Source organism: Sprattus sprattus, assembly GCF_963457725.1.
Source record: "Sprattus sprattus genome assembly, chromosome: 7".
Lineage (NCBI taxonomy): Eukaryota > Metazoa > Chordata > Actinopteri > Clupeiformes > Clupeidae > Sprattus > Sprattus sprattus.
The window spans coordinates 12,160,796-12,289,179 of record NC_137926.1 but is presented as its reverse complement, the minus strand read 5'-3'; the positions used below and the strand labels follow the sequence as shown (position 1 = coordinate 12,289,179).

The following is a 128,384-nucleotide window of genomic DNA, read 5'->3' as shown; positions in this document are numbered from 1 at the left end:
CTGAGCCCCAGGTATCAGCCCTCAGCCCTCAGCCCTCAGCCCTCAGCCCTCAGCCCTCAGCCCTCAGCCCCACAGCAGCAGAGGCCTCACCGGCTCAGACACACCGGGCACTCAGCCCCGGCCCTGAATGCAGACCGCAGTGGTGGCACAGGAGCACTGAGCCCCGGCCCTGAATGCAGACCGCAGTGGTGGCACAGGGGCTGAGGCTAGAGCCGTGGTGCAGCCCTGATTCTGCAGCGCCCATCTCCTGACGCAGCTCTCTCTCTCTCTGATAATCACTATGGTGATAGACGATGAGGAGACGCAGCTTTGCACATGACAGCAATCTCGGCGAAGATAGCACAGATGTGCAAAAATGAATACCAGGGGCAAGCAGGCTCTGGTATGATATTATCAAGTTCTGCATGTCTGCAGTCTCTACTTCAATTTCAGCATCATGACAGTGTATAATGTACAGATGATACTTACACTTTGGAAGGTGAACTACTGAACTAAAAATGTTTTAATTAAATTCTTTAAATGCTTTACCTTCACAAATTTATATCACGGATATGTTCACAGAGATGGACATCTCCAGTAGTCAACTGCATTATGGGTTAATAGTGATCACTTTCACATGCACACATACTCACACACACAAACACACATACTCACACACAGACACACACACACATGCACACACATACAAACATGTATGCGCACACAGACACACAAACGTGCACACATACTAACACACATACAGTACGTGCACACATACTTACACCCACAAACACACATACTCACACACAGACACACACACATGCACACACAGACACACACGAATGCACACACAGACAGACACACATGCACACACAGACACACATACTCACACACAGACACACACACACACACATGCACACACACACAGACACACACATGCACACCTACTCACACACAGACACACACAAAGACACACACTGTACAGAGCATGGCCAACCATACTCATTGTAAATTAATGCACAATATTACCGGTTGCTTTCTGATGGACCTTGTGCTTTTATTTTAATAATGGGACTTTTTTTAAATGTTCTTTATGCTAGTTCTAGGTACTTATTTAAAACCTTCTTTGGGAATTTCTGTGCTGTGCTGTGCTGTGCTGTGCTGTGCTGTGCTGTGCTGTGTTGTGTTGTGCTGCACTGTGTTATGCTATGCTGTGTAAATGTTTTGAGATTTGTTTTAGCTCATTGCGCCCCTTTCCTCCGAATGTTGAAATGTGACACTAAGACTACATTGCATCAATTCACAGGACAGAATCAATTTCCACACAATGCATCTGAGCTCTGTCCCCACAGCCGTGTACCTGTCACTGATCTCAAGGCATCTCATGCTGATCTCACCAAAATACCCAGCAGGTCAAGTATTCACATAAAGATGAAACATCTCCTGTTAGGGTTCAAACACTAAAAAAATCCTTATTCCTGTTATTTAAATCACTTCATGGGCCATTTGATAGCAGGGACACTCTGAACACACTGATGCTCCCCCTCTCTGACTCCAGTGTGTCTCACCCTGTGTGATGTACTGTACCTCCTGACACCAAAGACCCCTCTGGGTCAGACGGCTTGTTGACTGACCTCTGACCTCTGTGGAGAAGTGGGCAGAGTGCCGCGTCACAAAGAGCTGCAGCTGCTGATCCAGGTCACATGCCCCAAGGCTGATGTCCCACGAGCGGATGCCTGTCAACGGAGCACAAAGAACAAAAAGTGTCTCAGTCGCAGCTTTCAACACTCACTGGTGAAAATAGAGCCTTGCACAGTGTTTTAAAGCCCTCACACACAAAACTTTATAATAATAAATAATAATAATTCATTTTATTTTTAACACACTTTTCATTCAAAAGAATATCAGAGTGCCTGAGATATATATATATATATATATATAGAGAGAGAGAGAGAGAGAGAGAGAGAGAGAGAGAGATTATATATACAGTATATACGAAAGTGAACACAGGTCACAAATACAACCATATGTAAAGATGAAATGCAAAAAGATGAATCAATGTCATTCATCCACCAAAGTTATAAGACAATCAGACTCCACTAAATGGATTATCATCGCTCTCTTCTCAGACTCTCAGTGATCCTGATCTGCTCAGGCCATTAGAAGTTGGTTATTAGATTTCTTGGTGAATTTTCAAAAGCTGATTTGAGTGAGAACTACGTGCCCACTCATAGAACCAGAATGTGCGTTTCTTCGCAGAACTTTATCAAGCTTTACGTAACACAGTACTCAGCAAAAAAAAAAATGAAAGAAAAAAGAAAAGACTGTGATCTTTTGCAGTGAATCTTTGGAAAAGCCAGAGTTCTGAGGGAATAAGCACACTTATTTTTTCCTCTGCTCCTCCCTATCCTCTTTGCCTCTCTCGGCACGATTATGTTCCCTTTTCTAGGCCGGCCGATTGCTTGCCTTCTTAAGCACAAACAGAGTTTTTCTACTCAAAAGAACTGCTGTGACACTGATGCTCCGAGAAGAAGGCAGAAGCACTGACACCATTCCTAATACTTTCCACCAGGGCTTTCCATGAGAATAGAGAAATAATTTTAAGTACCACTCATTTTGTCAGATGTAAATGCTGGTGAGCAGTCGACTTCCTCTTAAGACATTTTAAGTATTGAAGCAGTTCAAACAATAAAGTGGTAAGACTCAGTCATGCACATAAGATGTGTCTTCATGTAACACAATCAAGGATAAGCTAAGTCTCCCAGAGCCTAGTTCACCAAGGAGAAATAGACAGAGAAAAAGAAGAAAACAGTGGAGACTTAAATGGCTTTGGTTAGTATGAAGGAAGGAAGCAGGCACTAGAGCAGCCTCAGCATAATCAGGGCGACAGGGAGCCCATCGTCTCGGTTACAGCAGCGCTGGCGGCAGCACAGGGGCCATTTTCCATGTCACTGACTCTGAGCCAGTTTACCCTGCAGCCTTTCGGCAGACTTCACACTTCAAAAAGCCTTGGCTGCCAAATGCCAGTGTCCTTTCCCTGCCTGCTTAAAGGGCCCTGTAAACCCCAGGCAGGGTACATTGGTGAAAGAAGCCTTATGTGATAACACAAAACTATTTATATAAAAACATTAAGAGCAAAAATGAGAGCAACACAGGCGAAGGAAAGGAGAACATATGTGGACAAATATGTGACTTGGAGTGAACCTGGTGTTATAAGAATAAATTAACCTGGTTTTGAAAGAAAAAGAATGTAAATGCCTAACAAGTGAAGAACATGAACTGATTCGCTCAGCTCATACCCTTGAGACCAATAAAAACTTCATTAATGTTCAAATGGTTAAACTTAGTGTCCCTCATGTGAACTCATGACGTAAGAGGGATTTATTATCTTGAGGAAAAGCTTAATTATGTATAGAAGCCTTGTTCAACTTACTGTATCTCTATTTTTGGTCTCCCAAACCGTTATATATATATATTTAAATAAATATATATATTATCAGACAGCTTCACACAGAGCATGTGGGTTTTTCTCAAAGAGGTTCACAAGAAGTATCAAGAACAAATATGTAATATCATGTATGTAGACACCCAAATGTAACAATATTAGCTTCAGAAAATCTGATAGAAATTGTCTGGGTGATCTTATTTGTGTTTAGTAAGGATAACCAATACATTTTAAGTCTCATGATATTGATGTTTAACTGACATTAATTCTTTCCTTTGAATAAGAGATTGATTGGTTGGTATAACATAGTGCAGACTACAATAAGGTGAAGGGTTTACTTTTCAGTAAAACAAGTACAATGTGTCTGTTAAGTTTTGGGAGTAGTATGGTGTTTGAATCATATACAGTATCATTATGTACTAGTGTCCTATCATTACATTCTACCAACTGATAGGTCGACATTTCTATGTGTAATCTATGCCTATAGGTTACCTACATGCTCTTCAGAATTAAAGCTTCTACTTCAGAGTGAGAAGTGTTCCTAAGCCACAGCATTTAAAAGGGAGAACACAACTTTGCTAGCCAGTACCTCACAGCATGCTGGACAGCGGCCCTTACTTCTTGTTCAAAAGACCACGACTAATAAAAGTAAAAACACTTGTTCTGTTGGGTCTGTGAATAAAAAGTCAATCACAAAAAGAGAATCCTACTGTTACTGTTGCTGTTGATAGCATTACTATATCTCTATTCAACATCAGCAGCACAGTCGCATCGTCATGAATGGATGGTTACTTCCCTTCACTTCACTTATTAGCAGGTCTGCTGTTAAAGCCCCATTATGCGAGAATTGAGCTCCCCCTAAAGTTGCGGAGTGTAGTTCACTTATACACCACTGTCGTAAATGCAGATCACACTTTGAGACCCCCTAATGGACTGTAGTACACGTGTATTTGTTGACCAGCTGAAGGACACGGAACCGGCAAAGACAACGCCTGATGCCAAAGAAGCGTGTCGACTGATAGAATAGAGTTGGCTAATATTACCAGATTTTACACAAATATGACTCTGCCTAGTTGTATTTATTGTGACATCCAAGATGAACACTAACATAACCAAAAGAATAAACAAAAAAAATGACAACGAATGTGGAGTGTCTTATGAAATGTTGTTGTTGGCTTGATGGATGCACATATTGTGCATAATATACACTGGGCAGTGTAATTTATTACAAGCTAGTTGAGCTAGGTTTTCAAGGTGGCAAACTTCCAAGGCTTATTTAGTGTGAGATTGATAGCTTTCCAAAAAAAACAACACATCAAGCAAGCACAACTCAAGACATGGCTAGGCAGCTAAGTTGTTACTGACTAGTCCAACAGAAAGAAGGCCAGCTGGGCATCTGACTTGCATCCTTTTGTCTCTTTTAGCTCTCGCCAACAAGGAAAAGTAAGGCATAGACTGACTCTCGTTCGGTTTCTTGCTCGGTTACTCTCTCTTTTTCTCTTCCTTGCTTTCTCTGACAATGTATTCCTTGGTTTCTTTGTCGCCGGTACCATGATGTTCATATGGAGAATACTGTGCTTGCTTCTTCTTATAGCTAGAAAAAGGGTCCAGCTGTTGTTGTGTGAGGCGTTGTCATAAAGCATTAGTTCTCACGAGAGCTGTTGCGCCTTGTCCACCAAAGTTACATAGTGCAATCCAAGGTGTGCCAGCCGTGCTGTGGCAGTAGCACAGACATAATTTACAAGTTAGTGTACCACCAAAATGATTTTGAAACTGATATGTTATGGTACAATTGTTACATAGTGTTGCTTTAACAATAGGCCTATGTTGTAGGTGAATGTGCTAATAGGCTATCCTGGCTAGCTTGGCTGTGTTCCTCAGTAGTCTCTCTTCTGGGTAATGGGAACACTTCAAAAGGTATTATTACTACCACTGCACCAGTGCTGCAGTAGTATAGTGCTTGTCTAGGTTTTTTTTGTTTTTCATATTTTCTCACCAATTTTTGATCAGGGATATCATATACTTTTACAACACCAGTCCACAAACTTGGTATGGCTGTAGCCCCACGTGTCTTAAATAGAATATAAGGTTTGTGTCCCTAGATGTGCATTTCTCTTCATGCTGGTGCCCCCTGAATGGGATTGGGTCTAAACACTTTTTGGGCAAAAGCTTGAAAACTTTTTTGCCAGAATATATTAAATGTTTATGGCAAGCTAGCCTCATTTGTGGGGTGCTGCTGGCGGCTAGTGAATAAAGTTCAACACTAAAATCTAGCATTTCACCAGCCAATATCTTGTGATGATTTTTCAAAATGTCTAAATTAATTAATAGCCAATACAAGCGTTTGTCAATGGTCTATCATAATGACTAAAGGAATGGCATATAGAAGCTATTTTCCCCTAATTGCAAACCATTCAGTCATTAGATGCCGCTGCAATAAACTGCAACATGTTTTCCTCTATTCCTTTCACATGGTCTGGTCTATCTTCAGATTTTGTCTTTAAATCCTTATGTAACATTTACAAAATTCAAATGGTCCTCTTTCATCTATTGATGCTATCAAATCATTCAATCTTTCGCTACTTGAGGCAGTTTTCAAATCTGCTTGGACCCCGATATTTGCAGCTTGCGGTTATATGTTTAAATCATTATTTATTATGGTGTTGGCTATACCCCTGTCCTGTTATAACAGTCGATAAGTGTACGCCTATGTGTAGTAGTTCTTTTCACATTTGTAGCTGTCAGTGACATCGTGTAAGTCTATGGGATATGACTGTCATAGTTTTTGTAGGCTAGTAAGCTGTAACACTCATTCTCGAAAGAGCTTAGCTGTTATTGGAGAAATAAAGATTGATTACATTCAGTTTAAACTGCGACAGAAATCTCTGTTGGATGGCGGAACAGCACTGTACATTGTGGGATCCTAGCCGATTGCAGCAATTCTTTGAGAAACCCGGGGTAGCCTTAGTGACGCAGTTTTCTAGCAAGTTACAGCACTGGAAGTCGCCGCAGTGTGAATTATTAACAAGCCAAAGTGTTAATGGCTGCGTCGAATCGTATTCCGATACCGTTCAGACAGACGTGCATCATTTTAAAGGACGTCAGCCCCTTCGACTGTGAGAAATGCTTTGGGTACTGCAGCAATATTGGGTGAGCACGGCCTCGTTCCTGATTGAACTTTTGCCAATATGGTGATTCTATGACAGTCGAAGCTTTTTAAAGTTACTTAAAAAATGCAATTGCTTTTTGTAATAATTCTTCAAAACCTGTTCAAAAGTAAATCAACTAAGCAGTCCGGGCTTATAGGCTCAGTTACCGTGCAAAAAATATTTGTAACTGTAGAAAAAAGATTCACCTGCGTTATAAAACAACACATGTTATTCACAACTGTTGTTTACAACGTAAATCACATTAGTTATACATATTTAGGGTAGAATAAGTGGAAAACTCAAGCACGTGCACATAGGGGTTTTACGTAGCCTACTCACCCCGTTCAATGTGCTGCCTGGCAGCCTTCAGCTGGTGCTCTGTCGCTATCTCCCCTATCACGATGAGCATGTAGTAGCTCCCCTGGCAGAAAGGTGGGCCACGCCGGCGCCGCTGTCCAAGGTCCTGGAACCGCTCCTCGGAGCCAAACTGCGCGCCATCTTCATCCTCCTCCACCGCTTCTAGCGCACCCCTGGACGGAATCTCCATGGCAACCCCACGGCGGGACGACGCCCGTCCCAAATCAATCTCCATGACAACTTCTTTCACTTGCACAGTGTGCAGAAGGAAGACAGGCAGGGCTCATGCCAGAGCGACACTGCTCACATTTGGAGATATTTACTTCTCCGTGATTGGTCAAAAGGCACATGCAGCTGGATGATGTCACAGGGTTTTACCAAACCGAAAATCTGGAAAACTAAAGGTGCACTGCAATGTGATATCAATTTCAAATTAATTATAAAAACAATTACCTTGCTTTACCTGTACACATTGATAAACAGTCATCAGAAGCACATTTTCTCTTACTGCAAAACTTCTCTTACTGCCTGGTATATTAAACTGGGAAACTGGGCAGACAGAGAGGTATGGGAGAGGTAGGGAGATCAAAGGAGAGAGATAAAGTAAATGTAATCCAAAAGTTAGTATTAAATCTAAATACAAATGCTAATTATTAGCCCAGATTCTCAACACAAACACACAACGCATAGCATCACCATATGCTACTGTTACAGCTGTAATACATCTCTGTCAAATTGCTGACCACCCTGCTGATATCAGCAACATTTTGAGACAAACTAGCCGTTAAGAAAATCTCATATTACTGCTCAGAGAAAACAAGCGCTTTGCCAGCATCTTGAGAAATTCCCCTTTCGATTGTTGTACCAAAAAATGGTTGATGTATCATTTCACTCAAGATGCATATCAGGATGCATTTTATTTATCAGGATGTATATCAGGATGCATTTTATTTCAGGAAAGATGTATTCATATCAGATTGCATTTTATTTCCGTAAAGATGCATTCATATCAGGTTGTATTTTTTTTTTCAGTAAAGTTGCATTCATACCAGGTTGCATTTTATTTCAGTGAAGATGCATTCATACCAGGTTGCATTTTATTTCAGTAAAGATGCATTACTATCATAATTCATAATAGTATGTGTTATTCATTTCTGAGATGGAAGAGGACTATAAAGCATATGTGACCCAGGTAAAGGTATGTTGACAAAACCTTCAGGTATATAGGTACAGTATATAGACAAAATCTTCATTACAATGATATACTGCAATCCAAAACAATATATATGTTTTTGTGAAATCCGCACTAGTAAAATCCAAAGGACAGATGACAGCAGAGATGATTAATTGTTTTATACTACCATTTTCATTATTGATATGGGAACGTCTTGTCTTGATAATCAAGAGCAAGGGCCGTTGATTTTTTTCAGCTATTCAGAGCACGTGTTATGTCTGATCTTATGAGCATCCCTGAAGTACATATTGCATCCTCTGAGAATCTGCTTCAATCAGCGTTTCTCCTTATTGACCTTGCGCCTGCAGTTCACACAGCTAAAAATATCTCTCATGGTATACCCATGGCAGCACAGGCACTGATCTGAAGCATGCGTAACATTCACACACTCCTGACTTGCTGACGTCTGACTCAGTCAATATATAAAAGCAAGAGAAATATAGCTGAAAAAAAAACTGATAACAGTATTGGTTTCACTACTGCAGCAAGCACTAGTTTTGTCCTTGTTCTGCACAGGAGAAAGAAAGGAGAAGCAAAGAGGGAAAGAATAAAATGCATGTGATACGTGTTAGAGCACATTGGTAACAGAGCAAGAGATAAAAGTTATCTCTTAGGTAGTTTGGGAGAGTGTTGAAGGAGTTAAAAGATGTAGGAACATTTTAGCAAAGGTTTGGTCAAGAAGATGGGGGTGGGGTGTGTGTGGGTGTGTGTGTTTGTGTTTGTGTGTGTGGGGGGGGGGGGTCTGTGGGTATGTGTGTGTGTGTGTATGTGTGTGTGTGTGTGTGTGTGTGTGTGTGTGTGTGTGTGTGTGTGTGTGTGTGTGTGTGTGTGTGTGTGTGTGTGTGTGTGTGTGTGTGTGTGTGTGTGTGTGTGTGTATGTGTGCATGCATGCGTGTGTGAGAAAGTAAGAATAGAGAAAGTGTAGTAAGTGTAGAATTTCATGAGTGAAAACATGAGGATGTCACATGATGATGTCTGCATTTCTGTGTGAGAGAGGGAGAAATGAGGAGACTGGGAAAGAGAGAAAAGAGAGAGAGAGACATGGGGAGAGCAAGCACTGCAACAATCTCTCTTCAGCAGGAAGCTTTGCAGTGAGTCAGCATTCACATGCTCCAGCAGAAAGAAATACAACCTTACAGTGCCCCCTACTGACACAAGCTGGAACCTTCACCTTTTAAATCCCAAGTACAAATATCCAGCACAAGAACAGAGGGTCTGTCAGCATATGGGTATAGCTGGGGTCTCTTAACAGGTTACATATTGTCATTTCTTCTCATTTTGAAGATCCCATTATGGTGTGGCCGATAATATAAAAACTACATACTCCACTGCTGCGAAGTTTGAAGTGAAATTGTGTGACATAGCAAATGTACCATGCAGGCCAATCATATGACTCGCAGTGACAAAACGTTTGTGCTGCTTTTAGTTTTTGATTTGGTCGATGACTTTTCAGCTCTATTTAACATCTTGGACTTGTGACTTAGACAACAGCACAGAGTGGGTTTGAACTGAATTGGACTGTGTAGCAGCACTAAGGCCGAATCTCGATTCTTCCCCTTGCCCCTTTTGCTTTGTCTTTGTCTTTGTCTTAACCCTAGCACTTGCAAGTGTAAGGGCCAAGGGCTGAAAACTTCCCCCTATGAAATGAGACGCCACTCGGTTTCGGGTACGTCATGCGTGACTGTATTAGCTATGAAACTAGCGATTTAAAAAAAGTTTCAATGAAGAACATGGTTGCAAATATATATGTATACAACTGTGTAGAGCACGAAACAAGACTGTCGTCATTTTTTAATTAATTATAAGCCAAAAATACTTACATGTAGTGGATGTAGCATCTAGCTGGCAAGCTACCATATAAGCCAATGGAGTGGTGGTATAAACGCTAATTGTAACCTAAAACTACTGTTTGAAAGCTTCAGTTAAGACCTACAATACTATGCATCGTTCGTGTAGCACATTTCAGATCAAACCAAGTCATTATAAACATATAAAAAGTTGTGTAGATAGCTTTATTCATGTAAAATATTCCTCACTTCAAGCAGCCATGTTTTTTTGAAAATTCCCGAGCTGGTTTCGCTGTGTGCTCTGGGATAGCCCTTGGAGGAGCAAGTAAGGTCTTCGATAATCTTAACTCCAAGGGGTACCTGGCCCTCAATCTTATCCCTTAATCTTGATCAAATTGGGTATTGAGACACCACTAGCTCTCACATGAACGCGCAACTTCAAGGGTAAGGGGGAAGCTAAGGGGCAAGGGGAAGAATTGAGATTGGGCCTAAGTCTGTTGCAAATAGGAAAAGCAAACAGTTGGGAATGGAAACAGAATCAGACTTTATGTTTATGTTGCTTTCTTCTTTTAAAGTGGTGCATATAATTCAAGCTCAAGCTCACTTAATATAACAAGCCTGATTTTGTCGATACAGCATAAATGTACAGTCTTTACAACAATTACTACGCCACCCTACAATTATAGTCATGTAAGTTTCTGTGTGGCATCTTTTCATTCTCTTAGAGAGGAAGAATGCTATATTAATGATTTCCTTTCATCCTACGTGAAATCTTCTCAGTTGTGTATGATGTGTTAAATTTGTACACAGAAGCACTGCTCTTACGAATGCAAGCACATATGAAGTAGCTCTGATGAAAGGGTTTTATCACCATTCTATATCAATTCTATATGTGGAAACTTTAAATAGTAACTATAACAATCATATAAGTAATGGTTGATTAAAAATGTGTCCATTGATAGAGGCTACTACAGTGAGTGTGTTGTCAGGCAAGCTAGTGAGTGAATAAAATGCATTTCTACATGACTCTGGCCTAGATTTTCTAGAACTGTCTACCATTTGACAGGGAATATCAAACTCCTCTGCAAATTTTGTTCAAAACAAAATCACAATGTTACAATGTGGACCACATGTTCTGATATACATGAATGTAAAAATATACATCCTGCTTACTGTATACAAAACATTAAGCTATTAGGCTTTTTTAACTTGAAAAGTAATGTCTTTTAAGTTTTCCCTTATATTTAAGTTACCTGATTTTCTCCTTTCTAGGTCTAATTCTTATTGAATCATGATAAACATTTCTTGACTTCAGACACCCCTCACACTGTATCTCACCTTTCATCACACTAAATCCTACAAAATATAATTACAGTCGTGTTACAGTAGCATTATAGTGCCAAGATCATAATTATAAAAATATGTTGAATAGACCTACTGAAAATGGACAGTGAGCAAATGAAAATGTAACCCTAAAACATTGTTTTCTTTTAGAAGAGGTATGGTAGGCCTGTTGTATGTATTTTTCTTTACTCATAACGTGGCTCAGGGACCACATCTTAAACAGACCTGTTTACATGTGAAACATATTAGCAGATGATGCTTTGATGTGTGCACAGACTTCGGCTGTGTAGGCAATATCGCCAATATAACCGTGTAACAGGTGTTCCATCTTTCATATTTAGCTCTTTCCAAAGCATTGATTGGACTTTACAGCTATAATGTTGTATGTCATAATAGTAGTTGGAGACACTGGGGCTGAATTAATAACACAGCTTTGTTTGTTCTCACAAATTAGATTAGTCTCAACATGTTATTAGACTGTCATGTCTGATGACGGTGGATATGAATGGCCTACAAGTTCTAGGACATGTTGTATATTTTCACACGCGCTCAGGCAGTGCTGTGGGAAGTGAGTTAAGAGTGTGTGGGCCTGTGGTTCAGCACGTAAATGTGGCATCCATTTCGAGTTTTCTGAGCAGCTAAATCATAGGTTGACATGTTATACTACTAAGAGCCCTTTGTTGTGTGCGTGATTTATTCATGTGCTGGACAGTGTGAACGAATGATGAAGGTTGGGTAGCACGCACGCTGTCATACCAATGCTATGGAGTTACCTAAGGTAAGGCAGGTAAAGTATGGTACGTGCCTTTAGCACAACCTGAGGGGGGCGCCACTGAGCAGTTTCTTTCTTTATTAAAATCAGACAAGCCATCCTTGAACATTGAAAAAACCCCACTTGGACTAAAGGTTCCGTGTTTTGAAATTTCAGGTACAACTTGACTCAACTTGGGCGCCGTTAGGCCTAGGCGTCTGGGGCCCCTGAATATGTTATACATAGAATAATAACAAAAATATTAATGAAATTAAATTCGGTATTTGTGATAATGCATTAAATCCCTCGAAAAAAAAATATATCACCGTGTGTGTCATTCAAGCAGCAGATCTACTTCACACGCAGGCGCGCATTTTGTATGAGCACGAGAGAGAGAGAGAGAGAGAGAGAGAGAGACCACACCGGTTACAGGGCTTGTCTTTGTTTGTTGGCATCTGTTGGTAGCTAGCAAGCAAACTCACTAAGGCAAGGCTAAAGATGTAAAACGATTTTCCAAACAGAAAAAGTTTGAAGGCAAGGAGCCGCAGACGATACTAGAGAAGGTGGAGAGGAAGTTATCTCCCTATGGGCAAGCGGAAGGTAAAAATGGATGAAATGATAAGGACCGTTAAGAATCAAAAAGATCTCCAGACTCCAGACAGAGATGCTGTGTTAACACCCTGCTTATGACACATTGTTTTACATATTAGAGTGGCTGTAGTGTGATGCTGATAACTACGCGAACAGAAGATCAACTTCTATAGCCGTCAGCGGTTAAATATAAGCAATTTGACATTTATGACTTTAAGCATTTGATCTGGCATAGAGTACCATATGAATGCACTAACAGTTAGGCTAATACGTTTTTTCAGCCATTCAGAAGTCGAAACATGAAGATAGACTACTTTACGAAAACAAGTCATTACGCACTTTATTTCACGAAGCAGAACAGATAGTATGCAGAAGTAAACTAAACCTAGTCGTACATTTAATTCATGGATATAGTCCTTTGTGAAAGAAATATGAATTTAACAATGTGTTCACAGTAGATTTCTGCATTGAAAGTGTATATAAATAATGATTTACTGATAATACATGTAATTCGTTTCACGCAGCTCGAACTACGGCACACCTGTAGAGTCCATTCACAAACACTTGAGCAGGAAAAAGTTGCACAACGCCCCGCTTGGGCAGTCACACATCTTGCCGATGCGAGCTCCTTTCCGTACAGCGCACTGTTCACCTACATCACACTGGGGAGGTAAAAATATTCTCGTCAAACTTTTTGGATAAGCAAATATTAAAACGAATATATGTTACAAAGTGTTTTCATGTGGATAAGTTAAAATAGCTACGAGATTACTTTTAAAAATACAAAAAGGAGAGAGAACAAATGGAACCAAAGGAAACTCCTGCATAGGTCCGTTGACAAGTCCTAGTATAGTATCATTTAAGAGACTTGAAACAATGAATATACGAAAGTAAATTACCATAGGGAGCTTTCCAAATTTCTTTTCCCACGGATTAATTTTTTTTCTTTGCAGTTTCACTAGGACCTCTTGAAGAGCGCCGAGCTGTAAAGGTAAAATAATGCAATTCCCATGCATACATATTACATCTTCTAAAAGTAGGTTGCTCATTCAAGTTATATTATGAACATTGTAATAGATGATATAGCATTCACAATTGCACCATACTACCGTGATAGTCTGTGCAGAAACTCACAAGTTGTTTTTCGGATGTCAGGTTCGGGTCTTGCGCATAAAAGTCTCGAATCGCTCTTGTGTCCAAATCCACATCCACGTCGGAGTCGTTTGTTTCAGCACCACACAGGACAAACAACATCGCGGCACAAACAACAACCCGTGTCCAGCAGTTGGAGCTCTCCATGGTTCTGGTAGCAGGATGCTTTACAGCGCTGATACGCGCAATAATTCCTGCCTGTCCTCCACGATGGTCGCTTCGAATAATTCTTATCTGCAGTCTGTGTGGCTTTTTATCTGTTCCCACTCCGTTTACATCCACACGAAGGTGCTTTGCTCCGCCTCAGGCATTGAATTATCTTGTGCGTAAGCGAAATCCCTCATTGCGCGAACGCGCCCAACAGTTATTTTCACCAAGTGCGTGTACGACGCCTGGAGCAAGTTCTTGTTGACCTCTATAAACGTTTTTTTCTGTTAGAGGATAACTGAGATGAATGGCCATGTGAGAAACACATCAACTTTGCTGTTTTTGGCGATGCAAATTCAGTCTGACTGCATTTGAGTTTATGCAGGTGTAGAATGATAACGTTTAATAGATTTAGCTCGCAACATCATATTCCTACATTGTTGCCAAACCACCACTGACCATAAGACCCACGCGCTTTTAGAGTAATATGCTTATATGCAGCCGTCTTAAAACTTTAATTGCTTGATTTTAACGAAGCTTTTGTGCCTAAATGTAGCAAGTTTAAAAGATTAAATATTATCCAGTGGTTCAGTAACTTTCTCCCAATTGGCAATATCCAGGCATTCATCAATATCCAGGCAAGATTTACAAACAACTGTAACACCGTATCGAAAATATATAGATGTTACAGTTTTCATTGCCATGTACGTTAAGTACGTTGCTCAAGGTACGTTTGGGGAAATCACAGTGCAACAGCAAACATCACTACAATTGCCGTTGTTATGATGCTCCACCCAGTTACAGAAGTCTAGACGTGTCCATGTCACATTTCTGTGTCAACAGAGATTTCATGGAGGAAATGTGCTTTTTGGGGGGGAGATAATTATTAGAAAACGAAACATTGCAAACAGACCAGGTTTCTGGGCATGTTAATAGGTCTCAGGTCCTTTCTCTAAAATGTTACAGCTTTCCCAGCTCAGTGCTATATTTGGATAAAATAGTTGTGCATTTGTTATCATTTCACTTTCGTCTCCAACGTGCAATTTCAGACTTTACCGTGTGACTAAACAGTTTACGGCGAGCGGAGTAAATTTTGTCCGAGAGGAAAAGGTTGAAATTCTCAATTTGTCACCAGTACGCCAGGAGGAAAGCTATTAAAATTAGTGTGATGAGGGTTAGGGTACGGGGGTGTATTCATATTCGCACAGCAGGACCCATTGACATCCAATCAGAAAAAAACCGCTGCGACATATTCATCAAGTTTGTTAGAATAAAACTCATTCTGTCAACATAGCTCATCAGCCAAACTAGAATTACAATTCTAATCACATTTAAGAAGCTGATTACTCAGTGATCTTAGATGTATGACTGTATGTGATCTCTTTCTATATTCCTGTACGTTTCATTCTAAGTGATACAGTGGAGGCATGGGAAAACACATTACTCTGTGTAAACAGAGAACTGATGGAAGAGGGGTGAAAGGTGACTGACAGCTATTATGGAAGCCACTACCCTTTCACCTCCATTCAAACTGGACAAACATGCGTGTAAGGTAGACACACAGATAAGGTAGGCCATACTGTGAAAAATGAAAACTTTAGATCAGTATAAGAGATGGCAGCAATATCAAAAAGTTATTTAATGACAGCCTGCCATTTAGTATTTGCCATCATATTGTATCAGATCGATATGTTTGAATACTATCCCCCTGCGTGTTTAAAATGAATGCTGTTTTAAAATGTATCAATATTCTAACCAGCGAGCTATGAAATAGCCTTCAATAATTTAGGCAACCAACTGGGAATTTAAGTTTTGGGATTAATTCAATTTTTAGGCCTTTTGGGACCTTCACTGTCACATCAAAGAAACAAAGAGGTGTCCTAGTTAACCAAGTTGGAGGGGAAAAGGTACCACAATTTCCTAATACGCATCAAATCAGACTTTTTCATCTGGTGTTGTTGTGTAACTACTTGACGGAGGGGAAAAAAGCATAGCACACAGTGCTGCCACCATTTTTTGTTATCAGAGCAGCAGCAGCAGCTCCGCAGTTCTTAAAACTCTGAACAGAGGTGACACATGAGTGAAGGGCTGTCAGTCGTCAGAAGGCACTCACTCACTGTCCTGTTGTTGAGGAGTCCGGATATCCAGCTGATAGGTGAGAGCTTCTAGTGAAATGGCAGCACTTACAGCACAGCATACAGTACACGTGCTTTACCTGTCTTACTCCTTCTACATCCATCTGCCGACAGGTACTGAGAGGAGAAGACCTCGGTGTGAGGGCTAACTGTGGCAGCCTTATCTCAGTGGGTATCTCAGTGGGTAGCTGGGATTAAAGCGCTTTCTAATGTCGTGCCCTCATGACTCACAAGCATATGGCTGCGTCAATGGCATGGGCTGCCAAGGTGACCCTCTCCATAGGCAATCACTTGTTGCTCGAGTACATCATGTTACCATGGCAATGCCTCACCTGTAGAGGGAGAAAGTCAACGTACAACTATGTGTAACACAGGCAAATCCAGGGTTAAAGACTGCCTGCCACAGGCCTGGCACTTCTAGAGGGCGGATTTGGAGAGTTTTTACAGTGGGAAGAGAGCTCCTGCTATATATATCCATGCTGAGAGCAGTGAATAAAGGGGTTTAAAATGCTCCCCTTGTTCCCATGCCATCTCTGGTCTTCGCTATGGGGCAAGATTTAGCTGCTATTTGTCTGCCTGGGAACGGCTTAAGCACTCTGCCCACATTCTAACCATTTGCCTGTGAAATGAGAAGCATCAGAGCTCTCGCTCCCTCTGTCCTGACGTCCTCATCTATGACAGCTGATGTAAAAGTTATTGGGAGAACTAAACTTCATGCTCAACATGGCTGCCTCCTCACACAACAGATGTATTTACCACTTGTTGTGGCTGTTTACATCCACGCCACTCAGGAAGCTTTTGACCTACCAACAAGTTACCAGATGTGAAGTGATGCCAATACTCGGAGGATAAACAAAAATGTTTCATGGACATAAATGTCTTCCACAAGCTCCTACTGTCATTATGGTATTTGTAATAGCCTTACTGTTGCATCGGCATCAAGCAGTAACATCTGAGTCTTTTTTGTTTGTGAGTGGGATTTGTTGGGTCACTGGTAAGGGTTATATTACTACGATGACCATTTTCACCCAGATTTAGTTCCATGTTCTTCTGACCAGTGTCAAGTCCATGAAATGGGGTGAAAGGGACCCAATATTGATAGATGTCTTACACGAGCAATTTAGGGCTGCCTGTGCAATGCCGATTACTCTTACTTTGTCAAAGTCAACAATTGCCATTCAGCTCTCGAATAAACAATCCATCACGCTGACATTTTCAATTGAGCATTGTGCAGCATCTAGCCTCAAGATGAATTAATCAAACGCTTCTCAGGTAAATGACTCATTTATTTTGCACAATCTTTAATTACTTTTAGGTTGCTAAACTTTAATTGCATTGAGTTTGCCTTAAATTACCCTTTTTTGTGACTCTTGTGCATATTTTGAGCATCCTATGTACCATAAGCAAGGACAGTGTCAAAGGTCAGCAGATGAGCAACTATTGCAACAGTACAATTTTGGACTGTACATATAGAATCTTCCAGAAGCGTCCTCTTTTCAATATCTTTAAACAGTAACCTAGTGTTTTTGCAGGAGACACAGAAGTTGCCTAACATGTTGACTCCCACTGGCAGGCCATAAAAAGAATGCTACCCCTATAATTACAGAGGAGGCAGCACCGCCATTAGTAATGCATTCAGGATTAGACAACCACAAAAATTAGGTTTTGTCTGGTACACAGTAGTCAGGAATCCATTCTAACATCAGAGCCCCAGCACAGTGATATAGGTCAAAGAGCATAGTTTTCTGTGGCCCCATTGGAGTCCTTCATATTTCCCCAGTCAGGTTCTTTTCACATTATGTGTTGTATGTCTCCGTGAGAGTAGCTGTTTTATTTGCTTTATTAAATGTCGTCCCCATCCCAAGCCTGAGGTGGATCCTCAGCATTATGGCTCTGAATGGCTGAGGGGCTGATATTTAACGGCCTTGTCACATACAGCTCTGTGTAGCATCTGTGCCATCTCTCATTCTGACAAGCAGCTCAGCCTCAAAGGCGAGAGGAATGACAGAGAATGAGTTCACAGCGCATTGCCATGGGGATTACCTGCCTCTGTTCTCCGCATTTGTCTTTTGAACACTTGCACTTGGCATAAAATCTGGTCACATGCAGTTAACAAAAACAGGCATTAAATGGGGGATAATTATAGCCATTTATGAAATATAGTTACCGATATGCCAATTGTCAGACAAATAATTACCATGTAAAATGTGTAAGACTTCACAGGGAAATTCTTCAGAGCCAGTGTTTTTTATGATTTGGCTATTGACATATGACAATTTAAAGCTTCAACAAGCTCCTCAAATTCACAGCATAAGGTTTGCTGATTCATGTATGCACTGATAGTTTCTCTCTGTACGTGTATGACTGTGTGTATGTGTGCGTCTGTTGTCTTTTGATGCCAATTCCCAGATGAAAAACATTAACTTTTTGAGGGAGAGAAAACCTCATTAGCTACTCTCGAACATATTTCCTGCTTCCCTCTTTCTGGGCAGTCTGTTTGAAGCTTTTAATTTAAGATGTTCAGGGTTTTTTCACCACGTTGAGGGAGCCTGGTTCACGTGCTAAGATGGCCTGAAGTAGCCACCGAGTGAGCGTGGGTGATAAGCCTTGACCGTACTTATTTAAATTCTGCCTTATTCTGTGCACAGTGGTTTGGTATCTACTAGAAGCCAGGTAGGAAGTTGGGAACATTTTACAAATATGCATACAAATATGCATATTACAAATATGCATATGCAAATTTGACAATTGTAGCCCTTGATGACAGAATGAACTATAATAAACCAATTTGTCTTATTATAATTAGCATAGGTAAAAAAAAATTCCGATTATTTATGAAGTGACACTGGTGTGAGCCTTGGGACTGTTCCTCTACCTGTCCACCAACCACCAAGATCTACCACCAATATGGCAGAGGCCTGGAGTCTGTAGTCAGATTGTACGGCTAGAATTAAATGCTGGGTAGTACCAGTACTTTCACTGGGGTGATCAAGATATAATGAGGCATTTGCTTGTATGTGTAGGGAGTACTGATGAAAATCTATGCAGTTATAAGTCATAACTTGGTGTGATATAACACTGGGCTTGGTCCTAAATATATAAACATGCTACCAAGAACTGAGTTTCCCCTTTATTCTACATGTTTATGAAAAAAGGGGAGTCTTACAAACTCTTAAATTATAACAAGACTATATGGTTGTTAATGAATGCTGTTGAGATGAGATTTCCTTGAGGTAGTTATTTAAAAACACTTCCTTCACAAAGCTGTTTTGAAAGGGAACACGAGTGTCAGCATGGACAAAAAATACAATTCAGTGGGGAACTGTGGAGAGTCTCAAACTCTAAAACTCTCAAAGTCTCAAACTCTCAAAGCATTTGCCCCAAAAAATCTAAAATCTTTACCAAAAATAATTATGGTTACAGAGGGCTTCCTTGCACAACAAGAACAAGACAGTATCAGCAGTGGCACGGACGGTATTTCTTGTATGGACCGTTCTGAAAATGTATTATTTGAAAAATCAAATGATCAACTTATTTTCATACATCATTACGTATTCATGTAAGATAGCAACCAGCTTGCTCAGGTAGCTCACAGAAATAATGGGGAAAAAAATTAAACCAACACCTACACCCTGGGTTTCATGTAAACTACTTCAATATGCCTTGCTTTTGTTTAGGATTCAATGCAATTTAACCTTTCCCAGTCAACACATACTGTATCTCTTTTGTGCTTATTGACTAACAATTAAAAACTTTTCATAGGCAGTTACAGTCCAATCTCTGCATTCCTAGAGGAGGGCTGTTTGTGAAAGCAAACAGGGAAATGTAATGCCACTACTAGTGTCAATCTCAGTGAGGTTTTATGTGATCAATGGTATGAAAATACAAGGTAAGCACATCTTCTTCTTCCATAAATGGTTTCAGTGTTTGAAACACTACCTTGAGACATAGAATTTACTTAAAATGTACAATTACCATTTACTTAAAACCTTAGCCCTTGACTGGGACCACACCTCCGGGAATATCTTAATACCATCACTTCTTCAAATTCCTCAAAAGCTGTCCTGAGGTCTAGGCACCGTGACACCTACAAAGAAGGGTTTCTGCTGGGGTACCCCTTAAATGTCGTCTCCCACGCCTACAAAGAAGAGTTCTGCTGGGGTACCCTTTAAATAACCATCTCCCACACCTACAAAGAAGGGTTTCTGCTGGGGTACCCCTTAAATACCATCAGGTCACCAGATCACAGATGAATTAACAAATGGCATATTGAGGAATCCTTTTATAAATAACCATTCATCCCATGGCATTAAGATCTTATCTGCCAATATATTAAAGGTTATCTGTAATGTTTTCTGATAATGATACTGACTAACTGAAGAAGTCCTGGTATACTATGTCTCCCTTCTGGATAAGAAAGAACTCTGTATAAATGATACACCAAAGTGAAGCCGGTTTATCTGAAACTACGTAAAAAAGAATGAGGGCACCGTCCACTCTATAAGACAGAGTTTCGTGGCTTCTGGCATGATGTCATCAGGATCACCAGCAAAACCTCACCTCGCAACAATCTCCCACATTTGAACTCTGCAGTTGGCAGCACCAAAGTCCCATCTCTGAAAGAGAAGCCAGCTGCCCAACCGTGACTATCCTTGTGTTTCTGACGCTCGCAAACGTCCCCTATGACCTGCGGGGGCTGAGTGTGAGTCATAAGCTTCCGAGAGGGCTGTAGAAGGTAGCCAGACCCTCCTGGCATGCTGTGATCCGGAAACACATAAAGCATAAACTGGCTTTGTCAATCATTTCACTGTCTTTTACCCTCAGATACAGAAGACACAATGTCAATATGCATGAGCTTGCACAAACAAATGAATTGCTCAACCAACTGTGAGGCTTGATATTCATGCCCTCAATTTCACATGAAAATGGAATACAGATGATAACTAATGTTTTGAGCATCACTCAAATAATTATTAGTTTTTTTCCCCAATTAGTGGAATATGCTTGGGATTCGTTTTGTTGGACACGGTTCGTGATTGGTTTAATTAATGGTTGGTTAAAACATGCTTTTGTAGGGTGGGTGTAAAAAGTATTGTAGCGTCACAGGTGTGAGCGCTCCTATGTTTGTGCTGAGTGAGTTCCTTGTTAGGTTATGGCGTATGGTTGGACCGATGATCCTGTGCGCATCGAGTGTTTGTGTGTATGTGTGTGTGCCTGCGTGTGTGTGTGTGTAATTTGGTGATTAATGTTCCATTCTTGTGCTTCCCCTCTTGCCAAAGGATAGCTCATCATCACAGCATGTTACTGTTTGTTAGAATGTAGTAATGATGATGTATTTTCATAAAATAATTCCCATGGTATTTCCATTGACGTCACTATTACACCTGCATTATTATACAAATTATTTATCATCCATTTCACTGTACATCAAATCCTGACATCATTTCAACTACTCCTTTAATTTTAACCATTTACAGACCACATCATTTGTCATCACTACCCATGACCTGTCAAAGAAGGCGATTCAACTCACAAAGTCTACATGTCAATCATTTTGATGAAACAGCTGGATTCTAAAAGCAATAAAGACAACAATAAATTATAAACATCAATCAACTATTTTATTTTCACAAACAAGCATTTATATACAAATAAACAGTAAGATACTCTACCACTGATCAGAAAGACCCTTTAAGATGCAGAATTGTTGAGAAATTGTCCACAGTAGTATCATTTGATGCCACCATCAGTCACATTTCGTAATCACAAAAAAGAAAAACAAACTACTCAGACTAAACAACAAACTATTTAAATCAATTAAATGAAACAAATAAAAATGCCAGCCAACAGACCTCTCCATTTGTCAAGCAAAATAAATATCCCTTAAGACTGCTGTCTCTTTGATTAATTGTAAATTCCTAATTAAACATCTTAATTAGATTCCTTTTCTCAGTGATAAATGTGTCTCTGTGGCTGTTACAATAGGATCTGAAACACCTCTCTGGGCATTTTGAGCGGACTGTGGTCTTCTGGACTGTGTCAGTATTTCTTGCCACACTATAATATGTGGAGATATAGACACAGATTCAATTTTACTAGGATTTTTTTTCTCTGTGCTTTAACCTGCTCACTTGCTTTACCGCTAATCAACAATATTGGAGTGTATGAAGAACATAATGTTAATCTATATTTCTGCAGGCATTGTGTTTTGTTTCCACTGGCCATGGTGGCTATGAACTATGGTTCAGAAATGTAGAATAGGGTAATCTTAGGGAAACATGTCGAAGGTTATTATGAAAAATTACGTGGCATCACAAGGTCTTCTGTCAGTGCGTTTTCCGCAGATATTGTCTGTGTTTCTGACATGCCTGAATCAAGTATGACACCATCAGAGAAATCACTGAGAGGACTCTGCCTTCAGTCTCTCCAGGACTTCTTCAGGGCTTAATGATCCAGACACATTAATGACCTTCTCTCTTGATCTAGAGCCCTGTAGAGGTATAGTACATGAAAAGCTAAGCATATATGAGATGACATACATGAGACGTGCGGGATGCATCCAATAATGCTTGTAACTGCTTTCAGGCATACCTTATCGAGAACTATCTCGCTTTTCTTCACGTTCAGCACCTTGGATAGATAACGGACAAGCTCAGTATTGGCCTCACCATCAGTTGGGGGTGCAGCGATAGCGACACCTACTGCCTCTGATGACACATCTACAACACAAGTCAAAGATGTCACAACCAATTTTATAATGCGCGACTACCATCAAATGTGTCGTCTTGTGCGCAAAAAGGCGTTTCATTTACAACACCTTAATAATCAACATTATCTCCTTAATACCACATTATTTGTTTTAGGCAAAGTCCTGGTTAAGGTTCACCTACCAGTAGTGATGGGCAGATGAAGCTTTGGCGAAGCATCGAACCATTAGGCACATTGCTTCAAAAATCGGTTCATTACTTGAAGCTTCAGTAACAGCGACCTCTCCTGGTGAAGTGCCAAGGTTGCAACTAAATTAACCCAGCTAGACAGTGGCAGGAGGTATTAAGACAATGACAATCTAGTGTACAGTGCACGCACCAAATCTCCCCCCCCCCCCCCCCCCCCCACACACACACTATGTATGTGTGTGTGTTTGTACACACATGCACCCGTAAACAAAGATTGTGATATATAAATATATTTTTTCAAATAAAGATTCATTATTTTTTGTATTGTGTTATTGGGGAGAGAGTGCTTGGGGAAAGGATGTGCTTGTACTTGGGGATTCGGATGTGCTGGGAAAATATGGCACAGGTTGGGTGTGCTTGTGTAACAACAAGTTATGGTTTATAGGGAACAGTCAAAGATTTTGATTTAAAAACAGTATTTTTTCAACACTTTTTGGACTGAGCCTGTTTCTTTTTTTGCTCACAACTTCACCACATTTGGAGAACACTCGTTCAGAAGGAACAGATGAGGCCGGTGTACACAGAAATTGTTGGGCCAGCATAAAAAGATGAGGGTACACATTTTTATGGTTCCTCCAGTACACCAGTGGATCCTCTGTTCTTTCCAATGGTGGATCATTCATGTAACGCTGAACCTCGACTGTAGCATCCACTGTTGCATTTCTGGCCAATCTTGCTTCAGAAGCATCCCTGTCCAGGGTTTCCCAAAGGTTGATTTCTGAAAAACAAACATGACAGTGATTAGTACTAGAAGGTTTCTTTTTTTGTATCCCTTTTTACTTTTCACAATATTACCTGTAGTTGATGGTATTTCAAAAGTTGCTGGAGCTGGTTGAGATGATGAGGTGGAGGGTGCTTCTTCATGATTGACAGGGGGTGTGATAAATAGTGATGTACACTGACCAGTGAGTCGTTTTATTGCTGCTTGTGCATTTGTCTGATTATAAAAACCTATGGCTTTGAATCTGGGATCAAGCAGAGTGGAATGGGTCAGTGCGGTTTGGTTTTTTTCAATGCTATCAAATTTGTTTTGCATCATAAGTATCATGTTCTCCCCCAGTTGTTTGGCTATGGTGTGTGTAGTTTTTCCCATTGAATCAAAAAGGTAGAGCATCAGCATTTTTGTCATCGGGATGATCTTCGATCCAGAGACCCTCTTCTCCTCTGACAGCTCCACCGTTGCCTGGTAGAAGGGAGCAAGCAGTTTGAGGCATGCTGTGATGCAGTCATAGTCCTCAGAAGACAGAGGTCTCACATCTGTTCTGAGAGTTGCCAGAGCTGCACCCACTGCCTGTCTCTCATCAAAAAGGCGCTGAAGCATATGGAATGTGCTGTTCCATCTTGTGTCCACTTCCTGAATCAGCTTGTGTACAGGACGCTGCATCTGCTCCTGCACTTCTTTGAGCTTCTCCTTGGCTGTGGTGCTGGTCTTAAAATACGTGACCACCTTCCTTGACCTGGACCTTATGTCTGCAAGAACAGGAGTTGCATCAAGGCTCTTCTTCACCACAAGGTTTAAAGCATGAGCAAAGCAGATTACATGCCGGAGATTCAAGTTCCGCACAGAGGCCACCATATTGGCTCCAGCATCTGTAACTATTGCAGTCACTTTCCCTTCTATGCCCCATTCCTCCATGAGAGACCTCTTCGCAGCAGCGATGTTATCTGCCGTGTGGGTCTTGGGAAAAGGTAGGACTCCCAAAAGAACTGTGGCCAGCTCTGCAGAGTCATCCACATAATGGCAGGTGACTGCCAGATAGGCTTCCATGTTAATGGAGGTCCACATGTCAGAGGTCAGGCTAACAGCTTCCACACTCCTCATGAGAGCCCTGGCCTTGGTTTTCTCCTCTTCATATTTCTGGACGACCATGGTCTTAAGAGCCCGCCTGGATGGCAGAGTGTAGTTTGGATCCAACAAAGCCACAAGGTTCTTAAAACCACTGTCGTCCACAATGGAAAAAGGCTGCAGGTCTTTCACCACCATATTAACCAGAGCCTCATCCAACTCTTGCTTTCGCCCGACTAAAGCATATAAATAAAGACATACAAAATAAAGATTTAGGTACAATGACATGCCTAGTCATGGAATTATATAATATAGCAATAGAGTGTGTCTAATAATAAAACATATACCTTACCATGACTTGTGTTTCCCTGATTAACAGAAGCTTTATGCTTTGCTGTAAAGTGCCTATTCATAGATGAAGTATTTCCATGATACTTCAACTCAGCAGAACATACCAAACACCGCACCTGCAGAGATATCTTTTATCATTATTATTTGTAAAGATAAAAAGCATTTAGTCTTCAAAGCTTGCTGAATGACTGCACTTATTATAGGCCTATAATTAGTAAGTTACATAGACAGATACAGATAGATAGATAGATAGATAGATAGATAGATAGATAGATAGATAGATAGATAGATAGATAGATAGATACTTTTTAGGACTAGCCTGCTGATACAGTCTACTTTCCCTATAGCCTAAATATTTAACAGCAGGCGCACCTTATCATGATCGATCAGAATAAAGTGTTCCCACATGTCAGAACGGCCTCTCTTCCTTGGTGCTTCCATTATTATGCTTTATCAACAAGAACGCAATGACTGACACACTATGAGATGGTCACTAAGAGCCAAACGCAATGTTTTGCGCTGAAGTTTTTATGCTTTGAAGGCGCCTCTATTCAGACTCGAAACGAGGCGGTGCCAGTTTCGGTGGCGGCACCTGACTGGTCCGTGTGATGCGCTATGAACCACTCAGCTGGTTCATTCAGAGAATGAAGCAGTTGCTGGTTCGTACGTCATATGTCACGTGATTTTTCCGTACCAAAGCAACCTTCGAAGCAGTGGTTTGATGGTTGGTGTAGTTTATGGTTTGAATCACGTTCCGGCGCTTCAGTGTCAGACTGCCATCACTACCTACCAGTAATGGCATTTTGCTTGGAACCAGGCTTCGCGTGTACAGCAATTGAAACTCCTCCAGTTTTATTTCGAGAAACTGGGCCTGCTGTGGTTTCTTCTGGCTGTGCTTTCACGCCTTTACCCTACACATTCACAAAGAGTTACATACATTTTACACGGGGCATGTAGGCTATTTACACCGGACTCATACTGGTGAGGGACAGAGATTAGCCACTGCTATAAAAACCAAAAAATGCATTATACAGTGGTCTCTGTAAGCATCTTGATCGGTGATGGCTCGTTGTCAGTGTACGATGTAAGCCGAAGCTTACCGATTTATTTTTCTTTGGCATGTCTTTGTTCCGAAGGAAACGTTTTTGAAGTAACTGAAACAAGAACACCGAACTCTTCTGACAATCTGTAAACAAAGTGTGAAAACGTGCAGTATTCCTTGGGGATGTGTAACGATTTCTAAAGTACAGAGGCTCAAATAATAACCTAAATCCCAAACGTAAACAAGGACTGGGTGAATTCATATGGCCTATGCCTCTACGAAGGGAGTTCTTGAATTATTTTCTATTATAAGAGTATTCAAGGCATTTCAATTGCATGCTGTATAACGGAGGGCTACTTCCTATGTGATTGCGCATGACAGGAAATGTTGAGTTCACACTGCAGACCACGCGTCAATGCTGCAAAGAGAATGTGCAGATCGAACTTCCTAAGTGCGCGCACCGCAAACGCTAAAACGTCGTTGTTTGGCATTTCAGTGAGTGTTGTGACGTCTAGATCATGGGTGTTTTTCAGCTGTGTAATAGCATGTAATTGCATTTCCCCCTTATGCCTGTCCGTCCCTATTTTTGTCTTCAGGTACTCTAAGGTTGCCTCTGTTGTTGTCAATAGAGCATAACCTACTGCATGCAATACTGCAGTCTTTCTGTTGTTCTTCCCTAGTAATATCACAGTCTCAATTAAATTAAATGTAGGCTCACGTAGGGTATAATTTCATGCAGGCCATGTACATTAGCCTATTTATGTCAAATAGCACAAATAATAATTATTGAACACTGAAAGTTGAACTTCCCAAGCTGTTTATAACTTGCAGGTTATTCCCCCCCCCCCCCCCCTTTTTTTTTTGTTGAAATGTTTTTACTTTCCAGATGTTGAGTCAAAGTCCCTCCCTGTCATCAACATCTCCTCTTTCACTCCATCCCATTCATTCAGAAAGTCAGCTTCAAGTGCACACGCTCATGCACGCACAACGACCACGGGCTTGGGACACAAACAAGGAGCTTCTAAATGAAGAACTTTCCCTTTGTTGAAGGTCTAATTATGTCTTAAGCAGACACAGCACTTATTTTCTGCTCAAGTCTGCGCAGGAGTTCTTCAGCTGCCTGGATCACCGGACAGAGAGTCTCATATTCCTCAAGGCAACATGGAAAACACAAGTCAAGAAACAGAGGAAAATCCATATCTTTGGTAAGTTTGTTTTTATTTCAACATGTCTCAGCAACTTGGCAATAGACCTAAACAAGCTTCATACTTTAAAAAAGTAAATCTTCTCTGGGAAAAGAATATAGTCTTGTTTTGCATCCAACTGTGTTTTCATTCAGGACCTGAGACGTGGCATTGCATGTTGTCAAAGGCTAAGGCAACAGAAAGTGTGCACTATGCTTACCTCTGTGTTGTCAGTTATGAATGATAACCAGATTGTCAACGCATCCTCAACGTGAGCAGGCATGTTTCAGTCTAATCCTGCCTTAAACTACACTCTACAAAACATCTCAAATAGACACTGATGTTCCTTTGTCGTTCAGTATGAAAAACAAGTATAAATAAACATGAAGTGCAGATAGTGTTGTATTATGTCAATTGTCATTGATACAAAAATCACACACTCAACATATGTTCCACATTCCACATATGTGTCTCTTTTTTTCAGGATATCCAACCTGCATTATTCTTGAATGATTTTAGGGTTTGAACTAAGTAGAAACATTAAAACAAAAGGGGGTACATTAAATACTGATAGTTCCACAATCTTGTCTTGTGTCATTTCCCCATACCAGTTTTCAGAGAACCCCATCTCTCCGTCGCAAATGGCGTAAACGCTACGGAGGGCTGGATGGCAACAAACTACTAGAGCCCAACAAGGAGGAGGACGTGAGAGGTATGCGTAGTCATGGAGCTGTAGTGTGTAATTTGGGCGAGCACAGTGTAGCCTTTGGGTGACAGTGGCACTGGCCTGTGGGTGTAGCTCCACTGAGCTATAATAGTCCGGTGCTAGGAGGGATCTGCAGCCCAGACAGGCTCATTTTATGGGGACTGTGGTGAGAGCCGGGCCCTAGAAATGTGAGGGGGAAGTAGGTGTGGTGAACTTAAAAAGAAAAACTCTTTAAAATGATGTGATGTGGCACTCAATGTTTCCTGTGTGAAAAAGTGTCAGGATAATTTTGAGATGTTGACTTTTCATGCTGCCATTCTTCGGAGGACCATATGCAAACAGTTAGTCCTTCAGTTCATCCGTTTAGAGAGCATGACTGCAATAACATATCTCATTGTCAGTAGTTTTGTAAGCTGCATTAAATGTACCGTATACACATATTGAGGTTTTTTTTTTAGATGTTATTCTTGAGGTTGACTGTTTTTCCTCTCAGACCATGTGGCAGGTGATTGTAAATTTGTATGTCTCTGTCTGCACACACTTAGCCCTGGGCACACGGCCCACATACTTTGGTCTGGAATGTCCCAATATAATGTAAAAAAAGAGCAGAACAAAACCACAAAACAAAAAAACAATTGAGTTGAGACAAGGTTCAGTTGGTAGAACACTTACCACCTATTGCAATTTAGGAATTTCAATTACAAATTAGCCCTTTTAGAGAGTTAAGAAGTTCCTTTAGCTTTAGTTAAAGTCCAGCATGAAGCAGTGAAAATGTCTGTCTGACGTGCCAGAGGCTGTTTTGCCACCCCTTTCATCTCACTAGCTTTTACTCTAACAGCTCTGAAGCTTTGAACAAAAGCAGGCATGGGGCTTCAGAGGGGACAAAAAGCATGTTCATGTGGTGATTTAATAAGCAGGATCATGAAGAAAATGTTAAAATAAAACAATTAAAGTCATCTGTCACCATAGAAACCAGTTTGCGACGTGATTTCTCTATAAGTTTGGGAACCTTGTTATGTGACCGCTGAGGTTTAGGGTATGCCAACGAACAAAAACATCTTGGACCAGAAGAACAAGAGAGGATGACATAGCAAACATGTATATTTGTTTTCTTTTGTTTCCCTAGAAAATAGTGAAATAACAGAGGCCCCCTTGGACAGGAACCTCAGCCCAGTGAAAGGAGATGAAAACCAGGTAGAAACAAGACTCTCCCCTGCTACAGCCATACCATTCACCCACCCACCTACACACACACAGACAGACACACACAGACAGACACACACACACACACACACACACACACACACACACACAGACAGACAGACACACACACACACACACACACACACACACAGACAGACAGACAGACAGACAGACAGACAGACAGACAGACAGACAGACAGACAGACAGACACACACACACACACACACACACACACACACACACACACACACACACACACACACACACACACACACACACACACACACACACACACACACACACACACAGACAGACAGACAGACAGACAGACAGACAGACAGAGACACACACACAGACAGACACACACACACAGACACACACACACACACACACACAGACACACAGACACACAGACACACAGACACACGCACATATATACACATGCTAACAGTCCGGTCAATGTATATCAGGCTTGATCAAATATCACCTACTGAGGTGACATATAGTATGACGTGACTTTTTTCTGTAGTTAAACCTAATGAAATACTTATTGAGGCAGCGTATCGAATACAACTCCAATAACTAAAACTGAGAATGAATGAAGTGGTGATTTTGAGCTCTTATCCTGAAGAATAGATAAAGGGGCTTGGCTAGCTATGTGCTCCTAAAGGATTAGCATCATAACTATAAAGGTGCATTGTTCTGCTCTGTGTAAATTTAATTGAACGTGCCTGAGCAGAGACTGTGCCTTGGGGTGAAGTTAAGATATTTCTCACCTGTTGTAAAACATGCCCCCTGAGGTTTGGCAGCAATTGCTGGCTGACATATGTCTGCCTATGCGGGGGCTTGTAAAGGTAATGATTAAGTTTTCCACACAATGTAGCATCTGTGTTTATTTAGACATCAAAGACATGGTTGGGACTCTGTGAAAGGGAAATGTGCTTTGAATCCTAAGCTATGTCATGTACTTTGAAATGACAAATTGGTTTGTCTAGATGTTGCTGCTTTTCTTGAAATGCTTTGCAGTAGAGACATTCACAGAAAAATGGAATAGCCCCCAAAGACTACTGAATGTCTGTCTTACTTATCAAAAAGCTTTGACCTGCTGCTGTTTTCATATTAGGAAACACCTTTGCCTGGAAATATCCCACATCCTTTGCCAAGGAATTCCTTTCAGCCTCAGAGGCCTGTCAGCTTTGTCAGCCCAGGGTCAACAGGTAAGCAAAAGAGGTGCTGTTGAGCTGAAGATATGTTCCCTATAATTACTGTTTCCCCTCCTTCTACCTTTTGTTTCCTTGCACCCACCTATGCTGGGTCGAAACCATTGCCAGACATATCTGAAATCTAGTTCCTAAAATTTTGTCAGTGAGGCTTTTCTAATCTAATTTCCATTACTTTATGAAAAAATGGGTCTTACACAGAATACCCTAGTGTGCTGTTTACTACATCTTTTCTATTTCAGGTTTGCCATCTTTCATTGGTAATGGCAGCCAGAAACCTTCTTTGCCCCAAGGCGACCACGAGAGACAGACCCCCCAACCCTGGCTCACTGCTGGCAGGCCTGACGCCCAGCAGGGGCAACAAAAGCGAAAAGGGTAAGTGAGCCCAGTGCACTTGAATGTCATACTGTATGACAGAGGTGTACAAGCTGAAAGGTATGTGTGCTATAAGTAGGGAGTCCCTATCTAAGTGTTCAGTGAACCCTGTCTAAGTGTTCAGTAAGTCCTACCTAAGTGTTCAGTGAGTCCTACCTAAGTGTTCAGTGAGTCCTGTCTAAGTGTTCACTGATTCCTGTCTAAGTGTTCAGTGTGTCCTGTCTAAGTGTTCAGTGTGTCCTGTCTAAGTGTATTTCATTTACTGAATGTTTTCAATCTATGGGGCAGGGCCGCTGATGTCCTCTTTGACAGCTTTGCCTCAAATGGAAAAGTGAATACAAATCACTTTTTTGAGGTATGGGCCATTGGATGTGATCACTGTTGTTATGTAGCTTATTTCGCTATCAAATAGATATAAAGAAAAAAAACGGTAATTAAAAAACATTTGTTTGTCTCTACAGCCGATGTGGACTTCTGGAATACAGAGAACTGACCCCAGGATAAAAGACTGTTACATACTAATGAGAAAGCTACAGGACTCAGATGGAACAGTTGACAGGAACACATTTCAAAGGTCAGACTCACAACTCTCACAGCTCCCAGTTCAGTATTAACTTCCCTATACATATATAGGGGATGGGTGTCTGTGTATCACAGGATAAGACTGGTCATGCTTAACATGTAATTGTTTCTGCAAGGCAAGGCTGTTGACTAGTTAACTTGCTTAAGATGAAAACTCTGTTATACGTCTTTAAGTATAAAAAGAACATATTACATGGCCCACGAGGCAGTTGTATATTTAGTCTCTGTCTCCTGGTAGCATTGCTTGTTTTCATGCCTAACAAGAGAGGTTGTCTATTCCCTGATTATGTTCAGGACACCTATTTTTCAAAGCAGTGGTCAAACCCTTGTTGAACAACCGAAAAGTGTTGAGCCTAAATCAGGACACTTTTTCAGTTCAAAATATAATTTGCCACATTTAAAATCTGCCAGCTTTGTGTCATAATATTTGCTATCATTTACATCCCTCCAAAGGTGTGTGACAGGCTTTGTCTCATTCATCCTGAAAGCACTGCAAGGGAGATTTGTCATCCCCGACTTTTTAACATTCACAGAGGAAACACAAAAGCTCTTTGTGAAATGCAAACAGCTGTCATCTGTGAAGGTATGGACCAGTCTTCCATTTTAATGAAAGAAACATACTGAAACCATTCAGTATAAAATATGGCAGTCATGCACAATAACATCGATACATAATGTATGAGATTTCAAAGGAGTTGAATATGTGGTTTAGCAGGAGAAAGACACTGGAAGTGAGGACCTTGGGAAGTGGGGCGTCTCAGTGTGTACAGTGGACGGACAGAGGTACCCAAACAAAAATGCATCTGTTGTTTGCCCTTTTTTAACTGACTTGTTTTTGCCAAGTTGTGGCCATGCCCATTGTAGGTGCTGTCGGTAAACAATGGGTGGTAACCAGACAATCGGTGGTAAGTAAGGAAGTAAAGAAGTAATTCTGGTCTCTGATTGGTTAAGACCTGTCACCTGACCGAAGCGGAAAACACAATACATTTGAATTACTTTTTTACTTCCTTACTTACCACTAATTGTTTGGTTACCACCCATGGTTGACAGTTGACATAATTATATTTTCGCAATGTCTGATAATTTGTCTCATTCCATCCTCAAATGATGAGGCCCATGTTGGAGGACAGCACAGTACAAGTATAATGATCAGTTGATGTGTGATTGTACAAATACTGGAACTTTATTTAATACTGTCTTTTTAAAAATATAATAATAACGTTCCTCTTGTCTAAGCACTCAGTAAAGGTTGTCATTGTGGCTGTGTGCTCCCAGGTTGTCCCTTGGAGACTGGTCTGAACCCTGTGTTCTGGGTGAGATATCACGGCCCGTGGTTTACAGCCTTGCCGTGGACCAGCTTGGCTCTGACTGTGTACACAGATATGTGGGTGTCGAGGAGTTCTCGAAGTTTGACTCACCTTTTACTCTGACCAAACAAGGTAAGCCCAAAAGGATTGTATACATCCTGCAATGGTTTGCTGATGTATAATATGTGGGAAAGCATAGTGTTCATTTCTGGGTATGTGGAACATAGAAATAAGTCACATACACTGCACAGACACAGGGTTGAATGTTGGGTTTGAGTTTCCTATGCTTTTCTGGGTTTTCACACAAACACACCCAGCTGGACTGGAGATCATATTGATGCAGTATAGTGACTTCTACTGGTTGGCTGAGGTGCCAGAAGTAGTTGTGGATGAAGACACAGGGCATAGCATGTATTATAGTTCCTCATGGAAGATCGGTCTGGCAGTAGAGATTCTAGGTATTCTACACTTCTACAACTAAGTACCAAGCACCAAGTACTTTGTGTCCCCCCCCCCCTCTCATTGGCACAAATGGCCTACATCATGAACCACCACAAGACACTGTCTGATGAATAGAATTAGTTGATGGCTTCACAGTTGTTTGAGGGGTGGTATGGAACCTTAGGCTCTGTGCAACTGACAGGTTATTAACTGCTGTTAATGTCTCTTATCATCAAGTAAGGACTCTTATCTGCTGGTTTGTTGACATAGTAGACATGTGATATGTTAACTACTCTCCATGTTATCTCTCTCTGTATCTTAGGAGTGCCACACAGTCCTCTCATAGAGACTGGTGCTATAGTGTGCACGTCCTTGCTACAGGTGTGAAAAAGAACTTTCCTCCATTTTACATTGAAAATATCACACTAAAGCTCCCAGATATGTGTGTTGAATGCTTTTATCTTATTTACTTTCTTTTGTTGTATTACTGATGTTTCTACCTTTGCAGCTGACAGTGAGGCCTGGTCCTGAAGAGGAAGAAAAGTATGAGTCTGTAAGTCAGTCTTGCAAATGTACTGACCACAGTAATGTGCAACATGGCGTAACATTACCCATACTTATATTGAGCAGTTTAACTAGTGTGCAATGTACCTTTGCAGGTCTTGAATGTCATCAGGAGATTATGCAATAAAGAACATGCTAACTTAAATTGCATAAGGTACAGTAATATCTCATCCCACCCCTCCTTGTTTCATGTTTTATGGCCCATGACAGGAGTTGACATGTTTGGTTTGCCTGTTTGCTTTATAGTCACCAAAACCTGAGAAAGGACAGTATTCGACTTCATGCGTTATCTTTCTACCTTCAAGAAATGAAAGTATGTCGCTCCACATTATCATTATCATCAAATATTCCTCTCCAGTTTCTTACCACACATAACACCCTTTCGCTATTTTTTTTCACAGTGTTTTCCAGAGTCAGTGGACATGAATGCCACTTTGGATCTAATGTTACAAGTAGGCAACACATTTTGCATGTCATTTTGACTTCTCCGTATTTATATGAAATGTGGAAAAATATCTGACGAGGTATTTGTCAATAGTGTTCCTCAACAGAGGTCTCATGTGAGTCAGGGGCTGCCATGGCCGCCACGTTTGCCAATGGGGGCCTATGCCCACTGTCAGGTGACCAGGTCCTGTCGCCTTCAGCAGTACGCAATACCTTGTCCATGATGCAGGTGGCTGGGATGAATGACTACTCCAGGATATTTCATTTCAAGGTAGGTTGAATGGGGCTTTAATAGTAATGAACCTTTCAACAACACGTCTGATTATTGCTTATTGATTATGATGATTATAAAGTCTGTGTAGTTATATTTTGTCAAAACATTTTTTTTTTTCAGACTTCTGTACCAGCCAAATCCAGCACATCTGGTGCGGTGCTGATAGTGGTTCCTGGTGTTCTTGGGGTCATGGCCTGGTCTCCTGGTCTAGACGCCTTTGAAAACTCCTGGAAGGCTGTGCATTTCTGTGAGGTAGTTCAACCGAGGCAGTCTTGGCATATCTTGGCCGCATTGTGACTTGAAATGCTTTGCTACACATTCAGTTCTTTTTTCATCTCCCTAGGAACTGGTCTCTTCCTTCAATCTGCATAGTTTTGACATCAGGACTCCTTTCAGACAAGTGTTGTCATACCGTCAGTGGAAAGTGGAATCTGAGGTTATCTTGCTTTAACTTGTTACATTAGTTATTACACTTTTTGTTGCTTGTTCAGAATCAATAAACACGTCAACTGTTTGACAATATATTGCCATTGTAGATAATGCAAATCTGTTAGCATCTGAAACACTGCATTACGCAATCATTTTAATGTTACGTTGGTTATAGGAGCTATTAAGCTATAAGTCTTCTACCTTTGCCATTTGTTAACACTTTCTGCCACAAGGTGCACACAGAGCCAATTATAAAATGCTTAAATGTATTCTGAAATGCTGTTATTTGTATATTTCAAAACAAGTAATAAACACATTGTTCACATTCCTCTTTGAAATGTGTTTCCGTTTCTGCAGGGTTATCAGATAATGAACATCATGCTTGCTACCTTCCGAGGAGACCTGCCATCCTTGCGCAGGTATGACCACCTTTACTGTCTGGGTGATACAGTCTGGAAACAACTCATTGTAACGGCGGTACTGAATACATCCTACGTATGTTGTTGTCTTCAGACATATATTGTACTCTCCTGATATATAAGTCTGGCTTGGCAAGACTACAAAGCCCTCAGCTGAAAGCATCCAATGTAATATACCAGCTGTTCTTTCCAAACCGCTGCAGGTACTTCCTGGCTGGGGCAGACATGAATGCAGTGGATTATGATGGGAGATCAGCTCTGCATGTGGCAGCCTCTGAAGGGCACTTGGAGGTCATCAAATTCCTGATGGAGAACACAGGGGCGAGTTGTTTGGTCAAAGACAGGTAACAGGAATAGAAGATACTAAAAGGCCATTTAATTAGCTTAATTACTTAAGCTTCTTGTAAAAAATACCCACTGGTATTCTGTAAAACAAACTCTACAGTTTTTTTTTTTTTTCATAAGCAAGTCAATGGCAACACATCTGTACACTTAACTCATGAGAACATCAATAAGTTGAGTAACATAATAAGAGTGTTCCAGTGAGTCATGATACATCTGTCAGCTTAATTGTTCATTGTGTTGATCTGTGTTGTTCACAGGTGGGGCAATACAGCACTGCAGGAAGCCGTGCGATGTAACCATAGACAGACGGCTCAACTTCTCAAGAAATACTTAGAGCAAAGAGAGGTGACCTCCTGACCACAGAGACTGGGTCTGAAACTCATGAAAACAGAGAGATGTTCTTGAAAACTCACTGGATGCATCAGAACAACACACAAAGCACCTCACAGAAGGCCTTGGTAGGGCATGGATACAGGTTTCAGAACAGATGCGTCATCTCAAACAAGAAAAAGAAGAACCTGCATGCTTAAGATGCCAGTTAGCATCAAATAATACTTATAAATCTGAGATCAGTTAGAACAGCTACTTAATTTAGGGTGGTGATGTGGTAACAAAAATGCCAAAAATGATCTGCGGTGGGACTTGTGTACATGAAGTGGCCTAAACTGATATCAAAATTTGGCAGAATTGTTGGAGGTTGCCTTTTCTGTGTGTAGGTCACTCTCTGATGTAGTGCTTGTGAATTTTATATAGAAGAGAAAAGCCAGACAATCAGCCACCAAGGAATTAAAGCAAGTTGCTTTGTTAAACTCAGCCTCTAATGATACAATGACAATATTTTGATAACGTTTACATAAGTGTACTCTATCTTGCATAGTTTAATGAGAATTTTCAGTATGCCTTTTAATACAGATATGTGTTCTTATAACATTTCAACAGAGTCAGTTTGTGTTTGTGTTTGATATCGATGGTGTTATTTAATCCCACCATATACAAAGTATATTTCATTTTCAAAATGTCAAGATATGGTTTACATGTTACATATACACAATACACAATATAGTTTATTTCAGTTTTTATATAAACGTCAACATGTTTAAGGTGAAGTACAACATTATTTCTCTCTATAGGCCTACTGTTTGTATATGTGTGTGTGTGTGTGAGAGAGAGGACATGGTTGATATGGTTGGTTGAGTTAGAATAGTTCAAATAAATGTAATGTTATGATTCACAGTTAAATGTCACGGGATTCACAGATGTATTTCCGAATTCCCATATGTCACGCCATTCACAGATGTAAACGCTGTTACCTTTATTTACAGACTAACGAACATGCGTTTACTAACAACTTGCCATTGGTAAACATCCTCATCTCTGCGGTGATTTTGGTGACACCACCCTGTATAAGAGTGAAGTTATTGAATATTTTTCCCAATAAAAAGAAAAAATCCCCCAAATTATGCGACACCCTTTATTTCCAAACTAAGTGTTGAACTCAACAGGATACCACTAATGTATGAAGGGATTTTAGTGACACTATACTGCGTATGAGTGAAGTTATTGGACATCTTTGTAGTAGGCCTGATTACTGAGTTGCACTTTGCACTCGCTTCACAGGCGGCTGCACTTGGAGACCAATGCTTTGTGTCCAGCTTGGAGGGCATGACGTATACGTTTTCACGAAAATTAGGTTGTAGCACATGTTGTACCTTGATACGGTTGGAAAGATATATCGTTTGTGTTTTAGTAACGTTTCGCTTATGACTTAATGACCCGGGAACTTTGAATCTGTGAATCGCGTGCGTGTATAGCAATGTTGCCAGATGCGGTTGTTTCACCTTTAATATTTATTTTGTAACAATATTTTTCTTTTATTTCTAAGAACAGATATTTGCATTCAGGGTAGGATTTATTTAATGGATAATGATTTCTGACACATAATCTATATGCTGCAAAGCTGTAAAGAAAATGTTGCTTTGAAGTCTAAGCTACATTCTAGCCTATTAAGTTGGTCAGGTGGTGGGCTGGTTGATTATTTTTCTTCTAATACTGGCAACCCATGCAGCACAGAGGTCTGGGAGCAGCATGTCAGCGCATTGATACATTGCGACGGAGGCGGTGGAGTGCGATGTGTACATATGAACTACCGCGTCACCTGGCGAAGGCACGCCAACTGCACCTTACATTGCCAGCATGTGCGCGTAACCCTTACATCTGATTATTGATTGTCAAAAGTGTTGGATCATGTCAGTAGCGGGACTAAAGAAACAATTTCATAAAGCAAGTCAGGTAAGCGGATCGAGAACATACCAGCTATATGCATGGCTGGGCTTTGGAGTCGTGTGGTTGTACAGTACAATATAGTGCCGAGCTGTTTTGATATAGGCTACTACACAATGTGGCATTATGTTTTGTGTTTTGTTTGGGGTTTTGTTTTTTGAGAGGGGGAGGGGGGTTCTGAATCACAACGCTACACGTGTTGTAAAGATATTTGTGATGGCTAACCTAGATTGCTGTGTGGGCCTGTATTGCTGCACTTTGTGCGCACTGTCAGTATTCTGCCCCGGTTGTCACTGAGATGTGAGGAACAATTTCCTTAGCCTATATATGTAGCAACAATAAAGTGGTTGGCTGGTTTCCAAAACTACGATTATACAGAATCATCGACGGGACAGTGATTTGTCTTTAGCTGTGTTGGCCTAAAGAAAGCGTGAGGAAGTTTGTCAATTAGAGATATCGATAACTGGAGTAGTAAGTTACTCGTCGTAGTAAAGTGTGACCTTGTAATGGTACGTTTATTTCGCCCCAATTCAGAATTGCACCCTCTTAGTAGGTCTTTATTACCGGGCTTAGCCTACATCACGGATTGTAGTTCATAAGTCTCAGAACAAACATTAACTGGAACTGAAGTTGCGTTACATGACGTGCCTTATTCAGACTGCCTTCGGGTGATTACAAAGTAGAAAAAAATAAATAATGTTAACATAGTTTAATAGTAGTTTTGCATCAGATTGTCATTCTGTTTCCACACAGCCAGTACAGTGTAGCTAGGCTAATGAGTGTAAGAAATGTGCTGGGTATGAGGATCTCCTCTGAGCATCTCCTGCCTCTCATGATCATGTCTATGTATAGTGAGTGATGCTGACACTTCACTCACCTTGTCTGTTGATGGCAGCATTGAATTACTGCAGAGGTCTAGAAAAGCTATTAGAAGGACAGTACAAGGTGTAGACACATCCCTCTCGAGTGGAATTGTTGTTGCCAGGAAATGGATAGATTGGTTCATGGGTGCTGAATTCAGAAATTCACATACACTTGGACAGTACAAGGTGTAGACACGTCCCTCTTGAGTGGAGGTGTTGTTGCCAGTAAATGGATAGACACTAGATTGGTTCATGCGTGCTGAAATCAGAAATTCACATACACTTGGGGAAGGAGGTGGATGTGCTATACTTGCCTCTTGACAAGAACAGAGGGTTCCGGAACATAACAGTGTAGACCCACAGCATACATCAGAAAAAAGACAACCATTGGTACATGTTTTCATTCGGTAAATGCATGTGCTCAATACTCACAGATTGGGTTGATGTAGTGAAGTTTTGTTCAGTAGTTTGTAGATCTCTCTAATAAATATTTGCACACTTTTGTAAAATAGTGCTGTATTACAGACATTTCCCTCCACCAGCCAATAATGGCAGCCGTAATCCTCTTATTATGAGGCCCTTTGCACACCAAACTAAATTCTTGATCTTAACGAATTCTGCAATTCTTAAACACAGCAGGTGAATATAGTAAGGCAGCATTCACCAAGTTTGCCTTACAGCATAAGATAGTGTCCTTGAATACAGTATGTTTAAACCATTTTTTCACAGACCTGATATTATATGCAAATATGCATTATATAATATTCTATGTGTACTGTACCTGTACTATTGATAAAGTCACTCTGGATAAAAGCACCTATACATATATATAACATTTGTGTCATTGTGGACCACCCTGGTGACTAAATGTGCATTATGCGCACCCATAGGACCTAAACATAGCTGTGTGTGCGGTAGTATACTTAAGTGTGATTGCCTGAAAGATGTATTCTCGAAATCCCCATTTCTTTCCCCTCAACCCTTACCTCCACTCTTCTCTCATGCAGCTATTGAATGAAAAGATTAATGGGGCTGAGGGAACAAAACTGGATGAAGAGTTCCTCAAAATGGAAAAGGTTGGAAACACTGTGGAGTTCTAATGTAAAATTTAAATTTTAAAACATATGAAGAATTAATATTTGGGCTCAGCAGGATGATTTATCCATCTAAGGTACATATTTGACAGAGATGACATTTTTCACAATCTGTGCTGTTAACCAAAGACATCTCACCAGTAGTTGTAATATTAATGTGAAGATGGTTCATGGGACACACTAAATCACTACAGGTCAGCCAAGTGCACATTCAAGTATGTACTGTATCAATTGGACTGGCCTTAGACTGTAGTTTGTAGCACATTCATAAAAGTGCTCTTTTGCTAATGCTCATTGTAAGAATGTGATGCATGGTAAACGTATCCCCTTGTTGTTACACTATGATACATTGTCAGTAATATATAGCCTCATTTGTGTATTTGTGTCAATTTCAGAAAATTGACGTAACCCATAAACTGGTTCTTGAACTGGTGCCCAAAACCACAGAATACCTCCAGCCAAACCCAGGTAGGGTTTCTTTCAGTGTCTCATATTCAAATGTCAACATGCAATATCACCCACAATCGGAAATGACTCAGTTTGTCTGCCCCTCTCACACAACTCCCATATTCTTGATTTTTAGCCTGTAGAGCCAAGCTTGGTATGCTCAATACTGTCTCAAGAATCCGTGGGCAGGTGAAGACCGTGGACTACCCCCAGACAGAGGGGGTTCTTGGAGACTGCATGCTCCGCTATGGGAGAGAGCTTGGGGTTGAGTCTAGTTTTGGTATGTTTGTCAACAAGGAAAGAAGTCACCCTACGTGTAATTCGATTTTTATCTCGGAGGGGTACTAACATTTCTAGGGCCTTGAACCTGGCCCACCAGACGCACATTCACTGCATTTTCCTATGTTCACTGTGGTCCATTGGTTTAAGTGTTAGTAATGAGTGTTGACCTAGAGGGGAGCACCACTGGCCTGTGACACTTCCCAGTGGTCACTGATTGGTTAACCATGAATGGTGACATGGAATGGTCCTGCCCTTTTCATCTCCCTATGTAATCTATAATCTTATAGAAAACTGAGTTGGGTGAATATAGGCTGACTGAACCTGGCTATAGGGACTCTGTTACTTAATGTAAATTCTGCTGTAGAAGTGACTGTAATGTTCTGTTGTAAGTGATTGCTGGTATTCGCGCTCTGTTCACACTTCTTGACACTCCTGGCAGGCTGTGCTTTGGCAGACATTGGTGAGGCCCTCAAACAGATGGCCCAGGCCAGAAACGTCCTGGATGTCCAGGTGAAGGACGGCTTCATAGATCCTCTGCAGACGCTACAGGAAAAAGACCTGAAGGAGATCATGGTGAGGCGTATATTTTCAGAGGAGATAAGATAAGGAGAAAAGTTTTATAGCTAGAGACACTGGAGGATTGTGTATTGATGACGTGCACAGCTCGTAAACCGTCACACCTCTGCTAATAAACAGCATAATATCTTGTACGTGGCTTTGGACAAAAGCGCCTGCTAAATGACTAAATGTAAATGTAAATGAAGAAAAACAACATGGAAAGCCTTTGGACAGCCAAAAGATTTTCACTGTCAGTCACTTTGTGCCAGATTGTTACCCTGTTTTGGGGGCTGTTTTATTTCACAACAGGAGTCTTGTATTATAATATAGAAAGACAGTGAGTATAAGTATGAATGGTTCAGACTTGTATGTCTTTGATCAAATTCTGCAGTACCACTTAAGGAAGATGGAGGGGCGGCGGTTAGACTTTGACTACAAGAAGAGACGGAAGGGGAGAATCAGCAATCAGGAGCTCAAACTGGCCTTGGAAAAGTTTGAGGAATCCAGAGAGCTGGCAGAAAGAAGCATGTTCAACCATCTAGAGAATGATGTGAGACAAACATTACAATCCAGTTTTATTTGAAGTTTAAAGTTTCTCTATGAAGCAAAGATGCGTTGGATTTTGCAATTGGAATCATGTTAACTTTGTGGTCTGTAATTGATCACAGATTTTAAAATTGGGTGGATATCTACTTTTGGGGGGGATCAAGAAAAATAATGTAGTGCTTGTTAAGGACCCTTAAATGATGTTGATGCAATTTGATGATTTAAATGATCTTCCTGCAATTATGTTGTAATAGTAGTGCCATTGTGATCCTGCAGATGGAGCAAGTGAGTCACCTGTCTGCTCTAGTAGAGGCTGTGTTAGACTACCACAAGCAGTCATGCTCAATCCTGGAAAACCTGAACAGTGATCTCAAAAACCGGTGAGGACTTTATGTTCCAGTGTTTGTAACACTGTGCACTAGTCTGAATAACTAACATTCTAGCCTACTCTTTCTGCTTTTGATGTTTATTATTCTTACATTGGTGACAGATTAATAAGTGCAAGCAACCAACCAACGAGACAATTCACCCCAAAGGCTATCACGAGTAGTGGAAGCCACACCGTGTGCAATGGATTCTCCAATACACCTACATTGCGCATATCTGACAGCTCATCACCACAGTTTCCAGGTTTGGCACCCGATTTAATCCACACAAACTGCCATCATCAACAGTACAGAGAGATACTCTCACTGGCAGTAACACATAGTTGTAGAAATTGTGTTGTAAACACACTTTGGAACAAGTACTGTACCATACACTTATGCAACATTCATAGTCAATGGTCATCAACTGGCATAATAGTGGATACAAGTAAACTATTTAGCCTCCCTCGGTGATACCAATTACCAATCATATTATATTTTTCTAATACAGATGTTACAATGAATGGAGGTGTAAATGGAAAAAGTAAGACCTAAACCTAACCTCTTCAACTACAGTGTCTAAAAATGCAACAGGGACTTCATCTTCATTAAGCTTGTTAATAAAAATGTTTGTATATTTGGATGCTTCATATGAGGGCATCATCATCACCTCTTATAGAGACATGAAGATAAATGGAAAAGTCATTCACACTCAGTATATCAGGTTGAAAAATGATGATGCTTGATATTTCTCAGTGTTTATTTCACCAGAATACTCTACGGCTGACACATTCACAACTATACACCCAAGGCCAGAGAGTCCCCCCAACACCAGTGAGTCACTCCCTTTGATATCTAGACAAACCAACAAGACATGGTGATTTCTGACCACAATAACGTACTATATATCAAACCAGGCCATGTCTAATAACAATACAGGGATGTAATTGCATTTGGCTATTTGACAAACCCAGGGGTCAAAAAATGTACTCTGCACTTTATGGAAAAAGGTACTTGTTGAAGAAAAAAAGTAATAGAAATGTTATATTGGTAATGTTGTATCTAATAAAACATCCTGTTATCACTATTTACAGTATACTCAACAGTGGACCAGTTCACAGTTTTACCCCAAAGGCCAGACAATCCTCCAAATAGCAGTGAGTTAAATCATTTGAGGTGTTTATAAAGCCTTAGGGTACAGTTGTCTAGTGAAACAAGATTCCAAATTATGGAAAAAGAAGGAAACAAGATGAGATATGTCTAGAGTTATTGCCCTATTGCCTGTATCCTCTTGGAAGGCAACTGTTAATACAGTTTAGAAGTCTTAATTGGCTCCAAAGTATTAAAAACATATTATCCTAGAATATATTTAGTTGTTAGTGTTGTTCATTGTAAAGGTATTACATGCATTTTCATTGTATTATATTAATCTCCTATCATGTTTATATCTACAGTTTACTCTACAGTTGACCAGTGCACAAACCTATCCCATAGGCCTGGGAGTTCTCCAAGCCTTAGTGAGTAAACAAAACATTGGCCTTTTATTCCTTGTAGACTTGGGCTTTTTGTAAATTTGCATTTTGCATTTTTTTTTTTTAAACACCTGTAGATCCAATGTGATACTGAAAAAGGGTTTCTTACATTTAGTGTGATACATAACATAGTACAAAAAAAAACATGTGTGTCAGGTGAAGGTTTAACTACTAATGGCCCTAATTTTATTGACCGGAAACTGGCAACGAGCAAAGCAATAAGCAACGTGCAAAGTGTGTCGTGCATGGCTGAAACTAATTAAAAAGCTAGCTTAAGCTAATGATATGAAATCCCTTTGCTAATGTAATATCATGAGAAATATCCTAAGCACAAACATGAGTGGGTCAGCGCAATGCTCCCACACACCACACAATAGCTTTTGTTTATGCGCAGCACACTTTGCCTTTTGTTTTGCTTGGTGCTCATCAACGAAATTAGGGCCTGAATGTACAGGCATGGTGAATAAACTGTGAATATTACATGGTTTGCACTGGATAGGGAATACTAAACAAGTACACAGCTTATAACCATTGCCCCCCTTCTCCATCCTTTGGTAATCTGTACCTACTATCTGTATGTTAGGTGAAGGAGGGTGTCCCCTGGACCAGCCCTGCTGTCGTGCTCTCTTCAACTTCCAGCCACAGAATGAGGGCGAACTGGGTTTCAAGGAAGGTGACCTCATCATCCTCACCAACCAAATCGATGAGAACTGGTATGAGGGCATGATCAGCGGCGAGTCCGGCTTCTTCCCCATCAGCTACGTAAATGTCCTTGTGCCTTTGCCCCAGTGAGGGCAGAGCAGGCCGCAGACCACAGCCACAGGACACTGAGATCACGGACTCACCACCTCACGGCTCACCACTAACTGAGAACATCACATTCAGACACGGAGTGCACCAATGAGGTGTAATCAGGGCTGCTGTACAGCAACTGATCACTCTCACACATTCTGTTCAACTATATCAGGAGAGGGCAATGGAATCTCTCTCTGTCATTGTGTGCAGAAGCCCATGCATTTCACATGTGCTTATATATTCAGATTTACTTTAGAAAAACACACAATGTTTTCCTCTCCTCTCACTTTTGTTGTACAATTATGAAGTATGATTGTAGACTGACCTGATTTGTATTTTAAAATGTGACTTGATGTTAGCACTTTGAACACTCAGCGGATCTTTTGACCCAAGTTTTATTATGCAATATGAATTAATGAAAGTAAGCCATTGTGTGTAAAACTCCTCAATTTCTAAGGTATAGAGATATGTCAGTATACAAGATATATTGTTCAGGTTTATTGTTAAGAATTACTGTGTAAACTAAATCAATTTAGAAGCATCACAGTGGAGGGATCCTTTAAGTCTCAGCATTTCAAGACATATGAGCTCTAATTGTTTTAAGGTATCTGGTGGATCAATGTGGTGCCAAATGTATTAATTGTGAATGACACTTAGATTAAAGGTGGTTTATTTATTAGTATACACCTAAGTAGCCTAGTTTAAAGGGACATCAAGGGAGATGTACTAGTCTCTATAATGCACTTCTGAAGCACTGCAATGGTTGAATTGTAATTAAGAGCTATTTCTTAATAGGTACGTATATTGTCACAGTGTGTCTTAAGTACTTATTGTTCTACTAGTTCATTATCTGCAAGGTAACGGCGCCATATAGCTACATACTGACTGATGTCACTTTTAACAGTAAGCACATGCTCAGCCACCCTTTATGAACTGACTTTGACTGTCTTCACTTGATTTTCTTTTCTTTTAGGATAAATAAACACCAAAAATGTTGCTGAATAAAGTATGTTTAAAGGATGTGTGTGTTTGAAATGTTGATCTTATCACAACAATGCATACATGTTGTAGCAGTAGCACTAGGTAGATCATCGTTGCACATTCGCTCATCACAAGATGGAAAAAGCATGTGGCCTTGTTTGGGCTAAAAAGGACACCGTAGTATATCGGTTGCTGTCTACAGGCGCCCAAAACTCCAAAACCAACTCAGCCCAAACCGAAATAAGGACAGCCATGTACCGATTTCTGTCCCTGGAGTGACTAACGTGCATGGAATATACCAACGTATGCCTTTTAAAATACAGCTATCGTTAAGAATACTGAAATTCAAGAACATTTAACTATTTCAAGTCAGGTAAGTAGTTCTGAGGACTACAAATCACAACTTATGTTTGTGTTTGTGGAGAGTTAAGTTATCCATAGCTAGCTGACAAGCTAGTAGGCGTCTGCTGGCTAGCTAGATTTAAGTGATATAAAGTTTAAGAAGAGTGCTTGTTAGCTTGTGAAATGATGCTTGTTGCTGTCAACAGTGTTTATTTCCTTTGTTTATTCTGCCTGTAGTTAGATGTCAACAAGCTTCCATGTAAACGTTGATTAATTTAATAGCTAATTAACTTGAGGTGAAAACTCGATTGTAGTATAATATCACGTTAAATTGAGCGTCAGCTTCAGCTAGCAATTGACTTCGGCCAGACGTTAAGGCAGACACAATTATTGGTTCACGTTTAAGCTATTATTTGGCTAAATGGTATTCTGTATTCTGTATACGTATACGTTGATTGTGATCAAAGCAAAGCGAAGTGAATGTTCGCCTTGCGTTGACTTTGTTGACTTCAGTTAACGTTGACTGTTGTGTTTGTTACCGATTGCTCTCAGTAACGTTATGCTAAGTTAAGGTTGACGCTAAAACTGTGTAACGTTGAGTTTGTTTACCACTGCTGTTGTAATCATCTTGAGCTTAGCTTTCCTTGATGGGAATATGGAATACAGCCATTTAACTTTGCTTATTTGTTTATACAAAGTGATGAAGTCAACAGGCCGATGTTGCAAACTCTTTATTGCTTAGGGATATTATTTATCAGTTGTTCGTCTTATCGATAACACTTCAAGTGCAGAACTTGACTGTTTCTTGCGAAATTAAATATAAAGGTTTTTGTTTTTATTACTTTCCACGTGTTTTAAATACGAGTTTGCAAGCTTACTGCATAATACACTTTAGCTTTTGGCAGACCAGTAGTGCGAATGAAAGCAACCCATTCTACCGCAGCACTGCAGGGCCCTGTTTGTTAGTGTGTGGGTGTGTGTGAGGGGGGATGCATCCTTGACAGCTGCTCTTCTGTCTCAAAAAAACAGTTGCCATGGAGGAGGTCCTGCGGCTCGTGTCGTCGGGCGACTGTATTAAGATATGGGACTCGAACTCCATGAAAGTGTTGGACCAGTTCAGTCCACACAGCCTCACACATCCGGTGTCCCAGGTTTGCTGGAACAGCAACAGTATCCTTAAAGAGGAAAAGAAAGTTCCTCCAATTGTTAACCCATTTTGTCTGTGAAATTGAAATCTGATGCCCTCCAACCAAGCAAGTAAAATGTATTTGTCATGAGATTGTCTAAGTGCTCTGCTAGTCAGTACAGTCCATGCACCAAATAAGAACATACATTCTCTGCACACTTAAAACAAAGTCATTTTTACCAAGCCCCTGTCAGTTGCATGATGTGGGTGATCATCAGTGGCAAAATGGGATAAAGTGGTCTGGTATTGGTCTCTGAAACGGGCACATTTGCGAGGGTGTGATTGTTAAGGCCTTTCTAGAAGATGTGGCCTAATTTGCTGTGTATATAAAGGTGCTGTCCTTGAGGCTGGCGAAAGGTTGATATTTGAGCTTGTTGGCTGGGATAGTGTATGGTTCTGTCCAAGCCACTTTGTTTGTTTCCCATTTACAGAGCCAGGACTGTGCAGGAACACTAGAGGTTTTTTTTAGCGCACACATTGGACGGACCACTAGGGAAACACGAGGGAGGTTCACTGAATTCAACTAAAAGTGTAATGGATTATAATCGAGGACCCTTAAGCCCTTGAGGATGATGAGCTCTCGTCTGTCCCAGGGGAGTTTTATCACAAATATGTAATTAGAATGTTCCAGAACAGAGAACTCAGTTTTAGCAGCGATATTTGTGAACATTTTGTCACATTTTCCTACAGCCAACAACAAAATTCTAGGACGTTAGTATGGAATTTTAGATGGACATGGTTCCCCCTCTCTCCCAATCTCACTTTCCAGAGCGCACAATTATTTATACTTTGTACCTTCTCAAATATGGGTTGATGGATCTTTAAAGTGTATATGAATCTCAACTCTGTTGTAGGATGCTTAGATTTTTCTTCTATGTTTTTATTTAGAACATGCAAATGTTTTGGAGGAGTGCATTCCCCTGCCCCCTCTGCATCTTTATGACTTAAGCAATTTTTTTGTTGTTATTTACAGTGACACCACCAACCTCATTTCGTAGTTTGAAAGCATTACAAATATTTATTTTTGGATGCAGATAATGATGACTTAAGAGTAGGCAATAGGGCTGATCATGCTTAATAATTTCCCTTAACTGGGCTCAGATCAGTACGTTGTCAGTGCCAGCAGTGTCGGAGACAAGATAGTCGTGTCAAGCCTCAAGTCCTCCCCCATTACAGTGATGGAGCTTGCTGAAGGGGTAAGTTCAGCACTGACAGGACCCATGCATTGCATTTATCATTTACCCAGAATCTCACCACTTGACCTTGGTGTCCACAGAAAAAGCAGACTCGCGTCTGCATCAACTCCACAACTCAGTACTTGGTGAGCGGTGGTCTGGACGGCATTGTCAACATTTGGGACTTGAAGTCAAAGAAACTTTACCGCAACCTTAAGGTAGAGTTTCAGAACGTCACCTGCCTTAATCCCTTCTATAGCTCTACCCCAAAACATAAGACTGCTGAAGCTGTTTGGGTTTTCCTAAATCTTTAAATCTTCTCTGAGTGGTCTGGCATCAGCTGTCTCTTGTATAATGCACTTCACATTGATTAAAACACCCCTGAGGTAGTTTTAATCTGAACTGATAAATATATATATATGTTTTCTAAGCACATGTTGTGTACATGTATATCCTTTATGGAATTGCATTTGATTTCTGTCCAGGATCACAAACAAGAAGTGACGTGTGTGTCTTACAACGTCAATGACAGCTACATTGTCTCTGGCTCTATCAGTGGTGAGCTCATTCTGCACAATGTCTCCAAAAGCCTCTCCAGCAAGCCTTTCGGTCATGGGGCCAGTCAGGTGAGTTTTTAGGGAAAGAAGATGGCTTGTTTATCTAAGCTTTGCACTTTGATTTATCTGTTACATTCCCATACCGGATTCAATGGATGGTTTGCCCTCCTCATTGCTCCACCTTAGAATGTCAGTTTAATGTCACTGTAAACATAATTTAAAGGTTTGGAGAAATCTCTGTCATGGCTCTTTCTTGACCAACCTGCTGCTGTTTTGGACCCAGACTCATCTCACACTAGGCTTGGTGGAAACCTGTCCTTACTATAAAGGTGTATTAGAAGGTACTATGTGGGTGAGAGACACCTGTGTTATATTGCATTGCCCTCTTTCAGCCTATCCGCGACGTGAGGTACTCGGTAGTGAAGCGCTCCATGCTTGGCAGCATATCAGACGTTGGCACGGTGGCGCTGTGGGATGCCCCCACGCAGAAAGAGGTGCACACATTCGACCCGGCCCACAAAGGTCCCACCTCTGCCCTGGCTTTCTCCCCAGCCAATGACCTTCTGTTTGTATCAGTGGGACTGGACAAGAAGATCATCTGTTATGACACTAGCAGTAAGATGTAAGTTTCTGGCATGTTGTTGTGCCCTCAAATGGACTTTCTATACACCAGATCACACACTTGACTATATTTGTATGTTACAATGTAGCGTTGTTCATTTGGGTGCCGGTTTAATGTTGTTATTTTCATTTACACCCCACAGCCTAGTGCTAATGATTGTGTGTCCTAAATGTCTGTCTGTGTGTTTTTGTTCCCAACAGTATCGTGCGCAATGTTAAGGCGGACTCTCCCCTCACTGCCATTGAGTTCTTTCCAGATGGAGCCACTTTGGTGATCGGCTCTACTCAGGGCCAAATATACCAGTACGACCTCCGCAACCTTAGTGCTCCGGTGAAGACCGTTGCTGCACACAAGACCTCTGTCACCTGCCTACGCTTCCAAAACACCCAGAGCAGAGTCAAGGTACTTCACACGACCAGCTGTCATATCTGGACATTTAGCAGAATCGCACACAGAAATGGCCAATTAGTGAGAAACGGTTGCTAATACCTACACAGTGTTCCATGTGAGCTAATCATCGGGCAACCACACGCATTGCTGTCATTTAGAAAGAGGAACACTTCTAGTAATAAAAAAATATTTGTTTTAATCCTAATTTATTTAATGTATCTTGTGCTGTGTTTTTAATCAAAACACCTTTTGTTTTTTTCTTTGATTAGTCTAGTAAAGTGGTATCGGGCAAGTCCTCAGTTTCCCAGAAGAGAACCTCAGGGAAACCAAGCACTACACAGTCATGGACCTTGACCCCAACCTCCGCAGCCCAGCCAAGCCCCCAGCCTACCCCAGAGCCCTACCCCGACAGAGGAGATGGCCAGGCCCACAGCATAGGTCAGCCCAGCTTTCCCTCAAGTGTACCAGCTGTCTGTTAAATAAACTCCACATTCTAAGCCCCCCCACACACACTCACATACACACCCTCAGACGCTCTCCTCATCTGTGTCTGTAGGGATAGGCCTGGATGGGTTCTCACGAGAAGCTGATGGCCAGAACAGCACAGACACACTGCTCAGCATGGACAAGGTGGCTCGTGTGGGTCGGGCCAGTTTGGACATTTTCTCTCCGATCAGAGAGGGTGAGGAGTTTCCCTCTTTTTTTTTTTTTTTTTTTTTTGCATAAAATAACCACTTTTCTGTGAAAATGTGCAAATTAAGTAAGTCACATTAAGTGATGTATACAGTCATTAGCCTGATTCAGTGGTTTAGTTTAGGAGGTTTGGTTTTGGTTCTGAGCTTTAGATGGCTAATCTGCTAATCATAAGACTGCAAAATTAATTCAGTTTTGGTCAAGCAGTTAAGATTAACAACATATAGTATAGTCAGCACAAATTGGTGTGGACATCTACCTTGTCATAGAGTATCACTTGCTCAGATAATTTTAATAAGTAAAAATTGTTTCAAATTTACATGAAGATAGTTTCCAAACTCTCATAGATAAATATAAATGGAGGTGAATTTAAGGTCATACGACAGGGGCAGTCAGGCGAGACAAACCAAACGTGATGAGCCTGGAGCTCTTAAAGTGATAGGATTGCATATATTGCCGAAGGCTGTAAACTAAACATGACTTCTAAGGCCATTTTTGAGAAAAGCTTTCCTTTAACACTAAACAAAATGCTCCTCTTGTAGGCACCAACACAGAGATGCGGGGAGGACGCAACAGCTTGGACATTTTTTCTCCTGTCTTTGATGGTAAGACTATTATCTTTTTCCTGATCCTGTAGAACAGCCACAAAAATAACTTTTAAGTGTCAGATCCATGAAGGTTTCGTTTGACTCCCCAGAACATAAATTCAACCGATCAGCCCCAGATTCAAGTGGAAAGAGAGGAGGAGGTAAGTGTGACATTGCTTTTAAAGGTGCTGTATGCAATAGATTTAGTTCAAAACAGTAGAACCTAACTCAAATATACACAGAATGTAAAGAAAAAAGAGTGTCAAAGACGCCTGTGTTTGCTGTTGCTGAGATGTGTACTAAAGTAGCTAGCGTTGGTCTGGCCTCTTTCGTAACATAGGGTATGCATTGACGTCACAGTCCTGCCAGAATATGTCCCCTCAGTCAGACTGACTGGAAAAACAGATGCTGCAACATTAAATTAAAGGCAGTTGAACTGGACAGTGATGCTTAAAACAATGTTTTTTTCTACCTGATGTTTTCGATGGGAATTGAGATCGGATGGGAAGGGAATGACGAGGTATACGTAAACCGACAGATAGCAGATCATCTCATTGTCTCCAGAATTCCTGAATAAGTCACAATAAATTGTGTGGATTATATTGCCTTAATGGATTTATTTTTCTCTTTATACGCCCATGTGAAAGTAAGAGAATAAGAAATAAGGTGTACTCGCAATGACAGGATCTCTACTGTCACGTCATGTGCATACCCTCTATACCACTCACCTAGAGGTCATACCAAGAGGTCCCTGTAGAGTGCACTATCCCTCAGTTTTCTTAAAGGCACCCAGTGCAACTTTCGAGGCTTAAAAATAAACATTCAATTTCTAGTCTTTTTTACACTTAGTAAGTTTCAATAACTCCATACCATTACATATCGACATTCAAGGAGCAAAGATGAGACGTCGTTGTGTGGTGAGAACTGATAGAAAATCGTAAACAACAACAATCGCCGCCATTTTCCCCCCAAATCTTTATTTATTGATGCCACCAATAAATAAAGCAGGATTCCAGTCAATGGAAAAGTGGCCTCCCCCCACCGGCGATTGTTGTTGTGTACGATTTTCTATCAGTTCTCACCACACAACGACCTCTCATCTTTGCTCCTTGAATGTCGATATGTAATGGTATGGAGTTATTGAAACTTACTACGTGTAAAAAAGACTAGAAATTGAATGTTTATTTTTCGAGTCTCAAGCCTATAAAGTTGCACTGGGTGCCTTTTAAGGCACATAGTGTTTATGTGTGTGTGGTCCAGTCTCTTGGATTAGAGATTCTGCCATGTAATTAACCTGGTACTGACCTTTTGTGTGCATTTTTCCCTATGTCCAGATCTTGATTTGGCGCCTCCATTCTCTGGCATATCAGCGCAGCTCAAGACCCCTCTGGGCACATCTGGGGGACGCTGCTACAGTCCCCTTTCTGTGTTCCAGACACCACCTCCCATCAAAGAGGAGGAGGCCCAGACAGAGACACAAGAAGGCAAAACGGTCAGTCTTTCTAAGAGAACACTAATCACCAGTGATACCCAGCTAAGGTTGCCCTTTCCTTCACTGTTGTTGGTGGTGATGGTTGGAGTGTCATCACAGACTTGCATTAAATCTAGTAATAGAAGTCACCTGAAGTGCGAAGCGGCTACTTGAACAGATGAATGTCGTTGAACAACAGACCTTAGAGGTATAAGAGTTTATGTGCCTTATCTGTCTTTTCTGCGAATGGATAGCAGTCTGAGAAGGATGGAAGTTCAAGCCAGGAGTCTGACGCCCTGACCACACCCCCGGCACTGCAGAACCTGCGGATGCAATCATCTATCCCAGCTTACCTCACTCCAGAGATCTCTCAGAGAAGAGCCAATGACGTCTCAGCCCATCTGACCTACAACTCGCCCTTTAATGGAGCACGTCCAACACTTGCTACAGGTGATGAGTGAACTCATACTCAACAGATATTTGCATAGTAGAGCTGAGGTTGGCTGTCAGTCATGGGTTAAATTCCTAGAAGACTCACAAAATAAAAAGTCGAATCCACATAGTTTAGCATGGCCTACTCTGTGGTGCACGTGAACTGAGGCAGGGCATTTTTTTCCCGTAATCCCACTTGTGTTTTTTATTCCAGTGGATTAGATGTAATGAGAATGGTGACTCCATTTTCGTGTTGTTATTCATTGACAACCATCTACTAAGAGCCATGTAAACAAGATGAGTAATGTACACAAATGTACCCAGCAGGACCAGGTGTGTCTGAATCAGTGGCGGCTTCACTGTCAGACCGGATAGCGGAGACCGTTGGAGCAGAAGGAACAGGAGCTCCCCTCACCAACCAACAGATCGTCTTCATCCGCAACATGATTCAGGAGACGCTGGAGGACCTCAGGTGGGTCTCTGCATGTGAGACTCCAGCTTTAACTGGATGCAGGGTTACCACACACACACACACACACACACATATACTGTACCTGAGGACTGATCATTACTTGAATTTGAGACAGATACAAGGATTTAAATGTCAAGTCAATTTGCTCTTAACAAGCAACTTCAAGGTCTCAACCAGTGCTAGATATCTTGTAGTTTAAAGTAAAAATGTGAGATGAGCCTACAGTTACCTATAATATGCAACAAATATTTGTCCGTTTCCAGAGAGTAGAATTCTAAATTTGTCATTACACACAACAGCTGTATTTGTATTTATTTTCGCTTCTGGATTCATTCTAGAAAAATGTTGGACATGCTTTTTAAACCTACCAAATGGTTCCCCTACTTTTTTTCCTTAGTCCATACGATTGTCCTGTCCAAATGGTTCCCCCAGGTATTTTTCTTACTCCATACGGTTGCCCTGTCCTTTTCAGAGATTCCTGCCACAGAGACATTGTGAACCTGCAGGTGGAAATGGTACGGCAGTTCTGCATCCAGTTGGTATGTTGTCAAGGCCAATCGTCCACTTTTGTATACATTTACTCATGAAGCCAATAACACTTGTTGAGTTGATTTCTTATAACTGGTACTGCTTCCCACCGCCTTGTGTTTCAGAATGAGTTCCATGAGGTGGTTGAGAAGTATTCCGTGAACAGCTCCCTCGTTGCAGAGATTGAGAAGTTAAAGGAGGAGAACAAACGCCTCAGAACCAACTATTGACTGACTTCCTGCAGGTCTTGGATACCCTCACTGAAATCTCAATGCAATGTCATCTTGAGGATGTCTTCCATGAAGCAGACACAGACAAGGGCAGAGAATGGAAAGTCTACTACATTTCCTACAGTCTCTAGCACTTAGTACTAAAAAAGAACATATTTTAAAGCAGATATGGGGACAGTTACTGGGTGTATTTTGAAGGTGATGACCAGATTGATACAATTTGTAGTTTTTGGTGGTTATGGAGGATATTCTTTAATACAACCAGCTGATGCTACCATTTTCTACCAAACATTACAAACCCACTCATTTTTGTAGTTGGGCACACAAATGAACTGCTTATCTTCAAAGTGCCTTTATAGAATGAAGAGTGATTGCATCACTTGCTCCATTACAGTGAATCATATTAACACCACAAGAAACCACACAAACTTGGCCACAAGAAAGCCAACAATCATATAATCATGGTAAAGGGCTGTTTTCAGTGGTGAACGTTTTTTAAAGCCTTAAAATAAGCCTTGAAGTACTGAGATATCAACCCCATAGCCTGTCAACCTGCTAAATGCAGAGCAGTAGTGTGTCATAAATAAATTATTGTTAGTGTATTTTTCCAAAGTAATACAAATGTATGACAATTGATGTTTGATATCCATGAAAACAGAACCTCAGTGTCGGTGACAACATAAAATGCTTCTATGAAGTCCACATTAGATTATTGCCTTCATGGAAAATCTCCCAACCTACCACTTTTTGTTTTCGTTGAACTTGAAAAAAAAAAAAAATCATCCAAAATAAAAGCTGTTGTACTGTTAAAATGAATGTATCCTGGTACTGCATATCGTCTATGCTGTTTTGGGAAGACATGACATAGTAGGGTCTTGATCTGAAGTGTTTCATTTCATCCGTCTCCTGGCCCAGACAATTGTTGCCATTTGTCAAATACTATCAAAAGGGTTTGTTTACTTGGATATGGTCTATGTTGTGCTATCTACAGATCTGAAAGCGCAGTGAAGGTTCACATTCACAAGATATTCTGTGCATTTGGACACAACAGAACACTCCAGCTTCATTACATGAAGGAGTGCATGGAAACTGGCACGATGGCAGTGGTCTTGAAACTTGTGGGGGGCAACTGCCTGGGCCAGGAACAGATTAATAATGTATGCGGCCATGTATGCCATCATGGCCAGCTGCCTCCCATGCATTCACCTTGCTCAGGGTGCAGCAAACATCTGAGGATGAGAGTGTGAGAGGCTGCTCATCGGGTGGTAGATCTACTGTGATGATGACTTTATTTTCCCGAACAAAGCGTGTGAAGGAGTAGTTGAGCTTGTAGAAGAGAGGCAGAGATGGTTGTGGAAACAGTGCTGGGTGGTTTTGTTGTTATGCCACTTGCTATAGGAAAATCTTCATTGTAGCATATACTGTCACTTAATGTACTGCAACCGGTTAACCAAAAGAGGGCAGTATTGAAGTGGCTCAAAGTTGACACCCATCCCTGAAAATATTGCCATGGTGATTCTACACAGAGAGAACAGAGTCAACATTGCCAGGCATAGTTTTGAAGAATGCACCACCATAAGACCTTAAGATGGAATTCAAGATAGATTTGATACCCCTTTGAACAGTGGGACAACAAACTGGCCATCCATAAACTGCAAATGTTTGATTGCTATCTACTACAGTGCTGTTGGGTCCGTGGTGACAACTGCACTCTCTTTCTTTTTCCTATATTCATAAGAAACCAGGGAGACCTGTTGACCTTACCTAAGACCGATTTACTTTACAAACGTAGCTACTTTAGAAATATTAACAAAATCACATGGAACAGCTTAGACACCTCCTGCTTATCAAATAAACTCAGAAGCATAATCTAAACCAATCTTCATTTCTAGGTTGTTTTAAATCTTTTGGATTTTTAAAAAAAAAATTTCAGAAAATACACGTGGACTGTTTATATATATTTTAAAAAAAGGGATACAAGGGATGCATTTCTTGTATGATATTCTTTCTGGCTCCTAAATTACTGCTTTCATATGTTTACAGAGTTCAGTAAACCAACTTAATGGCTTTAGATAATACATGTATTGTCTGGCCCTTGGCACTGTAGAGACTATCCTCTTCATTGTCAAGATGATCCTGCTCTGCGACTGTCAGTATTATTTGCTTTAAGACCAGTTGACAATGCCCAGCTACTTTCTTCTAAGCTTTACAACCACTTTATGTCTTTCTTAAAAAAGCCTCAGTGCAGAAAAATGTATCAAAATTCTTCAACTTTAATTTGACAATTTGTTTTAGTTTCTGAATCTAAAATGTCCTTTCTCTTCGATTTTTTTATTTTGAGACAAAAACTGAACATGGACTAAATAAAGACAGGAAAACCATACATCTAGATTTCACTGACAAGCCAGCCAAGTAGGCTCAACCCATTGTACATTTGTCTCATATAGACCGAGACATTTGAAGTGAAGTTCTGTTTTAATGAATGAACTCGAACCAGATTCACTACTTTCTTATTAAAAGAAATGTAGTCATTTGCACAAGTGAGCAAAAACACAGGTTCATTCTTCTTACTCCATTCTTGGTAGTAGAAAAACATTATGTATTATATATTATTATACATTATATAACTTTATATACAGTCGTTATTCTTGGGCTTTTACTTATAACCGGAAGCGACCTTCTGTAGTAGCATAACATTGCTCATTTGTTGTCATTCGTGTAACGCTGTCCAAAGGGCATTCATATCTTGTGACGGACAGTTAACTGATTGTGCTGTGAGTAAGTAAAATAAGTTAAGGAATTAAGGTAACTAACGTTGGATAACTTGATATGACTCATAAATATTCCATCTGAATATCGTTGGCAAGGTTTGTAAGCACAGGGAGTCTGGCAAATAAGCTAGAAATGCTTTAACCTGCTAAGATTGACGTTCAAGTTTGCTATAATGTTAGCTGAAGTCTATGCTATGCTACCTAAAGGTCTTAACTAAAGTCACCGACTGTACCTAAATAACTAACACTATCAAGTTGTCTATGTTTAGATGAGAGAAGCAAGGTATTACCATTAGCGTAACAAAAATGTACGCTAACATTGATAGCTACCACTCACAGCTGTGACATAAGGTAAGTTAACTCCATAGACAGCTATCTTTATTCCTATGAGTGAACTCCATCCTAAAATGAGCTGTGAATTAAGTGTAATGACTGAACGGTAAAGAAAGACCTCAATAAGGGGTGTTAATATTGACCAAAATCCCATTTGTTCAATATCGGCATTTTATGGGTTGAAAATATCTGAACATGTACTATTTAAAACTCTCCTGAACCTTGCAAGGCTGACTGACGTATCTACAACCATTTGGTACATATCCATGTCATGAAATGGGCGGTCTATGTGGGATCAATTTAGTGAGAAGAAGTTACAAATACCCTGCGCTTTAGAATGGAATATAGAAATAGAATGTGATCTATACGATTTGCAATTATGCAAACCATGTTTTTCAAATACAAAACACCTCTCAAGCAAACACAATGTGCGTTGCAAAAAAAATGCTACTTGCATAAAAATAGACAAATTCCTCAAGTTGAATGGAAGAATGGAAATAAATACACCTTGGTTTGTATGTCTGTAAAATCGGAGCAAAACATTTTTTTCTGGAACTACATTTGTACCGCTTCTAGTTGCAAATGCAAAGGCATCTAAACAGCAAGGGTTTATGCTTTCCAATCATCACTTTATATATATGTATTTATATATTATACGTATACAGTGCCTTGCATAAGTATTCTTCACTCCCTTGGATGTTTTACCCTTTTATTGCTTTTATAAATCAATCATGGTCAATAAAAGTTGGCTTTTTTGACAAAAAAAGCCCTCTTAAATGTCAAAGTGAAAACAGATTTCTACACAGTTATGTCAAGTAAATAAAAATATGTAATGAAAAATAAGTGATTGCATAAGTATATGCACCCCCTTTAAAGTGACTGACCTAATTTAACAGAGGTCCAGCCAATTGGTGCTAAGAAGTCTCACATTTAGTGAAATAGGGATCAGTGTGCAGTGAATGTGTCTCAAGTGATTGTAGTATAATGACACCTGTATCTGAAAGGTCCATTCACTGGTCAGTATTCAACAATCAGTATTCCTGGCTACCGTTACACCATGAAGACAAAAGAACACTCCGAGCAACTCATAAAAAAAGTTGTTGAAAAGTATAACTCGGGGAAAGGACACAAAAAATGACCAAGGCACTAAACATCCCCTGGAATTCTGTTAAATCCATCATCAAGAAATGTAAGGAACATGGCACGTGTATATCTGCCTAGAGCAGGTCGTCCTCACAAACTGAGTGACCGTGCAAGAAGGAGACTAGTGAGAGAAGCCATCAAGACACCTAATACTATTCTGAAGGAGTTACAAGCTTCAGCAGCTGAGATGGGATAGACTCTGGATTTAACAATTGTTGCCTGGGTTCTTCAACAATCAAAGCTTTATGGAAGAGAGCTACTGTTTAAAAAAAGCTCCACTTTGGTCTCATCAGACCACAGAATCTTCCACTTCACCATGGAGTCTCCCAAATGCCTTTTGGTGAACTGTAGTCGATATTTGATATGAGTTTTTTTCAACAGTGGAAACTATTTTGATTTGGTTGTTTTATTTTCTTTACACCTTTGTTATCAGGTATGATTATATATAGCTCTATCTTCCACATTACGTTCAGGTATATCGCACAGATAGCTGCACATTGCGGACATGCAACCAGCTAAATTGCCAGGTGCAGTTTGTGAAACCTCAAAACAAATTCTGCTCTGAGTGGTTTGTGATTTAGCGATCTGCTGAGTGGTTTGTGGTGTGTGTTCTGTTCCGATGTCTACATCCTATTGACATCTCTCTACTTTACATTATATCATTAGCAATACAGCTGTTTGAGAGGTGTGTTTTGTATTTGTAATGCATGGTGTGCATACTTGCAAATCGTGGAGTATTTATAAATCATATTCAGTTTGATTGCAAATGATGGGGTATTTTTAAGTCCCCCCCCCCCCCCCCACCCCAGAAGTCTCACCTTCATTTTCTCATCGAGACTTTTGATCATATTAGTTATTATTGTAGTATTATTATAACAAGCAATCCTTAATATTTCTGCACAATGTCCATCAATTATGTTAATGTTCTTAAAATGTAAAGTATGTGTTGCTTTTGGGTAAAAAAAAAAACCTCTAATAAAATACTAAAAATAAAACTGTTACTAATACATAACATTTACCTTAATCCATAAAATGCTTATTTTCCATTAGGGATGACCTCCAAGGTGTTGCCTCGTCCAGCCTGAAGATGGCCAATCCTTTGCGGAGTGAAGTTGTCCAGTTATATAAAAATGTATGTAAGACAAATTGAATGCAATAGGTAGAAATGTGGTGTGTCTTGTCAACACAAGCTGTTTTCCAAATGTAATTTATGGATTGTTCATCGGCTGGTGAAATCCACAGTTTATTGGCACAAAGTGATGAACCATGCATTCCTTTGACAACAGTTGTGGTATCTCGGAAGGGAGTACCCAAAAGGTGCAGACTACTTCAGAGAACGCCTTCGAGCAGCATTTGCGAAGAACAAGGATGTCCAAGACCCAGACAAAATCAAAGAACTCATCGCTCGTGGGGAGTTTGTGGTCAAAGAAATCGAAGCCTTGTACTACCTGAGGAAGTACAGGGCCATGAAAAAACGCTATTATGAGAATGAAGAATCATAGGCCACACATTGGACCCTCCTGCTGGGTCACAGATAGTCACAATAACTGCCATTGTTCTCTTAAATACACCTACAGAGCACAGTCGTTTGAGACTAAAGTTACAGCAATTGGGTATGCAGATGTATTCTGTATTGACCTAAATGTGTTTCTCAGTAACGGCAGTGCTCACTGATATCTTCTTGGCATGACAAGAACTGTGTCTTGTGTTTTTAAAACTGATATACAACAGATGATTGCAATAATACAAATAAATAAAAACGGAAACTTTTAAAACTCTTCTGTAATGAACTCATGGAATGATTTTATTAGCAGAACAAAATTAAATACAGTGGTTAAAATGATGTGTTGCAGGGCAGGGATTTTTTTGGAGCACTAAGGTAACCAAACCAGGGTTGTAGTTTCTTTATTTTTTTTCTTCATTTTTTTTGTATCGTTCTGTATTGCTCTGACAAATGTAAATGGGCAGATGCACAATCACATTTGTCAAGCTGTGAGGTAGACACTGCTTCCTGAGTCACGAGGGCTAACTTGATGTCTGTGACACGTCTGCTCTGCAAATAGGACAGGTGACATTTTCCTAGAAAGACAGAAAAGATTCATGTTACCGTACTTGAATAGGATCAAAACCATAGAACGGCAGAGTGCAGTTTTCTCAGAGAACACTCTCTTACCTTTAGCCAGCGGTCAATGCATTTCACATGGTAGTCATGTAGACAAGGCAGCATTCTCAGCTGTTCCCCCTCTGTGTATTCGCAAAAACAGATCTGGCACCTACAAATACCATCAAACACAAAGAATCAGTGAGATAGAAATATGCCTTGTGTGGCATGTAATGTTTTTTTTATTATTGTTATTTATATTTTACATCCATGTGTTGAAATGCAAGCTGCATCAATTACTGCATTTATCATTGAAGGTCAAAATTGTAACAAGGAAAAGCTTTTTCTCTAATAAAAAAATAGGTAATTTATCTGTTGATTTTCTTTAATTATCAAACACAAAGTAGGAAGTGTTTAGCAACCTAGTAGCAAACTCAGATTTGAGACTCGAGTAGCAAACTCAAATCAAGATACATCGATAATCGTTTTATCCGTTTAGAATTGATGATCAGTTTATAATCGATGATCGGTTTAGAATCGAATCATTGATCGCTGAATCAGAATCGAATCGTGAGGTGCCAAGAGATTCCCACCCCTAGTGCCTAATGTAGACCGTTTTAATATGAATATGGAACACTTTGTGTTTGACTCACTCTGTTTTCCCAGCACTGTGTGCAGGGTTGTATGCTTTTGTGGGAAGCCTCTCAATCTCCCTTTTGGTCAAGATGTTTTTAGGCATGACTGAACCTTGACCCTCTTCAAAGGCCAACAGAGCCTAATGGAACCACACACATCCAAACATTAGTTCAATAGATAAAACACCCCATGCAGGGACACTAATTTAATTAAAATTGAAGTCATACCTCATAGTTGTTTCCCTGGCTATCATTAAATAAATCCAATGGTACCCGTTGACCTTGTCTGCGAGAGTGGGTTTGAGAACGTGAATTGTAGCGGTGTCCTGGATGCCTTCCTAAACAACAGAAATACATGACATTTTACAGAAAGACGCCATTGGAATCACTCTAAACATTTAAGATTGTCAATAAGTTGAATGACCATTATCAGACTACTGATAACCTCCTTATTTTGTTATATGTTAAGTTTTCATATTTCATTCATATGGATAGGATTTTTTAACAGGGACTTTGACAGAACCATTAAAAGACAAACCTGATGGTCCAGCAAACATGGCCTGCTGTAACTCTGCTAGTGTGGGAGGAACATAACCAAAGCCAGGGTCGGCGGCCATGTGGGACCATGCAGACATCCAGCCCATACCCCCATATGGATTATACTGACAGAGGAGTACAGCATTAGATAACAATCTAAGTCCTTCAGCTAGAATTAATATCCAAAACAAAAAACATACATTACATACATACATACATATGTATAAAGAATTACGAAGGTGCATATGTAAGCGACTAACCCCGTGGGGAGGATGGGGAGGATGGGGAGGGTGATGTCTATTTGAGTGCATTGCTTGTTGCCTTCTTTGTTCCAACTGCTGTTGTTGTTCTTCTCGATCAAACTGATCCTAAAATAAACAGTCATCACAAAACAGATCATCTTTAGTTCAGATGTCTAAGTCAAACACTGCTTTTGCAAAAAGCATTAAGGATGTTTGGAACTGTTATTATTGAATTTTTTATCATGATTCATAAATGGCATGCTGTGATATTTGACTGTGGCACATAACACCACTACATATGGTCAGTTCAGGACGACTGTTTTTACCTGAAGACTTCTGGCAATCGCTTCATCCTCGGCCACCTGAACCGAGCGAACCATGGCCTCGACTATAACATCATCTTCGTCATCGTCGATAATGACTATCTCCTCATGTTTCTGGTGAGGCGATGGTGGAACAGGCCTATAATGTGCCTCAGCGGCTGATGAATAAAGAAAGCAACCAATGTCAGGAGTGTCAGATTATGCTCCTCACTCAGGTAATAGCCAGATTGTACTGATGTCAACACTGCCTGGATGGCCTGTTTAAAAGACAACAAAGTACATCTTACGTTTAAAAATATATTTTTTTTTTTTGGTATTCCAGGTGTAACAGTAGTGCCACACACACAGCAACATGCTAAAGTAAGCATTTGAGAAGTTGATTGAATTAACCGGTTGTGATCTGAAAGTGACTAATTAAAAACAGACACTGCTTACAGATAACTTGATGTTACACCAAACTGATGGTTAAAACAAAGACAACCTACATGTCTAAACCTTTTTACATGAATCTTAAAATCAGCTGATTTTGAAGAGAAACATGCGGTAAATACTACTTTCAGCCTTACCTGTACCTCTACAGTGAAACAGGCCAGTCTGAGGTGGGGACCTCTCAACATCTGTGTTCTTTGCGTATTTAGACAATGAGCTACTTATGGTTGAGGAAGCATTCTTAGTTGGCCTTTCCCTCTTTCTGTTGGCTCTGTGTGTTCTGTGGTGCTCCGTGGAATCTGCTGCAAGTCCTAGTCTGGATTGGCATGCAGCCTCATCTACAAGTCTAATGTGTGACCTTGATGGCCCACTTTGAGAGAGTATGGATGAAGATGATGATGATGACGAGAAAGAGTGGGAAGGGCGAGGGACCTCCAGCCAGGGGGGATATTGTTGCATTAATTTTGAGGCAGGCACAAATCCATTACTGCCACAGAGGTTGTGTTTCTCCACCTCTGAGCTTGAGGTTTCCTCGACTATTCTGCGGCGCTTCTGTTTCTGGTGAGAGGTTGGAGTAGTGCACAGGGTGTCAACCAAAGGCTTGTCTTCAGCTTTACACCTCGGGTCGAAGGTCAGGGATGGTGGCTGGGGACACAAATAAGGAAATGTTTAGAACTCACAGTTAAATGTAATGTGTTTAAGTGTATTACGATAATATTTATGCGACAGCAATCCATATTGTATTTATACGTTTTGTTTATTATTGTATATATTATATATATGCTTACCCCGTTTTCAGTTCTTGCGTCATGGAGACGCACTCGCCTTCTGAGGCACAGAGGACTAGAAGAAGATTACTTAATACGTGAATTCATAATTTAATGGATTCATTTATATTTTAAATGATTATTAATCTAGGAATAAATCAATTGAATTGCATCTATTAGCAGAGTATATACCTTGGCGTTTCGGGTACTGTAACAGAACTAAGGTCTTCGCAATCACCATAAATGTCCTCCGCAAGCAAACTGCTGTCGTTTAGTAAACAGGCACGATTCAGCGGACCTGGGGTATCAGGCTCTCCCATGCAAGACTGCGGACTGCTCGGCTCAGACATATCCAGGGCAGTACTCATGGCTTTCTATTCAGTGTCTGCATAAACCTAAAACAGTGTAAAATGAACTGCCAAGTGACAACATTCTCATTCTCTAAACATTGCCCTAAAAGTGTACAAACTATACCTCCTAATGGAAGATATTTGCTTTTTAAATAAGCAATTCAATCCCGACAAATTATCAAAATAGCTTGTGAACGACTGAACGTAACTACCCTATCTACTGTAGTAACTGCAACATACAGTGGAATCAAAATTCTGTTTTCAAAGAAACAACATTACAATCTCATTCTTTTGTACAACATAGTTGCAAAAACGTTTACAACGGCTTAGTTTTATGAGTCAGACATTGGATTTACAATCAGCTCACCTGGTTAGCAGCTATGTCCAGCAGGAGAGCTAACGCTATCTGAGGACCAGAGAGATTAGAAATCAACCCCTTCATTAACACATTGAGAACTATTTTCTGATTCACAACGATTTAGATTACAGTCAATGGAAATCTCTCCACATACCCTTAAAACTGCGTTGACTGGCGTAAGCGTTTATCAACAATAACCGGATAACAGACACGCCGATGCATTCTGGTATTTACCCAGGGCTACCATTTCCGCTTGTATGTCTTCGTCATTAGTTCTTCTTCTGAGACACACTGCTATGAACTAGAGTGCTGTTGGACGCCACCGCACGGTTTGGAGTGTAAAAGAAAATCAACCATTCAGTCAAGCAAGAGCAACAGAATAACCCATGTCTACAGAACACCCCAAGCAACTAAGCGATGTTCATACAAGTGTCTTTCAGTCAATAATGTACCGTTCAAGGGTGTTGTTAGGCCCGACGCACAGCAGTACTGCCTGGAGTACCTTATTGCTTTTTTATAATAAGGTTGCCAGCAAAATTATAAATAGTAACTTAATAGTAAGCTGCCTTTCAGCACAAAATAGTTGTAGCCACACGTTGTGTATCGCATTTCAGTAGCCTAGTCTGTAGAGAAAATAGTCCCGAATGTGTGGCTGTTGCTTTGCACTACCGCATTGGGGACATCACGTTTGTTAGCCAAGCACCAAAAGTTTGTGGATGATTAGCTAGGAGATCGACATTAATTTGTGGTTCGTCTCATCCCAGGTCTCCTTGCTAGATCTGGCACCATCTCATTCTTTCACATTGCTCATTTTATAAAAGTTGCCATTGAAATCCCAAACATATATATTTGATATCAACAGATTTATTTCCTTAAATCATTTCACTTTATTATATGGCAACAACAGTACGAGCATTCTGATTGGCTAATGGGTAGCCAGCCGCATATTGACCTCCTCGCCAGTCTGATACGATCGATAGCTAGCTAGTAAACTCATTGCAGAATGGACTAGCCACTCATGACATTAATATAAAAAAAAATTGTGCATCTGTGGAAAACGTTTTTCGTTTCTAATGATATCGCTTCCAACCACTCTGCCGGTGGATCGGTGTAGGAAGTGCCTTATCCAGCAAGCTTGAAATGACAACGATCCTGTAAAATCTACCTTCATTTTGAGTGTACACTGATATGGAAGGCTCAGGTAAATGTAAACAGCTGTACAGTACATTATGGCTTCGTGACCTCCTTTCAACCAATCAGATGCTTGATTTCATCTTCCCGTATTATAAAAGGACTTAAAGTCATACCAATTTTGTCCAAAAAAAAATATGTAATACTCAAAATATGAATATCCACACTGTGCCTTGATGATATTATTTACTGCAGTGTAGTAAAACAGTGTTAAAGTGAGGGACAATAAAGTCAGGCTTGTTTAAAAAATAAGAAAGATGTACCCTTTTTTATACTGAGAAAAACATTTATTTGTTCCAATACATTTTTTTTACATGAAATATGTATTTAATGACACGGCCAAAACAGCCATATCATCCTATGACAGAAAAGTAAACTCCCTTTGTTTTGTGTCTGAACACTACACTACTACAGGACTTGATGGCATGAACACAATATACAATAAATAAATACAATAACAATAAATAAAACATCTGAACATGCAAATGCAATTAGATACCAAGGCTGCTATTGTTAATAACACATCAGTGATATGGAACATTGTACAACGGTGGCACTCTGAAACAAACAGCTAAGCAACCACAATGGTTTTGGAAGATAAAGTCTAAAACAGCATAGACTGGAGAGATTTTCGCACTGTAGCCATTTCCTGTTGTTGCTGTGAAGACATAAAACACAGGAATAGTCAAGACATTCCAGCCAAGTCATATTTTCAGCACATTTATTAAAACTCTTCTTACAGTAATGTGAGTCTGTGTACATTTCCATTAGCCGTGTTGTGGTAATGAAAATGGACACTCCTTATAAAGGGAGGTGCTGTGAGTTCAAAACGTATCAGGGCAACTTTCACAGAATCATGTAATAACTTTATTTTTCCATTAACCTTATTCTTATTTACCCAATGTGAATCAGTAGCCAATTCACCCCTCTCTACTGAATTTCTTATTCAACTTAAAAGATTTTATGCAAATTTAAATTATTTTCACTTGGGATCTGTTAGAACGTTGGATGACTAAGGTGTCTAAGTCCCACTCCTGAGGCCCTTCCATGCCTGTTTTCTATCTTTCTCTGACCAGACTGAACTTGTCAGTGGAACGAAGACAGCTGATGTAGTTAATCAAGTGCCTGATAATTACACGTACACTCTAATCAGGTGTGCTTGGGACTCATATAGGCAGACGATATGCAGGTCACTGAACTGTGCTCAAATGTTCAAACCTGTGTATACTGGGATTATCAGGAAAAAACCTCTAATGTGATTAACTCCTCCCATTTTTGATTGGCATTTCCCAATACTGCTGATGATATTTAACATTCAGTGCTTTACACGTCGACACAGTGTAGTGTTACAAGCTTTTTTTAACTCACAGTATCCATCATAATTTTCTTCTGCAGCATGGCCATCTCCTTCTTTAGCTCCACTTGTGCCCCTAGTAGGAAACTCTCATGGTTCTTCTCCATGTCTTCCATGTTCTGGATAAGTATGCATACATCAGCACAAATGATCAATTCAATGCATTTCAAGTGTAATATTAAAGGCGCCAAAACAATATCATTGTCACAAGGCACTTTACTGAACCCCCTTAGAGCAAGCATAATGGCGAAAGCAGCAAGGAAAACTCCCTGTTAATCAGAAAGAAACCTTAGGCAGAACCACGGCACATAAAGGGGGGGCCCCTCTGCTTGGAGCCGGCCGGGGGAGAGATAGAAAAAGGGGCAGGGGAAGCTTGGGAGGGAGGGGCCATGTTGACAAGATTAACAAGGTTGACAACACAGGCAATACAAAAATGAACCTTGAAAACTGATGTCATTGTGTACACAGACTATTCTGAACACGTTGCAATTTGAAGTTAATTGTTACTGACCTTCAGAAACTGCTCATACAGATCTTTGATGGTTTTTAGCTTCTGACTCTGGACGACCCTTGCCTGCTGGAAAAGCTTTTGCTGCTGACGGAATAGGTTCTGAATGGCAAAAAAAAGTTTTACTATTTTTCTAGGGGGTAGAGCTCCTAATGTAGCAGAATATGTGACTTTGGTTAGTGTCAAGGAAGTTTAAGGTAAGTTGTATGTCAAAATGATTTGAGCTTTGTACTAACATTGAGCTTCTCCTCCTGCTCTTCTGACTTCTGTGTGTCTGTCTCCCACTGTTGCAGCACGGTGAACACCTGCTGGGAGTAGTCTTGTGTCACCTTCTGCCTGTAAAGATGCAATTTAGCAGGTTTTAACTAGCGTGTCTGAGAGAAACCACATCACTTGAAATTCTGTCTAATGTGGCGTATAACACTTGCATACCTCTGGGCATGTTGTGTTTTCCAAAGTTGCTCCAACTTCTGATTGCTGCCTTTTAAAGAGCTTTTGGTGAAAGTCTCCAATCTCTTCCTCTTAGCCTGCATAGCTTTGCTGATGTCAGCTGTAAACATATTTACCGGACTTTACTCTCAGAGAAGTCAACGTAATAGTAAATAAAATTCAAAGAATCTGATTTGTCTCACCCCCAAACCTCTCCAACATGGATTGAACCTCATTACTGCAAATCACACATTTAAAGTATAACATTACTAAAAGTCATGGCCTATACACAAGAAGTAGACCTACTGTAACTAGGCTACTATTAGTTATGAGAGCAAACACTATAAGCCTTTGAGTCTAATAACAAAATAATTACATTACTTATCAAATTGGTTTATACGTATCATACTTAAGTTAATTAACGTTAATGTTACCCAACACCCGAAGTAGCTTCATCTTCTTCAAAGGAAGGTCCAGGTCGTCTTTTCAATATCTTGTCAACAATCGGGGTTTCATCTGCCATCGATGTCAAAATGGGATACAACTAAGTGAGCTCGCGAGATGCCACACAGCTTTAACTTTACCTCAGACCTAACGTTATGAGTCATGGTAACTCATCATATCTCTGTAGCCAAGATTAGATTTAATATTCCCATATCCCAAACGTTAAACATATAATTACCGTCACGGATGTCTTCCTCTGAACCGCTCATTCCTTTTTTTGCCTCCTCTATGCCAAAATCAAATGCTTTAAGATCAATTTGATCTTCAATTAGTTTTGCCTTCTTGGATTGTTTTCCTCGACTAGATGACATTGTTTAATCTGTAAAATAAACGTCATTGTTTATATTAATATTTTCTGATTTAATTTACATCAGTTATAGATTACTGATATCTTTCTAATTTCCTTCTCACAAACAAATGTGTATTTTCCCTGTTTTGCCAATGTGGCTATGCTAGCTGGCTAACGTTAGCTAACTTTAACTGGACAACTTACCTCAGGTTTATGCTCAAATGCTAGTGGAAGACCTGATGTTAGACGGCAAAAAGTAACTAGGTAAAGGTACATAAACAGGGCTGCGAATAATAACTACACTTAAAAGTCTTAGATACCTGTAGTTTCGAAATTGAACATTTAAGTAGGTTTGTGCTCTAAACCTGAAAAAGTTGGCTTACGGTTAGTTCATTGCAGTTGGAGACCCACTGAATAGAAACTATTGGTAAGTAGTGTTCCACACGTACCGCGCCAAACTCGCGCAAAACGCGAGACAAGTAGCTAGGTGGTCACCCATAGAAATGTGAGAAACCTGTCTTTCCAACTCACACACATCGAAGCAACATTTAAATAAAACCTGGACAAAAAAGGCCTGTAATTGTCAGTTCATGTTCAAAATGTGCCTTCATGGGAGCGTCAATTCTAAATCATGGACGATTATGGTGATTTTTTTCTCTTCTTATTTCTATGTCTATTTCCTTACCATCAATTGTTGAATAATACTAAAAACGTTAGAGCTTCCCCCATTAATCCCGTTCAGCACATATGATTAAACTTTAAGACAGTGTAGCTTTCTCTCATTCTTGCTGATTTCTAGCTGACGTATTACTCCTTCGAAATTATCAAATATTTCCAAGTTAGATCATGTGATCTCATAATGAGGGATACAGTGATAGGAAATAACTAATTTCTCTGGAAAAAGGGGCTTTATTTACGTTGCACATTACATGAAATGGAAGTCTTTAATATAAAAAAAGAGATATTTACAATATTTACAATGTAAAGGAAATGCATCTTTTTCACACCTCATCCTAGTCAATTGCTCAACTTGCTGTACATAAAAAAAAAATCCAGACAAACTAAATATCAAACTTTTCTTCACATATAAAATGTCCATTCTCCTCATAGTCCTCCCGAGTGACCACCATCTCCTCAAAGTCAGCATTTTCAGCCAGTAGCTTTCCTCCCTCCCATGGGTAGCAAATTGGACTATAAAGAAACAAGAAATGAGGTGTTAATACCTCAATAACACAAACCACCAATCACTCTTGGCTCAGTGACCACATGGGCTGTTCTCTATGCGTACTTACTTCTGTGGTTGCACAACTGAAACCTGAAATTCTGTTGGGGCCAGCATGCGGACGTCTTTGTACACACGATCCCTAAACCCGGGAAACAGTGTGTTTCCGCCTGTTAGGATTATGTTCTTGTAGAAATGAGGCTGCATCTCTAAGTAAAGAACAAAAACAACACAAACAATCATTACATATAGGGGGAAAAAAGGCCTTGGATTTTGATCTCCCAAGAGTAGAATAGCCATACAAACTTGTTTATGTTCTACCCCTTTGTTTAGCTGGACATGTGCTCCTACCTTCAGGCATGTTATTGATGGAGTTGACTAGTGCCTCCGGGATGCCCATCTCCTGAATGCCAATGTCAGACGGATGAAAGAGCATCTCTGGGACAGCAAACCTCTCATTAGTCAGACGCAAGATCTGCTCGCTGGTCTTGTACTTTCCAGTGAAATTCATCTCCTCACGTGGCTGTAGTGCACCCAGAAAAGTTGTGAAAAATGTTATTTAAACACAGTCAAAATAATGCACGATGGTAGAATAATTCATGCTGATTTAAACCAAATAAACCTACCTTACAGAAACCTTTCTTTATTCCACTAAAATCTGGCAGTACATAGTCCCTCATCACCATGTTGTCTTCTGCTTTCAGCCTGCATCAGTGGGAGAAAGATACCAATGTTCAGGCTTTCAAGGCAAATTAAATGTGCAAGTTGAAAAATAGATTTGTCACAAAAGATTTAGCTAAACTGAGTTTAGTCAACTTTAGACTACAGCAAACACTGTAGCAAAACTTAAGCTATTACCTAGTGGGATGTTATTTAACTTGCTTGTGTAATTAAGCCATTCTTCTGGAACAATTCTCAGGGAATTCAGTCTTACTGTGTTATCTCCATATCCTTGTAGAAGTCTTGGGAAACATAGCAGACATCTTCTTTGACCTGGTTGATCACATATGTCTCATCCATGACATGTAGCTGCCTGTAGGAGAAATATAACAGAAATTTAGAAAATTGTCTTAACAATAAAAACAACATTAGTCGTTCTCATTTTAAGATGACTAGGATACTTACCGGTATGAAATGATCTCTTTCAAATGATTTGTCATTAGTTTACCGCCAATATTCATCCTGTGAAACAGTGAAGTAAATTAATACAAATTCAAATAAAAGGGGCTAACATACTGTATTTTGAGACAAATTGATTAAGGATGATGGAAAAAAGGCACACACCTGCAGATCCCATCCTTCATTTTCTTGCCTCTACAATACGGTATAATGTGTGTGAATGAAAAGCCACTGTCCACGACGATGCAACATAGCTCTGAATTGTTCTCATGGAAGTATCTGTGCGCACTCAATGATCCAGCTGAAATATATTGACAATTTGTATGGTCAAGCTTTACACAACATAACATATATATATATATATAAAATTATATATATAATATTGTATGTATGTACACTACGTTATTAAAATTTTACATGTGTACACCATTTTAAATCATGTAATTTTAAATTTGAGAAAAAGGAGGCATAGAAAATGTGTGTATTAAACGGCCCTCACCATTACTCACTCACTCACTCAGTATGTATGTATGTATGTATGTATGTATGTGTGTATATGTGTAAAATATATAATATGTGTGTGTGTGTATATATATATATATGATGCATCTTCTGTTGGTGATGCCAACCCACCATTTACTCTGAGAGCAGCTTGAAACTGGTACTCCTCAAACAAGATCTCATTCATAGACTCTTGGATAGAGGTGAAATTGAAGTAGGGTTCTGTAATGACTACACTCGTATCTGCAAAGTCCACCTGCAAGAATTAGAGTGAGATATAATTTGAATTGAAAACATTAACTTCTTTCATGCAGACCTTTCTTAAAGTACAATGATTAGTCCCCCACTTTCCTCGGCATTACATATTTCCCACATAACTTTTAAGAGGTTGATTATAAAAGAGATGCATGTATCAAGCTCTAATGCGGTCTTTCTTGAAAAATAATGCAAAGATTCATCCGAGCTACTTTGGCATCATTACATGTAGGTCTGCTTTAGTTCACATCTGTGTTCATTCATATACAAGTCGTCCTAACAGACGCTTGACTTTATTCAGTGGTTAATGACACAAAAGTATGAAATAATATATATAACTTACCTTAAACATTTCTTTCCCAAATAGGTGATCCCACACTTTTCGCTGCACATCCCAATTCACCAGGTATCCCTACAGCATACAAACAATAAGGAATTAACAGACTTCAGGTTTTGTTTCAGTTTCAAAAGTAGGCTTATTCTTAAATACAATCTACAGCCTTCTACATAAAAGCACACTGAATTCCATCTTTAACGGTACCTAAACCGTTCCATAATGCATCTCATCTGGTAAGAATGCATGATCTCATGGTTTAATAGTCCAACTAACAAGACAAGCAGTAATGTTCGGTCCCATTACATTTATTCCGTAACTAGGTTTTGTTATGATGCTTTGAGTTGTTAAGACGTTAGTGAATGAATAATAAGGTTGGAATTAACTAACCTTTTGAAAGGGAAGGATGTAAAAGAGTCCTGATGGGTCCTTTATTTCATCTAACTGGTTGGCAGTAAAGGTCTTCAACCGCGAGGTCTTGGAACGGAATTGGCAATTCGGAATAACGCTATAGGTAAGGAAAACATTTAAGTTATGTGTTATGTTATTGCCGATTTACTATTCAGCATGCATGTATATAAACACAGGCTATCGGGTACACAGGATCTGTGCCTTTCTTGGTTGAAAAGGCAGGCAACAGTTAGCTGGCCACCGTTCACTTCATCAATTTGGCTTAGCTAACGATAACTTAGTTATGAAAATAGTCTTACCCTACCTTACTTTTTCATGACTGTATCCTATTTTCGCAGTGTATGCCCCGTTGTCTAGTACAAGAGTTGTCATTTTCCAATATTCATCAATGAACTTAGCACACAATGGAAAAACGACAAGTGAAAGCCTTTAGCGCAGTACTACACAAATAGCTAGGCTAACATGGAACTCAAGAGTAGGTCCGTCGGTTTATAAAAGCCGACTGAAACTGAGACCGCATCAATAGGTCCTACAAGAAAAGTAGGGTCCTAATAACTATTTTTAGTCATTGTTTAGTCGATTCCCTATCCTAAAATCACGCTACTGGTCTGGACTTCACTCACATGTCCAACACTCTTCCCAGCTGTCACACTCGACTTCCCCGGTCCCCTCCATTAAAAAATACGTAAATAAATAAATGCCACTTTACGTTTGATGAGAACTGTGCCAGTCCAAAGGCTATTTGTAGAGCCACGCTAGTTATATACTAGAACTGTGACATAAAAACGATCATCTATATATGTAATATAAAATAGTCTTCCATTAATATAATAACTAATTAATCAGTCAATTAATGAATTGATTAACTGTTGTGGCCTAGAGGAATATTTACAATCAGAGTTTAAACTGAAAAACTATAAGCCAACGTTGGTTCTGAAAACCCACCACATATGTTTCAACCACAAAGAAGACAACTATAGCAGACAACTTTACATTTATTGCCATGGAAACAATACATCCATTGAAGTCCAAATGGCTTACTCTCACTTTGAACACTTCAACATGAGTGAATGCTTTAGTGAATACTTCAGCATGAGCACCATGTAGTCTGAAATACCATCATAGAGGCAAGTCTGTAGCAAAAACCAACATCACCGTGATCTTTATTGATGTATAACTCTCTCTTCAGGGCATATGAACAGAGACATATACCCACCCACACACACACTAAGCGTAGACACATCACACTAAGTCTATTATAGGTGGCCAGATGTGGTTATGAGGCTATTGATAATATGTTCTGTATCGTGCTTGATCAGGATGATGAGGTCCAGGGATCTGGGCTTGAGGAGGAGGAGGACCCTGCATGCGGGGAGGGTGTGGGCCCCTGGGAGCCGGCCACAGCCCTGGGCTAAGCCCTCCAGGCTGGGTAAAGGGTGGACTTAGGGTACCCTGGTCCTGCTGCATAGAGCTGGGGTTGTAGTGGTGAGGTGGGGGTGCAGTGACAGGGGGCCCTCCATGCTGTGTTAAAGCTCCTAGTGGAGGGTGGTTCATATAGGGGGGGAGCTGACTGATGATGTGTCCTGGGGGTGGGGTGATGGGGGGAGGTCCGGAAGACATTGGTGGGGCCTGGTTGTACACCAGGTGTGACGTCCCAGAGCCCTGAGGGGATGGATGCTGCATGTGGTGGTTTAGTGTAGGGGGTGGTGGCGGAGGCCCGTAATGTTGTTGCTGAGGTGGCGCCATCATGTGGTGAGGGTGGGGCACAATAGGCTGTGCCGGGTACTCTCCCGGATGGTGGTGAGCCGGGGGCAAGCCGGGGGGCGTCTGAGGGAGACTGTCACGTGCTGGAGCAGCTGAACTGCCAGAGTCGTCCTGGATGGGCACAGTGATGAGGTTACTGTGCTTGCGGGTGGTCATCGTCGCAATCCGGAAGCTCTCCTGCGCGAGAGCCCGAGAGGCAGCCGCCAGGTCCGCAGGCGAGGGAGAGAGGGAGGGGGAGACGGGTGGAGGCTGGCCGTAGGACTCGTGGCCCTGCAGTGGAGGCGGGATCATGGGGTGCGGTTTGGGCAGGTGCGGGGGTGGAGGCAGGCGGAAGCGGTCCGACGGGTCGGCAGCCAGTGGTGGGTGTGGAGGCTCGGCTCGGGAGCCTGAGAGCTTGGCTGATCTCATGTGGCGGTGGTTGACGTGGGCCTGCAGGTCACGCTGGGACAGGTAGGTGCGCTTGCATCCCTGCACCTGACTGCACATGTAGAGGGAGCCGCGCAGGCACTGCTCTATGCGTTGGACCTCGTCGGTGCAGCTGTAGAGAGACAAACTGAACTTGGGGTTTAGTACAGGAATTGGTGCCAGCATCATACATCAACAGCACACAACACGCATCATACATCAACAGCAACACAAATCACTATCAGGTTTAAATGATGGGGCAGATATTATGTGCACACAAAACAGAACCTAATAGTAAGAATCACAAAGTACACTTAAATAATGTTAATATGTGAGATACTAACTACTTTCTAACCGAGAGTGAGGTCATGCCGGTAGAGGCTAGTAAGTAGTTTATTTTATTGCATTTTACTCCCCTTCATTTTGTAAATGAAAAGAAATGGTAATTGTAAATAGAAAACATGTCGTTTTGTTGAGGTCTCAAGTCTTCCCACGACACAATGTGTTTCAGGTGTTGAATAGCAACCAATTACTTTATTACTATTCAATTACAATGATCAATAGAAAACGGACAACGCGGCTCAACTAATATGGCTTTAATTTAAAGTAACAACACAAGGGATTCAAACTATAGTTTCTAGTCTTCATCATCACTTTCAATAACAAGTCTTTGCTTCTTCTGAATTTCCTCCTGGCTGTTGATGTTTTCATTTTCGTCTGAAGAGTAAAACTACATCCAATGTTGATTTGGTATCTATGATTGTATGTATTTGTGCATGCATTTCAGAATGTTCTGTCTCTACACAATACAAAAAAACAACTATAGTTATGTGCTAAATCTAGGGATGTAAAGATACCGATACCAGTATTGGGCCAATACTGTGCTCATATACTCATGATTCATTCTCAGACACCACGCACTGATACCACCTCATGGCAACATTACATTTAACTTACATTAAGCTGCAGTCAAGTGTCATGTTTTGCTGCCCTATCAGACTTGCCAGTTGAGTAGGAGAAATTAATTTAACACTAGCGTAGGCAAATAATTAAGTTATCGCATCGGTACTTGGTTTCGGAAAGTACACAATTGTAAGTACTTGTACTCACCCTTGATAAAAGTGGTATCAATGCATTCCTAGCTAAATCTGATGCAGTATATATGATAACATAATCTTCTCATTCATATTATATGAAATATTATATTGTTTATATCATCTTTTGGAAACAAAAGAAATGACTGAGGGAAATATAAAGGACAAACATTAGCATGAAGTTAGACGCTCACCCTGGACACATCTTGTCATTCTTCTTCTCATACAGCACAGCGCATTCATAGCAGAACACATGCTTGCAGGGAATCTAGGAGCAGGCAAAACTAATTGAACCAGTCTGGTACATAAAAAAGCAATCACTGTCCAACTACCAGTTTATAAACAAAACTATCATATCTCCATTAAGAAACCAAATGAATACTACATAATGTTGGCTCAACATCTTACCATGCGACCATAGAGCTTAATGGGCAGCCCACACTTGTCACAGCAATGAACAGGTGTGTCATCCTTCTCACCCACCAGATTGAGCTAGAGAGATGTACAGTGTGGAAATGTAGAAAATATCAAAACCTTCAAAAATACTTCAACTATGTGCAGCAAAAAGACACTTAGAGTTTATTTGATAAATATAAACTTCTTACTTTATAGTCCCAGAATAGGGGGTGAGGGAATCTGCGCTGGCTGCCAAACGCATCCCCTGACTTACACTCAAATCTCTCTTCTTGCTTGTAGCCAAAACCCTCTGTACAAAAAACAATTCACATGATGTATATTCTTACACAATGTATTGTAAACAAGCATAGACATGTGGTCTGAACAAAAGTAAGCAAAACAATTGGAAATGCTGCCACTGTTTGCTCTTGCATGAACCCTATCTATTCCTGCTCCAAGCAAACCAGATTTAACTTAGCTAAATACGGGGTGCTCAATTTATCGCAAACTATACCGAATAATTCAGAGGGTTTATCACTGAATGAAATAAACCAATTAAGCAGTGTAGCAATAATCTAATCAAATTAGCACTCTCTATATGGCCACATTATCTGACTATCAAAACTAACTGTACAGTAGTCGTGTTCTGTTTACCATCATCTCCTGATTGGCCTTTTGGTAGCAATCTGCTTGTGGATCGTTGCGGCCGCACGGGGGGTTTGCTTCTCACAGCTTGCTTGGACAGCAACTTGATTGGGATCTGTCTACGGACATCAGGTCCTCCTAGGGAACCGGAGCCATCTGTACCTTGCAAATCGTTGTCTGCAAAAATTGATGGGCAGAATTGGAGGGTGAATTGTTCAAAAAGTGATCATCTTGTGATGCAGCACTCAGTACTGGTTCACTGACACCATCTTGTATGATAGACCCCTTATACAAATCGGCAACTGTTTAAAACAGCTGTTTTGTTTAAGGGGGTAGTGCCTTTCTTCAACATACAGACGACGTGTATTACCAACTGTGACGTATGGCATATCTATCCAGCCCACTCAACTGCATTAACTGAATGTCAGGAGGATGAGATGGGTTTTTTGACAATCAGTTATGAGATGCAATAAAATAGCCATCGTAAGCCATCGCAGTTTATCTGCATAACCCCTCCCTGTATCGGTTGCACACACAGCTGTCTGTCAAATTCAGTTTGCAGACTAACAGGCTAACCAAGTTTATTTTTTACAGGCATTCAGACCATCCCAAGACCTCGGGCCCTCGCTGTACGATAAATACATAAAAAATGGTACAATTCGATGTCGTCTTGTTGTGGAGTTACAAGACGACATGCTTTTCCAGTTCCACCAGCTGAAAAAAAGTGTTCAGCGATCTGAGAACTGTTTCAACACAGCTGGCCAACATGCTAGTTGACGTACTTGGCGCTGGTTCATTACGAGCTAGCTAGACGATCTCTTTAACCACAATAGTATGCGTTTAGAATACATACCGTTAAAACAAAGACAGAAAGAATAATTTGAACACTTGAATCCCTGCACCTCAGCGTACTATTACAAAGCTTTTAGTACAGTTTAATTTCATATTAACAACTCTTACCAATTTGATCCATGATTCCGTGCGATGCATGATGGGATATGGTTCTTGAGAGGATGTTGGGAGAAGCCAGCTGACTCAGACACCCTCCCACAGACAATCTCTGCCCATCACTGCTGATTTTGTCTGAATTTAGTCGTTTAGTTCTAAACATCTTCTCTTTCGTTTCCTCTCAAGTCGCCCGAAAAATAATGAAATGTAATGCTGGGTAGTAAAGAAGCCTTACAAATAAGTATTTTCCTTTGTTTTTGTTTAATTAGGTCTACATGAAAACAGACTTAGCATATTTAATGAATTTGCCTTGTGAACACACATAATACATTCATTCCTAGTTAATGCTTACAACATCACTAGGCTTCCAACAATAAACCTAATAAAAAAGTCAGGGTTTTGAAATATGGAAAAATGTGTTTCTTAAACATTTACAAAGTAGACAATGCAGAGACCGGTATAAATTAACATCATATCTACTCAGGCAGAGATACAGTACAGAGGACTACCATGACAATGACCAGGACTACCATGTCCAAGCATCAAACATTATTCAGTCACAATCTTCATGCAGGTCTTTAACCCATCAACTCTCAAGCTTCATCTCGTTTCAATCCAGCTTCTGTGGGAGGCAACCCTTCAGTTCCAGTAGCTCAGGCCAGTTGTCATATTTGTTATTTGACTTGTTGTTTTTTGCATGCTGGAAATAGAACAAACATCAATTTGTAAACAGAAAATATTCTTCAAATGTCAACCAAAAATACCAAAATAGGAAGGTCAGTATAACCACACTACCATTATTACCTTCTCAAATGGACTCTTGCCACTGATTCCTTTCCCTCCAGCAAAGACCCAGTTATCACGGAAAGCTAAACTGTTGATGGCTGAACTTCCAAGCTCAGCAATAAGTTCCCTTACTTCAGCGGTCATCCTGTTAATTATTTCAGTTTCAGTTCACAATCCTTTTTGAAGATTAAATGTAGAACAACTGTATTTGAGAATCCATGATGATTAAGCCAACAAGAAATTAATCAAACAGTTCCCTACTTGGTTGCTCCATCGTCAAATGTTGCGATCAATACCAAAGTGTCTTTCTGAATGGCCTTCAGAAACGTCACCAGGCTTTCAACATCTGCCAAAGATAAATGTGGTGAAGTGAGTTTATTTGGCAGAGAATGTATGACAAAGTAACATTACACAATGTATTGTAACTGTATAGTGCAGGGCAACTTACCGCCAAACCACATGTTGAAGGTGCCTGTGCTTATAGCTTCTCCTGTCCGGGCTGTAATAATAATAATAATAATAATACTTATAATAATAATAACCATGTTTTTTATAAACCATCAAAGCTGTCACAAAGTAACTCAAATGGAACAATGGGATTCCCTTAAGTGATTGTAAGTGTATAGTTTTAAATGTATTTAAAGATCTCACAAAAGAAATCACTCTAGTAAGTGCTCAGAAAATAATTCTATAGATGATTCGATTGCTTTATAAACTGACTATACTTTTGCATTCAGATGCTAAAGGAAACCCTATGTTGTCCTCTGTACCGATCTTCTGTTTAAGTCTTCAGTGTCTTAAGTTCTGTCCTAATGACCTTTTTCCTTAAATTTAATTACCGTTGATTACAGCAATGTTCAGTCCATCATTTGCATTTCCCAATGACCTGCTAATAAGCCTAAAAGGGAGAGAAAAGAAAAGAAAAATAAGATATGCACAAAATTGTGAGCAGTTACTCACAATATGTTTAGTCAGAAGAGATAAAGTGTCTGGAAATGTTGGTAACTGATCAAATATTTAACAAGCAACTGATGCTTAACTACTAGCCTACATCAGGTACAATAGGTTAAATAAACCACTTGCTAAAGCAGAGATTAAGAGATCCTGAAGACAGCTTGCAACTTAATTTCTCATCATACTTTTTGTGTCTTGTCATCATCACAGCTCCAACCAACCTTATTTTAGATTATTTTATATAAAACAGGTTGATATGACACCATTAAAATTCATGAGAGTCAGTTTTGATTGGAAAAAGGCACAACAAAACCCATGTTTTAGTTTTAGCCACTGGAAATTGAGCAGTTAGACTTAAAACCTTATCTGAATAAATATGTTTATGTGCATAGAGAATCGTACTGTCAATAGATTTGTGTCAAACATTTTGCAGAAGTAATACATATTTGCGTAATAAACCGTTTTAAGTGGTAGTCCACTCTGTGGTTTAGGAAATATTCCACGTCACAGTGTGCATACCTTACATGACGCTACCATCTAAATTGTGGAACTCGTGTCATGGATTATTCTGAATACATATAATTCTCACAAGAGAAAAGGCTCACGTTTGACCATTCAGACATATTGTAGGTGGGATAACATTTGCAGCACCACTCATTATGCTGAAAGCAAAGGTCCCTCGAGGACAGGGCTCTGGAACGCCACATTTGTGTCGTAGACCTGAAGAAAGAAGGTGATGAGAGTGAACCATGAGGTTAGGCACTCGACTTTACATACACACAAACATGTTTTTTTTACGGGACATGAAATATTACCTTCACCTTTAGGTTTTATGTCAGGATCTGGGAGGTTGTTGGAGTTGACGAGAAAGGATGCAATTGCTATCTCTGCAAGTAAAGGAGGAGGATGTGATCATCTGTTTCATTGTGTGGTAACATTTCCTGCACTGGCCACTAAATTAATGAGATATCTCCCTATAAAAGCTTTGGTAGGCGTCCAGTGAGCTGTTATTGAATTTCTTAAGCAAAACCTATTTATGGGACCAATGAGTTTATATCTACAACTTAAGTTAGTAAGTATCTGTGTAATATGTTGGGATTAACCAAGAAGAGCAACATTGCCTCTTAACTACCCCCCCCCCCCCCCCCCCACACACACACACACACACACACACCCACACACACACACACAGACATGTTACTTTTATGTGTTGTAAACATTGAAGTATAATTTACCTTTAGATTTTTCTAACGATGAGTTAATTTCAAAATACAGCCCTATCTCTGGAACTGATGGGAGAAGAATTGCTCATCCGTTAACATATTCTGCCAGAACTATTATTTACTGCATGCATTTACACTCTGATCACTGAATGAGTATATACGTATGTTTGCTTATACAATATGTAGTACAGATAAATGGAGTAAACTGGTAAGCTCTTAATATATTAACTTGAAGTAACAGGCTATTTGTATAATAGATCATTCAAATCTGGGACTAGAAAAGAATGGACATACATTAAACTCTTATTTAGATTTGACTATTGATCAGAAATCATTCAAAATGTAGTAATAGGGACTTACAAATAATCGTTTTCAACAGGTAAATGGCCAGCAAAGCGGCAACAGATAATATTGGTATCAAAACACCTGTTTAAAAAAGACAAGCAGAGCATGATGACATATTGAGATAAAGTATATTATCACTCAGTTGATAGAGGCAACACAACTTTTTTCTATATTTCGACTCATCTAGTTAGATATGTTTCAACACACACATACACATAAACACAGCAGAGGTAGTACCATTCCTTGGCTTACATTTTCACATTCTATTTTGTACACAGGAGAAAGAGCAGTTGGACTGGAAAAGTCACATTTTTGTTGTCATGCTTTAATCCTAGACGTGTAGGACTGCATATTCTCAAAATGTTGGTGATTGGGGGTTCCATCTGAAAATTTTCTTTTCAGCAAAAAGCTTCAAAGCTTATATGAAAAAGATAACATTCATTCTGTTGTTCTCTGGTACTCATTACATATGCAAAGACATATAATTCTATATCAATATATTGAAAGTCAAATGCAACAACTGAACTAATACTCTTCTGTGTAAGCTGGAACATAAACCAAATAAAATAAAATAGTACTTACACTTTCCAAACTTTCTTTTTATACGAACTTGTCTTTGTCCTTTGAGAAGGCAACAGACACACAGACACAGACAGACACAGACAGACACACACACACACAGACAAGCACAGGAAAGAACGTGACTGATGGCAGTAATTGAGTTAAAACTAATGTCTGAATCTGGAAAATCTATGAATGAGTTAATGACAGCCTACCTCTCCGTACATATAGCGTCATTTCCCCACATAAAATAGGTTCCCTTGTTGCACAGAAAAGTTATTGGCAGGAAGCAAATGAAGGAGGTAGTATGTTTGTCCACAAAAAATATTTGCATGTCATCCAGGCTTTGAGAGGAAGAGACTGGGAGACAGAGAGAGAGAGAGAGAGAGAGAGAAGTACAACATGAGTCAGGATGACCTTTACAATCCTCACTCTTGCTAAGATAAGCAATTCACTTTAAGACATCACAATGTGTGCCTCTAACCAATCATCTACTAAGGGCTGGCTAATAACCCCATTTTCGTGACTTAATGTATTAAGTTAACATTGTTCATAAAACAAATGCAGATTCTGTAAAACACAACATGAATTGTATTACCTTCACAAAATGTATGTTTCTTTCAGGTCACATAGATCCCTTTGCTTCCATTTGACACAGTGTGATTAGCTGTCTGCCACCCAAGGCCGATCCAGTTTAGCTGCCTCTCTCTAAACTCCACCCAACATGAATTGTATTACCTTCACAAATACTCAGTCATTTGGGTCACAACTTAAGCACAACTTACAATTTAAAACAAAATGACTGTTGCAGTGATATAAATAAATACTACAAGAGAATAGAATGCAGAATGGAATGAATAGAATGCAGCGAATAAATAAATAGGGTCACTGCTGTTGGAAAAGGCACTTATTTAGTTATTATTTTGAAAACCTTGACTAAGAGCCTTGAGTAATGATAACATTACATATATATTTTGACAGACACATTCTGATATGAACATAAATGAATGATAGGCCTACCATTGAAAAATACATTGGTAACAACACACAACAAATAGAATGTAAGCATCAGTGTGGTGGAAACATGCCATGGGTAAGCCATATACAGTACATGTTTGTGAATAAAAATGCAAATGAAAACACTTTATCAAATGTGGGGAATAAGCCTATAAATGTCCAGATTGATCATTGGTGGACCCCTCAGGAGAAAACATTTAAACTGAAAAGGTCTTGAAGTCCTGGGCATTCCTGCATGACAGGTTCTCCTGATTCTCTCCTGCATGACAGGTTCTAAGTTCAATGTTGTGCTTCATTATTCATTCCATTTAAAGAGGATGCGCTTGTCCGGTGAGAGAAAGGGGATCCCCCCCCCCCCCTCTGTTTTGTATAGCCCTTTCACTTCTGATCAAATTGTAATTGTGTTTATATTACTGAGACTAGGCTTTATTAGAGAGTCACTTTCACTTCACTTTATTAAGGCTACTTAGTGTGTCGTTTTAGAACTTACAGAAAATTACAGTAATGTTTTCAACATTTGAAATTCCATGTCATACAGCCCTTGAACAACTTAATCACCTCCACCAAATCCTGTCTGTTTACCTTGTGTTGTAGACAAATGTGTGTGGTATTTTTTATATGGTTTGCTGCTGCCATCTAGAGTCTACTCACTGGGGTTGGTCACTCAGACCGGATGTTCATGCAGAGCCTTTTTTCCAACCTCAGAAGACATTAAGTGCGTACTCTCTCCATAGACATATTTGCATGCATGACAAGGAAAGTATCAGCCAAGATAACGTTCGTCCTGTGTTTATTTTATAATAGTAAAACATAACATGTTTATAGAGCGTTTCACATTTCTCAAAGACACTTAAAATAAAGACATCAAAAAGATAACAAAAGAAAAGAATAAAAACCAAAACATTTCTAGTTTAAAGTGTCGGGAAAAACACATACTTTCAATGTGTGAGACGTTTACAAGCTGTGGTACATACAACTTTTACATTTCAATTAACCTCTGAATTCTTATTTGCCCAGAGGTGGCAATTTAACATCATATAAACTAGTATGCTGATAGCTAGATTGCTAAAAGTGCCTATTTGCTGCACGTGGTGCGTTAATGATAATGTTAACTACGCTACCCTTACTTGTGATACCTGTCACTAACTTATTGACCATTTCAGATTTAACGGTATTCACGTTAATCACAAATAACGTTAACGTGGTTCAAGTCAAAATGATGAGCGCCCAACGGTATTTTGTTTGCCAGTTTGTGTTGCGATATAGGTGAAATGTTAAAACATTAGCCAACGATAGCTTGCTGGCCTCTCATGCTGGTGCTAGCTAGTACCGTGGCCTGACATCCAATGCTGGCTTTGGGCTGACACACGTGCGCTCACTGAGACTTATTGGGTGGGTCTGGGATGGTGTGTTTGAGGGGTGTGAGGCTGAGTAGGAGAGAGTGTCGCTCATAGGCTTTTGTCTGGCGGAACTTGTCATCTGTGCCGTGCAGACGATCTAACACACCCAGAACGCCAAAACACTGATTAAACCTGGAGCAGAATACACACACACAAACACACACACACACAAACACACATGATGAATGAAAATGTGATAAACTCAGTGATGCACATTCACACACACAAGAATGCCCTCCCCATCCCCCCTTACTTGAGGTGGTGGTAGTCGTGGAACTCGGGTGAGGGCAGCAGGGGCAGGTGGTAGCCGCAGTGGGACATGGTGGTGAACAGCAGGGCCACAGTGAACCACAGGCAGGTTGTGCTCAGGTGGGAGCCGAGCAGCATGGGTCCTGTCAGAGCAGGCAGCATGTTGGACAGCTAAAATACACACAAACATTAACATATACGTATATACACATGTACAAGAGGCAGGGAGAGCTACAGCAAATATCTACACACACACACAATATGTAAATATACACAGTATAGATACCACACACATGGCAATGTACATATAAGCTGAAGTTATACACTGTACACACTGTGTTGGAAAAGTAAGTTTAATCCTAACGACCGTTTACGTATATATCAAGACACAGAGACTGCACTAAAGTGGTAGTCTATTAACTGAAACCACAAAGACATGACCAAACACAAACTCCACGAACATGGATACAGACACTCTTACACATATGAGCACACAACACAATGTTTAAGCTAGTATATTGGTATACATAAACAGGAAGAGGAAAACTGTGTGTGTGTGTGTGTGTGTGTGTGTGTGATGATCTTACCACATGCTCCACGGGATGTGCATAGAGGGCGACAACACCAACAGGAGCTGTCCACTCATGATGGATCTTATGAATATGCTTATAAAAAGTAGGGTGGTGCAACAACCTGGAGAAGAAACACACACACACACACACACACACACACACACACACACACACACAACACAGCATTTACCTGAGTCATTCATGTTTAAGCTTTTAATGTGGTTTATTCCCGTGTGTGCGTATATTTCCACGTGCCTGTGTGTATGTGTGTACCTGTGTGAGTAGTAGAAGAGAACCTCTTCCACTAGTGCACTGAGGCTGAGTTGCAGCAAGACCCAGTGAAAGTGGGGGAGATGGGGGGCCATGGGGTCCCCTGTGGCCATCATCACCAGGTAGGCCATCACCACCATAGGCCCCGACAGAAACACCTGATTCCAAAGCACCGTCTTCACCGCATGACGCAGACGCTCAGGGTCCACCTGCACACACACACACACACACACAGGTGTGACAATCAGAGACAAACAGGGATGTCATATGTGGTTATGTGGTAATGTGCACCCCCCCCCCCCCCCCCCCCCCGCACACACACACACACACCTCCTCTATGTATGCCATTCTAGAAAGCAGTAAATCAATTGATAATGAATAACATCTTTGTCCACCCCCCCCTCCCAGGTTGTTCAGCTGGTTTGGTGGAAGTAGGTAAAAGTTGATGGTGTGTCAGTCTGTGTGTGTGTTCATACCGGGCTGTTCTTGTCCTGTTGGATGCGGTAGCGTGTGATGAAGGTTGGCTTTCCAGTGGAGTCAGACAACATAAACAGTCCGTTCAGCAGCCAGAAACTGGCTGTGGGAACCAGCATTGTCCCTACACTCACACACACACACACACACACACACACACACACACAGATATTATGAAGTCTTTGATGGATATTATTAAAGTGTCATTAAAAAGGTCATGTCAATTTCCAAAAATCAGCCAAAAATGTGGCTTACATACTACATTTACTTTCATATAAGGATAAAGATACTGTCTTAAATAAACACACACACACACACACACAGATATCAGAGCAGAATATATCCGTGACTGATTGTTGTGCCGAAAATAACAACCTTACTCAGGCTCACCAAGGGTGTGTATTTTGTTGTGTACAATAGTGTGGTCTTGCGGACTTCAAAGTGCATCAGCAGTCTCACCCAGGAAGAAGACTGTGGCCTCACGCCCTTCAAAGTGCAGCAGCAGTTTACTCCACTGGGTTTGCCAGAAGTCTCCAGACGCACCCCAGAACTGCTGCAGGTGCCTTCAGAACACACACACACACACACACACAATACACACAGCGCAAGAGAGCTTTACTTGCTGATCACGCTCTTAAGAAAGAGGCCCACTGTAAACATGGCATTTACAAGATCCATGATAAGCAACGGAGAGAGAATATCCATTCTGTGTACGCTCATGTTTACGTGGAGCACGTACCACATCACAGAGTTCCGAAACGCCACGAGGAAGAAGAGTCCAGACCCAATAATGAAGGCTGCCTTCTTCACAGAGTCCCATAAGCCCCCCTGCAGAAGTAATCAATCAACCATCAAGTCATTGATCAGTCGGATGATTCCACCCCAAAGGGCGGTTATAGGCCTATGTACCCCTTTTAGCGTCACCTCACAAATAACTAGCACAGAAGTAGCACTCAGCTAATTCAAGTCCATTATTACAAGGGCAAGCAGGTCAACATTGAGAATTCACATTTACAGCCACAGGAGCACAGACAGATGAGGGAGAACAAGAAATTACTTTTTAACATGACAATGTCCTTTCATTTTACTTGTTTTACATTGATGTTGACTTTTCTCTTCTCTTCCTGTTTCACATACACACCCAGTCTCGCTGCCAGATGACCTTTTATATTCGAACAAACTGGGAACTTCACTCTGGGATTAAGCCAGTTTATCAGGTCGCACCACAAATCATAATTGCTCAACTCAAATGCTCAAATTAATGTGGATCGCTTGGAAGAACATTTAAACTTCCTAAAAAAAAAACACACGCACACATAGACTATCTACTTGATATCTTTCACTTACCCACATGTAACTATCTTTTATGTCCCTTTCTCTTACCCACAACACGAATCTGTCCACAAACACAGGGAACAAAAAGTGTTTTGCTTGCACATTCCTTCAAAACGAAAGTATTGTGTCGTAGGTGTGAGTTTACCTGGTTTAAACATTGTTGATCCGTGATGTTGATCTGTGATGGAACAGTTTGTTTCGCCATGTCTGCAAGAGAAAACAAGGCAAGTTATTTGTATCTGCTTTGGTCACATATAGGCTCATACGAATAATAGAGTAACTTATTTCTCATAATGAGCTTCTGCACTTAAAATTGTGCATCGGTAGGCCTAGCACCACAATGCAAACGGTTACAAAATGAGGACTTGTACAGTGGAAATAATAATAATAACAAACTTTTTTTGTACAGCACCTTTCATACAAAACAATGCAGATCAAAGTGCAAAGGAATTACGTGCAAAAATAAATGACATGCACAGTGATTCACAAAAAAATAGACATACAATTTACATTAACATAACATGAAAGCATGACAAATGGCAGAAACAACTAAGCTGCTCGCTGGAACGCGTTTTTCCAACTCACGCAATCTAAAGAAACCAACATGTTCCAATAAACTAAAGCGGCATACACACCTTTAAACAGCCGTTGTGTCCGACGGGCGGCCTGTCTTTCTGGTTTGGACCCGAATCTGTAGCCTACTGCATTTTTTCCATGTTAAAATAACACACACGACCAACGCTTCATTGAGTGATTCGGCAGGCACAATGATTCAGGTAACTCACTGTTAAAACTCGCCTTTCACATAGGGATAACTCGTTGCCAACAAAGTTATGCAATCGCAACTTTGTTGACAATATGCGCCATAATCGAATCCTGATTGGTGGCGTCTAAAGTCACATGTTCGCCGGTCCACATTGTCTCATCTGGTAATTGTCGACTGTAATTGATCAAGGCGAAATTACAGTAACTAACTGCAGAGGAACCACAGTAGTATAGCTGTTGTTGACCCGAGAGGATCTTGAATAACAAGGCAGATGAGTCAGTAAAGATAAAGTCACATCAGCAACATTCACATGTGTAACCTTTGTGCTTTCTCCAGGATGGTTCCGGCTTTGGGCTCTGAAGAGTGCCTTGAGACTATTGCTTTGGGGCGCTAAATAAATACAATTTATTTAAATTTAGTTGGTTGGACAAATCATCTTTTCCAATGGGCAAAGGGCTATCAAAGCTGAAGCAAAGAATAGGCTATTGTTAGCAAAACACTTGATTAAAAAAAAGCAGAGCAGGAATCAGAGCAGTTGGACTGGAATAGTCACATTTTTGTTTCATGCTTTAATCCTAGACATGTTGGATGTTTGCATATCAGGCAAAGATTGGTGTGGATGATGCAATCATTTACATGCTCCACAAAGTCTTCACACACCTGAATAGGCCGGGCAGCACCATGAGAGTCATGTTCTTTGACTTCTCCAGCGCCTTCAACACCATCCAGCCACCACAGCTATCTGAAAAGGAGAGGATATGGAGGCGGTGGACACCTTTAAGTTCCTGGGTGTTATTATAAACAATAAATTGGACTCGACTGATAACACTGAGGCCCTCTACAGGAAGGGGCAGAGCAAGCTGTTCTTCCTGAGGTGGCTTAGATGTTCTTCCAGTCTGTAGTAGCAGTGTCCTCTTTTTTGGCGTGGTTTGTTGGTTGGGGTTGCCAATAAACATAACAAGCTAGTAAGGAAGGCTGGTTCCGTGTTGGGAGCTGAACTGGAAATGTTGGAGGAGAGGACAAGGTGTAAGCTGGACACTATCATGGAGAACCCCTCCCATCCCCTCTATGACGAGCTAGTGCAGATGGGGAGCACGCTCAACCACAGACTGAACCCTCCTCGGTACACCACAAAGTGCCTTGGCCAGTCCTTTGTGCCAGTACCCATCAGGCTCCACAATCTAATATACCCCATCTGAGTTGTACTTATCTTTATTTTATTTTATTTATTTGAATTTAATTTATATTTACATTTTCATTCATTTATTTGTATTTTTATGTACCTATTTGATTCCTATTACCTTGCTGATATTACACCTCAATTTCCCTAACAGGATTAATCCTAGTTTATCTTATCTTATTTTATATCCTTTCCTCTTCTGATCAAAATGTTGCTGCATGTGTTTAGACTACAAAGACTAGACTATATTAAGGTTACGCAGTGCAGAGTTTTAAAAATTACAGAAAATGACACAATTATGTTTTCAACATTGTAAATTCCTTGTTTCATACAGCCCTTGAACCACTCACCCTCTCCACCAAATCCTGTCTATTTACCTTGTCCTTTGTGGTATTTTTGAAATGGTTTGCTGCTGCCATCTAGAGTCTACTCATTGGGGTTGGTCAGACAGAACGTTCGTGCAGAGCCTTTTTTGCAACTTCGGAAGACATTTAGCGCGTACCCTTAAAACTGCCTCTGCATTTCAAGGAAAGTAGCAGCCAAGGTAACGTTCGTCCTGTGTTTATTTTAAGTTAAATGTGTCAGGCAAAGCACATACTTTAAAAGTATGAGACGTTTACAGGCTGTGATACATACGACTTTTACATTATAATTCACGTAATTCTCAGTTGCCCAGAAGTGGTCATTTAACATCAGATAAACTAAGTATGATGATAGCTAGATTGCTAACGTTGCGGCACATGGTTCGTTGACGTTAATATAAACTACGCCACCGTTACATGTGATACCTGTCACTAACGTATTGACCATTTCAGATTGAACGGTACTCACGTTAATCACAAATAACGTTAACGTGGTTCAAGTCAAAACGATGAGCGCCTAGTGGTATTTTGTTTTGCCAGTTTTAGTTATTGTTGCGATATAGGTGAAATGTGGAACACATTGGCTAACGTTAGCTTGCTGTCGTTAGCTAGTACCGTTGCCTGACATCCAATGCTGGCTTTGAAATAGCACACATACAACTGCCACTAACAGCAGAGGATTTAATTACAAAATTATTCTTAAATTTAGAAAAGCGTGGTGTGGGTAGCTGCCTATTGTTCAATACAGATCTAGGGCAAGCTAGTTCAGTGGCTAACGTTAACTAACTTAGCCTCGGATTTTGTTGTGGCCATCTCGTTGCTGTGGTAACCGCATGCTGCTGTGTATATTGAAGCAACTGTGACTGTTTCCTAACAGTTTCTCCCTGAAAATAGATGGCGACTACTAAAGTCCCCGAGGTTCGTGACATCACCAGGATTGAGAGAATTGGTAAAGTTGAATTATATTTTTACGTTTTCAACTTTGTTGTGTATACACTTCCAGGTATGCTATTATTTAACCTTAACTCCCGGACGGAAGCAAGGTTAAACTCATCCAGTTAATGTATAACGTTTGTTTAGCGCAAGGTCTTAAATAAAACATAATAATGACTATTGTCAATATAAGATGGAATGGAAAACATTTAAATTGATCTAATTTTTTATTAGGGGCCCATTCACATATACGTGGTCTTGGATTGGATGATGTCTTGGAACCCCGGCAGGTGAGAGTCTGTTTCCTGCATTTGGAACTGTCTGTTTAAAAGGTGTGGATTATGTGAATTAGTTACGAAATTTGCCCTCTTGTATTTTAGGTTTCACAGGGAATGGTTGGTCAGCTGGCATCTAGAAGGGCAGCTGGGCTCATTCTGGAAATGATCAAAGATGGCCACATCGCAGGTCGTGCGGTTCTCATTGCTGGGCAACCTGGGACAGGAAAGACAGCCATCGCCATGGGTAGGTATTGTCCTTAACACCTGGGACAATCACACTCAACACTCACAGCAATGCTGTTTATGTACAAGAATTTGAGAGTTAAGATCTTAGAATGTTTGGTTGTCCTAAACATGATACCTAGTCACAGAGAGAGAACATAAAGTAATCCATTACATTTTTAAATGGTCCTGTTGTGTCAGTGTTGCATTCAAACTTTTTCCTTTGTTCTTATTGGTCAGGCATTGCCCAGTCTCTTGGCCAAGATACACCCTTCACTGCTCTGGCTGGGAGTGAGATCTTCTCCCTTGAGATGAGCAAGACAGAAGCTCTAACCCAAGCCTTTCGCAAAGCCATCGGAGTCCGGATTAAGTGAGTGCTGATAAAATGCTTAACTAAATGAATGCATAGCTTATTTCCTATTTTGCGCTTTAGCCAAACTGCGTAGTGCTGTGCCATACTCAAACAAACTGAGCTGAATTGTATTTTCTATTTACTTTCCTTTCCTTCCATTTTTTAATTAGCTTCAGGAAATGCATGACTTGTGTTCATTTAGTAGACACTTACAGCGGTAAAGTAACACAGAATTATTAAACTTGTGTGCACATAGTTAACACATGTATGATTTGACATCTCTGATTGGCTTTGCAGGGAGGAGACTGAAATCATTGAGGGAGAGGTGGTTGAGATCCAGATTGACAGACCAGCCACAGGGACTGTAAGTACTACAGACATCTGGTTTGTTATGGTGGCTTTGTTAGTACATGCTTCTGTTGGATTCAGGAGTATGTATGGCAAAGACAAAAATGAGTATACCCCTGTGCAATATCACTTAAATGTCAAATGATTCAAAGCTCGATCACCTCTCAATTGCAAAGTAACGAGTATATCCTCTTCTGAACAGTCAAAAACAAATACTTCAGAAAGACTGTTGAAAAATACAGGCCTCAAAGTAGAAACTCAATGCAACAAATGTGAATCCACCTGTGATCAGTGAAATAATGAGAACAATCATTAAAAATAAAATAAAGTATTGAAAAAATATAACATTTAAATCTCAGTAATGATAGGTGTACTGACTTGTGTTGCATTGAGTGCCTACTATGGGGCCTGTATTTTTAATGTAGTAAATCTGAAATATTAGTTAATCATTTTAAATACGAGGAAATACCCTATTGTTTAAGATAGAAGTAATGCAATATCTGTAATGTGAGACCATTTAGAAACATTTGACATTTAAGTTATGTTGCACAGGGGTTTACTCACTTCTGATGTATACTGTAACTACAAAATAATCCGGTTTACTTATGCTTTACAGGAAATCATTCAGTAAGGAAATTCCTCCAGTCAGAAAGGAGAAAATGGAATAGTGGTTAATATCATTTTTTAAGTTTAATTTGATGGCCTTTGCATTTTTTTCATAGGGAGCCAAAGCTGGCAAACTGACCCTGAAGACTACAGAGATGGAAACTATCTATGACCTGGGCACCAAAATGATTGAAAGTCTGACCAAGGAACGTGTACAGGCTGGGTGAGTCAACCGCACTGTTACATTAGCGATAAATCACATTTCCCTATTCAGTGGCGATTGTGAGACGCTTCAGTGCTCATACTTTATGTTATAAACCTTCAGTGCTCATACATTATGTTATAAACCTTCAGTGCTCATACATTATGTTATACATCTTCAGTGCTCATACATTATGTTATACATCTTCAGTGCTCATACATTATGTTATACATCTTCAGTGCTCATACATTATGTTATACATCTTCAGTGCTCATACATTAGGTTATAAAGCTGTTCACTCCCCGGATGTGTTGGCTTATGTGGAACCTCTCTTTCTGGAGGCATTTAGGCAGCAAGTGGATTGCTGGTAAACTGGTAGAATATCGCATTTGGTAAAATTACAAGACAAATTATCAACATGACATTATCTGTAAGAAATGTTAAAAAATAGTAACCTGGTAGCACTTTGGTCAGAGTGCATTGTTTTTAAATGTGTTTTATAAATAAATTTGACTTGATTTGACACTGCATTTGGTGGACAGGCTACAGTATGAAACATGTAAAATGGGTTAAAACTGGTCATGATGAAGGGTAAGCAATGACATCCATAGTAGGTAACAATTCACACATTATTAGTCAAAAAGTAAAAGAAACAAGCAGAGGCCTATAGTAGGAACATTTTAAACCAAATTTGCAAACGTAAGTAGGCCCTATTGTATTACATTAGCCTGTAATATTACATTAGCCTGTAATAGTGTATCTCAAGCAAGAGCAGTAGGCTAACCTTATTATCATGTTTCATACTCTAAGACTGTATTTTGATGCTAGATAATGCCCTAAGTACTTACTATTTATGCAACAATATGAAAAAAAAAAACATGTATTATTGCATACAAATAAAAAATACATTAATTATCCACACCTATCTTTACATTAACTATCAACAGTGTTAAATTAGACAGAACCCACAAAAACAAATAGAACAGCGGTCAATTATGTCCAGAACCTGCAGCAATATTGCCACCTTCTTGCAATGTAATCTTGTCTGGCTTTAACCAAACCTTTCAATCATGAGCTTTTTATTTGTATACTGTTATTTATGATGTCTGTCTTGATGGGTCATGACTAATTTGAAAGATTGGATTGGTGTTTTTTTTTTACTGGGTATTTTTCTAGCTAGAAATGCAATTACCTGCCAGTTCACCTAGCAACATGAACTGTCAGAATGCACTCCTTACTACCGTGTTCAATAAGAATACTGTGAGTAATGCTGTGCATTCAGCATGAGTACATGCTTTAACTAAAGTATTCCAGTGTTGATAAATGTTACTTTCTCCTTCAACTGTAGAGATGTTATCACCATAGATAAAGCCACTGGGAAGATCAGTAAATTGGGACGCTCTTTCACAAGAGCTCGAGATTACGATGCCATGGGTGCTCAGGTAAGCTCAAAGCCTTCGCCACTGTTGTGCATTCTCATATGTGTATGCATGTGTATGAGTTCAGTGTGCAAGCCCTCACAGTCTTTGCATTGGTTTTTAGACGCAGTTTGTCCAGTGTCCAGAGGGGGAGTTGCAGAAGCGGAAGGAGGTTGTCCATACTGTGTCCCTGCACGAGATTGACGTCATTAACAGCCGCACACAAGGCTTTCTGGCTCTCTTTTCTGGTGTGTCCTCTCTCTGGCTACCTATCCAGGAACTGGGTAAACTCCTGTCCTTATGTGTCCTTCTAACTGATTTTTCCACTGCTTTGTTTATACAGGTGACACTGGAGAGATCAAGTCAGAGGTCAGAGAGCAAATCAATGCTAAAGTGTCTGAATGGAGAGAGGAGGGCAAAGCTGAAATCATTCCCGGGGTAAGCAAAGGGTGTTTGCGTGTGCGTGTGTTCGTGTGCGCTACATTTTAAGATGTGAACTTCATGAAGCCGGCTTCAGAGAAATCGTCAATAATTGATTGAAGGGAATGTCTGATCCTCTTTCTTGTTGCAGGTGCTCTTCGTTGATGAAGTCCACATGCTTGACATGGAGTGCTTCTCCTTCCTGAACCGTGCCCTTGAAAACGACCTCTCCCCTGTGCTCATCGTGGCCACCAACAGAGGCATCACCCGGTATGCTGGATCACCACCCAAACTAAATGTAGCTGTCCAAGCACTCATGTCCCAAGCTGTTTCCAGCACCGATATGAAGGAACGGTCTCTAAATAATGTTACATCTTAGTGGTGGATGACCTGATGATAAATGAATCACATCAAACAACCCAATTATACATAATACTATATTGTTCAGTGTACGAACAGTTTCATCATTTGTACTAAATTTCTTTTGAATCCCCCTATGGCAGCATCCGTGGAACCAACTACCAGAGCCCACACGGAATCCCCATTGATCTTCTGGATCGATTACTGATCATTGCCACCTCTCCTTACACTGAGAAAGAGACGAGGCAAATCCTTAAAATCAGGTGAGAGACCGTAAACTGTGCTCAAGTCATCTAGCGGTCAGGAGATTTACCTGGGCAGCACTACAGGTGGTGAATGCCTGAAGTCATTGAATACAAACTAACTACTCATCTTTTTGATTTAATTTTTGCTCTTATAAGAGCTCTTTCATCCCAAGCATTGTGTGTGTGTGTGTGTGTGTGTGTGTGTGTGTGTGTGTGTGTGTGTGTGTGTGTGTGTGTGTGTGTGTGTGCGCGTGTGTGAGAGAGAGTTTTATGTCTCTTGTACTTGTTTTTACGTTTTACATTAAGGGTCCTTCCTTATTAAGGATTGTTTTCTGTCTTGTTTCATTTTGGATGTGTAATGTGTGTAGGTGTGAGGAGGAGGATGTGGAGCTCAGTGACGAGGCACACACTGTTCTGACGCGCATCGGAATGGAAACCTCCCTTCGTTATGCCATCCAACTCATCAGCACTGCTGGCCTTGTGTGTCGCAAGCGTAAGGTAAGGATCAGCCCTGAAAAAAAACAAGAAACCTTAAATGTGCTTTATGTAAGTATTTTAGTTTAAAACTTTTGGAAGTTAACTAGAAAATAGCAAAAAAGTGAAGAAATAATTGTTGTGATGTTATGTCAAAAACAGCTATGCACAGCATCCTCCAGAGATGTGCTATAGTTAGCCTGCTAACCAGCTAGTGTTGCACCCTCTACTTGCATACCACTTTGTACCTCAAGAGGTGCTAGTGAGTCACTGTAACGAAAACAGCAAGGCAAACCAATGGGCTATCACTGGCATAAGTCCACAGTCAGGAATGCAGTTATTAATAACTAAAATCCAATTTCAATTGTTAATGCGTTGAGAAATGGAACAATTAGGTCAGTGGCAAATTCATCCGTTAACATTAATGGTTAGACTAACCACTCTGGTTCTTAACTGAAGACCTGAAGACATGGGTTTGGGAGCCTAGATATCTTTCAATCATATAAATGTTTTCATGCTACATCTAGACTTAAGCCCCTTCCACCTTGGCTAAACGTTCTGGTTACTTCTGCCCAAGGAGGAGAAGTATGGATGCACACATGTATACATTTTAGCATTCAGATGAAAACTGTTATCAGGTTGTTTTGAAAGCTGTGTTTAATGGCTGGTATGTGTTACTCAGGGCACAGAGGTCCAGGTAGAAGACATCAAACGGGTGTACTCGCTCTTCCTGGACGAAGCACGTTCCTCACAGTATATGAAGGAATACCAGGACTCCTTCCTTTTTAATGAAGCACGTAAGTGTAACCCACCCTTTGTAACCCAGTATGCTTCAAGAGAAAGTTGGAAGGGAAGTCAGCATGATCAGCTGAAATCCACTCCTTTTACAGTTGAGATATGTCAATCGTTAGTAACTTAAAAACATTGCAAGAATTAATGAATGTATTTCTGTCTTTTACAGAGCCTGGTAAGATGGATACCTCGTAAAGGTGCACATACAAGAGGCCTTATTTTTTTTGTACCTTGTTCCCAAAAGTGACCTTGCTTCACAATGGACTTAAAAATCACCATGTAAACCTTTTGTCTGTTCCAGCCTTATGAGTACTTACCTCTGAAGGCTACTGACTACCCGTGTACAGCTACTGCAGTAAATATTCATTCAGGTTGGATGTGGAATCAGAGCGCCTCCCTATCTGAATAGCTTTGATTGGTATGAGTGATGGCGTCATTGTTATGTGGTGGTTATACAACATATGTGGATACATTTAAAAATGAAACTGTTAAAAGAATAAAATGTCTGCTCTGAGCAGAACAACTTTTCTAACCAGCTGACATTTTCTCAATCTGTTCTAATGGGTTTCAAGTGCTTTCCAGATTGCTTCTGGACTGGTGAGGTTCTAGTTTCTACTTTGAACCTGTTCCTTCTTGGTCTTACTCAAGCTTATTGCTTAGTAAAGCTATGCAGTTGTGAGCTACACCCTTAAACTCAACAAAATGTAAAGACCATGGCTGTTCAGTTGCCTTGCTAATTTAGTTAAGCACAGGAAACGATATTTTATTTCTTGTGCTATTGTTTGGGGACTTTCCACATTGGCCAAACCTTTTACTAACACATGCAAGTATTTATCCCCTACAACCTAGCCCTAGTATTATAATAACAGGGTGCACTACAACCATTATACTGATATTTAACAAAACTTAACAACAAATATGCCTTTGTGAAAATGTCAAAAATGGCATTAAATAATATAATGGCATTTGGAAGACAATTTGGGAATTTTTATTGTAACAAACATTCCGCCTGACATCACAAACTGAATAGGAATGTCAAAGAATGGTATAACTTCCAGAACCATTTTGGTCATAATCAACAGAAAGTACATCATCCAAAAACGAGAAAGATTGGCCACCACAGGCCAACTAAGGTATGACAGTCCAACAGTTCAACATTTTTTATTTTAACAAACCATTCAAACATGTGAACTTCATCTACAGTTCATCTGTGTTTGAATGTTCTTGCCCCTTGGCACCTTAAGAATGAAAACAACAGTATTGGTACATGCCACTGAGTGCCTATTGTGGATGGTTTAAATAAAGGCAAAAAGGATTCAGAGGAAAATAAAGCACGTGTGATGTACCATTGAAGGATAATGTGGCAATAACGTGAATCGAGGTACTGTCTGTGAATACATTCAATGTTCAAGGTCAGGTCTTATGGTCTTTCTCAACTTGCCTTTGGTGCAGTATATGTGAGTTTAAAATTTCTCAACAAGTCTCTCAAATAAAGACCTCAATTTTTGCCTGTCCTCATGTGCCGTAGAGTCCATGTCTCTGTGGGAAACATTTTTCTCATGATCTCTCTTTAACTGTTCCCTCTCCCTGGCCACTGCCACCTTCTCCCTTTCCAGTGATGCCATGTCCTTCTCAAGGCTGACCTTGTCCCGTTCCACAGCCGCTCTGTCTCGTTCCACGTGGACCCAGTCCTTCTCTAGCTGTGTTTTGTCTCTCACCATGGCTATCATCTCCCTCTTCAGGAGTCTCCTCTCTCTCTCCAGGACCAGACGCTCTCTATCCACCTCTGCCTGTTCCCGCTCCAACCCCAGCCTGTCCCTCCTCAGGTTGGTAATATCAGTCTTCAGGTCTGTGTCAAACTCCTTCATCACTCTGCTGTTGTGGCCTGTGGGCGCGTGTACAGTCTCAGTCATATCTGGCAACAGGGTGTTTGGGAGCAGCTCCAAGGTGTTGTTCCCCACTTGCACCAGACACACTCTCTTAGTGGGAAGGCTAGCAAAGCTGTCCTCTGGTGTGCTGACCACTGGAGATGAGGGAAACTGGACCCCCAGGGCCTTGTCCAACAGGCTGAACAACTGCCAAGTGGCATTCCCCTTCTCTGCCTCTTTTTCCATGCCAGGAACCGGACGCTTCAATTACTGAACACAAAGTTGACAACCATGAAAACAGGAAATTACATAATTATATTTACATGTAAGAAATCGTGAGGAATGACAAACCTTGTATTTCTTTTTCAGATGTTCCCATGTTTTGGCCAGCTGCTCAGTAGAGACAATCCCCCAGGCCCATCTCCTTTCAAATTAAACTGCAGACAGAAAGAGATCAGTGAAAGAGTTACTAACTGGATCGGCACGGAAGCTTGTCTAGCACTGAAAAAATGGCCCAGTTACAAACCTCCAGGCTGGAAGCATTTCTCTTGACATAATATATTTCCTGTAGTTTATTTTATTTAGTTGTATCTGATAATTTAACTGTCAAAAGAAGTAAAGCTGTCAGTTGTATTATATCTCGACATGCATGTGTTTAGCACTGCGTCAAAATCATGTCGCTTTTTATAACGCACTCGCTAGGCAAAACTTCATCAAGACAGGAATCCGTCCCATTTGAATTGTTACTCTGTATCCTGACTGACAACTTGACCAACATTGGGGAAAACAAAGTCCATTGGTCGATCTGTCTTTTAATTTCGATCGTGTTTATATGCAAACGACTTTATAAGCTACGCTAGAATTGAACTAATTTTGTTGATACACTTTAGCCTAACGTTATATTTCATATGCAAATATTACTAATGTGCAACCTCTTGTCTGTGTGCAACACACCTAAGCGTTTCTAAGCATGTTATCGATACGAAGGTAAAGTAACGATTTACCGAGGCAAACATTTTTTCCAGGCAATCAGAGGCGTTCAGAGTACTCAAAAACAACACATGAAAATGAAATACAAACGTACGATGGTAAGAGTATTGTATGGTTGTTTGATTATCCATCTCATTTTTAACTTCGCACCAAAGAGTTCTAGTTGGGGCATAAGCTAACTAGCAAGCTAGGATACTTCAGCTAAACAAAATACCTCAATAATGGCGGAGCTATTACAGAAATCTTGACAGCTAAAACGACCTAGCTTGTTCAGCAAGTATTAGCTGTTTCCGACTAAAGTTTCAGAAGTACATTTTGTAAAAGTAGTCTTTCAGTTGGCCACTCCGCACCTATAAGGGTTACCTCTTGTTTTGGTCTAACCTGCGCATGGAAGTTTCCCAGTGTGCTAGTGGACGCTGGGTGATTGGTGCTTAGCGTGCACCACGTGATTCATTGTTCTTAAATAATATGTGACTGTAGCTAGGTTAGCTGCAATAGTAAGACTTGACTTCATATAGAATAAATAAATATAAATAGTTTCAAATCACACCCAATATCCCAAACCAGTTCAACCCATACACTGTTTACTAATGCTTATTATTGTAGCCCACTAAAAACTGTACATATTATTAAGATAAACAGCTCCAGGGTAAATATGACAAACTAGATATTTTTTTCTTTGATAGGCTTATTTCTATCAGGTCAAATAATGATAGCTTTATTTATTTGGAGATCCCAACACAGGCGCTTTCCCAAAATTGTTTACCTCCACACGGCCCATTCATCTGCATCCTGATGAATATTGATGTATAGCTCTGTAAAACGCTGAGCCTGTTTGTATTTGCTTTCCTCTCCTCATTAAGTAAACACTTCAAAGTCCAACACAGGATAATTAGAGGTTCCAGTCTATTTGCTAAGATGGAAGCACACTCTCATTAAATAATTCACAATAATATAATAGCCTTGGGTTTCTAAGCAGTCTATTCCGTCACATTTTTCCAATGAATATCTGCCATTACACAGCCATTATAATTTGCACTGCACTGCATTTTGTAATACTGGAGACCAACAATATTGATATTATGAATGTATAATTCCATATTGTTAAATTATATTAATGAATACATTTAGCATGAGTTGCAGTGTTAAATCTGGACATCAATTTAGCTACATGTTTCCATCTACTGTTGATCTGTTAGTGCACCTCCTCCACAATGAGATAAATCAATACCTGAAATCTGTTTGTCTTGTGGCACACCAGTTTTTGTATTGTTTGTATTGATTTTTATCATTGTGTGTGCAGTGTTTCTAATACCATTCAGATCTGGGTGTTATTACTGTAATCTCTTCAATCTCTCTGTGAATGATTGAGGTCACTTAAATGTCTGTGTGAGAGAGGAGGGGGTAGACAAACACCCACCCTAACCATGTCGTCCACTGAGGACTGTGGGGCTAATCTGTGTGCATATGTCCTTAAAAGCACTGATGCTGTTTTCCTCTTAAATTATTAAGCTTCTTCAGAGGCTTTAAGCCATTGAGAAGAAGATTAGTGAGGTTATTTTGTGCTGGTACGTTGTGTGTGTGTGTGTGTGTGTGTGTGTGTGTGTGTGTGTGTGTGTGTGTGTGTGTGTGTGTGTGTGTGTGTGTGTGTGTGTGTGTGTGTGTGTGTGTGTGTGTGTGTGTGTGTGTGTGTGTGTGTGTGTGTGTGTGTTTGTGTGTTTGTGTGTGCGCGTGAGTTTGTGTATGTGTGCACATGCAAATATGAAAGTGTCATAGAGTACAATTCCACAAACGCGGTTCATTAGTACAGCAGGTGTCGGGGGTCAGGGAATCCCTGCAGATTCTCATCGATCAGTCCTAATTAAAATAGAGGCTGCACCTCCATACTTACAACACATTCCCTGTCCCCCTGTGCCACCTCTGTGGGTCCAAATGTAAAGGTGTACATATTGTAGTAACACCCAACAGGCTCACTTAACTCAGGTCAGTCAAATAGAGTTAATTGCTGGGAGGATCAATGATCTCTTTTGATTGGCACGTTAACAAAGCCTGTGACTGAAATAGCCAGTTGGTGCGGTGGGAGAAGGTTTCCTCGCACTGTGTCTGTGGCGGCTGTATGTTTGAGATGAGCAGCACGGAACATCATCCACGCTAAAGGGATTGAAATGTTGGTAATCTTTTGTCATATTACGGACTAGGGACTGCCTTGCTACCAAACATTTTCAGAGGACTATTTGGTGGTGACATTACACTCTTCTGTCATTTCATCATCCACATCAGGTTAGTTGGATATATTTATATGCATTCTCCTTGTGATTACACTTATTGTGTACATCTCTTTGTGTTTATATTATTTATTTCTGTTATACTTTAGTGACTGTGAAGTACTGGAACATTTAAGGTGTTTTGGAGACTGTGAGGAATAAATGTTTGCATCATTTGGATGGTCTGTGTAGGAGGGTAAACCTCTCAGTTTACTGAATAGTGTTGATTATTAATGATAGATCTTGTTGGTTACGTGTTTTAAGTCACAAAAGTGAACCACAGACACATAGAAAGTGTACAACAATAGGACTTACTTTGGTCTAGTCAGTGGTCCAACATTAATGTGTCTGGTTTGTGTCTGATAGCACATGTAGAATTTAACTGAACATATTGTACTGTCGATGGTGAGTGAATTGCATTAGTAGATAAAGCAATTACATGTAGGGTTGCTTTTCGAGTTTCACATTATCTGTGGAGCTGTGGTGGGTCTGCACTATAATCCTGGGTGAGTGTGTGTGTAATCCTGCTGTCTGTATGCTGAGTGTCTGTGTAGTTAGTGTCCATCTATGTGCCACTGTAATCTCGCTGTGTCGGCGTGGACGTGCGCTGGTAATCCTACAGTGTGTGTGCGTGCATGTGCATGTGTGTGTTTGAGAGAGAGCGAGAGAGAGAGAGAGAGAGAGAGATACACAGGGAAAGATAGACCCAGAGATAGTGTCCAGGGTGTAATCCTCTGTTAAATTTGAGCAATTCGGCACGTGAGCGTGCATGTGTGTCCACATACTGTATCTAATTTACACAGTCTTCTCATAGGCACATGCACACAGTATACATAAGTTTGTGTGTGTGTACGATGGTGCATTGAATAAATGGAGTAGCTTATTGTGCGATGAGGCTGTTTGACTATGCATTCTACTTTTTGGCATGATTTCTTTCTGGAATTACGGTGTTCAGAAGAGCAAAGTGCATACCAATGGCCCGTGATGATGACAGGTGGGCAGCCATGTCTTCGGTCCGGGCAGAAGAGTGCTCAGGGAAGCGTGTTTAGCAGGTGGGCCTGGCGGTGAGCAAGCCGGCGTCTGCCACCAGCTGAGCCACAGCCACAGCCCAATCGAGTGAATACGCGGCACTATTTATAGCTAATCCTGTTTTAGAGAGGTCGTGCTCTCTACCATCCTCCCTGAGACAGAGCAGTGGAGTTAAGCGTTCTCATGCGACCACGGAAAGGGAAGGGGTCGTGGCCGAGGTCCATATCAGAGATGCTAGCTCACCTCAACCCTCGCATCCATACTCTGTCCCCCAAATCAAGCCAAAACACACTCAAAACATTTGAGTATCGGGGAGCTTCCACAATATACCAACATCAAGCAAAAACTGTGCATCACATTCTACAGACACAAAAACAGATTTTGAATACTGGAGCATCAGAATAGATATTTTAACATATCTTAGCATTCCATGCCTTGATTTATTTTTTGTGGAGAAAAGAACAGCATGCACCATGTCTCTTTTGGGATTTTAAGAAGATTTTAAGATTACTTCACCTGAGTGAACCAAGTCTTGAACTTTGATGGTTTCTTGCAACACCCTGTTTAGTTTTATTCCTGTCTTCAGACAATGCTAGTGGCATTACTGTAAGGCTTCAAATATGCATCAATTTAATTGATTACATTGGACTGTATACATTTAGTATGCAATCATTTATAATGTATTGTAACATCACCTAATCCAGTTGTTCATCTTAATCATGTTGAATTGGACATTTGCTGCTTAAGGGCCCTTTGATAAAAGTTCTGTTCATCAATAGTGGAGGTACACAATATTTAAGGCCTCTCCTCATTGTTTGAACTGACATTTTGTCTCTCACTCCCGTTTTCTTAACTCCCTGTAAAATTAAATAATGAATGGTTGCATGTTTTTTTCAGATGGTACAGACTAGCAACATGTCAACAGATGCTGTGCCCAGCAGACAGATTATGTCAGACGAAGCAGATGATAATTATAATATGCCAAATATGGAACCTCATATCATAATGTGATGTGATACTTGGAGCATCTGTTTTAGTATTGCGTAATAATTAATGCTGCTTTCATATTAATTCCACTCAATGTCAGAAGTTCATATCAACAAATACCCTAATAGCCTAGGGTGAGAAAGCACACACACACACGCATGCACACATGCCCACACGCACGCAGACATGCACACACACACACACACACACACACACACACACACATACACACAATACAGACAATACTGTCTCCAAAAAGGACCCCAGAGTGCATATCATTGACCTACAAATGGAAAGACTTCTTTCTCTTAATTAGGCAGGTTGCACTCAAGTTGAATCACCACATGCTCTCCTTATTTTGGGGGACAACTCTGGAGTGCAGTGCTCTCTGCCCTGGAGTGCATGCAAATGCAGACTGACATGTGGGGACATTCATACCCAATAGAGGCTGGTGACTAAGACTATCACAGACCGAGTGTGTTCTCACCTGTGTGTGCGTCATCAGGGTCATGGTGGCGGTTTGCTCTGTATTCATTACATGGAGTGAAGAAACACAGACAGAGCCCCAGACAAAAGTCTCAGGCTATCACACCTTAATGTCTAATCTTTTTTTGTATACACAATTATAAGTATTTTTGTGTGTATATGTACGATCAGAATTTACTCCAGGCAGTGTGCATATTTTAGAGAGGAAGTGGATACTATAGCCTCCTGAATGCATTTATATGTTTTTGGGGGACTATATTGTCAGAAGGGACTATGGGTGCAAATTATTTCAAATATCAGCTAGGATGACAGCACAAGGACCCGAGGTGTTACTGGAATGTGGTAAATGTCTTGACATTTCCTTTAGGTTTTCTTGCAGTTGAGCTGAATGCTCCGTGACACATATGCCTCAGAGGTTTGGGCACACATGCATATTTATAGTTGTGGTCAAACATATTCAAAATCACTTTGTTATTCCTTCATGCAGCAATGTTAAAAATTCAAGATTACTATATGAGTTAAATTTGTCTGGGACATAATGGCGGCCGCATAAAAATAGAAACAATTATAGTACAGACACATACATAACGTGAATAACACAAACAAGTGCAGACAGAAGTACATTCAGTACATGAAACACAGACCCTCATTTCACACCCTCTCATGTCAGAGTTTATGGGATCCACTAATGTAGGAGCATATGTCTTTATACCTATTTGGGTATCTTTTCCTGTTTTGGCCCCAATTAGAATTCTGCACATCTACCTAATGGGAGCAGTATTTATTCTGAATGCAGGACATGGGAGGGGTTGGCAATCATTTTCCTAAAGACTTAATAACTCTAGTCCTCTCAAAGAGCATTTGGAGGGAGTGATGCTGCCACACCCCAACACTTTCATTGCTGTGTGGACCAGTGTGTTTATTTGTGATTATAGTTTAACTGACATGTTACCAATCCAAGCTGAGATTCTGTAACTTAATGTACTCTCTATCACAGCATGATAATATAACTTCAATACTTTCTGTTTAACCCAAACACCCTGAGTCTTTGAAAGAAGTGGAGTCGCTGTTGGATCATATACATACAGACACTCACATTGACATTCTAAAACCGACTACAGTGGAGATGTACACCAAAGTATGTCTAAGAACGAACCTGGGTAATACGAACATTATGAAGCAATAGTGCAGAATGGTCTACCATATGTTCTAGATCAAAGATAATTTATTGTTTTCTTTTAGTGTTTGTAATGGTCATCTTTCATCTCCAAACTATTGCCAGAAATATCAGTGTCCCAAGACGGCAATGTCATCAGAATACTTGACAATAAAAGTGCTAGGATGACTACTTATACAATCATTTGTATATAATGTAAATAGAATGGGAGGACTTGCACATCCTGCGAAACACCAGCATTGATGACTTTAGACTCCGATAATGTGTGGTTCCATAAGACCTGCTGGGTCCTGTTGGTCAGAAATGAGTGATACCACCTAATGATATGTGGATTGACAGACATCTGTCTGGGGTTACTGAAGTCTTCAAACAGCAGTCTGGAGTAAGCCGAGAGCTGTTTTTGTTATAAAATGTATTTATAATTATTAATAGTTACTTACACATCCTCCATTTGTTTCAGACAGAAGTATTCACAGCCATTTCATTATTCATGATTAAATATGAGGGTACAAATTTTGTGTAGCATTAACAAGCTGAGGTTGCGATAGGTGAAGTACTAAGACTGAGGAGAAAACAGACTGTGGATGATGTAGCGGTGCAGTGGGCTACATCCACCTGTTTGAGATGACGCACCTATTCCTGAGGTCGATGAACGGTGTAAGCCAATGAGAGTTCTTCTTTATGCCCTAACCGTGCCCGTTGACGCAAAACACACCCTGTGGAGTGTGATGGGCGGAACCTCAGCAGAAGAGTTGCACTGTGAGCTAGACTTTGATGAAAGGGAAAGATGTGCGGTCAACTGGAGAACGAGGTGAGGCATTATGTCTTGATTCCGTTTTTAGTGGGCAACAGAATAAGAATTACAACCACAGAATGACCTAGAGCGCTTTGTTTTTCTTGTCAAATGCCAACTTAAGCACGGCATTTTACTCGTGCAGTTTAATGTGGAATAGTGGTAAAGATGCTTTTTTTTGTAGACAGTTTTGTGAGAGATTATTTGTGACTTTGTACAAGACGACATGAAAGTATCTAAGTAAAGCGTTTCAAACAGGTGGTCACGACTCATTGTGCAGCTTAAAGGCGCGACAGCTCGGTTTGGGCATCTTATTTAGTCTCCCTTGTCAGCGACGCACCTGGCCATTGCTTAGCCGCCAGGAAAAACCTGTGTAGGCAACTTGAACTGGACTGATAAAGAAACAGTCTATAGCATATTTTGCATGCAACAACTGGAAATCTTATGCAATCGTCGAATGTGTGCAACTGATACATTGAAATATTTTCTTCAACTTCGGTGCTAACTCTTCACTAGAAGGCGGTGATAATAACAATAATAATACAATCTGTCTTTTAGGCATTGTAGGCAACAAATGTAATATCGTTACAAGGAAAATGCTATTAGGGTAGTTATCCTGCCATAAACTATTTTTAGCAGCAATGTGACTCATTGAGAGAATGCTCAGGGGTCGAGTCTGGGCAGTGTTAGAATGTGTAATGTCAAAAATCATTTGTGAGATTTGTGCGAATAAAGTAGACTTGAGTCTGGTTTTGTGGATCAGATGAGTGCTTATGGAACACTACATTTTTGCACAAGATTCTAAATTGGATAACATAATGAGTAAAATATTGTCGTGAAATTCCATCATTCTAATTCTAACCTGACGGAAAATCATAGCTTTATGTCATAACAAACTGAAATGTACATACAAGTAACCGTTTGCTGCTGTTTCATTACCCAGAAGAGATCTAAGGCTGAAGCACAACAACATTTTCCACAATTTACCCAATGCCAGCGGCTACCCTAAAAGACATGGCAACATGGTTGGACATGCCAGTGATGTTGTCTAAATGCCCTCAACACATGGTTTTGAAACCACTGCAAGTTGCCTTAAAAACATGCTGGTCCTCTGAAATAAGTCTTTGTCATTCGTGGAGACATCTTGTTTCAACCACCTTTGCTTGACATGCCTAAATGCTATCATTTAAGCAGCATTTCTAAAAAGCATATTGTCCTGCAGTTTGATGTCGACACTGCCAACTAGGTTAGTAAGCTCGTGCCAATACTTTTGGACTGTGCCAGAAAAAAAATACCTGCTGTCACAGTCCTAGCCTTTTTGATATAAAATGGTAGCCAAGCAATCGTTACCATTAAAGCTTTTTTTTTGTTTTTTTTTCATGCGTTGATTGCAGTATGCCAACATTGTCCCTCACAATATGTCCATCTAATTTGACAGCTACACCCAATCTAAATATGTCTCTTGTTGAGAGTGTTGTCCTCTGAGGCCTAATACCTAGCCTGTAGCTCTGAGAGTTTTTTCGGTGCTCAGCTATCAGATCCTGGAGGAATCATATTTCATTCTCATGAGAGCTTAGATCACAAAGTGAAATGAGATTTCAGGTGCCAAGATGAGGGGACAATACTGTATGTGGATCTCTTGTGTTATTTTACCATTTTCATCTTTAAGAAACGTAATTTATAAGGAATCTAAGCCAAAATGTAATAATGGCATTGATTTAGTGGTCATGCACCATCTTGTTTTCCAAGTACTTCTACGTGGCACATTTCTTCCGTGTTCATTTTGTCCAAACTGGACGTTTTGGTTTGAATTGTTTAATTGTGTCAGAGTTTAATACCTTGAATTTGCATCTGCACGCCAACACATGCGTTGTTTTACATGGTGCATTTTATTTTTGCCTGGTCACAACTAAATCCCCAGACTTATCTATGTCTAGGTTTGAATGATCTCACTCTACATATTCAGCTCTCTTTGTTTTTAGACCTGTTACATATAACATCGAGCCCTCAGAGCCATGCACTGATGATTCAGCCCCTAAGCTTTGCATCATATCGAACTCTCTGACTGGACTGAGGCTATTGTTGTGCTTGTTGGCAGCCGTGTAACACACCCCTGGCAGGCCTGTGTGAGAATGTGTATGTGCGACTTTTTGTGAAGGGGAGAGAGAGGGAGTGTGTGTTTATGAATGTGTGCTGTGTGTCTCCTCTCCTGTTCCACTGCTCCTCAACCCCTGTAGCTGCAGAAGGTCTGTATCCCTCTGCTGCCACAGATTGTCTAATTAGATTAAGCAAGAGGCTTTCCTGAGATAATCAGTTAGCGAGCGTTTTCCTCTAATGAAGCCTGCACCGCACTGTGCGCAGGCCGTGCGCTGAAGGTCAAATCTTCTTCTACAGGGAAGAACTTTGTTCGCAACCCTATAAACAGAACGTCTCCGGGCTCCCTCTGTTCCAATGCCCGAGGGGGCAGCTGGGTTTTTGGATAATTTTGTGATTCCTAAGGGGGATGCCAGGCTTTTCTGGAGTTACCGAAGGCATACTGCTGCTGTCCCTGTGGATTAAACGTGCGTAGCTACCAGTGTTTGCCTCCTGTTGCGGTGAGATAGGCAATGAGGATATTTGTGTAAGTACTGAGTTGCTGATATGCAGGTTGATTTTTAGTCTCCTTTTCAAACAATAAAGTACCATAACATTTATGTTGTAATGGGGCCAGACGGTAATGTTGTCTTTTAAACGGCACATTGGTTAAATCTGATCGTATAAATCCTGATTGTTTGTGGTTGCTGCTTGTGTTATAGTTCTTTTAAAATCTTACAGAGTTTGTGAAGCAATTCTGTTGGATTTAGTCGCACCCATTCCCTCTCCTCTGAGCAGGTTTAACATCAGATTGCGTAGACCCACTTATCTTGGCTGTCAGTCACTCTCTGTGCGTGAGAGGGGCCCACTGTGATGCTCTTGACCTTTGATCTTATTTACACACGACTGTCTTCAGGCAATTAACTAAGTGTGCCTTATGACACAATTAGACATGGCAGCATTAAGTAATGGTAAAGTAATGGTATTCTGTACCACCCTGTGAATCTGAGACGGATTCTTCACAAGCTGTTAATACCCTGGAGTTGTGTTAAATTTGTGATCATATTGTTTTCCTTTCAGATATACTTTTCCCGTGCCAAAACTGGAACTCAGAGTCAAGCATGCTTTTGTACCCTCTATCGTGGCAGTTTTATGTAACAAAACTTATTTAAGCTTTTCTTGTCTTAGGATATCTTTCTAGATATTCCCCTTGGTAGACCCAGTATACCACCTGTCACTTTGCATGTTCATGGTTGAGTGTGAGTGACAGACTGGCTGCCTGCAAGTAAAAGGCATCATTTATGGGATGCTGAGCTTGGCTCCATCATTAGGTCATTGACTGATGTGATACTGCAGATCAGAGGGGCATAAAAATAAGCAAACAAACAAAAATGCTAGTAAACAATCAACAAACAACTCACCCTTTGCTCTACTGCTTTTCCTTTTTTTTTAGATATTGTCCTTTATAGGGTGAACCTTCTAGGTCTTTAATCAAGCTCCGGACTCAAGATGCCCAAGTAAAGACTTGAAGATCTAAAAGAAATGGACGCCTTTTTGCTCAAGTTCTTGGCGTCACTCTGTATATGCCCCTGAGGAGCTGCAGAGGTTTATGGGAAATCAGGGACACTGCCACTGAGGATTTTGTTGGCCTTAGGGGAGGCCTCTTTTCCACCGCTGTGTGGTGTGCCACAGTGAGACCATGGCCAAAAACTCTCATCGGGGGTCGAAGCACGCCAAGGCGGCGGAGGCCAATCATGACACTGACTTCAGCTGCTCGCTCAAAGAGCTACGGTCCCTCATGGAACTCAGGGGGCCAGAGGGGTTACAGAGAATCCAGGAGACGTATGGAGATGTAAACGGACTCTGCAGCAGATTGAAAACCAACCCTGTTGATGGTAAATATGTCATACTTGTCATACCTTCTCTTATTATGCAGCGACTGCTGAAATTATAATTATAAGGCTATCACCCTTTTATTCTATCAAATGTATAGTGATGCATATCTTTCCATGTGGTGTTTATTATTTGTTTGGTTGATGTAGTTAATTACATTGGCATACCGCAATATGGCATGACGCAATACATTACATTCAGGTTTCTGAGACTCTGAGTCAGTCTTGGCTCTGCCATGTTTCTGAATCAGCCCATACATTTGCAGTTTGAATCAGGTGCATAATGTGTAATGTCACTGGACAATGGAAGCCAGATGGAGTGGATAGTGATGGATAGTGATGGATAGAGTAGGTGTGGACTGGGCAGACAATGCTGCTGATTATGAAAGCGGTAGGGAATAGGTAATGGTCGTGAGTGTTTTACTTGAATGCCAAAGAGAAGCATAAAATGTTTAGTTTACACCCGTTTTAGTTTCACAGGTCTGGTTGCTGATCACAAGACAACTTTATGAAGAAGAAACTAAATTTTTGTTGCAGATTTATGGCTAACAACAGGGCTTATAAAATTAGTACCTGATCAACAAGTAATCACAGTAATTACAAGTTTGATTTCATTTTTTTCATTATTTTTTTCTATTTACTGCTGCACACTTACAAATAGAAAATTGACATATAACTGCCAACCCAAGAAGGGCACGTGGTATGGTTTATTGCATGTTTTATATCATCTTTCATAATAAACATAATTATATTTTATATGTAAGTGCAGGGCACATTCAACCAGAATAGTGATTGTCTCCATGTGGTACCATAGAGTATTGACTTGGTTTTGTGTGACACCTAAGTGCTCACCACAATCATACTTTGCAAAATGTCAGTGGCACAAATCTTAGATTCATATTTGGCCTGTTTTGTGTTTAAAATGGGTACAGCTTAAAGCACAAAAAGGGTTTAATAAATATCGTCTCATAAATAGTGTGCTGTGTACACTGATGGTGTAAAGGGAGTTACTGTGCTGCACTTTGCGGCTGTCACAGTGTCTTTCACCTTTTCAAAAGCAACCTCTTGAGATAGCCAGCTGTTTCCCCTAATTTTAAATGTCAGTGTCTCCAAGGCATTTCCATCGACACTTTTTTGTTTTGTTTTCTTTTTTTGTGGTTGTCACACACGCAAGATCAAGGAATGGCACCTTCATATTATGTCCATATTATTTTTAGAAAGTGCAGTAATGTATAGATAGAGTTGACAGAGTTAAATAACAGGTTCAGTCACATGTTTTGGTTCAGATATAACCAGTTTTCAATGTGAAATCTTACAAATCTGTGAGATGCAATGCAATGTCTAAGGAGTTCCATCCACTATCTGCATGATGTTCGGGTTTGGTTGAGATGTGGAGAATCTATCAGAAGATTCTATTAAGATTATTAAGATTCCATTAGTTTTGTGTTTAATCTGTCTAAAGTCTAAAATGGTATGTTTTGTTATTTGACCAAATGTTTTTCCACAGATATATAAGACAAAGCCCAGCTCAATGTAGAAACAGACTTATTAAGAAAGTCTATTACTGTAGTTATGGTTCAGTGCTGTACCACAGCCAGGTGACCAGAACTCTTCATGTTCCTTTTGGGCCAAGAATGTATTCCCTTACAGTAGCTCTACTTTTGACATTTTCAGGGCGGTCAAGTCAGTTTGTCAGTCAGATCTTTGCCTGTGTTTGTGTGGCTATGATAAACATGATTTTTGTTTCTACTTTTGCTTCTCCTGACTGACACATCTGAGCCACATTATTATTGTAGAACTGTGTATGTTACCAAATTCTCAAATAATTTACATGTGAGCATTTCCAGTCATTTGAACTCTCTTGTAAGAGATGCAGTTCTGTGGCAGCTTCTCTCACTAGGTAGGTGAATAGGGTAGACATTGAAAGATGAAGGAAAATCCAGCACACTTGTGGATTGAAAATGTAGAAATGTATTTACTTAAATTTCAATAAAATTAATTTACATATTCTTTTCAAAAAATCTACCTTTAAAACAATTTTTGACATATTTTATATCACAAGAGTTGATGGATTTCCTTCACCAGCCATTTTAATACTGCCACGATGTTTCCTCTCCCTCGTCGGTTTGAAACGTTTACTCCCACTGTGCCACCAGTAATGCGGTAGTGACAGGTGGGAGCAGATCGATTTACCACGTGTAATCCCACTCACCTTAAACCACAGAGCAGGCACTTCATTGCTCCGTTTGGAACTAATCTCCCCTTGCTCATGCACCGTTACTGGAATGTTTTTGATGTTCCTTAATCTGACAGAGTGAAGGTTTCGGGACAGAGACGTTTCAGTGAAATGGCCTAACTCAAGGTTTTGCTGTATAGTTTAAACAGGAGGAGTGGAGGTCTGTGGATTGCGTATGTTATCTCAGCCAGAGCTGGGGTAAAAGCTTAGTGTGAGGTGAGGAGCTGTGTTGCTTAGAGAGGATTTAGTGGGAATAAGCGTGCTAGTGAAGCACCACAGGTCAAGGATTCCTCACCTCAGCTACACACCAATGATATCCACAGGGGCTCCAGGATGCCTCACCACAGCTACACACCAATGATATCCATAAGGGCTCCAGGATGCCTCACCACAGCTACACACCAATGATATCCACAAGGGCTCCTGTCACAGTCCTTCAGAGATCGGTAGCATCACTGCAGCTACTGTGCAACCTCTGGAAGCCCATTTCTGTTGCCTGTTATCTACTCAGTGAGTTAAAATCACAAAAAAACAGCTTGAGAGAAACTGATCGAATTCTGAAATAAAAAATTAGTAGTCTCTATTTGAAGAACTTAGAGCAACACTCGGGAAGGACTCTGCACATGTGGCAGAATCACAGAACGCTCTGTTGACAGTGCAGATTGCTTCCTCCTCAGTATGGAGGATTTTTAGGAACAGATCTTTAATCATATATGTCAATTTGTCCATCAATAAATCATCCAGTCAATACACCAGTAGATAAATACATCAATGAAAGATTATTTTAAGGATAGATTGAAGATTAGATGAAAGGTTTGAAGGATTCGAATATGCAAATTAGAGCTGTTCTGGGTGGTCTGTAGCAGAGCTGTTTGTTCTGCACGTAGGTCAGACCCAGTGATGCCAGGGTTGTGGTTTTGTGCCACTTTGGAAACCAGGGAAAAAGGTGAAAAAAAGCAAGGCATGGGTTGCGGTTTCTGGGGCTATTTAAAAAAAAATATATATATTTTTGTCATAGATGAGACTGAGAGATATTAAGGGTCAATTTTGTTCTGTGTTGTAGGCTAGAATGCGAGGTAACTAGACTGTTATGAGGAAAGTGAGTGAGCGAGCTGCAGTTGTAACAGACAGACAGACAGACAGACAGACAGACAGACAGACAGACAGACAGACAGACAGACAGACAGACAGACAGACACAGACAGACGACAGACAGACAGACAGACAGAAAGAGAAAGTATATATTTCTGTCAGGCAAAGACTAATTGTGACTTCAGATGTGTAGCGTAATAAAACTACTGACATTAATTTCTCCTGTCATAGCCAACACACTTGCGTTCTCTCTAGCCCCATCCGTAGAGAATAACTTCTGTTACACACAAGTCATCATATAGGCCTATGCACTCTCTCTTAGCCGAAGGGTAGTCCTTACTTATGTTGTTGATTTGGGTTTTGATGTTATTGTTTTTGGCCACTTTATGCCAGTTTCCTGTGTTTTATGGTATCTATTTATGTATTTCTTAGATGATCCATATATATGGATTTATTGACATCTATACTTAAAGCTTCCAAACAGCATTTATTGTTTAAATAATTTGTGTTAGGTGTATGCATCGCTTGTAATCTTTACCAATTTAATAATGATATGTGGCATAGGGGCCATGACGTTGGTGTGTATGGACTGGATATATAAAAAATGTCTTTATATAATTTGCCTATAAATAGACCTTTTGAAGACCGTTGAGGATAAAGAAAAACCTTTAATGACTTAAAGGAAAATGTTAGTATATTCTGATGAACACTGATGTCCTTGTATGAATTAGTTAGTGGGTAGCTGAGGCCATGTAAAAAGCCCAATACTGGTTGACATGGAAACCACCACCCAACCACCACCTTACAACATCTACTCTATAGGTGGTTTCAGAAGTGCTTGTTCAAGGTCTGTTTTTAATATTCATTAAATTCTGTTATATAATTATTATAGTTGTTAGCAGTGTGTACTAGAGGCCAGACTAATATACACTACAGAGCAATTTATAGTTGCAACACAAATGGTAATCAATATCCTCAGAGAATATGTGAGATCGGACTAGTGTTTCATAATAATGAGGTTTTGACCAAACCTGCTGGGAAATGGAGAGAAGGATGATTGCCTGAGTACCTTTCTACTACCTGCCTACCTAATTCTGGTACCTTTTTCTTGCGAGAGCCCTGTGTGTGAAAACTGTGCTTACCTCAAATGGTGAAGCTGAATTAGCTAAATGCAGTAGTCATTTATAACTTCAATATGCTGTATAATTAATAATTATGTATTGAATATGTGGTCATCGATCGTGCATTCAATATTCCACAAACATCAGTTCAGTGGAAAACGACAATCATTATGGTGGAGGTCAGAGATCAGAGGTCAGAGGTCCTTCATTTATTCTTCTTGACAAGATTTCAAAGCAAAGACTGTAGAGCATGAGGCTTTGCAGCATTCTGTGATCTTTAATCTCTAGTCTCTCTCTTAATTTGTCGGCTGGGCAGGGCTTTCAAATTTCAGCTTTTCAAAGGAATGTTCCTTTGTAACCATTCATACATTTGGGTGAAGAACATTGATAAATTGATAACCATTACTTTTACCTTAAACCATGCCAGATCCATTTGCAACACATCTTTCCTTTGTGTTTTTTCATTTCTCCTTAACATGTCGGTATGTGGTAGATAAACCTTTGATCATCCATCACAAGTTTATTCTTACATTACATTAATGTTCACATAACAGTCCTAACAAATAAAGGGTTTCTGTTTAACCATGGATTGTAACCATGGGCAGTGCATTTCTTCTACTGCAGGGATCCCCTCAGGTATACTCAAACTCATGGTAACAAACGACTACATCTTACATCTCTCTTTCTGTGTTGAGACCTATGCCTTTTTTCCATACGAGTGGTGTTGCTTGGCACAGCAATTTAGTCAACCAAGCATAGTCTGGATGTGCTTTTCCATGCATCAGGGACTACTCTCTTGAGGGTGTGTCTTCAAAAAAAATCCTAAATTTCCCTCGGGATAAGTAAAGTATCCATATATCTATCTATCTTAATTAAGAGATAAAGGCCGACATACAGAGAAATTCACTAGTGTGTAGGCAAAGAACTCCATAAAGCGAAGTATAATGTTAGTTTCCTCCATTCATACCCCAGTTTCAATACATGTATCTAGGTATGTACTGTATAACAACCTGTTTCCAGGCTAGTTCTTCTTTCTTTAGTCAAAGATAACGGAGGTTGCTTGGTGAAAATGTATTCTATTATTTCTAAACCCGCATCCTTGCTAACACTGTGGTAGAAATGTTGAGAGGGCAGTTCACCATTTACTTACGTTTTTTATAGTTACTATTCAAACTTACCAGATTCAACTTTTTAACTGGATCTGTGTCTTGATCTACAAAAATGCACACACACTATGTCAAGCACTGAATGATGACATCCACTCACAAAAGGGATAGTATCTTTAATGTAAATCTGTGCGTTTGGAGGCGGACCCGGTGCGGTTTGGCCCTGCTCAGGAGAGGATCCAAAATGAGCGTGGCACACTGGTGATGTGCAAAACAAGGTAGCGTGACCTCAAACGAACTGACGAGTAAATGAATAGTTAAGTACGTTAGTTAGCTGATTATGAGCCTGCTGTGCCTGTGATTGCTCTGTTTTTGTTCTCTGGGCCAAAGTGAAGACTGTACAGTGCTCCTTTTTGCAGACAAAAACAATGAAGGAGGGGAAAACTTGTAATGAACTTGTAATGGAAATGCAAATTTGCTTGATACAGCCGGGCTCGGTGCCAATGGGAAAGCCCCTTAAGATACCAAACCCATACCGAAGTTAAAGAAAAAAGAAGCGTGGCATCGACTTGATTGGGATAATGTATTCTACATTCTGTTGCTTAAAGGGTCCTTGGTCATTCATTGTGAATTGTTTCTTTTCTCTTAGGGTTAACTGGAAACTCAGAGGATATCAATACAAGAATAGAGGAATTTGGGAAGAACGTCATACCTCCAAAAAAGCCAAAAACCTTTCTGCAGTTAGTATGGGAAGCATTGCAAGATGTGACTCTAATTATTTTAGAAGTGGCAGCCATAATTTCACTATGCCTTTCTTTCTATCGACCTCCTGGTGCAGAAAGAGAAAGTAAGCACTTTTACATCCTCCAATTCAGTTGTGTTGTCTTAATGTCTATTTTAAAGTGTTGTTTTTTGTATGGACACATGCATTCAGCTGCATATCCAAAGCGAATAACTCAAGTAATTCCAGTAATGCTCAAGTCATTGCTCATAGGTGGCTCATTGCATAACCTTTTGAAGCTACTGATTATTCTGAGGCCATCTGTATTTATTCTTTGTCATTTTAAAACCTCATTTTTTTGTTGAAGTTGTTTTAATTTGGGTCCTTCTTCTGTTTTAAAACATTGTAGCTTTCACATAACCTGTACCCTTGACAGCTGTTGAGTGCAATGCTCTGATGTGCTGCAGATTGTGGGAGGGCGGCTGGAGGGGTTGAGGACGAGGGTGAAGCAGACGCAGGCTGGATCGAGGGTGCTGCCATCCTCCTGTCCGTCTGTGTGGTGGTGCTGGTGACTGCCTTCAACGACTGGAGCAAAGAGAAGCAGTTCCGTGGCCTCCAGAACCGTATTGAACAGGAGCAGAGGTTCACTGTGGTCCGTGGAGGCCAGGTCATCCAGATCCTTGTGTCTGACATTGTGGTTGGCGATGTAGCACAAGTCAAATATGGTAATACTGGGGACTAGCATGGGTTAAACTAGCATGGGTAAAACTAGCATGGGTTCAACTACACACTTATACTGTGGACTAGCATGGGTTAAACTACACACCAATAATGTGGACTAGCATAGGTTAAACTAGCATGGGTGAAACTACATTTGTTTGCATCCTGAAATAATGAATGTATAATTGCTTTAAAAGAAAACAATAATTTAGGCATCTTAAATCCAGATATGAGTGTGTAGCCTTTAGCATTCCATATGTCAGTAAGGCTCTGTCAGTTGGAAAAACAACTCTTGGCATCCTCCATTGACTATATACTGTTTGAGTTGCCAGTATTACTATGTGTTGTTATTATTTTGCCTTTAAATGTATAATAAGCATGACCTGTTTAGAGCGCTAATGTGTGGAAATTTAAACACCCGTCTGTTTCCCTTGTCTGGGTGCGTGCTTCCAGGTGACCTCCTCCCTGCGGATGGCGTGTTAATCCAGGGCAATGATCTGAAAATTGATGAAAGCTCCCTTACCGGAGAATCAGACCATGTGAAGAAGACACTAGATAGAGACCCCATGATGCTGTCAGGTGATGCTCTCCTGTAGTTTTGCTAGAAAAGAGCAGGGGATTCTTTTAAACATTCAGCGAAGGGTGCTTGCCTCAGTCAAGGTCAACTGAAGGCGCAGGTCTTTCTATTTACAAATGCATCCCTCACTGATAATGTTATATTGTAGTTAGACTGATGGCTACACAATGCTTTTGTTTTAAACTAATGGCAGAGGCAAATCCAGCATATGTTTTTTTTTGGAATGGTTAACAGAAACTGAGGGGGATGTTCCCCAGAAATAGATCGATGTAGAACATGGAGTATAAAATGAAATAATTGTCTCATTCCTTCTATGTTTGGAACAATTTGGTATGCCACTGTGTCTAACTTGGGCTAATTTGTCTCTTTCAGGCACCCATGTCATGGAGGGCTCAGGAAAAATGCTTGTGACAGCTGTGGGTGAAAACTCCCAAACAGGCATCATTTTCACTTTGCTTGGGGCAGAAGATGACGATGATGATGATGACAGTGAGGAGAAGGAGAGGAAAAAGAAAGAGAAGGAGGAGAAAAAGAAAGAAAAGGAGAGGAAGATGAAAGAGAAGAGGGATAAGAAAAGTAAGACTTAGTTAGCCACTCTTTAAGAATCTCTTTCCTCTTAATAATCATACACATACAATTGTTTACAACCCAATCAATGATAGCAATAGTCGTGTGAACAGAGAATCATGCTAGTGTAGATTTAGCTATTATTATTGGAACGGATAAACATCAAAGATGACCACGAGAATTATGGTTAATTTGTCAGATTCAATATTTACAATGAGATGCCCAGCTCTTACAGACAAAATTTTCTTTATTCTCTCCTAAAGAGATGTTTCACAGCTTTATTTAAGTAAGACTTAATATTCATGATGTTATGAACATTCCAGAACTGATGCATGATATCAAACTCACAATTAACATCTGACATTGATTAGATACACTAGAAACTTCTACATTAGAAAAGATACACAGTATGTAAAATATATAAATAAAAAGTGTATGCAAAAAAAGATATGTGTAGAAATGTATAGGTACTGTACCTGTACATGGAAAAGCTGTTAGTGCACTTAGTGAACCCTGGTGATGTGGAAAACAAGGTGGCATGACAGAAAAATAACTGACGAGAACATGGATAGTTAAGTACATTAGTTAGCTGATTATATGCTTGTTTTTATTGATGGGCATTTGCCAAAGTGAATGATGTACAACACTCCTTTTTTTTTTACAGACAAAAAGAATGATGGAGGGGAAAAGAAGAAAGGTGAGTGTGCTAAAGCTCATCCTATGTTATCTTTAATGATGACCTCTTGAACAACCGGGAACGTTGCTAATCGGGCCTCTTGGGGCTCGCGGCCAGAGAGGGCTCAGACACACACAGCTGGGACTTGAACTATGATCCCAGCTGTGTGACGCACGTGTAGACCCAACACCAGTCAGTCTCAGTCTGCCTCATGTATACATGCAGTGTGGGTGGATTCGTTTTTTTTCTTTAGCTGAGGAGTGAAGTGTTTAAGGAGAGGTGACGATGTGAGAGTTGAATTTAGGTGTGATGGGGGAAATGTATTCTATAAATGTTCTTTTTGCAGACCAAAACTGAAACGAAAGATTGGCAAATAAGATATTTTCACCATTCTTTTACAGTTCAATATTTATGGTCTGGATTTTTTTTAAATTTCAGACAACACATATTGCCCCTTAACAATATGTGTATATTTCCGAATCGTAAAGAAATAGAATTGTATAGCACTTATCATAAGGTTCTATTACGAATGTTTAAACCTGATATAGTGTGACCCATTCATAGTATCAGGCACGTCCATTGCCAAGAGCCAAGGCATTGATAGTAAACTACCAGTTGTTGGTTCCTTGCATGATCTGTGTGTCTTTAGCACCATATGGTGCCTTGTGTTGAGTTGGTCAGGTTCCCCAGTTTACTAGTAGCCATATGGCCGTGTGTGATGCGGAGGGCCGAGTGGCAGGTGCTCTTGCCTCTGTTCATGGCGATTAGCCCCAAGGAGCTTAAAGCCCTTGAGCACGGCTGCTCTTCTTTCTTTCCTTTTATTTTCTAACCACGTCACCTGCTCTCCTGCCCTCAGCTGGCAGACATGCACGCAAACACACACACACACACACACACACACACACACACACACACACACACACACACAAACACACACACACACAAATATTCTATACGCATGCACGCGCACAAACACACACACACACACACACGCAAATATGCATATGCATGCAAACACACACGCACAAACACAATACTTACAGTGCCAGGAGCCTGTAACAACAGCCCAGGTGTGACTTATTACTGTGGTTTATTAATTTATGCTGGTCCTGGTTTTTGCCTTGCAATGTGTCTTTCATGAGAGCTAATCCTCCAACCAGGATTACAGAGCACCACTTGTATAATTTTCAGCAGACCTAATTCCACACTTCGCTAGTAGTCAAGAACAATGTAGTTTAAAGATAATAATTTCAAATGAATTATATCTAACGAAATGAAACCCAAAAAGACAAACATGTTTAAGTGTATATTACATGTCAGTGGACACTAAGCAAGGATGTGGCAAAAACACAATGATGATGATGTGAGGATATGAGAGGGAAATTAGAGGCCATAATATTATTCTTTCATTCATCCATAGGTAAGCCTGGTGTTGAGATGCAGCCTCTCAACAATGAAGCTGGAACAGAAGGAGAGGAGAAAAAGAAAACCAACCTATCAAAAAAAGAAAAATCTGTGCTACAAGGGAAACTAACCAAATTAGCTGTCCAGATCGGCAAAGCAGGTACGTCTTGATCAGTTTTGTTTGTCAATATTAAAAGGAACCCGTCTTATGAATTGTGATTAAATGTCATGCATATGTTTGTGTGTGTTTGTGCGCCTAGGCCTCTTGATGTCAGGCATCACCGTCATAATCCTCATCGCGCTGTTCATGATCGACACATTCTGGATCCAGGGCCTGCCTTGGGTCAAAGAGTGCACTCCTATCTACATTCAGTTCTGTGTCAAGTTCTTCATCATCGGCGTCACCGTGCTCGTGGTTGCCGTGCCCGAGGGACTTCCTCTCGCTGTCACCATCTCACTGGCCTATTCTGTTAAAGTAAGAGTTAATTTACATACAGTGCTTTATTTATATGTTACTGTTTGAATTCCTTATGTGGTTGATTATAAAAAGTTCCCAGACATGTTGTGAGAATCTATTATTGTTATGTATTGCAAGTATTGGCTATTATAAATATATTAGAATATTAGGGACTACTATGTTCTGTAAAACGTAGGCAAATAGATCAACAGATTTACATGCAGATTTTAGGTATGGGTGATCAAATTCTCTGCCTCCCACTCTGAAAGTGACCTTTTTTTAATCTTTTTACTTTCAGAAAATGATGAAGGATAACAATCTTGTGAGACATTTGGATGCCTGTGAAACTATGGGCAACGCTACGGCTATATGCTCGGACAAGACCGGAACATTGACCATGAATCGGATGACTGTGGTGCAGATTGATATTGCAGGCAGGCATTACAAAAAGGTGCCTGAGCCAGATCTTATTCCTGGCTCAATCATGGACCTACTCATCACTGGCATCGGCATAAACTGTGCATATACCACCAAAATTATGGTAGGATATTTGTTTTCTGTCTTTCAAGTTTTTGTGTCAAACTGAAATAGCAATCAGGTTTCATGGATGTACTGGCTGGACCTGAATGTTTGTTTACACAAGGAAGGGAAGGTCACTTATGGAATGTAATAGGCTACAGATTACTAGTTACCCTGTTAAGAATATTCGGATGTAAACCACTTTGTAATCATCAACATTTTGATTAGCAACTGTAACATATTTTGTACATATTTTTCTCAGTCACTGTAACAGATTACAACTACATTTATTTTGTAACTCAATTACGTAACTCCATGACTTGTAACTAAACATTACTCCTCAACCCTGTTTAGTTGTCCTACGTGAAAAACAAAGCTTTAAAGCTGCTCTGGCAAAAGCAGTGGAGCAGTAAATGGAATGTTAAGTCAGTATCCCCCTTGGGAAGTGAACTGTGTTAATAGAAGTGCTTGTTTGTCACCAGTCTCCAGAGAAAGAGGGTGGATTACCACGTCAAGTGGGGAACAAGACAGAATGTGCCTTGCTGGGGCTCGTCATGGACCTGCGACGAGACTACCAACCCATCCGTAATGAGTATCCAGAGGAAAAGCTGTACAAAGTCTACACCTTCAACTCCGTCCGGAAGTCTATGAGCACCGTTATTAAGAAATATGATGGCGGGTACCGCATGTACAGCAAGGGCGCGTCGGAAATCCTTCTGAAAAAGTAATTATTATTAAGTAATTATTTACACTATTCTCTGCGAGAGCTGGTATAGTGCTGACTGAAATAGTTGTGCTTTATATAAAGGCTGGCCTGACAGATACAAAAAAAAAAAAAACAACCCTGACACCTCAATTATTTTGTTCAGGTGCTGCAGAGTCCTGACAGACGCAGGTGAGCCCAAGACGTTCAAGCCCAGGGACAGAGATGACATGGTGAAATCAGTAATTGAGCCCATGGCCTCCGAGGGCCTGCGGACCATCTGTCTGGCATACAGGGACTTCGCTGCCTCTGAGGGAGAGCCCGACTGGGACAACGAGACGGACATCCTCACAGCCCTCACCTGCATCTGTGTGGTGGGCATTGAGGACCCCGTGAGACCAGAGGTGAGATGGCTCGTTCTCACAAGGCTGTGTTTTACAGCTCCAACTGGACCACTTTGCTTTGATGAAATTGGAATGATAATGATGTCTGGTGTATGATAATGATAATAAAAAAATATGTCATAAGGTTAGAGTCTAATGGTGTACTTTGTGTTGAAAGAAAACCCTCCCTCTTACAATACAGGGGTGGTATGCTTTAAAACAGTGGTTGTGTTTAAACCAACATGGTTTAAATGTCCCTTAAGTTGTGTCTTCAACCAGCACAGCTTACCCCCTGTTAGCCATCTTTGTGGTCCTGACTGCTGCTCTCTTATTGAAGAGGCCTGTGTGGGTGTATGTTGTTTTGACTTGATCAGGTCCCTGATGCCATTAAGAGGTGTCAGCGTGCAGGTATCACCGTGCGCATGGTGACAGGGGACAACATCAACACCGCACGAGCCATTGCCACCAAGTGTGGCATCCTTAATCCAGGCGACGACTTCCTGTGCATTGAGGGCAAAGAGTTTAACAGGCGGATACGGAATGAACTGGGGGAGGTCAGTATTGCCTTTATTGGATGCGATTCCATGTCTCTGTTTCTTATTTCACATGAGTTAAAACGTTCCATTTGATTCCTTTGTAGATTGAGCAGGAGCGCCTTGATAAAGTATGGCCAAAACTTCGGGTATTGGCTAGATCCTCACCAACAGATAAACATACTCTGGTTAAGGGTAAGTCTCACTGTGTTTTCGATGTGGCTTGCAGTTATCCTCAAACACATTTTACAGTTGTTGAAAAGTTAATGTTATTATTTTTTTCTGTACAGGTATAATTGATAGCACAGTTTTAGAGCAAAGGCAAGTTGTGGCTGTAACAGGAGATGGAACCAATGATGGGCCTGCACTGAAGAAAGCTGATGTTGGATTTGCAATGGTAACCATCATTCAAAACATTGAAACTAAATAAGATACAATACTGTATGGCACAAACCATTTGAGTGAATCTAACAGCTAACTTTGTCTAGAGCTAAATTAAAAGTCCCTGTCAATACAACATTAGATTTTTTTTTCTTGAATGATTTACAATGACAAGTCTTATCACAAAGCTGTCTTCTTCTCAGGGTTGATGTATATTGATGTAACCTGTCTCCTGAAGGAACTGTTTGATCTTGAAATCACTTGTCTCTTCAGGGCATTGCTGGGACAGATGTGGCCAAAGAGGCCTCGGACATCATCTTGACAGATGACAACTTCTCCAGCATCGTCAAGGCTGTGATGTGGGGGAGGAACGTCTATGACAGCATCTCCAAATTCCTGCAGTTCCAGCTGACAGTCAACGTGGTGGCCGTAATAGTAGCCTTCACAGGAGCCTGCATCACACAAGTGAGTTGTATCTGAGTGTTCCTCTGCTAATAAAACAAAGTGCTAATAATAAAAAAAACAGATAATGGGTCTGCTCCTGTGCAAGCCCTTACTGAAAGCATCTGTAAAGCACTGAAGCATTGAAAGCATTGCTGGTGTACTATATTATACTCTTATACTACTATAAGTCACCTTGCATACAAAGTCTGTGATGTATTTACTCTGGCACATAAATGTTACCTTTGACACATAGCTAAAACCTCAGCTAAAACTTGTCTGTGTATTTAAAATCCCATTTGTCACCCCACCCCATTTGGCACACCAAAGTGTGGCATGGCCAACCAGCTTATGGAGAAAGCCTTTTTAATGACATTTATAGTATACCCCTATTCACCGCTACCTGTACAACTTTGTTTCCTGTCTATTATTTCTGATTACAGCTACATCTACCATGCCATGCCATCCTATCCTATTCTTTTCCCCCAGTCTGATTTAAAGAAATGAAAGTACTAGGACTGGGGGGCACTGTGGCGCAAGCAGTAGCCTCGACCACTTTTGGGCTTCATGCCCATGGAGGACACGGGTTCGAATCCGGCCTGATGTCATTTCTCCTGTCCGCTCCCCAACTCTTCTCCCTCTCATTTCCTGTCCCATCTTTCACTGCACTATCGATTAAAAGGCACAAAAGCCCAAAAATAAATCTTAAAAAAAAAAAAAGTACTAGGACTAAGGCCTTTAAACACTGCAAACTCTCTCCACCTCTAGGACTCTCCTCTGAAAGCCGTGCAGATGCTGTGGGTCAACCTCATCATGGACACCTTCGCTTCTCTGGCTTTGGCCACGGAACCACCCACGGAATCCCTGCTCCTACGGAAGCCCTACGGCCGGAACAAGCCCCTCATCTCCCGCACCATGATGAAGAACATCCTGGGCCATGCTGTCTACCAGCTCACCATCATCTTCACCCTGCTGTTCGCTGGTGAGCGCCGCAGAGCTGACACCTCACTGCAGCAGGGAGAGTCGAGTGAAACTGCGTGGCCAACCACTTGTGTAGAACAGTATACATCTGGAGAGAACCATGCAGACATTTGGTCTGAATGTGGATGCGTTCTGAACATTTTAAACTGATCTGCTGCCTTATGAAGGTGAAGTTCCAGGTAGCAGTGCAGATTAGGGGTTTAATGGAAGATAGCTAGGCTTGTTTCCATCATCTCTCATTGGAATTCAGTTACCAAATTTTAAAGAGTCTTCTCCCAATTGCATTTTTACAGCAAAATGCTGAAGTCTGTTCCTGTGACAATACTAGATTTGAGTGGAATAGAAAACAACTAACCCTTTATCAAACCCTTGTGAATCAAAGAATGATATTAAGTTTTGCATCCACATTTAATAAATTAGAGTAGAGTTTTGTATGACTTGAACATACCATAGACAGGTAGAAGTCACAATGTTCCAACAAACTTCTGCGACACCAAACCAAGTGAAACCAACACTATATCCACATATGCACATTCCGAAAGTACTTTGCACCCCCTGCTGTTGTCACAAGGTCATCAACAAAATTATGATTAAAAAGGAATACAATACAATGTCCACAGGTGTAGGTTGTTTTGTGGGATGCAGATTTAATTTCACTTTATTTCACTTTATTTCACTCAGTAACATTTCAGTTCACTCATGTTGTTGTCTGTACTCGCAGGTGAGCAGATCTTTAACATTGACAGCGGCCGGAACGCTCCTCTGCACGCTCCCCCCTCAGAACACTACACCATCGTCTTCAACACCTTCGTCATGATGCAGCTCTTCAATGAGATAAATGCCCGCAAGATCCATGGAGAACGCAATGTCTTTGAAGGAATTTTTAACAACTACATCTTTTGTTCAATTGTCTTTGGCACCTTTATCATCCAGGTATACAAACAGTTGTCTCATATTTCACTTTTACATTAAAAAAGCTGTGGTACATAGTCTAACCTTCTATGAGGCAATTATTGATAATGTTTCCACCTAAATGATGGAATGTTGTTCACAAATAAATACAGTCATTTAAAGGTATAGTGTGTAATTTGTTAAGTGTCATCTATTAGTAGATATGGAATATAAAATTCATAATTATGTTTTCATGTGTCAAGTGATCATTACTTGTAACCATGAATCGCGTTGTCATTAGCTTAGAATGAGCCCTTCGTATCTAACCACTGCACCACCACACCCCTATAAAGGGAAGGGTATTCTGCTGGTTGCAATTCAGCAACCTCACCACTAGATGCCATTGAGGGTCTTAGGGTAGAGTTACACTTCTGTACATTTCTATACTACAAATCCTCAGAGGATCCTCTGAACATGTGGAGGTGCTGTGCTACTCGACAGACACCACTCTAATGTTCCCCTCCCCTTTGTTTGTTTCAAAGATTGTGATTGTGCAGTTTGGGGGGAAACCTTTCAGCTGTGTGAGGCTGAGCATGGACCAGTGGCTATGGTGTGTCTTCCTAGGCTTTGGTTGCCTCCTTTGGGGTCAGGTGAGTAAACTGTCTGGCCGTTTCTCTTCGTTAAGTGTTTCCACGGGTGGTCCTTGAAGTACCCAACAAAGCCAGAAGTAGCATAAATACTCGTAGATGGTACAATAGTACTTAACAATCGTTAAGAGCCACCAATAATATATTAATTATGTAAATGTCCTTTCTATGTTTATAATCTGTGGCTCCTCACTCTCAGATCGTTACCACCATTCCCACGAGTCGGTTGAAGTTTCTCAAGACGGCTGGCCATGGTACACAGAAGGACGAAATTCCTGACGAGGAAATGGAAGAGTTTGACGACCTGGATGAGATTGACCATGCTGAGATGGAAATGCGACATGGTCAAGTGTTGTGGTGTAGAGGCCTGAACAGGATCCAGACTCAGGTACAGTATAATAATGCCACTCAGCAGAGATTGATCCAATCTTACACTTACCTATAATCATAAAGATACTGATACTCAATGGTGATGTTAAAAAATGAACTTTGCACATAGAATGACATCAGTTCTCAAAGGTAATTTTGTGTCTCTCTTCCCCTCTCAGATCCGTGTGGTCAATGCATTCCGTTCGGAAAATATGTCACCTTATGAGGGTCTGGAGACTCCTGAATCCCGGAACTCCATCCACAACTTCATGAACCACCCCGACTTCCGCATCGGGGACTCAGAGCCTCAGATCCCGCTGATCGACGACATCACCCTTGAGGAGGACACCGCCCCGACCAAGCGCAACAGTGTGCCTCCCCTGCCTAAACTCCCCACCTCGCCCAATCAGAACAATAACGCTACAGAGCGGTTACCGCACCTCATCCCCCAGACACCTGGCAGCCCCTTGCACAGCCTCGAGACTTCACTCTGAGCCAAGAAGAGACTCACACAGAAAGCCTCTTCCCAAACCCCACTGCATTCCAGAAGAGGACATCTTGGGAACATTCTAGAGGCTAATTTCGATTTCTGCACCAAGCACATAGTTTACACTGAACCCTCTTTCTGTGTTTGTATCAACAGTCGTGATCATTGTTTTTTCACACTTTCACAGTTTTCCTTCACAATGCTTTCCATTGATCTCACAAATACCCCAGGATTATTTATGTTTAGATAAGTCTACTGTCCCCTCAGTTTGGATTTCAGTGGACTGAGTCAGACTTGGGAGGGAAAGTGTTAAAACGTGTATTCAATATCAGATTTTTATACAGTACATACAGCATATAGTAAACAAAGATTTACCATATGCTTGAAAAAAACACATGTAATAGAAAAACAAAACAGTGTGCTAACAAAAGTCAAAGTGATTTACAGAATTGAACACATTCCATGAAAATGATAAATTGTTGAGTGCAGAAAAATCATGCCCTTTGTATAGTTCTTAAAATGGGGCTTGATTTTCTTTTGACTGTTCATTGTTCATCATATTACAAGTTTGTTTACAAGAATATAGATATTTTTTAATTTTTGGTGTCACATGATGTACAAATATGGTGTAAAGTGAAAATTAGCTCAGTATTTTAGAAACTGATGTATTTTAGGGGAAAAGACATCTGCACTACTTACTGCCTATAAGATGTATTTGATATTTATTTTATAGATTTATACAGTAGTACCAGTACAGTAGTGGTGACCAGTAATGGTGTGGTCTGTTCAAATATAACTGGAAAAAGTGTTAGTGCCGTTTCTCTAAACAATACGTTTATTTTAGTAGACAACTTCATAAAGTGAAGGAATTGCTTAATTGAGTGAAAACATCCTGAGAAAAACTACCAATTCACAGCTCTGCGTTATAAATAAATAGCAAAATAATAGCAAAAAAAAAAACAAGAAATATATGAAAACTGGGAGAGAGGAGCAATATTGGACATAATTAATGAGTTTACATGACTCTCAAACTAGTGAGTTGATTAAATCTCGTTTTCATCTTGTATGAAAGACAAAATTACTATACATCTGTACTCCGCTATCTCTAGAAATACAAACACAGCTTGAATACATGAACCACAACGATCAGCCGATTCAGCGCAGGGTATTTGACACCTTTTGGATGGCCTCTACACAGACAAATGTGTATAATGCTTGGTATTTTTGAAGAAACACCAACAATATTCATCTTTCTATTCGAAGCAGGGCAAGTCTCTGTGAGACAGTTGTGCACCACAGCTCTCAGCATCCAAACTTTAGTTAAATTGTATCAAGGCCATTGAAAGACTACATTTCAGAGGGCTTTTTGTGCAGGCTTGATGAACAACAAAATGGTAATTTTGTGTGTTATATTCTTGAGGGGAAAGGTCTCAGGTACAAAAAGACAGGGAATGACAACATCCATTGATAATGTTTTGTTTGGTTCTCTAGTTTCATTTCTTTTTAAGAAATGAATGTTTATCCATCTGTTCATGGATTCATATTTTTTATCTTAATATTTGGTAAGTAAGTAGGCATAATTCATGTCCGTTTCTTGAGCAATGGAAATGGTTTTGTGATTCAATTTACAGTTGGAAGTTGTTGAGTTATGTGTATGTTTGTTTTTGGAAATAAAAGATTAATATTTAGCTCATTAAAATTGCCACGTTTCCTCTATAAGAAGAATGATTAGATTATTATTAGATCGTAAGGCTGATATGATCACTTAGAGTTGGCTTATGAAGACAAGGCCTATGAAGAAATGTTTTTCATGGTGACATGATATCAAGTGTGGATGTTTGTGTTCCTTTTTTGTTATAATCTCAAATAAAACTGTTAAAAATAGGCAAAAGAATATACACTCTGACATTTCCTATACTGTGCAGTTACACCATATACAGTAAAAGTGTTATACATAGGCCTATACATAGACATATCTATACATGTCTATGGGCCTACACACCATACATATTGAAAGAAGGCTTTTACGCTTGCTCCTCCATGAATGGATCCTTCTTGTCACAAACATGACGTCGACGTCACATGACGGTCTGAAGCGGAAGAAAAACAAATTCTACCAATAAGATTGCAAGATTTGTGTCATGTGATAATTGGGCAATGGTCACGAAATTTGAAATGCGGAT

The 128,384-nt window shown here is 40.3% G+C and overlaps 14 protein-coding genes across 19 annotated transcripts; 6 read left to right on the top strand and 8 right to left on the bottom strand.

Moving 5' to 3' along the window:
* Positions 1–13,191: 13,191 nt before the first annotated feature.
* On the bottom strand, positions 13,192–13,936 carry cart2 (cocaine- and amphetamine-regulated transcript 2; the record flags this gene model as incomplete). Its single annotated transcript, XM_080842972.1, has 3 exons — positions 13,192–13,299; positions 13,537–13,620; positions 13,772–13,936. 3 exons carry the CDS (start codon positions 13,934–13,936, stop codon positions 13,192–13,194), a joined length of 357 nt encoding a protein of 118 aa, XP_080699098.1.
* Positions 13,937–21,868: 7,932 nt separating this feature from the next.
* On the bottom strand, positions 21,869–26,532 carry cUnh15orf40 (chromosome Un C15orf40 homolog). Its single transcript, XM_080842863.1, has 4 exons — positions 26,265–26,532; positions 25,955–26,075; positions 22,663–22,790; positions 21,869–22,561 (listed from the first exon to the last, which is right to left on the bottom strand). Exons 1-4 carry the CDS (start codon positions 26,466–26,468, stop codon positions 22,469–22,471), a joined length of 546 nt encoding a protein of 181 aa, XP_080698989.1. The 5' UTR covers positions 26,469–26,532; the 3' UTR covers positions 21,869–22,468.
* A 735-nt stretch (positions 26,533–27,267) lies between these two features.
* Positions 27,268–36,801, top strand: glsl (glutaminase like). The gene is made up of 21 exons (XM_080842502.1): positions 27,268–27,411; positions 28,002–28,102; positions 29,223–29,290; positions 30,424–30,517; positions 30,763–30,895; positions 31,184–31,250; positions 31,357–31,469; positions 31,931–32,060; positions 32,190–32,260; positions 32,753–32,916; positions 33,548–33,606; positions 33,734–33,778; positions 33,885–33,943; positions 34,036–34,102; positions 34,191–34,241; positions 34,328–34,504; positions 34,628–34,759; positions 34,851–34,943; positions 35,294–35,355; positions 35,559–35,699; positions 35,958–36,801. Exons 1-21 carry the CDS (start codon positions 27,368–27,370, stop codon positions 36,055–36,057), a joined length of 1,971 nt encoding a protein of 656 aa, XP_080698628.1. The 5' UTR covers positions 27,268–27,367; the 3' UTR covers positions 36,058–36,801.
* Positions 36,802–40,047: 3,246 nt separating this feature from the next.
* On the top strand, positions 40,048–44,459 carry sh3gl3b (SH3-domain GRB2-like 3b; the record flags this gene model as incomplete). The annotated part of the gene is given in 13 exon segments (XM_080842628.1): positions 40,048–40,095; positions 40,099–40,152; positions 40,333–40,405; positions 40,521–40,664; positions 41,106–41,239; positions 41,616–41,774; positions 42,047–42,150; positions 42,261–42,400; positions 42,647–42,679; positions 42,907–42,969; positions 43,230–43,292; positions 43,590–43,652; positions 44,251–44,459. Coding segments are annotated over 13 exon segments (1,287 nt in total), but the record flags the coding sequence as incomplete, so codon positions are not given.
* Positions 44,460–45,678: 1,219 nt separating this feature from the next.
* On the top strand, positions 45,679–54,863 carry nedd1 (NEDD1 gamma-tubulin ring complex targeting factor). Of its 3 annotated transcripts, none has more exons than XM_080841592.1 (16): positions 45,679–45,816; positions 46,815–46,955; positions 48,073–48,167; positions 48,248–48,364; positions 48,632–48,772; positions 49,096–49,325; positions 49,526–49,727; positions 49,985–50,153; positions 50,272–50,397; positions 50,951–51,013; positions 51,106–51,156; positions 52,330–52,487; positions 52,724–52,916; positions 53,223–53,370; positions 53,843–53,909; positions 54,024–54,863. In XM_080841592.1, the coding sequence occupies exons 2-16, from the start codon at positions 46,820–46,822 to the stop codon at positions 54,126–54,128; spliced, it is 2,001 nt and encodes a 666-aa protein (XP_080697718.1). In that variant the 5' UTR covers positions 45,679–45,816; positions 46,815–46,819; the 3' UTR covers positions 54,129–54,863. The 3 variants fall into 3 exon arrangements, with proteins under 3 accessions (XP_080697718.1, XP_080697717.1, XP_080697716.1); XM_080841591.1 differs by having other exon boundaries at positions 52,721–52,916; positions 53,226–53,370; XM_080841590.1 differs by having other exon boundaries at positions 52,721–52,916.
* Positions 54,864–56,827: 1,964 nt separating this feature from the next.
* Positions 56,828–60,153, top strand: lyrm5b (LYR motif containing 5b). 2 transcript variants are annotated; one of them, XM_080842107.1, is made up of 3 exons: positions 56,828–56,902; positions 59,426–59,507; positions 59,662–60,153. In XM_080842107.1, the coding sequence occupies exons 2-3, from the start codon at positions 59,463–59,465 to the stop codon at positions 59,875–59,877; spliced, it is 261 nt and encodes an 86-aa protein (XP_080698233.1). In that variant the 5' UTR covers positions 56,828–56,902; positions 59,426–59,462; the 3' UTR covers positions 59,878–60,153. The 2 variants fall into 2 exon arrangements, with proteins under 2 accessions (XP_080698233.1, XP_080698232.1); XM_080842106.1 differs by having other exon boundaries at positions 56,828–56,906.
* A 24-nt stretch (positions 60,154–60,177) lies between these two features.
* LOC308368057 (uncharacterized protein) lies at positions 60,178–64,370 on the bottom strand. Of its 3 annotated transcripts, none has more exons than XM_080842103.1 (12): positions 64,272–64,370; positions 64,127–64,165; positions 63,602–63,804; positions 63,431–63,485; positions 62,780–63,287; positions 62,217–62,371; positions 61,909–62,016; positions 61,650–61,773; positions 61,340–61,449; positions 61,130–61,251; positions 60,549–60,648; positions 60,178–60,454 (listed from the first exon to the last, which is right to left on the bottom strand). In XM_080842103.1, the coding sequence occupies exons 3-12, from the start codon at positions 63,775–63,777 to the stop codon at positions 60,401–60,403; spliced, it is 1,512 nt and encodes a 503-aa protein (XP_080698229.1). In that variant the 5' UTR covers positions 63,778–63,804; positions 64,127–64,165; positions 64,272–64,370; the 3' UTR covers positions 60,178–60,400. The 3 variants fall into 3 exon arrangements, with proteins under 3 accessions (XP_080698229.1, XP_080698230.1, XP_080698231.1); XM_080842104.1 differs by having other exon boundaries at positions 64,127–64,161; positions 64,272–64,362; XM_080842105.1 differs by having other exon boundaries at positions 63,602–63,794; positions 64,272–64,358.
* Positions 64,371–65,912: 1,542 nt separating this feature from the next.
* On the bottom strand, positions 65,913–68,414 carry sycp3 (synaptonemal complex protein 3; the record flags this gene model as incomplete). Its single annotated transcript, XM_080842295.1, has 8 exons — positions 65,913–65,966; positions 66,677–66,781; positions 67,174–67,272; positions 67,407–67,506; positions 67,603–67,720; positions 67,803–67,837; positions 68,034–68,115; positions 68,282–68,414. 8 exons carry the CDS (start codon positions 68,412–68,414, stop codon positions 65,913–65,915), a joined length of 726 nt encoding a protein of 241 aa, XP_080698421.1.
* A 988-nt stretch (positions 68,415–69,402) lies between these two features.
* actr6 (actin related protein 6) lies at positions 69,403–72,680 on the bottom strand. Its single transcript, XM_080842276.1, has 11 exons — positions 72,539–72,680; positions 72,214–72,331; positions 71,833–71,901; positions 71,367–71,490; positions 70,899–71,034; positions 70,740–70,796; positions 70,549–70,647; positions 70,241–70,319; positions 69,966–70,137; positions 69,685–69,823; positions 69,403–69,583 (listed from the first exon to the last, which is right to left on the bottom strand). Exons 1-11 carry the CDS (start codon positions 72,604–72,606, stop codon positions 69,454–69,456), a joined length of 1,191 nt encoding a protein of 396 aa, XP_080698402.1. The 5' UTR covers positions 72,607–72,680; the 3' UTR covers positions 69,403–69,453.
* Positions 72,681–73,518: 838 nt separating this feature from the next.
* Positions 73,519–76,122, bottom strand: LOC308368274 (E3 ubiquitin-protein ligase Hakai-like; the record flags this gene model as incomplete). The annotated part of the gene is made up of 4 exons (XM_080842419.1): positions 76,103–76,122; positions 75,906–75,989; positions 75,692–75,765; positions 73,519–74,551 (listed from the first exon to the last, which is right to left on the bottom strand). Exons 2-4 carry the CDS (start codon positions 75,906–75,908, stop codon positions 73,519–73,521), a joined length of 1,110 nt encoding a protein of 369 aa, XP_080698545.1. The 5' UTR covers positions 75,909–75,989; positions 76,103–76,122.
* Positions 76,123–83,630: 7,508 nt separating this feature from the next.
* On the bottom strand, positions 83,631–88,163 carry LOC308368457 (fatty acid hydroxylase domain-containing protein 2-like; the record flags this gene model as incomplete). Its single annotated transcript, XM_080842627.1, is given in 11 exon segments — positions 83,631–83,904; positions 84,026–84,192; positions 84,609–84,714; positions 84,867–85,072; positions 85,340–85,461; positions 85,797–85,900; positions 86,077–86,165; positions 86,818–86,879; positions 87,308–87,326; positions 87,328–87,373; positions 88,099–88,163. Coding segments are annotated over 11 exon segments (1,143 nt in total). The 3' UTR covers positions 83,631–83,747.
* A 977-nt stretch (positions 88,164–89,140) lies between these two features.
* LOC308368202 (ruvB-like 2) lies at positions 89,141–96,073 on the top strand. The gene is made up of 15 exons (XM_080842310.1): positions 89,141–89,162; positions 89,875–89,929; positions 90,148–90,203; positions 90,294–90,435; positions 90,654–90,783; positions 91,063–91,129; positions 91,836–91,942; positions 93,270–93,363; positions 93,464–93,587; positions 93,683–93,777; positions 93,911–94,029; positions 94,263–94,382; positions 94,733–94,862; positions 95,521–95,635; positions 95,800–96,073. The coding sequence occupies exons 2-15, from the start codon at positions 89,875–89,877 to the stop codon at positions 95,823–95,825; spliced, it is 1,380 nt and encodes a 459-aa protein (XP_080698436.1). The 5' UTR covers positions 89,141–89,162; the 3' UTR covers positions 95,826–96,073.
* Positions 96,074–96,708: 635 nt separating this feature from the next.
* LOC308367592 (uncharacterized protein) lies at positions 96,709–97,928 on the bottom strand. Its single transcript, XM_080841535.1, has 2 exons — positions 97,850–97,928; positions 96,709–97,768 (listed from the first exon to the last, which is right to left on the bottom strand). The coding sequence occupies exon 2, from the start codon at positions 97,742–97,744 to the stop codon at positions 97,094–97,096; it is 651 nt and encodes a 216-aa protein (XP_080697661.1). The 5' UTR covers positions 97,745–97,768; positions 97,850–97,928; the 3' UTR covers positions 96,709–97,093.
* Positions 97,929–108,996: 11,068 nt separating this feature from the next.
* Positions 108,997–126,208, top strand: atp2b1b (ATPase plasma membrane Ca2+ transporting 1b; the record flags this gene model as incomplete). The annotated part of the gene is made up of 20 exons (XM_080842785.1): positions 108,997–109,192; positions 115,394–115,591; positions 115,933–116,190; positions 116,639–116,764; positions 117,135–117,338; positions 117,994–118,032; positions 119,426–119,569; positions 119,670–119,884; positions 120,165–120,407; positions 120,868–121,109; positions 121,255–121,492; positions 121,846–122,025; positions 122,112–122,199; positions 122,295–122,401; positions 122,659–122,850; positions 123,595–123,808; positions 124,529–124,740; positions 125,241–125,348; positions 125,545–125,733; positions 125,894–126,208. The coding sequence occupies 20 exons, from the start codon at positions 108,997–108,999 to the stop codon at positions 126,206–126,208; spliced, it is 3,708 nt and encodes a 1,235-aa protein (XP_080698911.1).
* Between the last annotated feature and the right edge of the window lie 2,176 nt (positions 126,209–128,384).

What these genes read in the sequence shown, in the direction of transcription:
- cUnh15orf40 (XM_080842863.1), bottom strand. Translation starts at nt 26,468, where the DNA reads ATGAATTCACCCAGTCCTTGTTTACGTTTGGGATTTAGGTTATTATTT. An exon ending in TGCCAAAGAAAAATAAATCG is followed by an intron (nt 26,076 to 26,264) that starts GTAAGCTTCGGC and finishes GTGAATGTGTAG; the next exon opens with GGTAAAGGCGTGAAAGCACA. An exon ending in GCGAGATAGTTCTCGATAAG is followed by an intron (nt 22,562 to 22,662) that starts GTATGCCTGAAA and finishes ATACCTCTACAG; the next exon opens with GGCTCTAGATCAAGAGAGAA.
- glsl (XM_080842502.1), top strand. Translation starts at nt 27,368, where the DNA reads ATGGAAAACACAAGTCAAGAAACAGAGGAAAATCCATATCTTTG. An exon ending in TGTCAGCCCAGGGTCAACAG is followed by an intron (nt 30,518 to 30,762) that starts GTAAGCAAAAGA and finishes TTTCTATTTCAG; the next exon opens with GTTTGCCATCTTTCATTGGT. An exon ending in GCTAACTTAAATTGCATAAG is followed by an intron (nt 33,944 to 34,035) that starts GTACAGTAATAT and finishes TTTGCTTTATAG; the next exon opens with TCACCAAAACCTGAGAAAGG.
- nedd1 (XM_080841590.1), top strand. Translation starts at nt 46,820, where the DNA reads ATGGAGGAGGTCCTGCGGCTCGTGTCGTCGGGCGACTGTATTAAGATA. An exon ending in GGTTTGCTGGAACAGCAACA is followed by an intron (nt 46,956 to 48,072) that starts GTATCCTTAAAG and finishes AACTGGGCTCAG; the next exon opens with ATCAGTACGTTGTCAGTGCC. An exon ending in TATGACACTAGCAGTAAGAT is followed by an intron (nt 49,326 to 49,525) that starts GTAAGTTTCTGG and finishes TGTTCCCAACAG; the next exon opens with TATCGTGCGCAATGTTAAGG.
- lyrm5b (XM_080842107.1), top strand. Translation starts at nt 59,463, where the DNA reads ATGGCCAATCCTTTGCGGAGTGAAGTTGTCCAGTTATATAAAAAT. An exon ending in TTGTCCAGTTATATAAAAAT is followed by an intron (nt 59,508 to 59,661) that starts GTATGTAAGACA and finishes CTTTGACAACAG; the next exon opens with TTGTGGTATCTCGGAAGGGA.
- LOC308368057 (XM_080842103.1), bottom strand. Translation starts at nt 63,777, where the DNA reads ATGAGTACTGCCCTGGATATGTCTGAGCCGAGCAGTCCGCAGTCTTGC. An exon ending in CACAGTGCTGGGAAAACAGA is followed by an intron (nt 60,649 to 61,129) that starts GTGAGTCAAACA and finishes TGGTATTTGTAG; the next exon opens with GTGCCAGATCTGTTTTTGCG. An exon ending in GCATTGACCGCTGGCTAAAG is followed by an intron (nt 60,455 to 60,548) that starts GTAAGAGAGTGT and finishes CTGTCTTTCTAG; the next exon opens with GAAAATGTCACCTGTCCTAT.
- actr6 (XM_080842276.1), bottom strand. Translation starts at nt 72,606, where the DNA reads ATGACAACTCTTGTACTAGACAACGGGGCATACACTGCGAAAATAGGA. An exon ending in TTGGGAAAGAAATGTTTAAG is followed by an intron (nt 71,491 to 71,832) that starts GTAAGTTATATA and finishes TAATTCTTGCAG; the next exon opens with GTGGACTTTGCAGATACGAG. An exon ending in TCAGTTGTGCAACCACAGAA is followed by an intron (nt 69,584 to 69,684) that starts GTAAGTACGCAT and finishes GTTTCTTTATAG; the next exon opens with TCCAATTTGCTACCCATGGG.
- LOC308368202 (XM_080842310.1), top strand. Translation starts at nt 89,875, where the DNA reads ATGGCGACTACTAAAGTCCCCGAGGTTCGTGACATCACCAGGATTGAG. An exon ending in ATGTCTTGGAACCCCGGCAG is followed by an intron (nt 90,204 to 90,293) that starts GTGAGAGTCTGT and finishes CTTGTATTTTAG; the next exon opens with GTTTCACAGGGAATGGTTGG. An exon ending in ACCAACAGAGGCATCACCCG is followed by an intron (nt 94,030 to 94,262) that starts GTATGCTGGATC and finishes CCCCTATGGCAG; the next exon opens with CATCCGTGGAACCAACTACC.
- LOC308367592 (XM_080841535.1), bottom strand. Translation starts at nt 97,744, where the DNA reads ATGGAAAAAGAGGCAGAGAAGGGGAATGCCACTTGGCAGTTGTTCAGC.